Source organism: Eschrichtius robustus, chromosome 9, assembly GCF_028021215.1.
Source record: "Eschrichtius robustus isolate mEscRob2 chromosome 9, mEscRob2.pri, whole genome shotgun sequence".
Lineage (NCBI taxonomy): Eukaryota > Metazoa > Chordata > Mammalia > Artiodactyla > Eschrichtiidae > Eschrichtius > Eschrichtius robustus.
Window position 1 is genome coordinate 4864731 of NC_090832.1, and position 144179 is coordinate 5008909.

General features: G+C 44.1%; 1 pseudogene; it reads left to right on the top strand.

Annotated features, from left to right (window-relative positions):
• The first annotated feature begins 106073 nt into the window (after positions 1-106073).
• LOC137769515 (transcription initiation factor TFIID subunit 9B pseudogene) lies at positions 106074-106718 on the top strand (annotated as a pseudogene).
• The last annotated feature ends 37461 nt before the right edge of the window (positions 106719-144179 follow it).

Below are 144179 nucleotides of genomic sequence, written 5' to 3' on the forward strand. Positions count from 1 at the left end.
AGTGCTTAGCAAACCAAAAGGAAGATGATTGTAGAGTGATGAAATATTCAAGACGACAAAATAGCTACACACAGAAAGCAATAGCGCTTGCCAGATAACTGGGTATTTTCTCCAGGCCTCTCAAGATAGTGAGATCTGGACGAAGCATCTGCCCACGCTGGGTGCAGATAAACCTAGTCCAGACACCCCTCTGGGGGACCTCCCAGCTCTCTCTCACTGCCCCCAGGGAACGCAGGCTTCCCTTCAGATCCCTTGGCCCTGGAGCGCTGCACAATTAGGCTCCCAGTATAACCAAATGGGCTCCCTGCTGCTCTGTCGTGCTCTGTGCAGAGCAGATACAGCCAGCTCATGGAGGAACATGGCCGTAAATCATTAAGCGTCAGAGCCTTTTCAAGTTAAATCCCTCAGCTCTGGAGCCCATGGCTCACAGAAGGTTCACAGAGCATCAGTTATGGAAATGACTTCGAGTTAAGATTAGCGGTACATTTGGTTATTCATTTACTCTCCATTCCTGAATTGCAATAACTCTATTTCAGGAATCATTCTGCAGTCTACTGTCTACTGTTTGGTGCAATTTTCTAACATGAAGGGACTTTCAAAAATAATTGTATGCCATGTATACATAAATATATGTGTGTATGTATATATATTTTGTGTGTGTGTGTCTGAGTATCTGTGTGTGTGGAATTTCACCTAGGAATGAATCAGTTAAAAACATTTTTAATTAATACTGAATACAACACTGAAAAGTCACTTGGTGTCAAATAGAATTGTTTTTGGGTGGGCTAGAGAGGTATCCAAGGATGGAACCACTGCACAGGATTTTGTCAGCATCTTCAGAAGTAGGTTTTAAATCCCTGCCTCCTAATCCTTGCCGCTTTGTGTGTGCCTCATAAACCCATTCTATAATGAGCATTTTATTTAAGCCATTTTTAGAGATTAGAACAGAGTTTATTTCCTTCTACTTTTCATTTACGTTCCTTTTAATCCCTTCATTCTATAAACCTAATTGCTGTTTTGCTAGTCCCCTAGCAGCTAACCTAAGCCTTCTTTAAGCATTTCTTAGTAATTTTCCTTTTCGTTATTTAGCACATTTCTCTTTAGTCAGCTAAATGAAACTTTCAGGATTTTTCTTGGGTGAAGAAAACTTTCAGATGAGGCATTTGCTTTTTGGTTACAACTAAACACATTTTATTTTGCATTCTTTCCCTCTTCTAGGGGGCTTCAAATAGATGACAGAATGATGGATACCAGCCATTAGTAATGTTCTTTTTTTTTTTCTTTATCTCGGGGAAAACACTCAACATTACATTTGGTAGAAAAACAAATGAGCATTTGACACAATTGCCACCATCTCCCCCCATCCTGACAGATTTGGACGCTGCTCAAGATATCCCAGTACCCTCTTCTTTTGGTTTGGCCCCCACACTCAGTCTGCTACCTGCTTTATCTTCCTGGCTGACTGCAGTTTTACTCTCTCACATACCTGTTAGAGCAGCAGCAGGATAATAAAGTAAACAAGTAAATAAATAAGCTTGAAAGAATCCACTGAGGATACGTCCTGTCTGGGTAATATGATTTCGTCCAAGGAAAAGACTTTGGAGAACAGTTCAATTATTTACCTCCTTATTCTCTGTGATTAAAAATCGTAGCAAATATGGAAAGTGGACCAGAATTTGTTTTAAGAACTCTGCAATGGAAGCATATCAATAAGTCATGACAGTCATGAAGTCAGTTGCCATGACGAATGGGTGTATATCTGTATATAATATATTTATCTAATTATACCTATCAAAATATAAGTCCTTGCAATCAGTTCTTCAAGAAAAGGAAAAAAAAATGGATTTGGCCAGTAGTGTAGTGGCTGGCTTGATGATAAATAGCCATAGGTATGCGAGTCAAGTGTAAAATGAGGCAACAAGAGTCAAGTGTAAAGTGAGGCAACAAAAGCAATGCGTTTCTCGTATGAGACCATAGAGCCCTAAATTTGCTTTCATATTTGTGTCTCTGGATAATGCATTTCTCACCTCAGCCCCCAGCCGGGCCATGTCCCTGCCATGGAAAATAGCCATTTACATTTCTTTCAAGTGTCACATTTCACAGGAGGATTCCATGTTTATTTTCTCATTTGATTCTGTCACCCACTACCACAAAGATTATCGATGACCAGGGTGGTCATTATCATCCTATTGCACCAAGAAGAAAACAGTCTTATGGAGGTCCTGTGGCGTGGCGTATCAGTGTCTCACTGCTAACGCTGGGATACAAAGGCTTGATTAAATTTTATTCTGAATTTGATCTTCCTTTAGCAGCGCTGTGGCCACCTCCAACAAGTATTTCTTAGTCTTGACTTAAAAAAAAAAAAAAACGGTAGGAATTTTTGTCCATTCTAACTTGAGACTTGACTTGAGACCCTAAGTCAACCAAGTTGACTTTGCTGCTGTGCTCACCATGCAATGGATCAAGGATCTGGACAACTAACTAGGAATCTCTACCAAAGACTTGATACGGACAGATAAAACACAGTACACACAGTGTTGAAACCAGTCCAGTAGAATCTCATCCTGATTACTCATCACTGGTTAGTCCTTAAGGATATGAAGTTGGAAAAGGACACAGTTTGTACACAGGGGTCTTGCCGTTCAAAATCGCAATATCATATATTAACGCACATATGTGGAATCTAGAGAAATGGTACAGATGAACCTATTTGCAGGGCAGGAATAGAGACGCAGACGTAAAAAATGGAAGTGTGGACACGGGGGAGGGGAAGGGGGGGTGGGACAAATTGGAAGATTAGGATTGACATATACACACTACCATATGTAAAATAGCTAGCTAGTGGAAACCTGTTGTATAGCACAGGGAGCTCAGCTCAGTGCTCTGTGATGACCCAGCTAAGTGGGATGGGGGAGTGGGAGAGAGGTCAAAGAGGGAGGGGATATAGGTATACATATAGCGGATTCACTTTGTTGTACAGCAGAAGTTAACACATTGTAAAGCAACTATACTCCAATAAAAATTCAAAAATTAAAAAAAAAAAAAGAAGTTGCAGCTGTGTCCTATTCCATAGGTGACTCACTTGAATATGGCTAATTCTCCAAGGTAATGAGTATTTGAAACTTCAATGAAATTGATCAATGCCTCTGTTACAAACGAAAATGGGAATTACTAACCCTGATAAAGCTACAAAATAACATGGGGTAAATACCAACTGTTTATTTGCTTACGTTTTTAACTGGAAATGGAAAGCTAGTCACTCAGGCTACAGATCGTCCTCTGGAGAATACTTGTTTCAACCACTTTACCAGGTCTTGTAAGTTTCCCAGTCAAAAGGAGATAATACTGCCTGTGAATGTGCTTGGTGAATAGTAGAGCCACGAAAATGTGAATGGAATTTTTACTCTCATCAGTATTATTATATTACGTTGTAGATAGACTAGCACAGCATAATTATGGTTTAATGTAACATATTTACTGCCAGCAACTACTATAGTATTAGCCAAGCTTCCAGTATAAAAAAAATCTATGAAATCTAAACCATCAATCTATGGATTGATGGAGTGTCGTCACTGCAGAGGTGGAAGTGGACATTACTTAGAACCCTTATTGTCAAGACGCACCCCTTTCCTTGCAGCTCTGCACATCAGAGCCCAGCTGAAAGGAGAGGAAAACCGGGGGCAGTGTATGGAGATAAGGAGCCCCGGACAAAGGGCATGGAGACCCCCATCTGCACATCCATTGCTCTTAAACCCTGTGTCTTAAACCCCATACAGCTGCACTCAGTATTTCCAAATGGGTGGTTATTCATATTCATGTGGCATTTTTTTCCTCCTTGAAATCTAAAACAGAAAACTGTAGTGATTTACCGAAAGGTACAACCAAAACAACAACAGGAACAGCAACAGCAAAAGGAAACATGCAATGCGTTTGGTTCTTCAAGACCACAGTTTAAAACAAGTGCTCCCTGCTTTTGGAGAATGTGAGGGCACGCTCTAGTACTTGGGGTCTTATTCCTTCATGTACATGGGAATATTTAGTTCAACATATACAAGTCTTGACGGTAACCATAATTGTATTGTTGCTATTGTTAGTAATAATAAATAGAAAAAAGACTTAATACCAACTTCAGAGATGGGAAAATTAAGGCCCAAAATAGTATACGAACCACAGTGAATTATGGGGCAGATCCTGGAGTCCAGTCCTCTGAACATCCAGCGAGAAGAAATCCCAGGAAAACAGGCTGTTTCTTCGAGGAAGTAAAGAAGACCAGAGGGCTGTCAGTTTCAATTTAATAATTTTATGCACATCCTACCTTGCAAATTCTTTTAAAATATATGTATATTTAACGTGGACATAAAAAAATCAATGTTGCAGCCTCAGCCCCATTCACACCTTGATGTAGTTTATAATGGAAAAAGCAGCCGTAAAATTAAAAATGTTGATAACTTCCTAACAGCTTTTTGTTGTTTTATGTTTGACATAACTGACCAAATGGGACATGCTCACTTTTAATGTGGTTTTATTTATTTTTCTTACACTATTTCTTTAGCACTTTTTCTTCTCACATGACATATTAATATATAATTCAGAGATTTTATGTCTCCCTGCACTACTGGAATGATTTCTTGTGCTTTCGAGCTGCTCTATTTACCAGCCAATGGCCAAAATGTCTTTGATTATTCATTTTGCAGAGGGGAAGGGCAATTTTTTAAAGCTGCTGGGAATTTTAACCCCCTAAATCCCAAGTTGCTTTTCTGTGTTTTAGAGATCTGTCTAAGCTCTGACCCTGGCCAGTAACAGTCTATCTCCTGCTGGGCCGTCCTGTACTCTGTCTGAATGCCGACCTTGGGAAGCTGATGGGGGTGAGGACCCCCATGACGGGGGGACACACCTCATGGGCATCAGCCCAGATTCTCGGGCTTTCACCCCCAAGACTTCACAGCCATTTTCTTTTTTTTTTTTTTTTAAATGTTAGCTTTTTTTTTTTTTTTTTTTTGGCTGTGTTGGGTCTTCGTTTCTGTACGAGGGCTCTCTCTAGTTGCGGCGAGCGGGGGCCACTCTTCATCGCGGTGCGCGGGCCTCTCACTATCGCTGCCTCTCTTGTTGCGGGGCACCGGCTCCAGACGCGCAGGCTCAGTAGCTGTGGCTCACGGGCTTAGTTGCTCCGCGGCATGTGGGATCTTCCTGGACCAGGGCTCGAACCCGTGTCCCCTGCATTAGCAGGGAGATTCTCAACCACTGCGCCACCAGGGAAGCCCCACAGCCATTTTCTTAGTTTGGTTACACGTGTTTGTTCCCCTGATTTTGTTGTTAACTTCTATCATTTTGGGCAGCAGCTCGCTGGCTGGGCTCTTGGGAAACTCCTGAGAAATCCCAGGAAATCCGCAGCCGAGCCCTCACCCCAGAGCTCAGCATCGCATATCCGCTCTGCATCTCTCTAAGGCAACACTGGTGCCTCCCTCCGAGCTTCTGGGATGAGAAAATCCTGTCAGCGGAAGAGTAAGATTATGCAGCGTAATTATAAGATTTAGAGCCCGGAAGGGGCTTTGGAGATCATCAATCTTTTTGTTTTACATGAGGAAGTGGAGAAATCACGCTTTGTGAAAAGCTCACGGAAACAGCGAGTGATAAGTGCTTGCCTTGAGCTAGAGTCCTAGCCCTCCAGAACGTCGTGGTCCTCCCATCCCCGTGAACTTTCTCAGTTACACGTGGGTCTGTGTGTGTGTGTGTGTGAGCGCGCGCGTGTGTGTGTGCGTCTGTGCCTTAAGCCCATCTGCCCAATTGGTCCCAGGACCTGGTCTCAGCTCACCAAGTGCCTTAATGTTGCCCCGAACCCAGGCGGACGGGCGCGTACACCACTGTCCCACCTCACGCCCAGCCGGACTCCTCTGGGCTTCTTCTGAGTGCTTTCTCCCTCCGCACCAGACTTTCCACAATTAGAAAAAGCCCAAGAGAAGGACAAGAAAGAGGAATGACAAGGATGATGATGGAAACTGCCAAGAAGCTTTCCCTTCTCCATTTATTTCTTTGCTGCCTTGGCTAACTAATTCCCGGCGTTGTGTGTTCTCACACCTGTAGATTGCAGACACCCTGTCTTCCATGTCAAGAGGACCTGGGTGGAGCCAGTCTCAGCACAGCCCCGGGGGCACACAAGAGTGGGTGTCAGAGCAGAGAGGAATTAATGTGGTGACATACACGATAAGAGAGGTAGGTGAAGCCCATGACAGCCAGGTCTATCCTCCAAGACAGCCGTGTACATCCTCTTAACTCCCTTCCTTCCTCTCCCTCCTTCCCTTCTTTTCTCTCTCTTCCCTCCTTCCATCCCTCCTTCCTTCCTTACATCCTTCCGTTTCTGTCTTCTTTTCTGTATTTTTCTTTTCCTTTCTTTCTTCCTTCCTCCTTCCCTCCCTTCTTTCCTTCCTTCCTTCCTTCTTTCCTTTTTCTGTTTTGCCAGGAAAGAAGCAGCCAACAATCCTTAGCCTCTCACAGAATCTTTAACTAAAAGAAAGATGCCATTCACCCATATTTTATTCACTTTTCCATTCATCCAACAATTACCATGTTTCCATAGGCACCAGGCTGGATCCCAAGGCTACAAAGGATGATGGAACCCAGCTTCCACCCCCAGCTGGGCTTGAATGTTTACACTCAGCCGTCTTAGGCCAGCCCTGCCTGGCAAACCTGAAGTGTGCAGATCGGACTGGGACAGCCGTCCATTCAAGCCGCCTTCTAATCATGCTCTGTGGACCATCTTGCTCAGGACCGCAAGGACTGATAACCAGAGAATTGTACACTCAGTTGCCAAGGCATCGAGTGGCTCCATTGCTTCCCACCCCCGGAGGGCCCCAGGGGAACCACGGCTCAAGTTGCAGGCGACAGAGGACCAGTTCCGACCTCTGTCTGCCAAGATAGCACTCAGTGAAAACACACGGCGTGTTCCGCCACTTCCCAAAGTGCAGCCACTCTCTTAATAAGAATAGCATGGTTTTTATGAGGCCATGATTTTTTCCGGTAATAAACACAGCTAACAAATTATGCAGCACTTCCTCTGTGCCAGGCACTGTTCTAAGTCCCGCTTATGAGTCAATCCACTTACACCTCACACCGATCCCGAGTTAAGTGCTTGATTTTCCCTGTTATGGACTGAATTGTGTTCCCCAAATCCATACGTTGAAGCTCCAGCCCCCAGAGTGACTGTATTTGGAGATGGGGTCTTTAGGGAGGTGATTAGGGTTCGATGAGGTCATGAGGGTAGGGCCCTGATCCAATAAGACTGGTGTCCTTACAAGAAGAGGAAGAGACCCCAGGGTTCTCTCTCACACACAGAGGAAAGGCCATGTGAGGACACAGTGAGAAGATGGTCGTCCATGAGCCAGGAAGAGAGGTCTTTCCAGAAACTAGCCCTGCGGCACATTGATCTCGGACTTCTGGTCTCCAGAAGAGAAAATAAATTACTATTGTTTGTTCCACCCAGTCTGGGTATTTTGTTACAGCAACCCTAGCAGACTAATACAACATCATTTTACAAATTAGGAAAGTGAGACTCGTAATCAGGGACCAGTGTTCAAACAGAGCCTGTGTTCTTATACACTATACTGCAGTCTCTCTACTCAGCAGGAGGGTTTATCAAAAAGTCCACATTCTCATCCAGAGGACTCTTCCAAACACCTTCAAGAAAAGCTTAAATATATTTGGATAAAGTTTTGTTTAATGGTTTTCAAACTTTTAGAAACACCACCAAGTTTCCCAATGGTGCTTTTAGATATTCTGCAAATATTTGAATTGAAGTATTTGAAATATTTCTTACAATTGAAATATATACATAAAAACAATGCAAAGACTCCAATATGTTATAAATCAATTTTAACACATCAAGCAACACCAAATTAACTAATATTACCATTAGTTGATTTTATCATGTGTTATAAAATTTGCTTACAAAGCATTTACACATAATTTACGTAATATATAACAATACATAATATACTCTATGTAATGATATATAATATAAAATTATACATAATAAGTGTCACTTTAAACTGCTTTATGTATGGGTATTTGTATTAGTCTGCTCAGGCTGCTGTAACAAAATACCATAGACTGGGTGGTTTAAACAATAGAGGTTTATTTCTCACAGTGCTGGACACTGAAAAGTCCAAGATCAAGGGACCAGCATGGTCAGTTTCTCTTCCTAGCTTGCGGATGACCATCTTTCTCACATCTCATGAGAGAGAGAGACAGACAGAGGGAAAGAGAGAGAGAGAAAGCAAGTTGTCTCTTGTCCCTTTTTATAAGAGCACTGATATCATCATGGGGGCCCCACCCTCATGACCTCCTCTGAACCTAATCACCTCCCAAAGGCCCCATCTCCAAAAACTGTCTCACTGGGTATTAGGGCTTCAACCTATGAAATTTGTGGGGTGTGGGGGACACAATTTAGTCCTTAGCAGGGTTCCATCTAGATCATATTTTAAAACAGAATTTTGTTACTTAAAAATTTTAAAAATCTGCTCTGATTCATATTCCTTTAGTAATTAAAAACTTTATTTTCCTTTAGTGTTAAGGCAGAACTTACAGATTGCTTGTCAATCTCTATTTACATTTTGGTAAACAGTAATATTACAGTGGGGGAAAAATATTAATTTCTACTTATTTTCTGGTAGAGGAAGTTCACTGTAGTAATGCATACAAAAGTTTTTCATTAGTGTGCCTTTAAACATCACTAACTTTTGAAGAGCATAAAATACAAACACAGGAAACTCTGGACATCTCACAGCCCTGGATCTAAATGGTGGAGCTCTTGGTCTGAATGCACAGACACGTCCACTGCTAGTGCACATGTGACCACATACACAGACATCAGGACTGAACAAGTACCGAATCACGGAGAAAAACTTAAGTTCTATCATGGTATGTGGTAAGCACACAAAAATCCTCTACAACCTCCCGATATACACACAGAAACCTTTAGTGAACAAACTTTAAGATTTTATTTACAATTTTTTTTCTGAACTTAAGCAAATTCCTTTTCAGTTCAAAACTAGGCAAATATGACCAAAAGAGGAAGGCTTTGCAGGTGGGTCCAGGGACCATGTCTCCAAACATAAGACTCTTGGGCCTCCAGCACCCACCTCTACAGATGGCGGATCTGGTTAGTAAGGCCTCCTGCCCTTATCACCTCCAAATTCCAATGGAAAAGGATCAGTCTCCAGCAAAAGGATAGAACCTGAGATCTCAGGCAGCAAAACATAAAGCAAAGCAAAAATCCCATCCATAAGTGAATGTTTGCCCAATAATGCTGCTCTGACAGCACCATAGAAGCAGGTTTATTTTTTATGGTAGGTGACCCCAAAAAGGAAGAGCTTGGGTGTCTGCCTAAGAACTTGAAAACTCTGAGCGTTTATAAAATTGCAGCACCGCAGCTTGGCTTTACAACCACTCAGAGACCCCTTTTTCCACCTCTATCGGGGAATAAAGCAATCTTTATTTATTTTAGTTCTGCCAACCAACGACGGCTTCTCTACATTTTGTCTTGTTCAGCACTAGGTGTATAGCTTTGCTGAGAATGAGGTGTAGCCCATGGAGCTCAAATCAGAAGATTAATTCAGTTATGCTTTTCAGGGTTTCAAAAATACAATTTCAATTCATTATATAATTTATATTGCATGTCCTCTGTACCTGGATTTCAGCTGACTATTTCTAATATGGTCCTAGATTATCTGCCGTCACCTGCCCCATAATTTTCTCCTCTTATTTCACTCTCACCTTACAATCTTCTTTAAGAACCCCTTGTACTGTGATAATTAAAATTTAAGCAACATCTCCATTAAAAGTGCACACTTGCAAGGGGTTTATAACCATGTCGTAAAACTTTACCCGTAACTAAAGGAAATGAAAACTGTTTTCTACACAGCATCATGGACTGAGAACATTCTAAGAGAGTGCATTCATTGCTTCAAATGATGTGTATCAACTGGTTAGACCAACCCCACTCTGCAGCTTGGAGGTCAGGGTCCAGGGTAACAGCAATCTTCTTGGGATTTACTCTAAGGGATGATCTACCTAATGGACCTCAGTGGGGGCAGATGTGTGCTTTCCTGTGTCCTACAGAAAAGGGGAGCCACTTATGTGGAAGTTCCAAAGCAAGACAGAACTGCAGAAAACTTTCCTAACAGAGATTATGGAAAAGAATCTCAAAACCTGAAACAAACCGTCAGATAACCTGCATTGCAACTTAAACTCTGATTTTCTTGCACTGTGTGACGTAGACAACTTGCTAGATAATATAGTTTTCAAGCAAAATCCTGAAATGTGTAAATACGTATGAGGGGAGAGAGACAGAAGAAATAGAAGAGTGATTACAACGGAAACACAACTTCCTCATTAAGGCAGCATCATGAAGGAAATGTCCTCACAATCGATTAAAATATACACTTTTCTTCCCAAATTACTCAGTTCCTGGCTTAGAGGAAGTCCTGATTGTCTATTTGATATTCAAAGCAAGGCCAGAGAAGAGAAGGATGGGCTCAAGCCCAAAAGATCCTGTGAAAACTTGGTGCCCACCCACTGGGTGGTTGAAGAAAAGCACACACACAAGCCTTCTTCCTGTTCATTAATTTTATCAGTTGCTGTAGTCCTTTGACACACATAAAAAGTCAGGGATATTCTTCTATCTAAAGAACCTTAGCTTCCCAACCGTCTAATAAAGTTAAATCAGTATCATAATGGTATGGAGGCTCTCAACTCAAAGAGTTGATACTATTTAAGTGTACGGTACTTTCTACTTAAGCATGTGGAGAAAATGATATGAGAAAAAAGGCCATTAAGACTTTCTATGAAGCACAGTAATTAAGACAGTGCGGTATTGGTGAGAGAACACACAAGTCTATCAATGGAACAAGAGAGAAAGTCCAGAAATAGAACCACATAAATATAAAATACAGTCAAATGATCTTCCATTAAGGAGCAAAGGCTATAAAAGGGAGCAAAGATATTCTCTTCAGCAAATGATGCAGGAACAACTGGACATCCACATGAAAAAAATAAATCTAGACACAGAACTTACACTCTTCTCAGAAATTAAATTTGGGAACTTCTGTGGACCATAGCCCTAAATGTAAACCACAAAACTATAAAACTCCTAGAAGATAATATAGGAGAAAACTTAGGTGACCTTAGGTATGATGATGAATTTCAAATTCAACACCAAAGGAATTGTCCATGAAAGAAAGAATTAATAAGCTGGACTTCATTAAAATTAAAAACTTCTGCTCTATGAAAGTCAATGTCAAGAAACTGAGAAGATAAGCCATAGATGGGGAGAAAATATTTGCAAAAGACACATCTCATAAAGAACTAATTCAAAATATACAAAGAACTCCTAAAATTCAACAATAAGAAAACAATCCAATTGAAAAATGGGCCAAAGACCTTACTAGACACCTCACCAAAAAAGATATACAGATTGCAAACATGCCTATGAACAAATGTTCCACATCATATGTCATCAGAGAACTGAAAATTAAAACAAAGAGATACCACTACACACCTATTGGAATGACCCAAATCTGAAACGCTGACAACAGTAAATTCTGGCAAGGATGTGGAGCAAAAGGAACTCCCATTCATTGCTGATGGGAATGCAAAATGGTGCAGTCGCTTTGAAAGATAGTTTAGTTGTCTACTACAAAACGAAATATAGTTTTACCCTATGATCTAGCAATTGCACTCCTTGGTATTTACTGAAAAGAGTTTAAGACTTGTGTACACACAAAAAACTGTACACAGATGTTTACAGAAGCTTTACTCATAATTGCCAAAACTTGGAAGATGTCCTTTAGTAAGTGAGTGGATAAATAAACTGATGTATATCCTGACAATGGAATATTACTCAGCACTAAAAAGAAATGAGCCATCGAACCATGAAAAAAACATGGAGGAAACTTAAATGCATATTACAGTGAAAGAAGCCAGTCTGAAAGTGGTATGTACTCTATGATTCCAACCATGAGACATTCTGAAAAAGTCAAAACTATGGGGTCAGTAAAAAGATCAGTAGTTGCCAGGGGCTGGAGGAGAGGGAGAAGGAGGGGGTGGAGCACAGAGGATTTTTAGGGCAGTGAAAATACCCTGTAGGATTCTGTAATGATCGCTACATGTCATTATACATTTTTCCATAGAATGTACAACACCAAGAGTGAATTATGGACTTCGGGTGATTATGGCGTGTCAATGTAGGTTCATTGATTGTAACAAATGTACCCTCTGGTGAATGATGTTGACTATGGTGGAGGCTGTGCACGTGTGGGGCAGGGAGCATACAGGAAATCTCTGTATTTTCCTCTCAATTTTGCTATGAATCTAAAACTGCTCTAAAAAAAATAAAGTCTTAAAAAATTTTTTTTTACATTTATCGAGTTAGTAAACATCGAAAATCCACATTGCACAGAACACCATTCCAGGTTCTAGGAAAGGGTAGGGTGGGAGAGGGGAAGAAAGCGAAGAGAGGGGAAGAGGGAGAGAAAGGAGGAAGAAGATAATGTACAAATGATAAGGAAGAAAAAAAACAATGACAGAAACCATGATAAAGCCTCAATAAATGGAATTTACAAGACAAACAGAAGAGAAGTGGTGATAGACAGATCACCTTAGCCATTTCAGTAAAAACTTATTTTGTGAAGAATAGAAATACTGCAAACAAGGTTCGAGGTAACCAAGGAAATCGGTCACACTGAGTGTGTATCATTATTCAAGTGGTCCAGGGCTGATGAAAATGGCCAACTCCCAATTACCAGCACTTAATGTTTCTTCTCTTTGGCTTGAAGACCCTTTCCTCAGTGTACACCACCCTTCGCTGAGAACCTTCCATCATTCACAAAGCCTGGTTTCCTCCAGGACCAGGTGGGCAGTAGCAAGAGAAAGAAACCCATTTGCCATCTTGCTGGCCAATATCCTCACCTGGTGTTTGGTTAGAAACAGGTGGAAGGACTAAACTAACACCGACTTGGAGGTGATGTTCGTTGACTGCAGCCAAAGAGCTTTTATTTATTGAGCACCTACTATGTGCTGAGCATGAAGGGAGCAGGGCAGCCCCTTGACCTGCCGTCCACACACAGGCAGGTGTAGGCGAGTACACAGGAAGGAGGGCGAGGGGTGCTCAGAGACCAGGACTGTTCACCCGACCGTCATGAACCAAGGGGCTGAGCGGTCCAGCTGGGGGAAGCGGCCTGAGCAAAGGCACAGAGAGGGGGTGGGGTGGGGAGCATCCAGGCTGGTGGAGGCGGCATGGGGAGGAATGAAAATAAAAACAAACTGATAAGGAAGAGCTGGGGCACCCTCCCCCCCGTGACAGGCATGGTTCTGGGACTTTCTTCACACCCATCCCAGGTGGGGTGTACAGAACCTAACGTAACAGACGAGGAAACTGAGGCCTTAAGAGCTGAAGTGTTTGTTCAGAGCCCTATGGGGGGACTTGAACCCAGACACCTCTAATCTCGCCCCCTTAGAGCTGGGGGAACACGTGATTAGGATGGGGAGGGCTGAATTGTACTGTGAAGTCCTAGTTCACGGGATGGACCCCCTCAGAGGTCTGAATGGGGCGCCGAGAAACAGCACGATCTTGCGCAGTCCTCTGTGGTCAGGGTGGTTGGAGGACTTGGACACAAGGTGTAAATGTCAGGCAAATCATAGGAAATGCTTTTGTTTTCAAGTAAATTAAAGTTGAGTGGGAAGAAGACAGATCTACCATCTCTTCAGTGATCCCCGCATCCGTCCTCTATGGGGGGTGGGTTCTGCGGGCTGAGGGACCGAGGCTGCCCCTCAGGAGATGGACGGGGACAGAGGTCCTGGCCCCCAGGTCCCTGCCTTTGCCTCCGAATAAGCCTTCAGATGGGAAATCTTTCCAAATGAGACTTAATGCTCCAAAGGCAGGGCAACTTCTCTGATGACTCAGGAACAGGGTGATTTCTAGGCCAAAGTGCTGCAGGACAGGTTAAGAGAATGAAAATTTCAGCTGAAAAACTTTAACTAAAACTTGGGAAGCACTGGTCAAGCCACTTGGTTAAACAGAAGTAATTCCAGCCATCCTTCCTACCAGAGGCCTTGAAATGGTGGAACATTTAAAAATTAAGGGAACTCTTCTCAATACTGTGTAATGACCTATATGGGAAAAGAATCTAAAAAAGAGTGGATATATGTATATGTATAGCTGATACAACTTTGCTGTACCACAGAAACTAACCCAACATTGTAAATCAACTATACTCTAATAAAAATTTAAAAATAAATAAATAAAATGAAAAAAATAAAAGCATTGAAATCACTAAAAAAAAAAAAAAAACCCTTGTTATGAAGCTTGAAAATGCAGTTCAGAGTTGACAGGAGCACATTTCAGTTACCTGTTTAATTTTAATAACACAGGTAAGTAAACAGTATAACTCAGACTCAAATGTCCACTCTACCGCATTGGACACCTCACTTTTTCATCTAGGTGGTGGCACAGGATATATCCTGCTTTGGGCTGTCTGGTACTTCTCTCTATAGGAAGCCACCGGCTTCCATTCTATCTGGTTGGGGACACTGTCACAGCTTAAGTGAGGCCACAGGAATGGGTGCGTAGCCTAAGCCAGGCCATCCTGCCTCTACATCCCATTGCCCAACAAAGTGCCATCAAAAGGTAGACATTTGAGAGCAGGAGACTTTGCCTGGGCTTCATACGTAAATATGCAAGTTATATGCTTTCCTCTTGCCATTGAGTTTGCTAAAGTTGGGGAATGTGACTCCGGGGGTCCTGATGGACAAATTGTTTCTGCAGAATGGAGCCGTGAAGAGCTCATCAGAGCTGGACCAAGGTGGACGCTTCTGCATCAGGACCTGGATCTGGGGTTTCTCCTGCGTTCCTGTGAGGGCCTCGGCTTCCTTCCCTGCCCAGAAAATCAATATGTTCCCTTTAGTGTTCGAGCTAACTATCTGCCTAAGTTAGCTCGGAACTGGGGAACTCTGGTCACCGCTGTGCTCTCACCCCCTTTCAGAGGCCACTTAACTGAACTCAGGGTTCAGCACTTAAATGCGTAAGGAAGCAGAGAACATTTTTGGTCACTGGTAGAATATGATCAAGGTGATTATTTATGAAGCTAAACGTCAAAAGACTCTACAGGCTAAACTTGAAAGGAGTGTGTTTGTGAGTGAGACAACCTGGGGACTAGATTCCACGGAGGAATGAACAGACACGCGTTGTACAGGAAGAGTTGTCAGAACTTGATGCCACCGGGTTTGGGGGGTTTACTTCCTTGTTGTTTGACTTTCTTTGCTGGAGGGAAAGATTTTGTATAGTAAGAATCGCGGAGAAGAATTTTCTTGGCACCAACCTCTGACCGAATTTAAAAAATTGCAGACAGATCTACTCCAGCCAGCAGGAAAGAAGCTCATGATCATATCTGCTCGTCCTCTCCCAGAGTGGTCCTCACTTAACACGACACCCTGACAGGCAAAGCTCCTACCAGTGTAAATAAGCTGAAAACTAGGCCCTGGCACAGAAGCGATCAGACTAGGATTGGGCCACCATGGATTAGCCTGTGATTACGGACACATCGAGATCACGGATTGGCGATCCCTTGTAGGAGCCAACAACAGCAGCACATGGACCGATTTTCAGGATTAGTCCTCACGAGCGAGCATACTATTCCCCAATCCCCTGCCCAGCTGGCTTATTTATGACCATCCCCGTTCCCCTGGCAAGCAATGACCATCTGGATGCTTTGAAAGGCGGTCCACGGTGGCTCAAGAACGAGTCAGGGATGAGTTCAGCTAATACACTGTTTGCCACTTAAAGGGGTCACCTTGGAACCATCACTATGGTGTTGATTTAGTTAGTAAAACATGGCGAGCACCACCAGCTCTCCTGGATATTATCTTTGCTGTAAGTGACATCAGTGGACACAGATATTTTAGGATCAACCATCCCGGCTGGTCCAAGACTGAGAGGTTTCCTAGATGGGAGACTTTTAGTGCAAACACTGGGACAGTTCTGTACAAACCAGAACAGCTGGTCACCTTATTTGCAACAGGAAAGCTGGGGAAAAGGGTGTACCCTTAAAGTTTTCAATTTTGCTTGAGTTTTTCAACACACTTGAATTGATTAAACTTAAACATTAACGTCCTCCAGCTTTCTGGAGCCTTTTATTTAGGTCTAGACTTAATTCTCCTGACCACGGGGTGGGGGGGGGGCCTGGTTTGTCAGAAGACCTACTGAAATAGCAGAACGCTTGGGCAAGGCTCAGCTTTGGATACAAAGTAAACAACCCTGAAGGAAACAGACCTCCATACAGACTAATTAAACACAGCTACTCTGAATTAGGGGAGAAATGTGCATTTTTCTATTCTGAGGTATGCAAATGTGTTATTTTCAGGTACATACCTTTCCAGGATGCTAATGTCGACTACTCAGATTTTTGGAGTGAATTGCTTCAATGAATAAAATAACATGTTTTTGGCAATCCAATTGTTTTTTAGGAAATGGATCCTTCTAGAGCTCGAAAACTGTTTGACTGAATATTTAGTCACAGAGGATAGAAGTCATGCAACGGGGGTCTGTAGACTGTATGAAGACTGTGGTCGATGTCCAGGCAATGCCCAGGGAAGGAATCTATTATCCCAGGCAGCCTAGTGCCTTCAGCCCTTTCCCTGTGAGCCGCCGGCCTGAGAGTGGCTCCAAGGGACATGAAGCTGCCCAGGTTATCCTGAGTCTTATGGACACATATGCACAACCAAATGTCAAATAGATAGCTAGTGGGAAGCAGCCGCATAGCACAGGGAGACCAGCTCAGTGCTTTGTGACCGCCTAGAGGAGTGGGATAGGGAGGGTGTGAGGGGGAGAAGTGCAAGAGGGAAGAGATATGGGGACATAGGTACATGTATAACTGATTCACTTTGTTATAAAGCAGAAACTAACACACCATTGTAAAGCAATTACACTCCAATAAAGATGTTAAAAAAAAAAAAAAAAAGCAGCTCACAGTGGACGCTGCGGACACGAAATTGCAATTACCCCAAAGATGTGTGGAATGCTGATGGCTTGGAGGAGAATATGGGGCTGCTCAGATGCGAAGCAATTTTTCTAACAAAAATTCAACCAGTGAGCAGCGTTGCAAGTCTGACTGGCTCCCAGGCTGTCAGACTAGAATCATAACTGGCCCTTTGGAAGGTCCAGCCTCTCCAAGGGAAGTTCCAGTTTTAGACTGAGCCCCTCGAGTGCCTCTAACGTTGAGTCTCCACCCTGCCCAGCCTCAGCCTGTCACATAACTCAGCTACTCGCTCGGGCTGTGGAGAAGCAGCTCAGTGTATCTCACATCAGAAACTGAGTCATGCTCCATCTTAAAGAGTTTTATCAAATCCATCAAAGAAAAGGAATTTCCCTCTGTGAAACCTAAGAGGAGGTAGGGAGAATAAATAAGATCTGACTTCATCAGAGGTTTAGGAAAGCAGAACTGATAGGCTTATGTTGAATAATCTGTGCTCACGTTGATTTATCATTTGGAGCTGTGACCCGCCCCCCTGGCCCACACCAGCCACGTGCCCTTCTACTCGCCTGCTGGTCCGGACCCAGACTGCAGCTGGAGGCTGGATGGAAAAGAGTCTCTGAGAACAGGTCGTATGAAACGAAGCCTATCAGGTGACTGCCAATGTCAAGTGCTTGCTGTCCTTGGACCAGCGCGATGGCATCTCCTGAGAGCTTGGTAGAGATGCAGACCTTCAGGCTCCCACCCAGACCTGCTGAATCCCAGCTTCTCTGCTGGTGATTCGTATGGGCGTCAATGTCTGAGAAGCACCGGACAGGAAAGTAGATTGATCGCCCCAGACCCAAATCCACTCTCATGGATGTCACCCAGCAACATGGCAGCCCATGTCACGGGCTCAGCCGATGGTGGCTACAGCAATGAGCTATTTGCCAAGAGGTAATTTCGATTAATGTGCTGAGAAGACTTGCTTTCCCAAACGCTCCACCAGCACCTGATTGTAAAGACCATGACTCATGATTTACTTAGCGGTACACTTGGTCAATTCAAGTCTTAAGGGCAGGAAGGAATTCTATTTGAACCAGGATATCAGAGGTGACAGAAGGAGGCAGGGCCAATTCTTATTTAGGCCACAGAAACCCAAGCAAAAGTAATCACCTCTTCATTCTGAGAGCAGCAATAAAACACAACATTTGTATAGTGTTTTTCTCTTGGAAAAGCACTCTTAATGTACATTACCTTTATTGACTGGTAACCAGGGAATTATTTGAAAATGACACATAGTTACTGTTTTCATCTTTATCAGGAACTGGATTTCCTGTCCTCCTCCAATCATCCTTGTTCCTCATTCCCCAAACCTGGTGACATAACCTCGGATTTGCTCCTTAGCTGTGACTGTGCTGCTGAAATCAGAAAGCCTCACCAGTCCTCCGTTACCTGGTCGGGTCCTATGTATTCCACGTCCCTGGTCATCCCTAGACAAGGGAGCTCAACAAAGCTGGAGGAGAGGAGAAACGACACATTCTTTGGAACATATTTACATTTGCTCTCATTTAGACTGTGCAAATTCAAACATCTATCTGCCTTCCTGCAGTTTAACCTTGAGAAGCAAATGATTTCAATAAAGTAAAAATATCCATTGTTCATAGTTGTGATGAATTTTTTCTCCCATTAAGAAGAGTTACTTTGCACAGTTCATCATAACTCCATCTTCTGACTGTTAGGGGACTATTAATGCCTTTGCGTTTTCTGTAAATTGAAGAACTCAGTGGACAATCTTCCTGAATGAAAGCAAGCAAAATTTCTCTGGGATTTATAACTTTCTCTCCTATCTATTTATATATCCATGTACATCATTTAGTGTTTTCCTTTAAAAAAGAAAAAATGAAGAAGAAGAAGAAAAGGAAGAGACGGAGAGAGCACAGGAGCCGGCTGTAAATATCTATTTCGGCTGAAGTGAAAGGCTGGGACATTATGTCATTTTCTCCACTATATGGAGACCACATTAGTCTTTCTAAAAAAGGGGGGAGCTCCGCATATTTGAGACAAATTTTGCCGCACTCTGAATGAGATGTGTGCTTTTTATGTTTATGAAACTACCATCCAGCGAAAAATAGCAGCCTAATACTTTGAAATGAAGGTCATTTGAAAGTTTTACTGCCTGCAAGCGTCATCCATTTTTGTTGACAAAAAGCTCTCTCAGGGCCCTTTAAGATGCCCCAGCCCGCTCGACTTTCTCTGAGTCTGGCATTTCGGCCCCCTCCCTCTTTACCTCCACCCACCAGACTAATTATCAGCTCATTAAGGCTGTCCTAATGAATTATGTTCCAGAATTAAGAAAGGGTTAGGGACAAGTGTCAGTGTCAGCGAAGTAGGGAGGGTGGGGAGGGACCGGGGACAGGAGGGGGGGGTCACCAACGCTGTCCACTGCCACCGAAGCTAGTGTGATCCCACCGGGCACACACGGACACCTCATGAATATTTCAGCTGCCGTGAAGTTCAGACTGATGTAAACGTGCTCTTGGGAGCTGCTGGCTCGCTAGGGCTCCTTGGCTTTGCAGAAACAGAAATTCTCCCGAAGGTGATGTTGCACACGCGTGTGTGGACGGACGCCCACACGTGCTCGGAGAGGGTGGCGGGAGGAAAGGGGGCTTGTAGGGCATCCTGCAGGGACTCAGGCAGGACAGAGCAGGGAGCACGTGAATCTTCTGCTGAGATGACCAAACACTACCGGGGGAAAAAGAGCCAGCCCGGTGTCTCTCTTTAAAAAACACATACCTGCAATTTCAGTTTTACTACTTGCTTATTTCAGTCTTTGGGGTGTTCCAGAGAACAAAATAAGATACCCCGTTTTCCTGCAACCTTCAGGACACAGAAGTCATTGCTGCCCTGAGAACAAAGAGGGCCTTTTACGCTTCAGTTCTCTCCAGCATAGCATTAACAGTAACAGAATGACGCAGACAGCCGCTCCAAACTAAATCAGATCCTACAACCAAGTCAAAACCGAATTACAGAAGAGCAAAGTGCAGCAATACATTTTAAAATGCCAAATGTATTTTAAAGGGCTTGGTTTTTCATTTTCTCCTGCATTCAGAATTGTCGGTGATACTGATCATAAGGGTACTGTTTCCTTATTTCAATAATAGCCCACATCTCAATCTCAAGTCTTCTATTTAGTACATCTGTCAAGGAAAGAAACACCAAGCTTATAAATCACATCCCAAGCATCTGACTCTTTTGCCTATAATTATACTGATGTTGTTTCTCTTTATATAGCTTCCCCAAGCACCATCGGCTCAGCTAGCGGAGCGGCCACACACAGGGGCCACTTCAGCCCCTAATGAGAGACAATCACCTGGGAGTTGAAGTATGGAGCTAATTAATTATCATATTTGGCAAAGAATCCTTTGTAGCTAAGCAGATAATAGAGATGATGAATGTCACTCTATCTATGGATTTTAACACTTTTTTTTGGCATTAAGTGATATTTTTCTGAGACAACACAATAGCAGAAATTCACATTAGGGGAAAAAATGGTTAATTTCATCAGTAACACCCATCCTATTGGATTCATTAGCTCTAAGCAAGTGTAAATCTATGTCCAGCTCTGAGATGACATTTCCATGCAGATCCTCAAACCTTTTAAGCAGCAGCGGTAATTTTAATCAGGTCTTAAAAAAAAAAAAAGAATCCATGCACAGCTCGGAAGGACAGCCTTTGCAGATCTGCAGATCAGTGGCGGTCAACAGTAGGACATCTCATCCACCAGCCGGCCTTCCCCATTCAGCTGGTACCCTTTGCACAGGGGTTCCCTAAACACGTTACTTCTTTATTCTTCCTATTTATTTTTCCTTTATAACAGCACGCACAATGCGAGGGCTTATAGATTGATGATAGGAGAAACATACTTTAAACGTAGGGAGGGAAGCATCTAAATGTTGGGCCGAGAGAGGGAACATAAAAATAGACCAACGTGAGAACTCATTAGTTTAGCCATACATTAATTCATCCATATGGGCCTGGGAAGAACTTCTTTTCCTGGAAATAGCCAAGTGATAAGGAGACATCCAACAGCGTGCTTAAAATAGTTTTAGTGCAACCCTTCCTAAGAAAATGGACCAGATGATAAATTAAACACACTGAGAAAGTACTACGCGCCCGGCAACAGGCAGTGATGATTCATTTGATTCTCACAATGGCCTTAAAATGTGGGTATTGTTGTCACTTTACAGATGGGGAAACTGAAGGCTAAGTCGCTGCCTGAGGTTACAGTGGTACGTGGAAGCCTGCCTGGTGCTAGAGACCTCAGTATTTTTCTTTAACTTTAAGTTCTTGTGGTAAGAACACTTAACATGAGATTTCTCCTCAATAAATTTCTAAGTGGACATGACGTCAGTGTTGACTGCAGGCAGTGTGGTGTGGCAGATATTTAGAAACTGATTCAGCTTGCACAACTGAAATGTGATGCCCATTGATAAGCACTCTCCATTTCCCCCGCTCCCCAGGCCCTGGCAACCACCATGCCACCCTTTGAGTCTCTGAATTTACTTATTTTAAACACCTCCTGTAAGTGGAATCAGGCATAATTTATTATTCTGTGACCGGCTTAAATCACTCAGCATAATGTCCTCAAGTTCATCCATGTTGTTGCATATCACAGAACTGACTTCTTTTTCAGAGCTGAATAATATTCCATTGTATGTGTATATCACATCTTCTTTATCCATTTATCCATTGACGGACACTTGAGTTGCTACCATGTCTTGGCTATTGTAAATGATGCTGCAATGAACATAGGACTGCAGGCATCTCTTCAAGATCCTGATTTCAGTTATTTGAGATAAATATCCAGTAATGGGATTGCTGGATTATACGGTATCTCTATTTTTAATCTTTTGAGGAACTTCCATTTTTCCATAGTGGGTGCACCATTTTGCATTCCCACCAGCAACATGCAAGCATTCCCTTTTCTCCATACCCTCAACAATGCTTGCCTTTGTTTTTTTTGTTTTTGGATAGAAGTCATCCTAACCGTCGTGAGATGACCTCTCAGTGTCCCTGGTACTGACCGCCTGAGATCACACCAGGTGCCCAGCCTGTGTTCCTCTCCAATACCAGAGAGTGATTTGGTCAAGAATGATGTGTGCTGGGCATTGGCTCAGGGAGACAAGCTTGCAGGTGTGGGCCTGGACAAAGGTTAGACTTTATGAAGGAAAATCAAAACCTCACAGGGTGGCTTTGTCCTCCTCAGAGCCTCACGTCAGGGTCCAAACAGCAGAGAGAAGAGCTGGGTGCCAGACAGCCCGGGACAGAAGGACAGAGCCGGAGAACAGCATCTGGTCCAAACGGAGAAGTGATGCACGCTTCCCTTCTCGTGTCCGTCCCTCCGCGGACCTGGGTTGCCTGCCGCATAGGCTTGGTTGGTTTGGTACCGGGTGGTGGTCTTGTTTGGGGTCGGGTTTTTCTGTTTGGTTGTTTCTTCAAGTCAACAGGAGGAACAAAGAGAGAAAGGACACGTATCATCTTGCCTTTGAGGGGGAAGCTGGAGAGTGACAACGCCCGCCCGCCAGAGGCACGGCATCTCCGCATGTCTCGGCCATCGGGCGCGCCCCCCGCCCATCAGCGCCTGGCAGCTGGGGAAATACATTTAGATAAAGCAGCCGCGGTCGCCGATAACAAGCCCCTCAAATGTCAGGCGGCACAAAGGCCGGCATTGATTGCCCCGTGCAGCCCGCCCCCCTCTTCAGCGCTCCACGGCTCTTTCCTTTCCTTTCCTTTTTTACACAGCGGAGCCTCTGGCGGGGATGATCTGCCTGTGGAAAAGGCCATTGTGCCTGAGCATGTATTGTGTCATTTGCTAAATGGAATTTATCAACATGTCTCCAATCCCTGCTCCTTGCTCTGCTTCCTCTGAGGCTGGTTTCTCTCCCAGCCAGGCCCAGGGTTCGCTCTGCTCCCTCCTCCCTCTTGGAGCCCATCGGCCAGCTTCCAGGCACAGGCCTGGGGCTGGACGGGAGCATCCCTGCAGCCAACCTCGGAGAGGGGGTAGGTAGAGGCTGGAGAGCCCAGCCCAACGTGAGAAAACGGGACAGACGCCCAGAGACGGCTGCTGCGGGCAAGCGGATATCAGGTGTCAGAGAGATGCTCAAGGCTAACAAACAGGTCCTCCCTTCCCAGTGAGCAGAGTATCTTTTCTGTACAAGGAACTATCTTTCAAGTCCCTTTGAAGCCCTATGAGGGGATACAGAGAAGAGAAAGAGAGGGTGTGGATACCAACAGTAGGACCAACACTGGATATGACCTGGTCCAATCCTCAAATCCTCTTCTACCTGCTGGCCTGGGAACCCACCATCGGAGCCACCCTTGAATTGGCCAAAGATGTTGATAACTATGAAAATGCAAATACCCTGAGAAGGGGCTGTGTGTCAGAGAACAGCAAGTTCAACAACAATGGATTTTTTAATTTTTTTTTTAATTAATTAATTTATTTATTTATGTTGGCTGTGTTGGGTCTTCGTTTCTGTGCGAGGGCTTTCTCTAGTTGCCGCGAGTGGGGGCCACTCTTCATCGCGGTGCGTGGGCCTCTCACTGTCGCGGCCTCTCCTGTTGCGGAGCACAGGCTCCAGACGCGCAGGCTCAGTAGTTGTGGCTCACGGGCCCAGTTGCTCCACGGCATGTGGGATCTTCCCAGACCAGGGCTCGAACCCGTGTCCCCTGCATTAGCAGGCAGATTCTCAACCACTGCGCCACCAGGGAAGCCCCGGATTTTTTAATTTTAATTTTTGTTTTTCTCCTTTTGAGTATCCTACACAGTTAGCACTGAGTTAATGTGGAGTCATTCCAGAACTGTTTAGTGGAAACAAATGCCTTGCACAGCGAATGTTTGCACAGCCATTGCTGGTTTGTGTAGGCTCCCGAACTTGACGTATATTCCAGTGACATGAGAGCCTCCGAGGGAGATAAATTATAATATGCATTATTATTTTGCTTTTAATAGCTACTGGTAAATAATAGAACCCTATCTCTATTCTGTTCCACTGTGCTTAAAATAGTTGCTTTGGAGCAAAAACAGGAATTAGACATCAAAAACTACTTCAGAAGATTCCAACAGTGAGAGGAGTTCACTAGAAAAACAAACATGAGCAATGCACCAAGTAAATCAGCACTTAAAGGGTTCAAACAGTTTAATGACAACAAAGAGAAGAAGGTATGGTAGGCAGAAAAATTGCCCCCAGAGCTGAACACATCCTAATCCCCAAAACCTGTGAATGTGTTAGGCTACTTGGCAAAGAGGGATTAAAGTGGCAGATGAAATTAAGGTAGCTAATCAGTTGACCTTAAAGTGGGAAGTTAATTCTGGATGATCCAGCCTTGTCAAAGTAATCAAAGGGTCCTTACACATGGAAAACAGAGGCGGAAGGGTGGGCTAGAGCCAGGGGATACGATGGGAGAGAACTCTCCCTGCTGTTGCTGACTTTGAAGATGCAGAAAGACTCCACAGACCAAGGAGCATGGGCACCTGAAGAAGCTGCAAAAGGTAAGGGACCAGATTCTCCCAGAGTCTCCAGAAGGAATCATCCCTGCCCACATCTTGATTTTAGCCCTGTGAAACCCATGTTGGATTTCTAACTCAGGGGACTGTAGGATAATACATTTGCTTGCAGTAATTTGTTGCAGCAGCAATAGGAAGCTAACCCAAAAGGAAAAGGAAAAAGAAGAGCTACGCTTATTGAGCACTTACTATGTTCCAAACCCTGGGCTAAGTATTTTACTTGAATAACCTCCCTCAGTCCTCACGGCCCTCCCACGACATGAGCACTATTTTTGTTCCCATCGGATAAGTAAACTGAAGTTTATAAAGTTACAAGGTCTGATTTTAAATCTCCAGCTCCTATCCACTACTGCTTATCCACAAAGATCCCTCCATGTTTCTGCTATATGAAAGAATAAAATACTTATTGCACTTGTAGAATTATGGCACACATTGAACCGGAACCATCAATCATAGTTTAGAGATTCACATTGTACAAATGAAATCAAGAACCTGGTGAGCACATCTCTGAGTCATTGGAAAGCTATGTCAGTTGTCTCAACCATGCAATACTGGAGATTTCCTAGACGAGTTTGTGGAATTACCTTGCATGCAGCATTCACAGTGAATTCCTCCAAAAGTACCTTCTGACTGAACCAAATTTGACGTTTAAAATGGCCCAAGAGAAACATCTCCCTGATGACACCACACCACTGCATGTCACAGAAATCAAAGGTGTCATTTCTAATAGAAATGCCGGCTCCAACAAGAAGGAAGGCGACTCCTTCCCAGAGTCAATGGAGTACAAGTCAAGGAGGCGAGACCCTGCAGAAGCTATGGACAGTCACACCCAAGCAATTTGTCCATTCAAGGAGAAGGCAGATTCTGCAAGAAGAAGCAACTTTTCAAGACTGTATACTCTTCAAAATCCTTTGGAAAAAAATCCCAAGCACATGTCATTAGGATATCTTGATTCTTTAACAATAACAAAGCAAAAGAATGATACTCTACTGTGTCACAGAGTCAGCTGTCCAACAAAGATGTGTGTTCCCCTTCCAAAGCATAGAGCTGCAAGGAAGAGAAGTTTCCAGGTCCTCTTGCATTTAGATGGGGCCATGATACTGGCTCTTATTAATGGAGACTGTAAACAGAAGTCATGTTGTCTTTTAATTAGGAGGCTAATGTGCTTTCACTACTCCTTTGTCCCCTTACCACAGTGAACGTGGAAGCCACGTGTCAAAAACAATGGAGCAAAAGAGGGAAGGGGCTTGGATCCCTGAATCACTGTGTGGAAGACCATCTGCTGAACATGATGTTGGATGATTATATAAGCAGTAAATTCAATTGCGTTAAGTCACTGTAATTTCAGGGTTTATCCTGTTAAACCTGTTACAGCTAGCTGGTAGCATTATTATCATTAAAACGTACATTCAAAAGGTCAAGTGGAGCATGTCTTATGGTTTTGGGCAGCAATACTGATAAGTACCTGGGAGGGCAAGTTGGAGTCATTTCCGTGTATCGTGTGTAGCAATAACGAATCCTTCACAGTGATTTCTCACAAGGCCTTTTGCCAAAGTTATTAAGGTCACCGATCTCTAAAGCTCAAAGTTGTGTGTGTTGTTCTGGAATTGATTCCGACGTATGAAAGACACTGAAGGTTCATCATTGTATATCTCACTCTAAGAATCAGTTGATTTTGCAGGACCTTTTCAGGGAAAGAAGATGTTGTTTATAGAAGATACTTTCTAAAAATGGCCCAAAATGCTCCGAAGTCCAAATCAGAAATATGCCACAAGAAAACATAGGGTTTTTTTGGTAAGAAAACACAGTTTTGCATTTATTATTTGCAACATATAGATTGAGAAAAAATAATAATTCTTCAGTGGAACTTCATAGACATTAGCTGAGCTTTAGAATATCGTTGGGGGTGTGGGGAGGTTGTTCGGCGAGTTACCGTTGCACCAAAATACCTTCAAGCAAGTAATGAGGCTTAAAAGATAAGGGAGTCAATTAAGACGCCTGAAGCAGCTTGTTGAAGGACTTGGAGCAATGGCCTGTAAAAGTCTACCATGAACCAGAATGAGAGAGGGAGCCTCCGCCCTCCCTCACCTGGAAGCTTGTTTACAATCACCCACCTTCATCTCGCACGTGCTCATGCCCACGTGAGGCCCCTGCAATGGAGAAAGGAGCCAGCCAAGCCTACTTCAGTCTTACTCCTGAGGTTCCCAAGTCCTCCCTTGGACCATTCCCAATGGGCAAGGGAGAGGGAGAGCTGGGAGGCCTTCGCATAAAGAACTCCATCGACAATTCCAGCTCCCCGAGCCCAGCTCCACGCTGTCCACGGATGCGGATTTCCCCGCTCCCACCTTGATTCCTTGGACTTGGAAACCACAGGTAACTCTGTATTTGGAGGTTACTATTACTGTGCTTACCTATTACTATTACCATAACCTATTATTATGAGGTTGATTCGTAGGAAATGACCATTTTTGTAGATCACAAATAGGCAAATATGACCAAGTTCATGTGATTCGACTTACTGTAAAGCAGGGTATTTAGAAACTAAGAAGGCAAATAAAATAGCAACAGTGTCACAGTTCTGATTCCCGAAGTCCCTGCCGCATCGTAGCTCTGCGCTGCGTGCCGTCCACGTGGCCTTCACCTCCTTCACTAAGTCTGGCTTCCCTCCTTGAGAGTAAACATCCATATGCCAAGTCGCATCACATTTTGAAAAGGATATTTTATAAAACAAATTCTCTTTAAAACTAATAAATTCTCACTACAAAAATAGAAAATACAAATAAATAAAACGTAGTCTTGATGTGTCCATAAAATGGCACAATTTCAAATCAGGCCACATTTGAGGCATTGACCCCGCCAGACACTCAACCATTCTCCTGTTTCCTCTTATGCAGAACCAGAGGCCAATTTCTTTTTACCACGAAGAACTGCTCTTCCCAGCACCCTACACGATTCCTAACAGGTTTCCAATCCTGATGAACAAAAATGAATTACGATTCTTTTCCTTGGCTCTTAAAATATTAAACCTTATAACTTTGGGACATAATGCTCCACCTAAAACGTAACTGTTACAATATGTATTGTACACTCATCCCCACCTCAGTAAACAAGGTATGTTTTGCTCACCAAGCTCAATGTGTCTTTTTATCCTTTAAATTCTAGTGGTGAACATCACCAGTAGAGAATCTTAGGAAATCGGACAAGAGCACAGGAAGCATCTGTTGTAGGAGGTGTGAGTTGGGCACAAGCCCACTTGTTCATGTCTAGAATCCTAAATCCTACCAGTACCTCCCCATCAATCTCCTATAACAAGCCTCACGCAGGTTTGAATTCTTAAGTGTGCAAAATTAAGGGGGAAAGCCCATGATCTTCCTCACCAGCAATTTCTAGGTTTTAGCAGTGAATGAGCCATCATGCTCTGAAGAGAACTTTGCTCTTTGAGGAAGATCATTTTGATTATTCTTTTTAATAACAATAGCCCATCCATCTGTCTGCATTTAAAGTTGGCAGATCAGGAGGGAGAGGGAGGTGGCACTTGTATTCCCATCAGTGGATTCTTTAAACACACCCAGCCCCCCAAGAACTGCCTCATGAGTCCTGTTGGCTGTCAAGTCCTACTGTAGCCCTCCCCGCACACCTGCAAAGCCCGTGACCTCTGAGCAATCTGCCCACAACCCTCCTTCATCCTTCCGTCTAAACACCCTCCCCAGGGAACTGTGTCAGGTGGCTTAAGGAAAAGAGCATCGTTCTTTTTTCCCATGTGTGGGCAGTGACTACATACTCCCACATTCCAGGATGAGTGACAGACCCTGAGTGAGGACCCAGGATGTTCAAAGCAGGGGCTGTGCTGGGCCCTGGGAAAGGCGTCGGCTTAGCACCAGGTCGACCCACAAGGTCACCGGGCTGGACGCTTCTGCCCTTGCTGTGGGAGAGAGCCAGAGGAAGGAGAAGTAAGCACTAACCAGCTAGTCACAATCAGTATTTATCGCTAAGTGAGACGGACAAAAAGCCAAGGATCTGTTGGTCTCCTTTCTCAAAGAAAACTAGGAACTAGCATTTGGCGAGCGGGTTTCTATAAAGAGGCTGCCGTAGTCTGATAAACCACTCCAGCCCACGGCTACCCGATCCCCACCGTCAATCCCAGTCTCAAGAAGCCTGCATCAGGGACATCGTTTGGACCAAGCTTAGCCTCTGAAGGTAACTGAGGGAGGTCCTGCCAAAGAGGGTATATGCCTCTTTTCAAAGAAAACAGCAGAAGCTAACACAGCATTGTAAACCAACTATACTCCAATAAAAATTAAAAAAAAAAAGAAAACTGCCTGTCTCTTGTCCAATCATTGCTGAGGAATGTCTTCATTTCAGACAGGAAATCCCCTGCTTTGTGGGGATTTCTCTGTCTCGGGAAGACCAGAAGCCCAGCACTGTGGGCGGTGGCACAGAGGGGCCCACAGAGGCTGCAGACTTCAGCTCTGCTCCTACACGTGCTCACTGCAGGGCAGGTGTCTTTGCAGCCGATCACAATTTTGCATCCAAGGATTATCTCAGGTTAAATGGAACATCGTGTAGGCTGCGTGAAACCACTTAGAAGAAGATGAACCTGTCATGTAATGAAGAAACGCTTTGCAGTCCAACCTGCCACGTACTAGCCTGGTGATCTTGAAAAAGGTATTGAAAATTGTTGAACTTTGTTCAACCTAGGAAAAAATAGCACCTCAAAATCCAGCTCTACTACTTAGAAACTAAGCAATTTGGGCAAATTATTTACCTTCACCGAACACATACTTTCTTATCTAGAAGATAAGGCTAATGACAATTACAGTTGTTACCTTGTGGAGTTGTTACGTGAATTGAGAAAATTTAGGTAAAATGCTTAGCATAATACTTAGAAGGTAGTAGGCATCCATTAAGTGTTAGACAAGATTTATGTGTTCAATATTCATCTGCTCATTTATTCAGTTCAAAAGGTATGGGAATTAAATAAGAAAAGATATGCCGAATGCCTATCTAAATGCCCCACACACAGTAGGTACTGAACACAATTGATTTCTCCTCTCCTTTTCACAATTAGAAAACTATGATCCAGAGGCACCAGGTCCATTCTACCTTATTTAATGTTGCTGCTAAGCTGTCTCTGTATCAGGCAAGTCCCCTGCAGGAAGAAATTGAAAGTGAGAAAGGGACAGAGAGAAACCTGAGCATCTTGTATCTGCTTTAATTGATTTACTTCAGGTCAAACTCAAGGAGCAGGGACATAAGTGGAAGTCCATTTAGCTGACTTGAAAGCTCTGTTCTTGACCTCGGTGGGCTGGGAGGTCTTTGAACTCATCTGAGTTTCTAAGTCTTTGGCCAGAAAGAAAAATTTCCCAGCTGCTTTTTCATGCCTTCGAAATGAATTAATTTCCTAAATGGAAAATTGAAGTAATTAGGTTATAGACTGAGTGACATTTACTAAGGTGAAAAGCAGGGAAATTTTTATATCCTTTATTAAACAGTTATTAGATGTATTAAGCCATATGGAGTAATTACTTTTATTCCCCCAAATGTGATTATTCTTTTCATGCTAAGGCAAGCTCAGACTCATAAGGATCCAACAGACCGTGACTCTTCACAAAAGCACCAAGTCGCATTTTCAGCCTTGTTCCCAGGACCAGTGGCTCACTGGGCAGGTGGGCAGAGGGGCTCAAGGAGACAGACAGAACTAGGTTCTCATGATGGCGCTCAGCCTTCTTCACGTACTTGGATGTGCCTTTCTCAGGAACGTTTCATTTTATCCTACCAACCTGCCCAACAAGGAAATTTACTCATTGGTTCAAAACTATTTTTAAGAGCACCTACTATGTGCCAGACGCTGTTCTTAGGTCTACAGCAGTGAGAATAACAGACAAGACTTCTCATCTCTGTGGAATTTGCATTCTAGAAGGGGAAGCTGGACAGGAAATGAAATAAGTAGAATCCATAGTAAGTTAGAAGGTCATTTGGGTGGAGAAAAGGGAAAGTCCTACAGAGAGGTGCTGTTTTAATAGACAGTTGAGGGAGGTGAGGGAGCTAGCCACACAGCTGACCGGGGAAGAACATTCTAGGGGAAGGAATCACCGTGGGCAAATGTCTGACATGGCCAGGGCTCCAGGAACCCCCAGCAGCAGTGGTCCCAGTGACTGGTTAGGGGGTGGGTAAGAAGGGGGTCTGAGAGGTGGGGGAGGACAGTCATTGGGAAGATTTTGACTCATTCTGAGTGAGACGGTAAGCCACTGAGAGATTACGAACAGGGGCGCTCCCATTAAGAAAGCACACGGATATCCTTAAATGAGTTACGTAAGTATTATTTCTCCAACGAGCCTGGCTTCCTACCTCCATTTCCTAAATGACAAATGACCCCTTTGTCTTACCCCCTGCCTGATCTTCATTGTTTTGGGGTCTTGACAAAGCAAGGAGGCAATGGGAATAGCACCTGGCACAGGATTAGATCTATTTTTAGAATATTGATTGATTCAGAGCCCAGAGAGAAATGCCTGTGTCTTCTGATGCAAAGCTGTAACTTGAACATGTCTCTGCATCTTCCTTAGCCTCAGTCTTCATATTTGATGAGTAATTGTGAAGATTACATGAGGCAATGCATTTAAAACGTTTGACATAAACCTAGTACTCGGTAAACACTAGCTATTTTTTCTTAAGGAATGACTTCATATTTCTAAGTACAATTCCACCTCTAATTCCATGTTCTTGAGCTTTCTTCCTACCTGGAGAAGGCTCCTCGGCTCCCACCTTGGAAGCCACGTGCCCGATTCTGCTTCCTTAGCAGGTTCTGTTTAGTGCCACCATCTTCCCCAAAGTGTTCCTTCAACTCCCTTTCCATCGGGACTTCTCACTGGGTAGTGCTACTAGCTTTTAAATGTGTAGAGGCTAGAGATACTGCTAAGCGTCCTACCTTGCACAGGACAGCCCACAACAGAGAATTATCTGGCCTCAAATGGCAATAGTGCTGCCACTGAGAAACCTTGCAGCTGACAATACATCATGTGTGGTATCACACTTTCTTTCATGTGTATATGTATGTTTATAATATATACATCTAATGGGCTTCCTAATGGGCTCTGTCTGGTTCACCATATCCCCAACCACTCTGGCACGGTTCCGGACACGTGGTAGGTACAGTTATTGAGTGAGTGAGAGTTTGCCAAAATAGAACTTTATGGAAACAATTTTACCAATACAACCCCTACTGATATGGTGACCAAAGTGCCAGAGATTTGGACTCCGAGTAAAAATTTCCATATTATGGTCCTTAAATTTCCATACATAGTTCAAGAGGCCCTTGCATCCTAAGTGGATAAAATAAAATAATAAAATAAAACAAATCAAAATAAAATAAAATAAAACAATCTCTTGCAATTATTCTCAAACACAATACTAAGGATTTAATGGAGAAGAAAAATATAATATGCTTAATCTGATTAACATCCTGAGTGAGGGGACACAGAATGCTGTCAGTGATGCTGGCCTTGTTGAAATGGAGGTGGGGTCACCTGGCTGGAGGAACCCCTGGCAGGCAATTCAGGGGCCGGATCTGCAATACTTTCTGCAACCTCTGCTCCCGCTCAACCTCTGAGCGGCCACAACAGTCAAGGCTGCTTGTAGCACCCACCGTCTCTTCTCGAGAATTATGCTGGTCCATGCAGCTTCTTTGTCCATGTGGGAAGATGCAGGTGCCAGAGAGTGGAGGTGATGTCAACCACCACTGCCCCCATGGCTGCAGCCTGGCCTCTTTGCGTGAAAGTCACAACCACTTGTGGTGACCCAGCTCTTTTCTTTCAGCTCACCTCATCTTATCAATATTCCCGTTCTCTAGAGAAATGTATCGTTACTACATGGGGCAGAAATAAAGTGTCCAAAATAACTTGGAAACCAAAGACCTTCCTGAGACTGAAACTCCCAAGAATCACATGTAATGGATAAAGCCAACCATCTGAAGAGAAACCAGTCCTAGGAGATGGTCTGTAAGCAGGTAGAGAGGAGACATTGGAACACCCCAGTCCAACAAATGCAGCTGGGGTTGAATGTCTAGGAAACATGTTTGAATACAAAAGAAGGTATTAACCTAGGCTACTGGAATTTGACCGAAAAAAGACTGTTAGCTGAAAGGGGTGTTTGCATGAAGTCTAGAGAAAGGGGACTCACGGTTGTCCACCTCTCCCCCCGCTTCTAGAAGTTTCCATAACATGGCTTCCTCCTAATTAGCTCCCTCTTGGCCTCCTTTGCTCACCTTTCTTCTTCTCTGAGTCTGTTTCCTCCTCTATCAAGTGGAAGGAATAGCGTCCACGTTGTCATACAGAATTGGGCACATTGTAGGCACTTGGTCAATGTTCATTTGCCTTCTACACGTTTGAAAGTCTCCTTTCATCTCTTCCCAAATAAAACTGCCCTTTCCTTGGTGCAGTTAATCTTAACTAAGTGTTAGGAAGAAAGCCCTTTAAGTAAATGTATATTAATGTGTTCCTGGCTAATAATTCATTAGCCCTTCCAAAGGCATCTGGCATTTTTAGGGTCCAAAGACAACCCAAAAGGTTCATCACTTTGTAGGCATGTTGATTTCAAACAGTGTGATACAATAAAATGGAAAAACTCAGGCTAATGTTGACCAGGAATCAGCCTCCGGGTATCAGCTCCCTCAAAAGCTTAGCATTTCCCAACATCATCTTCCACTCCTGAAACCAGAGATCCTCTGAGGGTTTTGAGTGTAACTTCCATGCCTTGTTGGCCAGTGTTGTCCACGTTAACCTCGTTATATGCAAGCCCCTCCTCCCCATCAGGCACGTAGCACAAACACAGAGCTAAGAACCCTGTCCTTACCCCTCCTGTACTTTGTTACTTGTCTTGCAGTGACCTGGGGGGGAGGACTGCCCATACAACTGTGCATGCCAGGTCAGTAGGATATAGCAGTAACAGTGCCTGAAGTGTAGGAAGTCTCCTCGTGCCGGACGGAGTTACTCTGATTTCTACCAAACAGCCAAAAAAACCATGTTTGTCCCCACTGTGCCAAACACAAAAGGCTAGAATTGTCCCTGGATTCCTCAGCATGAGACACTGTGATTATGAATTTGGAGGGACTCAATCAGATTGACCTGGGTATGACTCTCAGATCCATCATCTGATACTTTGCCATTTTGGACCTGTTATCTAATCCTTCAAAGTTCAAGTATCCTGTTCTCTAAAATGGGCTGGGAATGGTAACTGCCTCCCTGGAAGGGTACACTGAGATCAGACGGGTACCAGCTGAAGCCGACACCTGCACTCACAAGGGGGCTCAACACACGTGAGCTGAGCTGGAGTCACTATGGTCGGTGCTGTCGCCACCACCTCCAGGGGAAGCAAGACTTCCGAGTCCTTTCCAAGCTCCAGGGGTGCCCTTGGGCATCCCATGCTAGAACCGGGTGAACTGCCTTCTGTTCCTGTGTCTACATCACCCCTCCTCACAGTTAGATGCCTTCCACTCAGTCCATCACCAAGGGATGCACTTCTCTAATGCTCTCATGCACCAGCCTGCCCATTCCCTCCAGTCTGATGGTTTTCCTAAGAGGGAAACAGTTGTTTCTAAAAGGTGAAAATTCGAGTGCGTGGATGACAGTGAAGCAAAATTTTCATCTCCTTCCAATACTTTTGTGAGATTTGCCGGTCAGTGACCACCAACATCTTAGAATAACAGCAGCCTCACCGCCCCCCAACGTCCCGCCCATCTCTGTCCCCTGCACTTGCACCTGTCACTCTCCACAGCCAACTCCCACCACAAAGCCAAGATCCACTGTCTCGTCTCTGCTCCTTTAAAAGATGTGCTGTAAGTGAAAAGCTCGAGGCATTAAGAAATGCAAAGATCAATCCTACAGTGTGTTTAAGCAGAGCAAATTCCATACGAAGCCCTAAAATAATGACTGTGTCAAGGCAAATGGTTTATCGCCGGCAACTTGGTAGCAGATAAAATTATAGTATTGGAAACTTGACAGTGGAATAATACAAAGGAAATTAAGAGAGGGAAAAAAAAAAAGGCCCAGTCTCTAATCTGTGCTGCTTTTTTCAAAAATGTACTTAGGATCGGCTGTCCTGCAGAGCATCTGAGACCGGTGAGGCAAAAGATGACTTTTGGCAGCAAGGTTACCAAACGTAAAATAGATAGCTAGTGGGAAGCGGCCGCATAGCACAGGGAGATCAGCTAGGTGGTTTGTGACCACCTAGAGGGGTGGGATAGGGAGGATGGGAGGGAGGGAGACGCAAGAGGGAAGAGATATGGGAACATATGTATATGTATAACTGATTCACTTTGTTATAAAGCAGAAACTAACACACCATTGTAAAGCAATTATACTCCAATAAAGATGTTAAAAAAAAAAAATGTTCTAGCAAAGTCACGTGCCAGTTGACTGTGCTAAAGCCTGTTTCCTGGAGGGCGTTGCCCCCATTGTGTTGTTTCATAGAAAGGTTTCAGGGAGGCACCGGAAAATGTCAGCGCACGTCCTCTCCCTCTACTAACTCCTCAGCTGTCTATCCCATCCGCCCTGAGAGCCCCAAGATGCATCCTTCCCTGTGGGCTTGCCTTCCATGTTCCCGCCTGCAGGCATTCCTTCCTGGTCCCTTCAAGCTAGAGGGGGAAGCTAAGCCGGTGTCAGGCCTTGTCATTTAGACAGAGCGCAGACACCCTACGGTGATGTCACCAGCCACGGCACTTCAGAGATATCAGCTACCAGCAGCCCAATTCATCAGGAAACTAGAAATATGACAGTCCTTGGAGATAACGTGGAGAGACTAGCAGAGCCAACTTGGGTTTGTCATATTAAGAAAAATAGAGGCAGGAGGACTGTTTCCATAGATAGTCTAATGAGTTTTGAGTAGGGAAGAAAGAGTAGCAATGATTTTAGATAGAATTGCCGCCTAAGGCTCTCCGATCTAACTGGTAGCAGACTCTGACGACCTCACGCGCCATCTCCTGCCTCGCTCCAGTTCAGAATCTATAAAGCTCTAACTAGGGCCAAGGTCAGAATAGTTTTCTTAAAACCAGGAACTAGATCACAGCATATTTCATGAAGTATTTTTATCAGCCCTAAAATACTATGCCATCCTATGACAGCAAGAATGGGCTCAGTTAAGCAAATATTCCTAGAGCACTCCCTCTGTGTGTGAAGCCCTGCTGGGGGCTGTGAGAGAAGCAGGTTAAGAAACACATCATTTGTGTCATTAAGACTCACATCATTCGTGCCATTAAGATTCGCAAATTCTATTGGAGCAATTAGACACAGACATAAATGACCATGAAATATGGAGCAAAGGGTAAGTGTCGTTGAGAAGCATAAGATGCTGCAGGGATTCAGAGAAGGGGGAGATCACATCAGGTTAAGGACTGAGAAAGGCCTCAAAGGACAGAAGATTAGAAATTATCTCAAAAACAGAACAAACAGATTAGTGAACTCCAGCCTGAGGGAACCACATAAATAAGGCATGGTCATAAGAAAATGCAGGTATAATGGGTATTTATCCACCTAGTCATTAGTTAAATCAACATTTACCATGGACCTGTTATATGCCAGGCCCTGCTCCAGGCATCAGAAGCAGAGAAATGAATAAAGCAGACGCTCCCGGAGCTTGGAGACAAGTCACACGTCCATTGATTAAAAAATATCACAATGAGTGACAATCAGAATAGGGCAACAAGAGAGAGCATGACATTCAGACGAGATCTGCATATTATGGACCCAGCCACGGGAAGGAAGGATTCCTGGTGGAAGAAAGAGGTGGCAACAGGCCTCAAGGCGGAAATGACCTTGACTGTTTGCAGAAGGCCAGCGTGGCTGGAGCAGAGACGGGGACGGGAGAGGGGGTCCAGGGAGGACAGAGACAAGGCCACATAGTGCATTATGTTAGCCAGGGTTCAAAGTTGGGACTTTGTTTTAGGTGAGTTGGGAGTTCTGTGAAGTGTTCTAAGCAGGAGATGACGTGATCTGATTCACGTTTTGGAACAAAAACACTTCGTGCTGTGTGGTCATGACTAGGAAGGCAGCGGGGACTCCTGAAAAGAAGGGAGAGTTGTTACAAGCATGTTGAGGTGAATCTGGGTTGAGATCAAAGGGAAGAGCAGTAAATTGTTAAGGAAATTTGCTGAGTTCACATTGACAGCATTTGCTGATGGCATTGGTCTGAGCCCTGAAGGAAAGAGAAGAATGAAAGAAAACTCCAAGACTTTTACCGTAAGGGACTGGCTAGCTAGTCTAGTTTATGAGATGGGGATGCCTGTGTGAGGGTAAATTTAGGGGGAATATTCTATTTTGTCCTGATTAAATTTGAGATTACCGTAAGTATTCATGGTGAGATGCCAAGAAGAAATACACACATACACAATTCGTTTTGAAAGAGAAATAGAAAAATAAGGTAGTAACTGGAAGAAGACGTAAACTTTTTTGTCTTAAGACAAGAAGTATTGGAATATTTTCATATAATTTTCTCCACCCAAATACAGTAGATAAACCAAAAATATATGCCACAATTCATAGCCATTTCTGATACAAAAAGGACATAGAACAATTAACTGTAACAAACCCAAAAATGCAAGTTAGAAGAAGAACGAGGTAATACTTTTCCCTATAACAGAGTGGAAAAATACAAAAAAATATAAATAACACCCAATGTTGATGTGGGGTGTAAATTAGTACACAATTTTTTTGGAGTCAGTTTGGAAATAGCTATCAAAAGCAGTTAGGTCAAACAATTCCATTTGAAATTTATCCTGTAGAATCAAAAATGAAAATGATTGGATAGGGAATTCCTTGGTGGCCCAGTGGTTAGGACTTGGCCCTTTCACCGCCAGGGTCCACGTTCAATCCCTGATCAGAGAACTAAGATCCCACAAGCTTCCCGGCGTGGCAAAAAAAAAAAAAAAAAAAAAAAAAAAGAATGTGTAAGGATGCTCATTACCGCATTTTTGATAAGGGAGTAATGAAGAAGATCATTTTACATCTACAATACATTAAGAAATACTGTCTCATCACACTGACATGGAAAGATGTCTGTAGTTTAAGTGAAAAAAAGGCAATTTGCATTATAGTGTATAGCATGTGATTCTAATTTATCATAAATATTTGCCTATGCATATGCAAAATGTTATAAATGTGAGCAAGAATCAGAAAGGCGCCAATCAGACGACTCACTAAAGCTGGCGTTGGGAATTGACAAGGGGAAGGGACGTCTTCCTTCTCACTTTGTATATTTCAGTATGATTGAATTTATATAATAAGGAATATCACTTTTCAAGTTTAACATTAGAAATTAAAGATAAATATTAGAAATTTAGACAAGATGGAGCACAAAGAGTAGAGCTCAGAGCACTAAACAAGCACCTTCTTAGTGCTAGTGAGGGTGTGGAGAAACGGTCATGCTCACACCCTGATGGTGGAGGGTTAACCTGGCATATTTCTGGAGGGCACCCTTGGCAATATGTATGGATGTCTTTGAAGTATTTATATACTTAGATACACTAAATACACTTCTAGGAATCTATCCAAAGGGACAATTCAGATACACAAAGATTTATAGAAAAGGATGCTCATTGCCATGTTAGTTATAATAGTGAAAAATTTAAAGAAACTTATTATTTGATATTAGATTAATCATTTTGTAAATTACATTCAACGGACCAGAAGACAGCATCCAAAATCACATTTCTGAAGATTATTGAATCGTATGGGGAAATGTTTACAATATGTGCTAAGGATAAAAACTCAAGACACACATTGCTTCACACAGCATAATCCTCATTTTACACACACTTAAATGTATATACGTCTATTAACATGAGGAAAAACTCATCCAAAAAGTCAACAGTGTTGATTTCTTGGTAAGAAAATTAGAATTTGTTTAATTTATTCTTTTTATAATTCTAGTTTTTAATTTAGTTTTAAATTAAAAACTAGTTTTTAATTTAAATTAAAAATTTAATTAAAAATTTAATTTAAATTAAAAAAATTTAATTTTAAATTAAAAATTAGTTTTAGTTTATTCTTTTTATAATTCTATAATTCTAGTTTTTCCTAAATGTTCTTCAATGAGCATTCATTCCTTTATAATCAGAATGACTTTTTGATTTTTTTTTGTTTCTTTCTGGGTTTTCTTTATTTTTATTGGAGTATAGTTGATTTACAATGTTGTAAATTACACACACCTGTTAGTTTCAGGTGTACAGCAGAGTGAATCAGTTATACATATACATATATTCACTCTTTTTTAGATTCTTTTCCCATATAGGTCATTACAGAGTATTGAGCAGAGTTCCCTCTGCTATACAGTAGGTCTTTATTTGTTATCTATTTTATGTATCGTAGTGTGTAAATGTCAATCCCAATCTCCCAATTTATACTTCCCCCCCTTTCTTCCCTGATAACCATAAGATTGTTTCCTACATCTGTAACTCTATTTCTATTTTGTAAGTAAGTTCATTTGTACCAATTTTTTTAGATTCCACATATAAGCGATATCATATGATATTTGTCCTTCTCTGTCTGACTTACTTCACTCAGTATGGAAATCTCTAGGTCTATCCATGTTGCTGTAAATGGCATTAATAAGAGAAGAAGTAATAAATTAGTACACCTGTTTGTCCCAAAGCTCATTGGATTTTTTCTTTTTTTTTTTGTCTTTTTGCTCAACTTGAAAAGTCTCTGAAAATAACTCAACTAAAGGGAAAATTACCTCAATAAAGCAGCTGCATTTCACACATTCCTCACTGACCACTTTCTACACATTCCCACTCATCTTCTTGATGTTGAGATGCATTAATGTTCAGGGTCCCCTGTCCCTGAGAGATATATGAGCCCGAGCCCGGCAGCAGCTGTTAGTACAACAGAAGGGCATTCCTCAGCAGGGATTGAAATGGATGTTATTGACTCAAACGTTGATTGCATTACAGGCATGTAAATCACGTGCACACGTGTGCAACCAAAGGGTCCAAGCGGCAGCGAGCCGAAGGCTGTGTAAATGACACCTTGTCAATCTTCATCCTCCGTCCCTAAAGCAAGGCTACTTCCAGCAAAAGTTGGGTCATTCTGCACATAACCCAAACCGATTTCCACCCAATGCATCCTACACCACAGGGACTCCATGTGGCTCGGGTGTAATGTAGATGCTGCGGGTGCTTCCAACAGCCTAAGCCTCAGCTGGAACCCAGAGCAACAAATTTAATACGCTCAGGTCTCCTAACAAACCCTCCTTGAAAAGCCCCTGGCTGGGCTGACAGTGACAGAATTGCACAAGCTCCTTCTTCTCTGAATTCATATTCTTAAGCTCAGCAAGAGTCGTGTTACTAGTTCATGTTAAAAAGTTACCAAAGTAGCTTAGCACTTGACACATTTTGTAATTTCATCATTAGAACAGCTCTATGAGTCAGAGAGCCTCTAGTATCCCCATTTTATAGATGAGGAACTGGGACTCAGAGAGTTTAGGAAAAGTGCCCAAAGTCACACAGCTCATAGATGGTGGAGGTGGGATTGGAATTCAGGCGATCTGGCTCTGAATCCCCATGCATATCTGCCGTGTGTGATATCCACCACATGGGTTTTAACAGTACCAGTGTCATGGGACTATTGTGATACAATATACAGAGTGCTTATCTTTTACTCGGTACAATGTAAGCTTTCAACGAATATTAGCCACTGTGATTAAACCTCCAATAAAAAGTTTCAGGAAGAGAGAAGGAAGAACCAAGCTTTCCAGGGACTTCTGTTACCATCCAACCCTCTGTCCTACAGTCATGTCCCCCTTAGTACAAGGTGACGTTGAAACCACTTTGCCAAGTGGAAGCTGCACATCTTCATGTGTCTTCAAGCTCTGATTGCCCCAGAGAAGGAAGAATCCAGAGAGAGTCTGGGCAAGTGTTCAATCTGACCCTGTGTGATGTGACCTGGGTGGGCAGCCTCTCCGTGCTGGTGGAGTGAGATAATGAGTCCTGCCCTCATTGTCTTCACATGCTAATCAGAATTAATTGGCAAAAATCATTTTCAACTCTGGGTCCTCTACATCTTGGTGCTTAATTACGATATATCATTTGCTCGGAACAAGTACTTGGACCCTGGAAATGAATCCTCTCTCCTTATCCCTTTAATGAGGATTCAGTCCTGGACTTGTGCTCAATCACGTCTTCTTGAAATTCAAGGAAAATAACAAATGGTGATTTTTCTCTCTCATTTCTTAACCAAATGGTTTAAATAGGATAAAGAGCCATTTTTAAACCACGGACATTTTTTTTTTCCTTTACAAGCCCTGTAAGGTTGTTCATTTAGTGGGACAAATATTGCTATATGGTCCGGTCACATACCTTGAAGTTACGGTACATTCTAGTCTCTACCATCAGGGTCATTTGATGCTTTAGTTGTAACCTTGCTACTTGTCAACAGAAGCCACTCGCTGCTAAGCCATCTTCAACCATGTTGCACAGGACAAACGCCCATTTGCACGACGCCGCCCCTTCCAATTACACGTGGTGTTCCCCAAACACCTGATGTCGCCTCTCGTCCCTGCCTCTTTATCCTCTCAGCATCTTCGTTCTCAGTACTGAACAGAACCACAGTTACAACGACTGCAAAATGATATGCCTACAAAACAACTAGGACTTTACATAAAGAAATCCACTCATGCGCCACTCAGCTGATCTTGAATGCCTGAGTACACTTACTTGGATTTTATGACAGTCGATCTAGAAAGGGCCTGGGTGGCCCTCCCACCGGTCACCCCTCCCCCACCCCGCCCAAGTTTCTTTTTTTTTTTTTTTTGGCAGAAAATATGACTTTATTATATGGATGCAGGCAGGTCTTATACATCTAAGCTTTTTATTTATTTGCTATTTGTTCCTTCACCTTGTCTTTTTTTAATCAATATTTTTATCGAAATATAGTTGATTTACAATGCTGTGTTAATTTCTGCTGTACAGCAAAGTGATTCAATTATACATATGTAACACTCCTTTTTATCTTCTTTTCCCTTATGGTTTATCATAGGATGTTGAATATAGTTCCCTGTGTTATAGAGTAGGACCTTGTTGTTTATTCATCCTGTATATGAAAGCTTACATCTGCTGACCCCAAGCTCCCACTCCAAGTTTCTTTTAAGTCAAAGGAAACTATTACCCTATAAAGGCTTTAAAATGCACCTGTCTTCAGCATCTCTAAGCCATTATAAAAACCACACAACTAATCCCTTGGCATATGCCCAGACCCTAAACGCGGGAGGCGATTCAGGCCTTCCCATCCTGCAAAACCCTTTGGGGTGTAACGTGATGAACATCTCCTGGCCTCCGCAGTTACCCCAGGCTCCGCTGTCAAGATCCCAACCCCCCGCATCCCTTCGTGCCTGAGCCTGGCCGGCCCACCCACACTTCCACCAGCACTTCCAGGAAGTTGCTGAAGGACGGATTCCAGCAGACAACCCCAGATTCAAGGATGCCTGAAGGTTAGAGCCTTAACATGCATTCGCATTTTACAGATGGAAGAGTAATGCAGAAATAATAAGAATCGTTCCCCAGATAACGGGATGAGTCAGGAGTTTCCAGGAATAGCCTGCAGATTTCCATATCCTATTACCGTTCAACATCACCACCAGAAGACTTCTGTGAGGGCATGGTGACCTCACACATGTTCTCAGCCCAAAAATGTTTGTCTTGAATCCTTTTCCAAATCTTCTCAAGCTGTAATAAACTCAGCTTGAAATCTTTTTTTTCTTCCATTTGACAACCAAAAATCAGTGCTAAAATCTTACTTTAAATGTGTATTTATTTATTTATTTGAAACTTTCTTTGGAATTACCAGTCATAAATCCAGGGTACAAAAGGCCTTTCTTTCTGGCCAGATTTATGAGAACACTGAAGGCGGTCTGGAAAGTTGTGCATTACGTTGTCAGATAGGCAAGTGCTACTGAAGGGCCATCAGCTATTATATTTGACACGGAAGATGAGAAAATTCTCCAAGGCCTGGAAATGGACAAACGTGGACTCATGTGAATAAGGAGGGAGTGGGGAGGGAGGAAGACCTACCTCAGTGGTAATTACAGACCGGTCAATGAAAGTTTGATGCTTGATTAAATATTAGAATTTATTCCAAATAAAGGAATATGTGTGTATTTTGCAAATACACACTAAGAATCATGATTGTAAAAGTGGGAGAAAATCCTATCTAACTCATTCCAGCTCCTCCTCTGACAATGACGGGCCTCAGAGCTACGGGTGAACTGAAGGGCACAGTCTATCAGGGCTCAGTAAGAATTTTAATTTTGAAAACAACAGAAAAAGGCAATAGTCTAGGAGATTCAGACAGGCTCTCACGAGCCTGTGGGGATGCTGCAAGATAACAATGCCCAATGGAGTGAAGGGAGGAAGGCAACCCATGGTTCTCACCGTGCTTTCCTTTTTTCTTTAATTAATTTTTATTGGAGTACAGTTAATTTACAATGTTGTGTTAGTTTCTGCTGTACAGCAAAGTGAATCAGCTATACATATACATATATCCACTCTTTTTTAGATTCTTTTCCCATATAGGTCATTACAGAGTATTGAGTAGAGTTCCCTGTGCTATAAACTAAGTCCTTACTAGTTATCTATTTTATATATAGTAGTGTGTATATGTCAATCCCAATCTCCCAATTTATCCTTCCCCTTCCTTTCTCTCTTGGTAACCATGTTTGTTTTCCACATCTGTGACTCTATTTCTGTTTTGTAAATAAGTTCATTTGGACCATTTTTTAGATTCCACATATAAGCGATATCATATGATATTTGTCTTTCTCTGTATGACTTATTTCACTCAGTATGACAATCTCTAGGCCCATCCACGTTGCTACAAATGGCATTATTTCATTCTTTTTTTGGCTGAGTAATATTCCATTGTATATATGTACCACATCTTCTTTATCCATCCCTCTGTCAAAGGACATTTAGGTTGCTTCCATGTCCTGGCTACTGTAAATAGTGCTGCAATGAACATTGGGGTGCATGTCTCTTTTCAAATTATGTTCTTCTCCAGATATATGCCCAGGAGTGGGATTGCAGGATCATGATTTCCTATTTGAGTGGATGGTCAGGATGAGGAATTGCAGGCATGTTTATAAACAATGTCAAGTTCACCTGTTAGAACACAAGAAAGTTTTCAAAGTAACCTTGATGAATATGATGTATCAGGCCTAAAACCATGATGAAATTTAATAATGACACAACTCAGTGTAAAAAGAAAAGTTTAAGCATGTTGCATCACTAGTTCTACCAAGAGAAGACTACAAATGCAGTGTCTTTATTTTAAAACACATAAAGTAAATTAAAATAATAAACTGTTGCCAGGAAGGAGTCCAAGGTAGTCTTCCTAGGTCATTGGCCCACCAACACTTCTAAGTAAATGAATGGGAGCTTCCAAAGTGCCAAAGTGGGTATTTTGAACCCTCCATTTGCTAAAAATTAAGCATTCCTTCCAAAGTTTGTTTTGCCATGTTGATTTCCTAACAAAATACATTGTTATAGATAGTGCAAAGACAAATGTCTCACTAGCCCCAGTGAATTATTTCAAATTCCTAATTGATGTAATATGAACCAATGAGTTCCCTTAGTACCAAGAGAGGGTGTATCAGCCTTTTCCGAAAGCATGTTCTAGTGGAACTCTAGTCCTAGGAAATTCTATGAAAAAGGTCTCCAAAGACAAATGTAATAACAATAATAAGTAATAACCTTAGCAACAATTAACACACACACACACACACACACACATATACACATGCATGCACACACTACTTTATACCAGGCACTGTTCTAAGAACCAATACACCTGGGAAGCCCAGCACACCCCATCTCCTCTTATCCACACACAATGTATACTGACTGTTTACACTATGACAGGTCCTATAGCAAAGGAACCTATTTAACTTTCTTGTGCAAAAGCCATCAAAACAAACATGGCGCTCCACACCCTTATAAATGCCAACCCTGCTGCAAAGCCTGTGAGATCAATTGTTCTGGATGTTGAACTTGGGAGGGGACCACACTGCTGAGGGTAAAGTTAGCATGACAGCAAGCAAATCAACAAACCCCTAGGGTTTCGTGTGTGTGTGTGTTACACACATACACATACGTGCACACATGCATATACACACAATCTTCATATAAATTCCTCTTCTGTCTTTAAACACTGGGACTTGCTAGTGGTTTGGTCCCAAAGCCTCCTTACCCTCCACCAAAACTCTACTATACACACACTCATACACACTCCCAGAGCCCACTGGGTGTCTGTTGCCATCCAATTTTAGCTATGTGCCATTTGCATCAAAATATCAAGGGAGCACGCATGCAATATGCCTAGATCCTACAGTGTCTGCACACAAATAACTCCTTTTAACACCAGTGTAGGGGAATAGAGCTTCATACACCATAGATATTATTTGCTGTTTTTCTATACCCACTTAGGGCTCAGAAGAACATGATTTGACTGAATAAATGTCAACTCGTGTAGTTGGTAACTATTTTATATGATGTATACATCCAAAAAGATGTTTGACTAGTTGGTAGCTCTAATGAAAACTGCACTTTAGAACATTTCTAGCCATGATATACCATCCCCAGAATAATTCAGAAAATTTCAGACTTAGCTGCCAACACGACCAAAGTTGGCCTTGGAAAGTCAGTCCTCTATTTAAAAGAAGTGCTTTTAAGTCACCTGCAGAGTCTGGGGGACAAGTTTTCATTCTGCTGCTGCATTTTTCTGGTGTCTGCTCTCTTCAGAGGCTGAATGAAGGAAAACTGTATTCCCCGCAGGCCCTCCCCCTTCCTCTGGGAGCACACGTTCCTGATCAGACTGTGTTTTGTTTGGTACTTTGAGATGGAGAAAGAGAGAAAATAGTCTGTAAAAAACAAATTTCCAGGGGCTGCCCTGGTGGCGCAGTGGTTGAGAATCTGCCTGCCAATGCAGGGGACACGGGTTCGAGCCCTGGTCTGGGAGGATCCCACATGCCGCGGAGCAACTGGGCCCGTGAGCCACAGTTACTGAGCCTGCGCGTCTGGAGCCTGCGCTCCGCAACAAGAGAGGCCGCGATAGTGAGAGGCCCGCGCACCGCGATGAAGAGTGGCCCCAGCTCGCCGCAACTAGAGGAAGCCCTCGCACAGAAACGAAGACCCAACACAGCCAAAAATCAATAAATTAAAAAAAAAAAAATTTCCAGAATGTTCGTCTTTAGGGAATATTTCCTCCCCACTCCATTGCCGATCTCCCCCTGTATCTGACCCTCCCCAGCTCTCACCTTTAAATCCGGATGGTCAGAAGATTCTAATTCATTGTCCTTTCTCGCCGACTGAATGCACATTTTACAATCCACCAACCTGTAAAAGCCACTAAATGGCTGATAGTGAGATTTGCAGAATTCTTTCTTCTTACCACTGTAAATCTGAGTAGGTCTTTAAAAAATCTCTAATTTTTAGTACCATTTTTCTAATTATTGATGACACTTCCATCATCTCCTCATCTTTTATCTTCACAAGGTGTCTGCTCCTTTTACAAAATCTGAGCCTCCCAGCGTAAGGAAAAAAATCCCACATAAAGTGCCTTTTAACATGAAAATATAACATAATTTTTATATCAGGTAAACTTGATGTACGAAATCTGATTCACTCACTCTTTGCAGAAGCTCTGATGCCCGGAAATCAGTTCGGAGAAATTGGAAAATCTTAACAAATATCCAAGGAAACCCAATAACTTCTAACCAGGATATGAATTGAGGTCAAAGATGTTTGGGGTGGGGAGACACAAAGCTGGAAACTGAATTATCGTAAGAAGGGGTTCATGAGTTACCAAAGATACTTGAACGTCATGTTTTGTAAGCTATGTAAGCGCTAATTATTAATATTAGTATTTTTATTAGTGCCCTACCCTTCCTTGTTTTTGAGCAGAATTTTGTGTTTCACCAGGCACGGTCTTGTCAAGTGAACGAGAAACAAGAATCTGGACTCTCCTTATGTCATATAGAGTGAATTTCATTTCTAAATGTTCCTAGGTTGTTTTAGAGAGCTCACAATGCTTTTCCTCTTAGTGGCTTGGATCTCCTGGATAATTTATTTAAAAGATTTAACTGGCCCCTTATGGCTGGAATCCATTTTAATCTCTAAATTGACCACTCTTCTCAATTGAATTTAAAAATGAAGAGACTGGATGTTTTGGACTGGAATAGTGACTTCATCCGCTAACCTTGGCCTGAGGGTCTTAGCAAAGCAGCTCTAGGCGGCGTCCTTGACCCTGCTCCTCAGACTCAGTCCCACAGAGAGTGTCTAACAGGTATCTGAGCCCAGGAGTCTAGTCATGACACTGGTGAGACCTCAGACAAGTACTCCAGTTATCCAGAATGGCATCGTAGAAACTTCAACACAATGAGACGTCTACTACACGAGAAACAATGTGCTAGCAATTCCAGAGATCATAGGAAAAAATCAAAATGTCCTCGCCTACAAATTGTTTACAGTGTGATAAGGGAATAAGACATCGCCAAGTTAATGTTAATAAATCAAACTATGATAAATTCTAAAGTGTAAGAATAAACAAACTTGATGCACAGCTGGGGAAAAAAAATAATTCCAACAGAAAGGATTGAAGAGATATGTTTGGGGTGAGACCTTATAACCCAGAACACTGGGTCCTCTCTCCCTTTCACCACGGGGCCCAGACTGCAGACAGTGGGAGACACGCGGCTTGGAGACACCACAGGTTCTCCATCCTGGCCCAGAATGAGTTTGGACTGCATGGGTTTGGGTGATTTCTCACATTCACCCAAGGAGGGGTGCAAAAGCTTGCCAAAAATTGTAAAAGATAAAATCAGCTCTTTATGACAAGGAGACTGTTGTCCACCCCCAGAGGCTGATACTGCTTCACATCTTTATCACCAGAGGTTTGCAAATAATTGTTCATCTAGTTGCCATACCTCAGGGATGGGTAAGACAAGCTGAGCAAAGTATAGAAATCTCTTCGTATTAAATTATGAAAGACCTATTACACGGATAATGTCTTCTTGTAGTGTAATTTTATTTTCTTTGTCTTTAAGTGATTTTTATTAATCTATTATTTTGGTTATAAATGTAGTACATGTTAATGTACAATGTTAACAAAATACATTAAAAGTATAACAAATTAAATCACCTGCAATCCCTCCACTCAGAAATGATCACCTTTTTACATGACGGTGTGTTTTCTTCTAGCTTTTACTTATGAAATATTAATTAATGTTGACGTCCCATAAATGAGTCTCATAAGTACTCTTAGAGGTTTCCCTTAAGCAATTCTACATCTCATGGTTTTAAACTAGAAAATGTAACAGTATGTACGTGTCCATCAAGAAAAAGATTATATGGTAGATAAAATGAAACACAAAACATTTAATTTGTGACATGATCATCTTATGGGCAAATATGTGATAACAATAAAATTCCTAAGATATTAAAAATAAAGTAACTCTTAAGTGACAACTAGGATCTATAACTAGAAAGTGGATGAGATGTGGCAGTGAATTTCTTCGTTTTAAAGATAACTGAGGGGCTTCCCTGGTGGCACAGTGTTAAGAATCCGCCTGCCAGTGCAGGTGACACAGGTTCAAGCCCATGTCCAGGAAGATCCCACATGCCACGAAGCAGCTAAGCCCGTGTGCCACAACTACTGAGCCTGTGCTCTAGAGCCTGCAAGCCACAACTCCTGAAGCCTGGGCACCTGGAGCCCGTGTTCCGCAATAAGAGAAGCCACCGCAGTGAGAAGCCCGCTCACCGCAAAGAAGAGTAGCTCCCGCTCGCCGCAACTAGAGAAAGCCCGCACATAGCAACGAAGACCCAACGCAGCCAAAAATAAATAAATAAAATAAAATAAAAATAAGTAAAGATAACTGAATCATGTCCTGCTAAGCAAACCGAGGGGTTCCACACTAAAGGAAGGATCTACCCCACAAAGTGCTGGAGGAGAACCGGAGACCCTCCCAAGGACAGAGTCTCAGACGGGCCCTCCTCTGCCAGAGCTGACCTCCCCTCTTCTCATTAAAGAAACTGAGTTCAGGGTGAGAGATCAAGGGAATTCTCAGAGGGGACCTGGTGCACAGACCAAGCACAGTCACCTCCTATTTCTCAGTTTGATGAGCAAACCACCTCCAAGAACACTCCTTCCTCGTGAGCTGGGGCTCGCTCTGGACATTCCTGGGTTCTTTCCATGACCACCATTCAGGCTACCTCCCACAAGCCCAGAGAGGCGAGTACAGGTGGTGTGCTGAGTCAAGCTTCCACCACATGTCTGCTAACACATTGTCAGCAGAGCGATGGAGAGAAGTGGCCAGAACAAGATGGTCCCTTCTGTTCCCAAGAACCATCTCCCATATCTGACTTTCCAACTCACCCATCAAGGCAGAGCTGCTTCCACGCCAGCCAATGAAAGCACGGGTTTCTCCCACTCAGTCCTCACTGGGTGGATGGTTAACTTTATGTGTCCACTTGACTCGGCCATGGTACCCAGATGTTGAATCAGACATGGTCTGGATGGTGCTGTGAAGATATTTTGAGATGAGAGTGACATTTAAATCAGCAGACTTTGAGTAAAGCAGATCACTCGGCTGGTAGGGGCAAGATGGCGGAAGAGAAAGACGCGGAGATCACCTTGCTTCCCATAGATACAGTAGAAATACATCTACACGTGGAACTGCTCCTACAGAACACCCACTGAACGCTGGCAGAAGACCTCAGACCTCCCAAAAGGCAAGAAACTCCCCACGTACTTGGGTAGGGCAAAAGAAAAAAGAAATCACAGAGACAAAAGAATAGGGACGGGACCTGCACCAGTGGGAGGGAGCCGTGAAGGAGGAAAGGTGTCCACACACTAGGAGCCCCTTCGCGGGTGGAGACTGCGGGTGGTGGAGGGGGGAAGCTTCGGAGCCACGGAGGAGACCGCAGCCACAGGGGTGCGGAGGGCAAAGCGGAGAGATTCCCGCACGGAGGCTCGGCGCCGAGCAGCACTCACCAGCCCGAGAGGCTTGTCTGCTCCCCCGCCGGGGCGGGCGGGGCTGGGAGCTGAGGCTCGGGCTGCGGTCGGATCGCAGGGAGAGGACTGGGGTTGGCGGCATGAACACAGCCTGAAGGGGTTAGCGCGCCACAGCTAGCCGGGAGGGAGTCCAGGAAAAAGTCTGCAGCCGCCGAAGAGGCAAGAGACTTTTTCTTGCCTCTTTGTTTCCTGGTGCGTGAGGAGAGGGGATTCAGAGCGCCGCCTAAACGAGCTCCAGAGACTGGCGCGAGCCGCGGCTACCAGCGCGGACCCAAGAGACGGGCAGGAGACGCTAAGGCTGCTGCTGCCGCCACCAAGAAGCCTGTGTGCGAGCACAGGTCACTCTCCACACCGCCTCTCCCGGGAGCCTGTGCAGCCCGCCACGGCCAGGCTCCCATGATCCGGGGACAACTTCCCCGGGAGAACGCACGGCGCGCCTCGGGCCGCTGCAACGTCACGACGCCTCTGCCGCCGCAGGCTCGCCCCGCCTCCTCCGTACCCCTCCCTCCCCGCGGCCTGGGTGAGCCAGAGCCCCCGAAGCAGCTGCTCCTTTAACCCCGTCCTGTGTGAGCGAAGAACAGACACCCTCAGGCGACCTACACGCAGAGGCGGGTCCAAATCCAAAGCTGAACCCCGGGAGCTGTGCGAACAAGGAAGAGAAAGGGAAATCTCTCCCAGCAGCCTCAGGAGCAGCGGATTAAAACTCCACAAAAAACTTGATGTGCCTGTATCTGTTGAATAACTGAATAGACAACGAATCATCCCAAATTCAAGAGGTGGACTTTGGGAGCAGGATATATTAATTTTTCCCTTTTTCCTTTTTTTGTGAGTGTATATGTGTATGCTTCTGGGTGAGATTTTGTCTGTAGAGCTTTGCTTTCACCATTAGTCCTAGGGTTAGGTCCGTCCATTTTTTTTTTTTTTTTTTTTAATTAAAAAAATTTTTTTTCCTAATATATGTTTTCTTAATAATTTTTTCCTTATTTTCTATTTTTAGAAATTACAAAAAAATTTTTAATAAGTTTTTTCATACTTTTTATTTTAAAAAATTAAAAAATTTTTTCTTAATAAAGTTTTTCTTAATAATTTTTTTTCTTATTTTTTACTATAAAAATTAATAAATCTATTTTTAAAAATTAAAAAAAATTTTCTGAATACATTTACTCTTAATAATTTTTTTCTTATTTTTTTTTATAATAGCTTTATTTTATTTTATTTTATCCTCTTTCTTTCTTTCTATTTTTTTCTCCCTTATATTCTGAGCTGTGTGGATGAAAGGCTCTTGGTGCTCCAACCAGACATCAGGGCTGTGCCTCTGAGGTGGGAGAGCCAACTTCAGGACACTGGTCCACAAGAGACCTCCCAGCTCCACGTAATACCAAACGGCGAAAATCTCTCAGAGATCTCCATCTCAACATCAAGACCCAGTGCTGGACACCCTATGCCAAACAACTAGCAAGACAGGAACACAGCCCCATCCATTAGCAGAGAGGCTGCCTAAAATCATAATAAGGCCACAGACACCCCAAAACACACCATCAGACGTGGACGTGCCCACCAGAAAGACAAGATCCAACCTCATCCACCAGAACACAGGCAATAGTCCCCTCCATCAGGAAGCATACACAACCCACTGAACCAACCTTAGCCACTGGGGACAGATACCAAAAACAACGGGAACTACGAACCTGCAGCCTGTGAAAAGGAGACCCCAAACACAGTAAGATAAGCAAAATGAGAAGACAAAAAAACACACAGCAGGTGAAGGAGCAGGGTCAAAACACACCAGACCTAACAAATGACGAGGAAATAGGCAGTCTACCTGAAAAAGAATTCAGAATAATGATAGTAAGGATGATCCAAAATCTTGGAAATAGAATAGACAAAATGCAAGAAACATTTAACAAGGATGTAGAAGAACTAAAGAGGAACCAAGCAACGATGAAAAACACAATAAATGAAATTAAAAATACTCTAGACGGGATCAATAGCAGAATAACTGAGGCAGAAGAACGGGTAAGTGACCTGGAAGATAAAATAGTGGAAATAACTACTTCAGCGCAGAATAAAGAAAAAAGAATGAAAAGAACTGAGGACAGTCTCAGAGACCTCTGGGACAACATTAAACGCACCAACATTCGAATTATAGGGGTCCCAGAAGAAGAAGAGAAAAAGAAAGGGACTGAGAAAATATTTGAAGAGATTACAGTTGAAAACTTCCCTAATATGGGAAAGGAAATAGTTAATCAAGTCCTGGAAGCACAGAGAGTCCCATACAGGATAAATCCAAGGAGAAACACGCCAAGACACATATTAATCAAACTATCAAAAATTAAATATAAAGAAAACATATTAAAAGCAGCAAGGGAAAAAAAACAACAAATAACACACAAGGGAATCCCCATAAGGTTAACAGCTGATCTTTCAGCAGAAACTCTGCAAGCCAGAAGGGAGTGGCAGGATATACTTAAAGTGATGAAGGAGAAAAACCTACAACCAAGGTTACTCTACCCAGCAAGGATCTCATTCAGATGTGATGGAGAAATTAAAACCTTTACAGACAAGCAAAGGCTGAGAGAGTTCAGCACCACCAAACCAGCTTTACAACAAATGCTAAAGGAACTTCTCTAGGCAAGAAACACAAGAGAAGGAAAACACCTACAATAACAAACCCAAAACATTTAAGAAAATGGGAATAGGAACATACATATCAATAATTACCTTAAATGTAAATGGATTAAATGCTCCCACCAAAAGACACAGACTGGCTGAATGGATACAAAAACAAGACCCATATATATGCTGTCTACAAGAGACCCACTTCAGACCTAGAGACACATACAGACTGAAAGTGAGGGGATGGAAAAAGATATTCCATGCAAATGGAAATCAAAAGAAAGCTGGAGTAGCAATTCTCATATCAGACACAATAGACTTTAAAATAAAGACTATTACAAGAGACAAAGAAGGACACTACATAATGATCAAGGGATCGATCCAAGAGGAAGGTATAACAATTGTAAATATTTATGCACCCAACATAGGAGCACCTCAATACATAAGGCAAATACTAACAGCCATAAAAGGGGAAATCGACAGCAACACAATCATAGTAGGGGACTTTAACACCCCACTTTCACCAATGGACAGATCATCCAAAATGAAAATAAATAAGGAAACACAAGCTTTAAATGATACATTAAACAAGATGGACTTAATTGATATTTATAGGACATTCCACCCAAAAACAACAGAATACACATTTTTCTCAAGTGCTCATGGAACATTCTCCAGGATAGATCATATCTTGGGTCACAAATCAAGCCTTGGTAAATTTAAGAAAATTGAAATCGTATCACGTATCTTTTCCGACCACAACGCTATGAGACTAGATATCAATTACAGGAAAAGATCTGTAAAAAATACAAACACACGGAGGCTACACAATACACTACTTAATAATGAAGTGATCACTGAAGAAATCAAAGGGGAAATCAAAAAATACCTAGAAACAAATGACAATGGAGACACGACGACCCAAAACCTATGGGATGCAGCAAAAGCAGTGCTAAGAGGGAAGTTTATAGCAATACAAGCCTACCTCAAGAAACAGGAAACATCTCGAATAAACAACCTAACCTTGCACCTAAAGCAATTAGAGAAAGAAGAGCAAAAAAACCCCAAAGCTAGCAGAAGGAAAGAAATCATAAAGATCAGATCAGAAATAAATGAAAAAGAAATGAAGGAAGCAATAGCAAAAATCAATGAAACTAAAAGCTGGTTCTTTGAGAAGATAAACAAAATTGATAAACCATTAGCCAGACTCATCAAGAGAAAAAGGGAGAAGACTCAAATCAATAGAATTAGAAATGAAAAAGGAGAAGTAACCACTGACACTGCAGAAATACAAACGATCATGAGAGATTACTACAAACAACTCTATGCCAATAAAATGGACAACCTGGAAGACATGGACAGATTCTTAGAAATGCACAACCTGCCGAGACTGAACCAGGAAGAAATAGAAAATATGAACAGACCAATCACAAGCACTGAAATTGAAACTGTGATTAAAAATCTTCCAACAAACAAAAGCCCAGGACCAGATGGCTTCACTGGCGAATTCTATCAAACATTTAGAGAAGAGATAACACCTATCCTTCTCAAACTCTTCCAAAATATTGCAGAGGGAGGAACACTCCCAAACTCATTCTACGAGGCCACCATCACCCTGATACCAAAATCAGACAAAGATGTCACAAAGAAAGAAAACTACAGGCCAATATCACTGATGAACATAGATGCAAAAATCCTCAACAAAATACTAGCAAACAGAATCCAACAGCATATTAAAAGGATTATACACCATGATCAAGGGGGGTTTATCCCAGGAATGCAAGGATTCTTCAATATACGCAAATCAATCAACGTGATACACCATATTAACAAATTGAAGGAGAAAAACCATATGATCATCTCAATAGATGCAGAGAAAGCTTTCGACAAAATTCAACACCCATTTATGATCAAAGCCCTGCAGAAAGTAGGCATAGAGGGAACTTTCCTCAACATAATAAAGGCCATATATGACAAACCCACAGCCAACGTTGTCCTCAATGGTGAAAAACTGAAACCATTTCCACTAAGATTAGGAACAAGACAAGGTTGCCCACTCTCACCACTATTATTCAACATAGTTTTGGAAGTGTTAGCCACAGCAATCAGAGAAGAAAAAGAAATAAAAGGAACCCAAATCGGAAAAGAAGAAGTAAAGCTGTCACTCTTTGCAGATGACATGATACTATACATAGAGAATCCTAAAGCTGCCACCAGAAAACTACTGGAGCTAATCAATGAATTTGGTAAAGTAGCAGGATACAAAATTAATGTACAGAAATCTCTTGCATTCCTATATACTAATGATGAAAAATCTAAAAGTGAAATTAAGAAAACGCTCCCGTTTACCATTGCAACAAAAAGAATAAAATATCTAGGAATAAACGTACCTAAGGAAACAAAAGACCTGTATGCAGAAAATTATAGGACACTGATGAAAGAAATTAAAGATGATACAAATAGATGGAGAGATATACCATGTTCTTGGATTGGAAGAATCAACATTGTGAAAATGACTCTACTACCCAAAGCAATCTACAGATTCAATGCAATCCCTATCAAACTACCACTGGCATTTTTCACAGAACTAGAACAAAAAATTTCACAATTTGTATGGAGACACAAAAGACCCCGAATAGCCAAAGCAATCTTGAGAACGAAAAATGGAGCTGGAGGAATCAGGCTCCCTGACTTCAGACTATATTACAAAGCTACAGTAATCAAGACAGTTTGGTACTGGCACAAAAACAGAAATATAGATCAATGGAACAGGATAGAAAGCCCAGAGATAAACCCACGCACAAATGGTCACCTTATCTTTGATAAAGGAGGCAAGCATATACAGTGGAGAAAAGACAGTCTCTTCAATAAGTGGTGCTGGGAAAATTGGACAGGTACATGTAAAAGTATGAAATTAGAACACTCCCTGACACCATACACAAAAATAAACTCAAAATGGATTAAAGACCTAAGTGTAAAGCCAGACACTATCAAACTCTTAGAGGAAAACATAGGCAGAACACTCTATGACATAAATCGCAGCAAGATCCTTTTTGACCCAGCTCCTAGAGAAATGGAAATAAAAACACAAATAAACAAATGGGACCTAATGAAACTTAAAAGCTTTTGCACAGCAAAGGAAACCATAAACAAGACCAAAAGACAACCCTCAGAATGGGAGAAAATATTTGCAAATGAAGCAACTGACAAAGGATTAATCTCCAAGATTTACAAGCAGCTCATGCAGCTCAATAACAAAAAAACAAACAACCCAATCCAAAAATGGGCAGAACACCTAAATAGACATTTCTCCAAAGAAGATATACAGATGGCCTACAGACACATGAAAGAATGCTCAACATCATTAATCATTAGAGAAATGCAAATCAAAACTACAATGAGACATCATCTCACACCGGTCAGAATGGCCATCATCAAAAAATCTAGAAACAATAAATGCTGGAGAGGGTGTGGAGGAAAGGGAACCCTCTTGCACTGTTGGTGGGAATGTAAATTGATACAGCCACTATGGAGAACAGTATGGAGGTTCCTTAAAAAACTACAAATAGAACTACCATACGACCCAGCAATCCCACTACTGGGCATATACCCTGAGAAAACCATAGGTCAAAAAGAGTCATGTACCAAAATGTTCATTGCAGCTCTATTTACAATAGCCAGGACATGGAAGCAACCTAAATGTCCATCGACAGATGAATGGATAAAGAAGATGTGGCACATATATACCATGGAATATTACTCAGCCATAAAAAGAAATGAAAGGGAGGTATTTGTAATGAGGTGGATGGAGTTAGAGTCTGTCATACAGAGTGAAGTAAGTCAGAAGGAGAAAAACAAATACAGTATGCTAACACATATATACGGAATCGAAGGAAAAAAAAAAAAAAAAAGGCCATGAAGAACCTAGTGGCAAGATGGGAATAAAGACACAGACCTACTTAAGAATGGACTTGAGGATATGGGGAGGGGGAGGGGTGAGATGTGACAGGGTGAGAGAGTGTCATGGACATATATACACTACCAAATGTAAAATAGATAGCTAGTGGGAAGCAGCCGCATAGCACAGGGAGATCAGCTCGGTGCTTTGTGACCACCTAGAGGGGTGGGATAGGGAGGGTGGGAGGGAGGGAGATGCAAGAGGGAAGAGATATGGGAACATATGTATATGTATAACTGATTCACTTTGTTTTAAAGCAGAAACTAACACACCATTGTAAAGCAATTATACTTCAATAAAGATGCAAAAAAAAAAAAGCAGATCACTCTCCCTAGTGTCGGGGGGCCTCATTCAAGCAGTTGAAGGCCTTCAAAGAAAGACTACCTGCCAGAAGAGGGACTTCTGCCTCTAGATGGCCTTTGAACTCTAGCTGCAAATCAGCACTTCCATGGTTTTCAGTCTGCTGGCCTGCCCTGTAGATTTCAGTTTGACAGTCCACAACGTCACAAGCCAGTTCCCTACTCTTTCTCCTTCTTCTTCTTCCTCTTCTCCTCCTCCTCCGCTTTCTTCTTTTTCTTTCTCTCTCTCAATATGTGTGTGTGTGCACGTGTGTGTGCGTTTGCTTCAAGTTTAAAACCATGAGATGTAAAATTGCTAAACGTAAACTTCCAACGGGACTTGTATAGAACTACTCATTTGACACCAAAATTAATTTTTCGTAAGCAAAGCCCAGAAGAAAATACACCATAATATAAAAGGATGGTAATTTCTGAGTGGAGAGATCACAGGTGATTTTGTTCAGTTTGTTATACTTTTACTGTAGTTAACCAATACTGTTAACTACATTAGCACAAATTACATTTGTAATCAGAAGACTATATTAATAAAAATAATTTTTAAAGACAAAGAATACATCCCGTTGGTTCTGTTTCTCTGGGGAACCTGGATTCCTAAACTTCACCAGAACCAGCATTTCCTGCCACTCATTTGTCCTCCAACCACCCTGGCACAATTCCCACTGTTTCCAGCAGAACCTGCAGAGTGGGTCAGACTTGATTGGGATAAAAGGCACACATTCTATCATTTCCATGTCATTGGTGATAAAAACCAGGTTCATGAAGTTTGAATGACTCCTTCCAGGTCCCAGAACCATGGCTGGGGAGAGTGACCTCCCCCAGGCCAGAGCTCCCCACATCACAGGAAATTGACCGTGGCAGTCTCTACATCCACCGTAGCCAGGAACGGAAAGCACATGGCCTCTGCTCCCCCGTCCAGCGTGCTGCATTCCTGAGCCCACTCTGCTCTCCTCCACAGCAGTGTGAGAGCCTAGGGACCCCAAAGGGAAGAAATGCTGTTCTCGAAAATGCCTTCAATAGTATTACTTGAAATCGTTTCCAAAGGCCGGGCACCTAGAAGGGTTTGGTTCCTGTGCTACAGGAAACTATAGTCAGAGTTCTTAATTACTACACCCCAACCCCTGCCTCTGTCCTGGGGGCATACCACCTCAGTCTAATTCCAGAGTAGAAATAAAAGTTGTAAAGAAATTCTGAGCAAAGTCACTTGCGAAGACAAAAACCATGATCATCCTTGTTCCCATAGATTCAATCACTAGTGCAAGACCCACAAGGAGCTTCAGAAATTTAAATCAGACTGTGTACAATTAATGACCAGAAACTACAATTTCATGTTAGTTTTAATTAAAAATTTTTTTTCTTTGCTTATCTACAAGGGCCTACTGTCAGGGTCCCAGCAATCTAATCTTTGAATTCCCTGCACCATAGGCTTTACCTTTGCAGCTGAACGATAAAACAATTCTCTGAACGATACCTGAGTGGCCCATTGAGGGCAAGGAGGAAGCTGGTAATAGGGCAGGAAGAGAGACAAAAAGGCAGACACTGTAGGTTACACACAAAGGTGATACCCAAGAGGCAGGAAGTTCATTTTGGACTATCAAGGCATTAGTCAGATTTCTCATCCTAACACAGGATAAAACATTTCCCCCAACTTCCCAAGGTGACCGCCATAATGTGGTTGGAGCACCAGAAATCAAGAAATTGGAGGGTTATAAATGGAACTGCTCCCCCCATCTATCAAGTTCTATAACGTCCCGCCCTTCAAGGAAATAAAGAAGGGAAGCATCTGTTTCTTGGCGTCTGGGTAGCAGAGAGCTGCTTGGTAATGTGAAAGGATGAGGGGAATCTCTTCGTTTGAGGGTAAGAGGCAATTCTGCCAACAGCATGAAAAGGAATCAGTCAGGAAACACACCGTCCCTTCCCACTGCATTCATGAGCATTGACAAGAGACCACAAATAGATAAAAGATGCTAATTCACTTCTCCAAACAACATAATATACTCTCAGCCACAATTCTATTTTATAAACATCATTATTTGTGAAATTTTCTCTCATATCCATCTTGAGGAAGGGCAGTGAGAAGCATCCATTTTTAAGCCTCTCCCGTAATTGAGAATGTCAACAGCCAATGTTCTCGAAAACGACACAATTGTGCCTGTCTTCAGGAACACAAATACTCATCTTTGCTTCTAGTCAAAGCTCTCATTCACGGTTTACATGCATCCGTTTTATTGGATTGTATTGTTGAGTGTTCTGTCAACTCAGCCTTACCAGTGGAATGGTTTTCCCCTGAGCGCCCGAGAAATGAGTCTTATAAGGTAACAGCTGTGGGCCGATAGAGCCTATAAATTTCTGCGGGAGCTACAGTTGTTTGGAAGGTCAGTCATCAAATGCGGCTCATTTTTCACTGGAGACAAAGGCAGTGCCAAGGTCTTTTCAATCTGTATGGAATTAGGCTAGTTTTGTAGAAGTGATAACAGGGTCACTGGAGCAGTTTTCTTTTTTAAAAAATATGGTAGAAGATTTATATCTTTAAAAAATTCATGAAACATTGATCTAGTGGCAAAGTTTTAATGAGATTTGTAAAACAAATGATAATACAAAAGTTATGGCTATAGAAAAAAAAGATCCTTATTAAGGAAATCTTGTTATTTCAAAATTTAGTATTTACACTAGAATTATTATAAGTAATGAGACATTAGGCCTATCAGGTTAGAGAGAGAGGTAACAGAGAAGGTAATAAAATAACACTTTTTACTGTGCTTTTTTGTCTGTTAATTCAGGAAAATTCGAGGAAACTTGATGTTATCACTATTAACAGTTTGAAGCCATCGATTAAGCATAGAAATGAGTTTATAATATAAATGCTGCTTTGATTATAGACACTTTTCTTTTTCTTTAGACAGGTGATTCTGTTGTCTGTTTGCTTATTTTTTGCTTATTCCTCCCTCTTCTATCTTTCTTCAGATAACCAATGTTTACTGACTGACATAATTCTATTCATAACTTGCTCTGTGGGTCATATAATCATGGCATACATATATATATACACACACACACACACACACACACATATATATGTCCATCTAAAATGTTTTATTTAGTTAGTGCTTTATGAAAATTTTAAACTTTTCTCTGCATCTGGCTTCTGTCACTTAACTGCATCCTGGATTTCCTCTGTTCACTGAGATAGAATGAACTCCCTCCCTTTAAGAGCTGCATAATGTCCCATGGCATGGAAGTGCCATCAAATACTGGCTCCCCAAAACATCACCAAACCGATCTGTTGATCAGCCAAAGCTGATTTTATTGCTTAGTGGTGTCAAGGAGAGCACCAGCTCAGCAGGACCACGGCAGGATCTCAGAGAGGGAAGGGCATGTCGGGATATTAGTTGAGATTTTGAAGTCTGGCTTAAGGTGCCTCTTTCAATTTGGAGGCGTGGTGAGGTTGGGCAAGTAAGGAACATGAAATAATAATATTCTATTTCTAGTTCTTGTAAAAAAACTTATCTTTTGCAGCTTTATTGGAGTATAATTGATGTACAATCAACTGCACATCTTTAAATTGGACAATTTTTAAGTTTTGATATGTGTGTATACCCATGAAACCGACACTGCAATCAAGTAATAAATGTAACAATCACCCTCAGAAGTCTCTTTATGCTCCTTTATAATCCTCCCCCGCCCCCCTCCATGACTCCACCCCAGGCAACCACTAATCTGCTTGCTGACACCATAGATTCGAGAGTTTTACGTAAATGGAATTATTCAGTCCATACTCTTTTTGTATGTTTTTTTCACTTTGCGTAATTATTTTAAGATTCATTGATGTTGCATGTATCAATACTTCATTCCCTTTATTGTTTAAAAGTATTCCTTTGTACGGATATATCACAATTTGTCTATCCATCCATCTGTTGAAGGACGGACATTTGGGTTGTTTCCAGTTTTGGGCCTTTACAAGTAAAGCTGCTATTAAATATTTGTGTATAAGTTTCTGTAGAAACGTATGTCTTCATTTCTGTTGGATAAATACTTAACTGTGTAACGGCTGGACAATTTAGTTGATGTTTACTTTTTTAAGAAACTGCCCAAGTATTTTCCAAAATTGTATCATTTTTTTATTCCCACCAGCAGTGTATGAAATTTCCAGTTTCTCTGCATCATCACCAACACTTTGTAGTGTCAGTCTTTTTAACTTTAGCCCTTCTAATAGGTGATGACATCTCATTGTGGTACTGATTTTCCTTCCTTAATGACTAATGGCATTGAACATGATGCTGTCATAGAATGCTATGTCATAATGTCATTAGCATTCCATCAATGCTAATCAGGTCATCCTGGCTGATAGTGCTGTTCATGTCTAGTATTTGTTTGCTGATTTTCTATCCACTTGCTCTATTAGCTTTGAGAAACGGCTCTTGGAATGCTCAACTATAATTGTGTATTTGCTATTTCTTCTTGCTGTTCTTTCAATTTCCAGTTCATATATTCTGAAGCTTTGTTACTAGGGGCATAAACATTTACAATTTTTAGGGTCTTTTGACTGATAATCTCCTTTATCATAAGGGGAAGAAGAAATGACTTTCTTTATCCTTGGTAATATTCTTTGATATTCTTGATATTAATATAGAAACTGCAGCGTTCTTTTGACTGATCTTAGCATGGAATATTTTTTCCATACTTGTATGTTTAATCTATTTGTGCCTTTAAATTTAAAGTCTGTTTCTTGTGAACAACATGTCATTGGGCTTTCTTTTTCATTCAATTTGACAATCTCTGCCTTTTCACTGAGGTGTTTAAATCATTTACATTTAATGTGATTGTTGATATGATTAGGGTTTAATCTATCATTTTGCTCACATCTGTTCTTTATTGTCTTTCCCCTCTTTTTGTGCCGTCTTTTGAATTAACTAAATTTTTTTTTATGATTCCTTTTTATCTCCTTTGTTGGCTCACTAGCTATTATTCTTTGTCATGTCATTTTACTGGTTGTTTTAGGGTTTGCAGTATACATCTTTAATTTATTACAGTCTATCTCCAAGTGATATTATACCATTTCATGTATAGTATAAGAAACTTAACAAACTTCCATTTCTCTCCTCCCTGACTTTATGCTATAGTTTTAATATATTTTACTTTTTCATATTATAAACCCCATAATATATTATTATTTTTAAACTGTTAAGTATATTTTAAAGAGATGTTAACAATAAAAATTCTGGTGTATATTTATCCATGTAGCCACCATTTCCTGTGTTCCTCATTCATTTGTATAAATCCAGATTCCTAACTGGTATCATTTTCCTTCTGTCTTGAAGGGCTTCCTTTAAATTTCTTATAGTGTTAGTCTGCTGGTGGTGAATCCCTTCTGGTTCTATATGTCTGAAAACATTTTTATTTCACCTTTGTTTTTGAAATATATTTTTGCTGAGTATAGATTTCTAAGTTAACAGTGTTTTTCTTTCAGGAGTTTAAAGACATTGCTCCAGTGTTTTATGATGTACATTGTTTCCAGTGAGAAGTGCACTGTTTTCCTATTTTTGTTCTTCTGTACAGATCAGGTTACTTTTTTTCGCTACTTCTAAGGTTTTCTTTTTAGCATTGGCTTTAGGTAATTTCAGTATGATGTGCCTTGGTGTTTTCTTCATGTTGTGATTCTTGTGTGTTTATAGTTTTTTATCATAAGACACCATTATTGCTTCAAATATTTTTTCTCTTGCTTAAACTCCATTGGAGATTGCAACTAAGTGTCTATTATATCATTTGAAGTTTACTCACAGTTCACTGATGCTCTTTTCATTTAAATATTATCCTCTGTGTTTTGTTTTGCATAGTTTCTATTACTATGTCTTTAAGTACACTAATCTTCCCTTCTGCCATGTCTAATCTTTTGTTAATTTGAACCACTGTGTTTTTTTTTTTTAATTTTTATTTATTTATTTATTTATTTAAATATGGCTGTGTTGGGTCCTCGCTTCTGTGCGAGGGCCCTCTCCAGCTGCGGCAAGTGGGGGCCACTCCTCACCGCGGTGCGCGGGCCTCTCACCATCGCGGCCTCTCCTGTTGCTGAGCACAGGCTCCAGACGCGCAGGCTCAGCAATTGTGGCTCAAGGGCCCAGCCGCTCCGCGGCACGTGGGATCCTCCCAGACCAGGGCTCGAACCCGTGTCCCCTGCATTAGCAGGCAGACTCTCAACCACTGCGCCACCAGGGAAGCCCTGAACCACTGTGTTTTATTGCAGACATCGTAGTTTCTCTCTATATAAGTTCAGTTTAGGTCATTTCTATATCTCCATGTCTCTACTTAAATTTTTGAAACTATAAGATACAATTATAATAACTTTTTAAGGTATTTTTCCTGCTAATTCTAACATCTTAGTCAATTCTGGGTCAGTTTTAATTTCATATATTTTTTTTCCATTATGGATCATGCTTTCCTGCTTCTTTGTATGCCTGACATTGCAAATTTTATCTTGAGTGTAGGATATTTTTTTATTCCTGTAAATATTCTTGAGTTTTGTTCTGTGGTGCAGTTAAATTCCTTTCAGTTTGGTCCTTTCAGATCTTGCATATCAATGATTTGTTATGCGTGTCTAGAAAAGTGCACTGTCTAGGGGTAAGCACTCCCTGCCACAGGGGTACAACATTTCTGAATAGTCAACCCAGTGCCCAGTGAGTTGAGCTTTCCAGTGTGGCTGGTGTTCAAGTAGTTTCCCCAATTATCTGTGTTGATCTGTACTTTGCTGAATAATTAAGGGGGGGACTCCCTGTAACCTTCAGGGTTTTCTCACTTCATAGCTTTCTACCCTCTTGTGCTCTGTCCTCTAGCTGCTTTTAATACCCCAGACTCTATTCCATCTCCTTGACTCAGAGACTCTGCTGGGCTTCTCTTCTTTGTGCCACAATCTGGAAATTATCTCAAGGCCATAGGCTGAGAAGTTTTAGTATCTTGTTTTACCCCCATTGCTCCAGGATTATTGCACTCATTGCCTGATATCCAGAGTCTGAAAAAACCATTGGGTCATATGTTTTGTTTTGCTTTGTTTCGTTGGTTATTTCAGGCAGGAGGATCAATCTGGTTCCTGTCATTCTTGAAGAGGAGTGCTCTGTATAATAATTTACAACTGATGGTCACAGGAAAGCAATGATATTGAAGCAAGAGGTTCAATGAGTAACTGTGGTTTGATTCTTTCTATTAAATATTTTTTTATGTCTTTCAGAAAATTATTTACAGCTCTCTGGACAAAAGGTTCCTGAAATAATAAAATTATGTTAATAAAGACAGTGTAATAGTAAAGTCATGTTAAGTTAGACAGTAAGCTACGTGGGTAGAGAGATGCTTTTGTTTTTCAGTGTCCCCCTTGTTGTAATTATTCAGCCTGAGCTAAAGGAGGGACCATTAAGGATCATACCCGGGGGTATGATTGATCCATATGTTTACCACTATCTGAGGTGTCTGACTGCATAACAAGCTTCTGGCAAGATTGGGTCAACTTCCATAAAATGTCAGGTTTTCCTGTTCTTTTTGCTGGATGGCCATTTGCCGGGTCTTTTGAGGTACAGCAGCTGCACAGCAGCATTTAAGATGCTGGAGATCACACATTTGCACACTACAACACGGACAAATACCAAGGGAAAGATTGTTACCAGATTTGCAGTCTCTTTCCCAGCAAGGAGCTGAGAGTGACCAGATTAAACCGAGAGGTCACATTCTCCATCTGAAGAGCATGCAGGACCAAATATACAGATATTAGCAAAAGTATGTAATGTTATGATTGATTTGTTTGTACTCCAGGTCATTTTATTAATATTGAAGATTCCAGAGAAGTCTTTAGATACGAATATAGCATTCATGTCCTATGCCCTCTTTCATGAATCTCTCAAGGAATGATTTATATGACTTTGGTGGGATTATCTATTCTGTCTTCTGGTCCTTAAATCATGACATGCAAGATTCTCCTTAATTTCTTGGCCTTTTGTAAAACATAAAACTTGAAATGAAGCCACATAGAGGGAGAAAACAATCCATAATTTTCTGAGTGATTAGTTTGGGTTCTTAAATCAAAGTCCAGTTTTTCTCCGTCTTGAGTTAAATGATCAAATGACCTATTTTCTTAGAAGAGAAACTGCTGGATCGAAATGAATGCTGGGTACTATCATGAAGGCTGGTATCAGTTTACCAAAGTAGCAAGTTTCAGTCCAGTTTTCAGGTAATAGCCAGTGTGCTTTTGTGTCACAAATCCCATATCAGTCACTGGGGAACACTCAGTGATCTGGTTTTGGCCAAAATAGGATTGTCAAATGATGTCATAATGTTTTGACACCACTCACCCAAGAATAGTTCAGTGCCAGGCAACAAAATTTTTAGTATCAAAATGATTATTAGGTAGATCTAAAGTAGACTAAAAGTATTGTGCCTTACTTGTAAGATCTGTGATGGAGATACAGCCTCCAAATACAAACCCTATTCCTCTTCCAGTTCCATTTCTTTGAAAATTCAGTTACTAAAGCTAGCTCCCACAAAAGGCCCCCAAGTATTGTTTTGATGGAGAAATGAACTTCCTTTTCTATATGCAAGATAAGGATTTTAGATTTCTTGCTATTGTGGTAGTTGCCAAATAAAAAGTCACCTAAAGGTGAGTTCAGGTACCCAGGAAACCAACTGATTAATTACAAGAAGTTGGAACTAAAGGAAGTTAAGTGGTCCCAAAGGTAAATGTGTACAAATCCAGCAATCAGTTTCATTGTATGTTTTAGCAAGTAAAGTATAGCCAGATACTAGGTCCCTACCAAAGAGTGACTAAAAATGCAAAGGGCAACATTAAGAATTAAGCCTTATAAGTAACATAGGTCAAAGCAGCTTTAACCCAGCTAAAGAAGAAAGAAGATAGCTGGGAAAATACATAACAAAAGAATTCAGATTAGAGAATGACACTCTGTAGTCTTCTCCTGTGGAATTTAGGTGGAAGACGTCTACATCACGTGCAATCATCAACTTGGTTCAAAGTTCTGGGTAGAAGCTATCTTTTTCTGAAGATCCTCTTCTTCTTGGAGGTTTCTAAGAACCCTCAGCTTGAGGTCTCCAATAGAGAAAGTCTTCCAGTGAGTTAAGAATAGTTTTTGCCTCTTTAATTAAGACACATGAATCCAAGAATCAATGCCTTGGAATTTTACTGTTGTTCTAGTTGTTAATAGTACTTGATAACATCCTTTCCACTGGGGTTTGGGGGCTGTCTTCACCTAATGTCTCTTTCAGAAGACTGGGTATCTAGGTATTAGTAATATAAAGTTTGTTTAGGAGGATGTTGAGGAAAGGCTGCTGGTACCTGTTGATACAGCTGCGTGTATTGCATGAGTTCTTGCACTATTTGACTGTGTCTGCTTTCTACAGTGTAGAGCCTAGAATTGGAAGTGTTATTCACAGATAACTGGGCCAGCCTGTTACTAATTCATGGGCACAGAGTCCATGAGTCCTGGAGGCAGCTGACCTTCTTGCTATGAAAGCCAATGGCAATCCCTTAGGTCATGGAAGTTCTAGAATCCCTGAGAGCTCTACTAATTTGAATTCTACAGTTCTTTTTTTTCTCTCTTCATTTCTTGGAGATTCTTTTGCTTCTTTCCTCCTTCCTTTCTTCATTTCCTGAAGGTTGGAGATGATGTACACAGTAGTAAAGTGGCAGGGCTTTGTAAAGCTCTTGAATAGTAGTCCCAATAAAATGGAATATCCTGTCCATTGACACATAAGTTCCCAGTTGGGAACACAAAATCAATTTAAAAGAATTACTACTATAAGAATTATAGAATTTCGGAAAGGAAAAGCTTCAGTCCATCCTAAAAATAATCAAAAAGACATATTCAAAACTCATTGCAGAGGGCAGTTGTGTGAAATCCATTTGGAGATGAGCAAAGGGGCCCTGAGGTTTGGATTCTTGCCCGTGTCCCACCATTACCCACATTTACAGTTTTACCAAACTTCTGCTGGTGACAAAGGAGACATGCCTGAGAGACCCCCACCAACCTTAACAATTTTAGTAATGTTTCCCCATCAATGTTGACTGAGTACATTAGCCATTTTCCCATCCTGGGGTGGGTAATTTTAAGCAAAAAATTTTTGAAAGCTTCCATTTGAGGTCTTCTTACTTTGGAGCTGATTGATGTCTTGCTTTCTGTTATAGCCTCTTTGCCTCTCCAAAGACTTGGTTTCTTGGTATATTATGAGGGTTGGAATCTCAGTGGGGGGTTGCCTGTCTGACATAATAACCAGCCAAGGCACCGACTTCAGCCTCATGGTATCCCTTTTGAAAAGAACATCTACTTTCTAACAGCCTGAGAGCACTCAACACTCTTTGATTTGCTGACCACTCTTAAATGGGGTTCGCACTAAGCTCAAGAACTCTTTTTGTTTACAAAGCAGTCAAAAATCACAGATTATCCCACAAGCATAGCTACTCTCAGTGTATATATCAGCCTTATTATCTCCATTCTGCCCTTCTGGGTGAAGTGAGATTTGTTTCAGCTTAACTCATCTGATATTTTACTGTTTCAGTCTTAAGAAACAACCCATCAACAACCAAGAGTAAGTCTGCAGTTTCTGGGGGACTCTTCATAAATATATTCGGGGTAGAGTCAGTTCACAAATGGAGATTAGGGAGTCATGGGTTTCTCCTTCTTCAAGGTATGACAGAAAAGTAGTAGGATTCAAAGGATTAATGAACGGAAATATGTGAGGCATTGGAAAAAATAATACAGTTTTATAAGATGTAAGTTTACTTGCTGAGAAACATCATGTTGTGTATCCTTAGTGAGCAACAAAGGATGTACACCATGAAAGACCAACAAAATCAGAGGAGAACCCAAAGCCAAGTCCACAAAGCTTCCACTAAACCAGCTCCCACAGCTCAGATACTGTGTGGGGTAGGGCTTGGCCAACGAGTCAAGGGAAACGCTGTAGAAAGGCCTTTGTCACTGATGATTCCCATGAAGCTGAGTCAGAACAGGAAGGGCTTTGTCTCTTATGTAATAATATGTAAAAAAATGATTCTGCAGGCACCGAGTCGGAAGTTGACAAAGGCTAATTTTGACTCACAGAAAGCCTGTTAATGTTTAGGATTCAGGGAGAGGTAACCAGTTAACCAGGCCTTGGTTAAGTCATATCACAGCATGACAATTTCAGAAAAGTTGGGAAGCCTCTGTCTGCAGTAACAAGTGAGACCCAGAAAACTTCTGAATTGTGTCTTAGTGACTGGCGTGGGCAAGTTTTGAAGGTTCTGTAGTCTGTGATAAGCAAGGGATCAACCTCCTTAGGATAAAGAATGTCCTGGGTAATGAAGTTTACTGTAACAAAATTGTAACTTCTCTTTGGAAAACTTCTGCCCTTTCTGAGATAAAACAGTAAGTAGATAGATGGAATCTGTCTTAAAGCTTACCTGCTTACCTCATCTTTCCAACACAACAAAAGGTCATCTACATATTAGATAAGAATAGAATCAAAGGGAAATTTAAGGTCCTTGAGCTCAGAGTTGAGAAAAGCCAGTAATGCTTCAGTAAATCCTTGGGGCATGACAGTGTAGATATATTGTTAGGATTTTCCCAAGAGAAGCAAACAAATATTTACTATGTTGATGTAAGGGACCGTGAAAGAAAGCAAACACAATGTACAACTATAAAATATGCATTCTCAATAGGCAGCAGAGACAAACTAGTATTTGTACTTGGTACTACAAGGAAGGAGAGAATGACTATTCTACTTATGGTCCAGAGGTCCTAAAGAAATTTATTTCACTAAACAGTATTGGTTGTTTCTTCATCTGCATTTGATTTGGTTGCTGTGGTCGTTGGCTGTATCGTTTCACCAGGAGGATAGGGTGTTACAAGAACTGGTACAAGGTATGATGAGTCCTTTCTCTACTGAACTTTTGACTATTGGATTTGGTCCTTCTTTAGCTTCTGGTTTAAGAGGATATTGTATGAGTTTGAGTAGAGAATCGCTTCATTTTATTTCTTTATTTTCTTAGCTCTTATAGGTCAGTTCTTTTACGAACCTCCTTTCTGTTTATGGTATCTATTGATACAAGTGTCCTTAACAAGTCTTATTTCATCTGGCTTTTTAAAAACTTGAGATATAATTCACGTATCATAAAACTCATCATTTTAAAGTGTACAGTTCAATGGTTTTAGTATATTCACTATGCTCTAAGACCATCACTACTATCTAATTTCACAACTTTTCCAAAAAGATACCCCACATCTAATAACAGTCAATCCAAATCCCCTCTCCACCCACCCCATGGAAAACACTAATCAACTTTTCTGTCTCTTTGGATTTTTCTGTTCTAAACATTTCATATAAATGGAATCATACAATATGTGGCCATTTGTGTCTGGCTTTGTTCACGCAGCTTAATGTTTTCGAGGTTCATCCATGTCATCACATGTATAACTACTCCATTCCCTTTTATGGCTGAAAAATATTCTATTGTATGGGTATACCACTTTTGTTTACCCATTCATCACTTGATGGACATTTGCACCAGTCTGTTTCCTATCATGAGTAATGCCGATAATGAACATCTATGAAATATTCATAATGAATATTTATGTACAGTTTATGTGAGAACATGTTTTCAAATCTCTTGGGTATATACCTAGGACTGGAATTGCTGTGTCATACAGTAATTCTGTGTTTCACTTTTTGAGGAACTGCTAAACTTCCCACTGTGCCTGCATCACTTTACATTCCTACAGGAATATATGAGGGTTCCAATTTCTCCACATCCTCACCAGCACTTGTCTGATGATGATGAAGATGAAAATAATGATTGCCATCCTAGTGAGTGTGAAGTGGTATCTCATTGTGGTTCTGATTTTCATTTTCCTAATGACTCATGATGTTGAACATATAGTTTCAGGAGTTTATTTGCCATTTCCACGCCGACTTTGGAGAAACATCTATTCAAATCTTTTGACCACTTTTTAATTGGGTTATTTGCCTTTTTATTGTTGTAAGGATTTTTTATATGTTCTGAATACTAGATCCTTATCAGATATACAGATTTACAAATATTTTCTCATTCTGTGAATTATTTTCACTTCCTTTCCCAATAAATTCACCAAAAAAGACATCCATAAGTCTATAAGTCTTCACCATGATGCAAGTTTGCTTGTCTTCAGAAATTCTAGAAGCCTAATCCTTTTATAAACTATTATTATAATATTCATTAATCAAAACAATAGTAATTTTTCCATGCGGAATGTCAACTCTTATCTAAGCTTTAGTATTAAAAGAAAGGTGAAAAGAGGTGAATGATTACAATAAATAATGATTTTGCATGGTGAACAAATAGAAGGCATATTATTAGACAATCTAACTATACAAATACCATAGCCCCTTATAGTTCAGTTCATTAAACAGCCACATGAGAGACTAAAGGATTCTATTAACTTCCCCTTATGCTAAATGAAAATTTCAAGAAGCAATTATTCCTGCATCTAATGAGTAACACTGAAAAACCAGCCAAGCCCTACATCAAGTACTAAACTCTGTCCCATGGTTGGTCTCAGCTAAGAACAACCCAGGTCTTCTAATTAGATTGAAAGTCTCAACTCTGAAATGAGAATGGAAGACCCTTGGGCACCTGGAGAAAGATGTGGAGACTTGCCTCTGACCAGTGAAAATGTACCTCATTTTACACAGAAATTTTTTTCCTCAAGGCGTATGTAAATTGTGCTGTTCTCAATCAAATCTGTTTTACATGTATCAGAAATTTTGCTATTTAAAGATATATTACAGTAAATCCTTTTAAAAACAAAGAACGCTTTGTGAATAATAATTGCTCTTCAGTTAATCTGTACTGCAAGTTTGGATTTTCAAATACTGCATTTTCTTAAAATAGGGCACACCCTGCAATGAGATGACAGCTGAACAATACAGATTATTCTGCAAAGATGGAAAACAAGGGATCAGCATGTAATTGGGTGTAGCTTTGGTTTCTGTATTTCGAGGAATGTTTTGGGTCTGGAAAGAATCCAGAGATGAGGCAGCTACAATGATTAACTTAATGGAAACTAAGACCCTTGAGAAAACCTTAGCAGATTCAAGCTTACTGTACTTGGAACAGAGGAAGCTAAGGTTCTACTTGTTCCCTGTCTTCAACAATATACAATAAAGGAAAAAGGTTTACAGTAAAATATGAAGTAAACAAGAAGAATGCAAAATATTATTATGACTATGTAAGAATCAGTATAAATAAGAGCAAAGAATACACAGAAAATGCAATGATGAAATCAGTGGATACATTGGGAAGGTTATGGATAAAATGTGTTTCTGTTTAAAACGTCCTTTAATGTTATTACATTACATTGCTTTGTGTAAAATAATTTATATAACAGTGTAATACAGTAATAGTATAATAATGTTATATGTAATATACTTAAGTTAGAGGGGAAAAAAAGTGAGGCAGTTTAGATAAATGTGTTTAAGCAGCCATGGACAAGAAAATTTAAGAGGAAAGAGAAAAAATGATTCTTTTCAAATCATCTCCCTTCCTGACTCTTCTCTGCTGCTGCTTCTACCCCTTTAGCCTCAAGGGTCCTAACATTATTACTCCCCTGCGTCATCTGGAGACATTATGCACTTTGATTTAATGATGGATTCAACAAAGATTAGTTGATCACCTATACACACCAGGCTCCTGCTGGTAACCAGGGATGCAACTGGAGGAAACCCCATCTTCCCTGCCCTCCCTGACTTACTATGTTTAGAGAGATGATTATCATACAGTATGATAAGTGCAGAGAAGACAGCCAAAGAAGATGCAGAGACATTTTTACAGAAGGGGTGCTGAACCCATATTTGTGGGGTTGAAGAAGGCTTTCAGATGGAAATGACACTGGGTGGGTGAGGGGGTATGTTGGGAGGGAGACTCAAAGTAAGAATGACTGTAATGTTCAAGGAACTGACGTTGAAGAAGGAGAGGAGACCTCCAGACACACCTGGAGAGGTGGGAAGCTACCAGGCCATGCAGCACATCATCAGCCATCCTACTGAGTTTGACCCTAAACAAGCTCTTGGAGGGTTCTGAGCAGGAGAATGACGCCATAAGAGCTGCCTTTCGGAAAGATGAGTCCAGTTGCTAAGCAGAGAACAGATTAGAGGAGAGAAATACAGGTGCCGGGTAAAGAGGACATTCCAACAAATGCAGCAAAGATGCTTTCAGCAGAGGGGATGGAAAGAAGGGGCCAGAATGAAGAGGAACCTGAGAGGTAGAAAACTGGATTTGGGGAATGGTTGACTGTGGAGAGGAAGATGGTGGGAATCCAGGAGGGTCACATATTCTTCTGAAACAGCCAGAGAGAACTGAATTCCTTAAATTCAAGAAGAGCCCATGACAACAATTTCTGGCTGGTAGATGAAGGCGGCAATGAAGGGGACTTTGAGATGCTGGGTCAGGAAGCATGGGCTCAGCGAGGCAACAGGTGCGAACAAGCAGGTGCGAGTGGGCAGCGTGAAACCAATTCAAGCTTCGCCTCAGTCACCAACTGCAGACCCATCCTCGGGATGCTACATGGAGCTCCTGTGTCCCAGACCCCGCCAGCCTAGAGAAGGAAACACAGGGGACGAGGAGCAAGAGCCATCAGCATCCTGGTTCTTAGCTGCCAGAGTGGGCTGACAGGCAGAGCACACCTATGCACCGCCCTTCCCCCACCAAAGCTCACAACTCCCTTTGGCCATGATTAAAATGCTCTCTCTGCATCCTTCAGGGACACTCTTCGCTTTAGCATGTATGTATTTGATGCCTACTCCTTTCAAGAGCCTGGAGATGCCAAGATAACTGTGACCTGTCCCTAAGGAGTCCCTGGTCTAGGAGGAGGCTTGGACCAATGGGGTAACAATAACACATGAGTAGTCAACACAGCACGAGATGGGAGGCCAGTGAAGGTCTCAGGATGGAAATGCCCGAGCCAAGTCTTCTAGGGCAGTCTTGACAGGAGTGACATAGAAAAGGGGGGGAAGTTCCCAAGTAAAAGCTGCAGACTGTGCAAAGCCATAGGAGCCAGAGGACTGGAAGTGAGCATGGAGATGAGGAGATGAGGTCCCCTCATCCGGAAGTTGGGGCAGGAGGAGCAGGGAGCCCTGGGAGGTGAGATTGAGAGCTAAGTATAGGGCAGGGCATGGATGTCCTTGACTTTCCCCATAGGCTGCTGGAACTTCATTCTACCTTAGAGAGGAACGGAAGGAGCTTTACAGCAATGCAAGAAAATGTTCAGATGTGCATCTTTCAAAGGTTGCTGTCACTTTTTCTATTTCTACAGATGGTCAAATATAAAGATATTGGTGAAAATTACAGAATGTTTTTAAAATATGACAAAGGCCTTCTTAATTCTGGGAATGAACATTAAGAAATATTATGAAATAACTTTTCCTAGACCTTTATTTTGTGATTATAGTCAATGGGTAATATATGTACATGCTTCATTCTAAAGGTACAAGATCGGAGTTGATAAAACCTAGTCTTCCTTCCACACCCAGCCCACCATTGCTTCCAGTTTCCTATGAGTAATTTCAAAGAAATAGTCAGCTTTCTCTCTCTCTCTCTCTCTCTCTCTCTCTCTCACACACACACTTTCTTACACAGATAGTAACACATGAAAAATCCTGCTCTGTCACCTCTTTCATGTAACATTTCCTGGAGATCATACTTATAGAGCTGCTTCTTTCTTTTTAACAAATGCTTAGTTTTCTCGTATGTGGATGTTTCATTAGCCAGTTTCCTATTTTCCTATTGATGGACCTCTAGTCTGACAACATTCTTTTGCTACCATAAAAAAACTGTTGTAGTAAATATCCTTGTACGTGTGTTATTTTGCGTAAGTATGAGAATGTGTGTAGGTTAAATTCCTGGAAGTTGGGACTGCTACTCTTAGTTCCTAGAATGCATGCATATTTTTAATGTTGATAGACATGACCTATTTGTCCTTTATAAGGGTTATAAAAATAAATACTCCCCAAAGCAATTAGTGCCCATCTCTCTACATCACTGCAAAATCCTTGTGATACCAAACTTCATGGTCATTGCCAATTTGAAAAATGTTACTTCTTTTTAGGTTTAATTTGAATATTTCTGATGAGTGAGGTTGAACATCTTTTCCTATGTTTAAGGGCTGCTTGATTTTTTTCACTGTGACAGATTGTATTCTTGGCCCATTTTTCCAGTGGGCTGTTGATAACCTTCTTATAGATTTGTAGGGATTCTTCGTGTATTAAAGAAATTAAGTTCTTTGTGAAATGTTGCAATAAATTTTTTATTTTTTGTTTTGATTTTGATTTCATGTGTGATGTTTTTGCCGTAGATAATTTTCTTTAGTTTTATGTAACCAGATTTATCAGTCCTTTTTGTTTTGTATATAGCTTGTGGATTTGGGGTCAAATTTATAAAATTTTCCTGTGGCGAGATTATTTGTTAAAAGATTTTCCCATGAAACCTTTTAACAATTTTTATAATTTTATTATTGTCATATAACTTTTTTTCATTAGGAACTTATTTGGATGGAAAATAGGAAATTCAACTTTAATTTTTTCCAGATGTTGTACTATAACTGTTCCAATGTTATTTTATTGAATGTGAACATTTTCCCCATTGGTTTGAAATCTCATTTTATGATATACAAAATATCTAGAGTGCTTGGGCCTATTTTGGTTACATTGATTGATCTATGTATACAGTAAACCATATTATTTTAAATATAAGGAGTATGCCCCCTCTTTATTCTCTGATTTCAAAATTTGTGTGGTTATTTTTCCATAGAAGCTTTAAAATCAGTTTTAAAAACATAAAATCTATGTTTGTCTTGTTTGATGCTTTTTGCCCCAAAGTCTGATACAAAACCATGACCTCTGGATTTATTGTTGTTTGCATCTGCTAGGTTTTTACTTATTCTTTTATTTTAACATTTCTGATAATCTTCATTTTCGCTATGTCCCCTGAACATGTTCTTCTCTTTGTCACACTAAACGTTGCTTTTGCAGAGTCTAAGTCCAGTATGAAGGTTTTATTCTCAGAGATATTTTTGCTTAGGTCCCCAAAGAACCTTTCTTTCTTTTATTTATTTATTTGTTTATTTATTTATTTAATTTTATTATTTCCTTTTTTTTTAGTTCCAATAAACTTCCTCAGATGTATCTAGTGAATCAATTTGTATCAATTTCTCCTGGAATTCCACTTGCCCTTTCTACTCTGTAGACTTTAATTTTATTTTATTTATGAAATCTGTTCTTGCTTTTAATATTTAAATATATTTTTTCTATTCTATTATTTTGTTATACTCCTGTAGGTACCCCAATTATTTATATGTTGAATATCATGTGTCTTCCAATCCTGTCTTTTGTATCTCTCATTGCTTTTTTTTTTTAACATTTTATATTATCCTTTGTGACTTTCAACAAAATCTTCATTATGGTGATAGTTTTATTTTTCTTTTCATTTCTTACTTAAAGCTCTCACAGTTCATATTTCTCTCCTTTCACACCCCCCTTTCTTCCCTCAGTTCTCATATCTCTGCTTTCTGCTCTAGTTTTATAGAGGTTATTGCTTAGATTTTTTTATTCTTGTTTTTGCTTTTATTTTTAAATCCATGGGTATTTTTGGTCATAATTTTAATCTGCTTTATGACAACATTTTATTTCTTATCTGCCATTTGTTTTTCCATTTGCCTTTATCTCTGTCTCTTATAACATCTTTGCATAGGCATATGTTGTATTCTAATTCATGAGTCCACCCCAAACTGGTTCATCACAGAAGGACCATGAGGCCGGGCTCTGCCATCGGCTGGTTGGAATTCTCTTTATGACACATTATGAGCTCTTTTAGCTTTTGGTTCTCCTTTCACAGCTGAGACCTACAACAAACCATTTCCTGAACATGTGGCCTGTCTTCATGATTTCTCATTCATTCCCATCTTCCTTGATTTCCCTTTATGCAAGTAATTTGGGGAAGCTCCTTTTCCCTGAGACAGGGTGTTTGGATTTGCCTCTCCCAGAGCTCTTTATGCCTTGGAGAACCACACTGTACCTGCAATCTGCCCTCAGGGTGTCTTCGCCTCACATACTCCTGAACCCGTCTCTGACCTTCAGTGTACTCCTTTATAGATTGTGTTTTAGGTTACTCAAATCTCACAGTTTCTCCAAAGTTGGGGCATGCATGTATGTTTCTTATTCTTCTTACTGCCCTCATGGGATTTTTTTTCTTAAAGAGAGGAGGCAAGACCTCTTTACTCTGTCATCTAATAAGGGACGTCCCCTTCCCACCCTACACAAGTCTCCTCAAAAAGTTGTCTAACTTAGATACTTAGCCTTCCACTCAACAAACACATAGTTAGACAATCAGGCGTTGCACGGGTTCTATGGCTATTACCTGCCCAGATATGAAAGCTATGCTGCTGGTACCTCAGATGAGACTGAGGGGATTATTGGATGGGCTCTGGTTTTAGCTGGTAAAGCCTGAAATGACAGGAGACTTTTGGATTCGTGTCCAAAGTCATACCCCATAGAAGTCAACAGCTGAATTTCAACAAATCCATATATGATCAAAATCTTGTCCTGGAGCCAGCAATTTACTTTGGTTTAAAATCTAAGCCCCAGGCAACAGCTGTTTCTGACCCTCACCCTAGCATGGAGACTTTCTCACAAATGACCCTCACAGCTGGGAGTTTCAGTCTATTCTTTCAAACCAGTTGTTCCCTAAAACATTTGTCCTGTCTGCCCAGCATTTTCCAGAGTTGGACCAGTATTGCAGCAGTCTGTTGTCACATCCTGTAACACAGGCCAGCTGCCAGCCCAGGGCCAGCAGTGAATCTGAGGCCGGGCCCAAATGGTATCGACTTACTTGCAGCTGTCCTTACCAGAGCCCAATAGGCCCTCGGCATAATTCCCCTACGTGTTTATGAAAACCTTTCTTTCTATGATATTGTGGGAACACACACTAGGCTATCTGCCTTCTTGTGTACAACTCTGAGAGCAGGGAAATAATCTCAGAGTCCAAACAGACTACGCAAAATTGATTTATCATTAAGGTTAAAAAGTTTAAAATTAGACAGGAAGCAACATGCTTTTACAGAATACCCTGTATCTAAGGATCTGGAAGGGCTTTGCAAGCATCAAACATTCTCCTGCTTTAGTATGCCCACGGTGGCTGAATCGCTAAAAGTTGCGAATATTCTCATTTGAAAAACAAAGAAACAGGGTAATTGATTACCTCAAGTGGAAAAGAGAAAAGCAAAGGATATTATGCAAGTGTTTTTGGACAATCAGCTATTTCAACACAAAGGGAGAGAGAGGTTCTTGATCAGGTGAGCCCTGATAAGTAAGGGTGACCTTCACCGAGGGAAATCTATTCAGTTTATCCAGTAGTTAATAATGAAAAGTCATCTCACCTAAGAAGGTGCATGGTAAGCAAAATGAGGCTTTTCATGGAAGCTCCAGAAATGGGGAACACTATTTTGACTCAAGTTTAATTTGATGAGGACCACATATAATATGCATTTTTTTCTTTCCATGCATATGTTTTTCTTCCAAACTTCTTAAAGATACTATTTTTTTTAAGTATTACTCAAACTCGAAACCTCTTAAAGTTTAAAACAATGTGAAGAAGACTCCCAATGTCAAATGCCTTTTCCATTTAAAACGAAAAAAACTCCCAAGGCTTCTAAAAGAGTCACTAAACTGTGTGAATGTGCTTGAAGCTAAAACAAAACCCATGTAAATGGGTGCACCAGAGAAGACAAGAGATTCTGAGGGTAGCTAAAAATTATTTCTGAAACTAATAGGAGGAAACGATCTGATGAAAAGGATTCTTACTGACCTCAACTCAGCTCAGGGCATTAGGAACCAAATTAGGAGCCAACTCCGTAAATAAACTACTAATTATTTTTGAAAGAGGAAGTGTGACAGATGCAAATGGCACAGATTCACATGAGGCAACATCTTTTGTTCAGAGTTTCTGAGAGAAAAGTAAAAATCATCCTCTTGATAATAGTATCTTTGGCGACTATCATTTAACAAAGATATCATCTTTCTTTATGTAAAATCTTAGGAATCACTTTTTCCCTTTTCATGTGAAAGCATGTAGGATAATGATCTGCACTTGATCTGACTCTCAAATGGTACCTTCCCCTTCCTAAGGCAGCGATGTGGGGGCAAACTCTCTGATTTACTCTGGTTTTGCACATAGTAGGACGTTCATGCATGGTTGCAGGGAATGGCTTGAATGATGATGATGAAACAGCAGAGCTGTTTCAAGGTCAGCGTTGAAGCACAAGAGGGAAGCCCTCATACGGGAAACAGATGGCCCCAACTGGCCCCCACTTCCTGGTACCCAGGGGCTTGGGTCATCCCCTCTTCCTTGGGTGTGGCTGGACCTCTACCTGGCTTGTAACAAACAGGACATGACAGAAGCAATGAGACGTCCCTTCGGAGGTCAAAGACAGTGGATTCCATTTCTGTTGCTCTCTCTTGTCTTCTCTTACGTGACTCACTCAGGGAAGCCACCGCCATATTGGGAGGCAGCCCCATGGGGAGGCCCAGCCACGCGAGGTTGGAAACAGGTCCTCCTATGGAGCCCTGAGATGACTGTGGCCCTGGCCATCAGCCTGATGGACACATTCAGAGAGACCCTGAGCCAGAATGACCCAGCCGAGCTGCTCCCGGATTCCTGCGCCACAGAGACTGTGAGAATAAATAGGTGTTGTTTCCAGCCTTTAAACTGTGGAGTAATTTGTTAGGAGGAATGGAGAACAAATATGTGTGCCTTTAAGGAGAATGCTACTCCAGGGGGCCAACAAAGGACAGCACACTCCAGCTGCTTCAAGGCGATTAGAAACATTGCTTTAGATGTTTTACCCTTCACAACGACTGTATCAAATTCTAAATTATGAACAATTATGTTCTCAGGACCTTCAGGAACCAACTGGAAAATGGGAAAGGCTAGACTTTTGGGTGAGATTTGAAGCATCACTAAGACTTTCAACGTTAATTAACAAAAACAGCTCAGGCTCTTCCTCGCAAAGTACCAGGAATTGTCAACCTGCCCGTCACCCTCCTGGGTGCATTCGGTCACAACCTTGGGTCCCTCTGCTTCCCCTCCCCCCCCCCCCCCCCACCCCATGCCATCAGTCGCAAACCTTCAAATCTGCGTCAGGTTCGGCTCTGCCCTTCAGGTCTGTAATTGCCAGATTCTCACAGCCTCCATCAGGGCTTGCCACGAAGACCCCCCAGCATCTCCTACCAAGCTTCGTACTGCAAGGTTACCCTCAGACCAGCTTCTCAGTAACCGTCATTTCGCCCTAGTAAACATGAGAATGACTCCATTCCGGTGAATCCTCTGACTGTCCCAAACCCCATCTGGCCCATTCAAGTCCCCATGCATTCCTCCTGCTCTTCCCCTTGTGTGACATGCCCTGTGGCCTCCTTCTTACTAACACACAGCCATGTTCACCCTCAAGACTCAAATCCAAACAGAATGCCTTGGAGAAACTTCCTTCCCTCCCAGACCCACGCATGCTTTGCATCTCCTTGGACCTGGAGGTGTAGACAAGCACCATGGGTCATATATGTGACATTTCTTCTTTTCTTTTCTTTTTTTTAATTTTAATTTTTTTTTTTTTTTTTTTTTTTTGGCCGTGTCAGGTCTTTAGTTGCGGCACGCAGGACCTTCACTGAGGCACGCGGGATCTCTTGTCTCAGGGCGCGGGCTCTTCATTGTGGTGCACGGGTTTCTCTCTGGGTGTGGCATGTGGGTTCTCTCTCTCTAGTTGTGGCGCGCAGGCTCCAGGGCACGTGGGCTCAGTAGTTGTGGCACGCAGGCTCTCTAGTTGAGGTGCGTGAGCTCAGTAGTTGTGGCGCGCAGGCTTAATGGCCCCACGGCCTGTGGGATCTTAGTTCCCTGACCAGGGATCGAACCCACATTCCCTGCATTGGAAGGCGGATTCTTTACCACTGGACCACCAGGGAAGTCCCTCTTCTTCTCTTTTCAACTCACCTGAAAACTTGCTGATTCCAGCGCCCCAGCCTTCTTTTGTTCCCACCCTATTTCCTAACAAAAACTGCAGACTCTGGGCGTCAGATGAAGAGAACAGATGAACAATATTATCGCCTGGGCATTCCTTATGTGCCTGGTAATTATAAGTGTAACTTCTTTAATCCTCACTGCAATCTCAGATGTATTTTTGCATCTGCATTTAACAAATGGGAAAATAACACGGGTAAGTTGTCCAAGTTCATCCTTCTGGTAAGTAGTTGAGCAGGAATATGAATGTAGGTCTGGAGACTGTCAAGTCTGTGCTCTTCACACTTGCCGCACCAACCCCAGTGCAAAGTCGAGGAGTTAACTGCACTTAAATCAGCGTGCTCTGCCATGATGAAAGAGTGCGGAGGGTAGGCACAGAGGTTAAGAGCAGGCAGTGTGGGCACGACCTGCTGGCATCCAGATCTCACCTTCACCTCTTCTGCAGGCAAGTCCGTCAGCTCTCCTGAGACATAATTCCCCTCTTACAAGGAGGACGGTTATAGTAGTAAGTCCCGGGTGATTGTGAGAATTCAAGGCGCTAATGCGCATACAGTGATCAGCACGGAAGAAATGGCAGCAGAGCTTTTTTGGTCTTGGCTCTTCCCCCCAACCTCTCCCAGCAGCAGCTTTACCAACACACATAAATTCTGTGATTTTCCAGGGATAAATTTTTTAGCACGCCCAACATTTTATCAGTTTTTATTTGTGAGTTGCTAGAATTTTTTTCCTGCTTATCGTATGTACTGTATACAATGAAGTAAAAACCAGAACTCAGTAGGTGTTCTGTAGGAGTTGTTCCACATGTAGATGTATTTCTGATGTATTTGTGGAGAGGAAGGTGATCTCCGCGTCTTACTCTTCCGCCATCTTGAAGTTATTTGTAGTGAGGTGGATGGACCTAGAGACTGTCATACAGAGTGAAGTAAGTCAGAAAGAGAAAAACAAATACCGTATGCTAACACACATATATGGAATCTAAAAAAAAAAGAAAAAAGAAAAAAAAATGATCAGAAGAACCTAGTGGCAAGACAGGAATAAAGATGTAGACCTACTAGAGAATGGACTTGAGGATACGAGGAGGGGGAAGGGTAAGCTGGGACGAAGTGAGAGAGTGGCATGGACATATATACACTACCAAATGTAAAGTAGATAGCTAGTGGGAAGCAGCCGCATAGCACAGGGAGATCAGCTCGGTGCTTTGTGACCACCTAGAGGGGTGGGATAGGGAGGGTGGGAGGGAGAGAGACACAAGAGGGAAGAGATATGGGGGATATATGTATATGTATAACTGATTCACTTTGTTATAAAGCAGAAAGTAACACACTATTGTAAAGCAATTATACTCCAATAAAGATATTAAAAAAAAAAAAAAAAAAAAAAACAACCACAACTCATACAGTCAGAATCTTCCCAACCACTAAGCTGTGTGGACCAATTCAAGCTCTTAAGAGCAACAGGCATTTTCAAATCACAGAAAAATTGCATTTTATTCCTGCTAAGACAAAACACACAATGGCAGTATTTTTCAAGATAGATAACAGAGAATAGATAGATGAGAGAGAGAGAGAGAAAGAGAGAGAGAGAGAATAGTCTTTAGCCACCAACAAGGAAATGCAGACAGACATAAAGCAATAGCAGTTTTGGAGCTAGACGCATCCCTTGATTTCATCAAGTCTCTGCCCCATCCCACCTGACCCAATTTTACACCTGAGAAAACTGAGCCTGTGGGAAATTGACTGTCCTGTTCACATACATAGTGACAGATGGGCCCTAAAGTCTCTTCCCGTCACCTGCAATGGGGTTTCTCCCACTGCACCCATCCTGCTCCCTCTGTCTCTTAGGTATAAACTGAGGTCATTTGTTAGCTATTTATATGACCTCATCATTGCAATACTCTACTCCCTACTTTCTTCTGATTCCTCTTTCTGTACAAGAGTATCTCACTCTTCATCATCTACTCTTCCACCCACAAAACTAACTCTCAAACATGTATTTCATGGGCACCTCCCAGTAGCCGATTATTCTTTGCTAGCCACGCATCACTGTTCCTCAGACGGGATGCACAGCCCGTGGGTGGGGGGTTCCCGGCTCCGGCTGGCTGCTATTCCATTCCCAAAGCTCCAAGAACAGAAGGGACCAGATAACAGTGTTCGCTAGGCTGTCTCTCCACACACAGAGCCCTCCCACCAGCTCCCGGTCCAGCTGTGCGCTGTGTTGCCTACTTCTGCTCTCATCCATCCTTGCTCCTCTCATCGCCATCACCACCTCAGTCCCCACCCTCCTTTGCTTCCTCATATCTTATAAGGTCTAGGGGACCCCAGGAAATCATATATGAAAGAGCTTGAGATTTATAACCATGTTTCAACAGGTTTCTCTCTACCTCTGAACATATTCTCTTTTGATCCTTTTCTTTTCACTTAACGTCCTTTTATATGCGGTCTCTCTAATCCCTCTCTCTGCACACTATCATAGCTGACTCTGTGTCTAGTTTCATTTCTGTGCTGTCACTTGCACACAGTTGCAGCATTTGGTTGCAGGGACAGCTGGACATGGTAGCCAGTGACGTGATTCTTATTTTTATTAACTCGTCCTAATGGCTTAGTGGATTTAGCAACGCTACTTGAGCACTGGGTGCCACAAAAGCTTCTGAAAAAATATCAACATAAATCTTCGATAAAATGCCATTCTGAGCATAGGAAATAAAACAGACAATAAGTCTACTGCCCCACTTGAAAATTTCGGAGGTTTGGGAACGAACTTATTTCCCAAAAAAGACCCTTCCCACTGTACGTGCTGCATCTTAGAAACACAACATCCCTAATGCTGAGATAGAGTCCACTCCTTTCCACGCTAAACCAGGAGTCCGTAAACTTTATCTGCAAAGCCCCAGATGGTAAATATTTTGGGCTTTGTGGGCTGTAAGGTCTCTGTTGCAACTACTCCAGTCTATTGTTGCAGGAGGGGGCAGCGTCCACAGCATGTAAACCAATGGGCCTGCCTGCGTCCTGATAAACTTTGTTTACAGAGACAGGCGGTGGTCAGATTTCGCCTGCAGGCTGTAGATTGTAGGCCCCAGCTCGAAACCAATCCCCTGTTATAATCAGTGGGAGCCACAGCCTCGAGAGAGCTGCACTTGCCTGAACACCGTGTTCCATAGGTATGGGAAACGCACTCACTTACGTGTTCAGATGAAGTTTCAGTCTCAAGGATAAGACCCTGTCGAAGTTATTGGAGATTAAATTTGAAAAGAATATAAAAAAGGAGCAATGGGGGAAAGACTCAGCACAGAGTCTGAGCTGTACAAATGCCACACCCACCACTGTGTCAATAGCCTGCTGAACTTGGATTACAGAAGAGTTCGTTAGATAACTTCAAAAAAAGGGCAACTTATAAAGAGATGTAGATATGTTCTTTATCCATTCATCCGATGATGGACACTTAGGTTGCTTCCATGTCCTGGCTATTGTAAATAGAGCTGCAATGAGCATTTTGGTACATGACTCTTTTTGAATTATGGATAAAGAAGATGTGGCACATATATACAATGGAATATTACTCAGCCATAAAAAGAAATGAAACTGAGTTATTTGTAGCGAGGTGGATGGAGTTAGAGTCTGTCATACAGAGTGAAGTAAGTCAGAAAGAGAAAAACAAATACCATATGCTAACACATATATATGGAATCTAAGGGAAAAAGAAAGAAAAAAATAAGGTCATGAAGAACCTAGTGGCAAGACGGGAATAAAGACACAGACCTACTAGAGAATGGACTTGAGGATATGGGGAGGGGGAAGGGTAAGCTGGGATGACGTGAGAGTGGCATGGACATATATACACTACCAAATGTAAAATAGACAGCTAGTGGGAAGCAGCCGCATAGCACAGGGAGATCAGCTCGGTGCTCTGTGACCACCTAGAGGGGTGGGATAGGGAGGGTGGGAGGGAGGGAGATGCAAGAGGGAAGAGATATGGGAACATATGTATATGTATAACTGATTCACTTTGTTATAAAGCAGAAACTAACACACCATTGTAATGCAATTATACTCCAATAAAGATGTTAAAAAAAAAAAAAGAGAGATGTAGATATGGAAGCCAGCCCTCAATGATAAAAAGCCAAATAGATGAAAACAAGTAGGAGATACCTGGATGCCTGACGACTTTTAATTGCCTTCTCTGGGGCTGCTTCACATACCTTTGGAAAGTCATCCTCTCGTCAGCCTCCTCCATCATTATCACCTTCATCCTCATCCTTTTCCTCATTCTCACCTTCATTCTCATCGTCCTCCTCATCATCCTTGTCATCGGTATTTCTAAAAGTTGCCCTTCATTAAAACACTGCTTTCTGCACTTTACGTGTAACATTTGACTGATCTTCACAACATCCTTGTGAGACAGAGATACATGTCATTCTCATTCTGCAAACTAGGAAGCTGAGACCCAGTGGTTAGTAACCTGACAGTAGTCACATAACTAGAAAGTTGCAGAGCCCAGTTTCAAATCCAGGCCTCCGCCATCCAAAACCCATTCTCTTAACTAAAAAACTAAAACATTGCCCATTTCCTTTGCAATACGGCGTGTGAATGCTGCTCAGAGATGCTCATGACTAAAATCCCTATCACCATCTGGGCCCATCGTGAGCGTTTTATTGGTACCACAAATAACTGTAGATTCGAAAGGGCACCAGCAACTTCACCCTTGCCGATCCCCTTCTGCAGACGTGAAGGGTTAACAAGCTCACCCATGGTGCCCGGAGCGGAAGCATTTAGTGAGTAGCTGGGGAGACCTAGTGCCCTTAAGCTTTTAATGCATATGTATGGCATCACCCTCGCTAGCCTCCTGCATTTGTTTTTGTGTGGGTTTTTTTCTCTACAAGGAGACTGTGGAAGAAGCCAGCTGGAAGTCACACAGGCTTCAGCCTGGACTGTGTGTCTTCTCAGAAATAGCCCTGGTACAAAACAGAATCTGCTCCTAAGAGATTACAAAGATGGGGTTCTTCATAGACCAGAAGGAATAAAATTAAATTAAATCAAAAATTGCAAAAAGACTATCCATCACCTGGAATTTACAGTGGGCTAGGTTTCCCCAGTCAACAAAAGCCTTGCTAAGTACCACTGATCTTCCTTGCAGCCAGTAGTGGTTACGAATGGATCACGATAGGAAGCAAAGCAGAAACACACCTCGTTTGTCATAAGGGGGCTTTTATTCTACTGCGATGCCTTTTAAAATCAGAGGGGCCTGGCTGCATTTCAAAGAGGAATGAATCTCTTATCTGGCTAGACCTACCACACTGGGTGTAACAGACTTTGTTCTCTGAAGTTCCCCAAAGTCCAGAATGATGCTTTAAGGTCATGAGTGAGCTTGGCATTGAATTAAGAGGGCAAACCTGAATAAAAAGGTAGAGTGTTCGCTTCTTACACAGACGATCACTTCTCTACATGACAGCTCTACTTGTGAATGCACCACACTAAAGAGGAAATGCCACAGAAAAATATTTTTCTGGGCAAGACAAATGGAAGATGTAAAACCAATTCAGAGTGAGACTGCATTCATGAAGCGATGCAGTTAGTCATTTTCATTTGCTCTCAGAAAAATGAGCATAACCAGGTCCACCCGTCTCTCTCTCAGGTTTTCAATATAAACTACCTCACTGCATGTGAATTGCTCAACATGATCCAAATATGCAATTTGCAGAGACCTGACTACAAAAATTATTTTCAGAAAAATTTTAGACTCATGACTTGAAATATAAAGATTTATAAGTACAGGATAATTGAAGGTTTGTGGCTGCTTCATTTTAGAAGACTTTGTCTTGAATTTCTGTTGTTAATAAGGGGGCAAAGTACCATTTGAGTATCATGAAAAAGTATTCTGATAGACCTAAACAATAGAGTTTTTGCGTACATTATGAATTTGAGTTTGAAATTATAAATTGTAGAGTCAGGGCAGAGCTGGTTTTCTGCTCACCCCTTTATCACCAGTACCTAGCACAGTGACTGCCCCTAGTAGAAGTTTAATAAATATTTTTTAAAATAAGTACATGAAAGGAAGTAAAGAAAAAGAGAGAGAGAGGAAGAAGGAAAGAAAGAAGAAGGGAAGAAACTAGTCAGTTTGAAATTATCATATGTTCAAACAATTAACAATTACTATGTCAAACCACATAGTATGTGACACACTAACAATATAATTCTTCTGTCATAGATATGCTTCATAAGAAAAGACAAGCAGGTATGGGTAGAAAGAATTCTTATATTGAAACTTGGTAATTGAGGGCAGAACTGTGATGTTCTTTACAAAGTATAAATACCAGTATGTTCAGGGATCTGCTGCCCTCCCACCCACAGTCCAGCCCCCAAGCAGAAGAATCATAACATTATGATCTGGTTCAGCCTAATGAGAACAAGAAAAGAACGCTGGAGAACAGTGTATTCACCAAAAGAAAAGCCACTAATAGATTTCCTAGATGGAGGAAGTTGGAATTCTTCAATAAAAATGTTTTTCTCCTCATCTATAAGTATCCAGGGTACAATTTTTCTAGGAAAGTCAGAATAAATGCTTGATTCTTTTCATTTATTTACTATTTTTTGAAACAGAGTTTGGTTTACTAGCATCTTTCAGTGGTGACCAATTAATTGTTTTGATTTTTGCATCATTACAAACTCATTGATATAAATACATTTAGTGTGCATCAGTCCGTTGCAGATATTATTAGTATTGATGTTCAAAATATCTAATCTTTTGCTGGTGGGAGCTTCTTCAAGTTATCTCCTTAGTGTTTTCAACATGATAGTGTGGACTTTGATGTTGAAGCCCATCTTGTATGTTTTCCCCTTCCCCTACCCCTGACCTGGAATCAGGCTTTTCTCCAAAAATTCATGGCTCCTTTTAGAGGGAAAAGGTATTTACAGACCACAATCTGGACTGTAGAGGTGTTCATTATTACTAGATTGCACATTGTTTCCAGGCCTTTTCAGTGAACAGAGCCAAGAGAAAAATAGATTTTTAATATATAAAATCCATCATGAGTCCATAATGATATTTCAAATCAAATTCAAGACCCCACGGATTTTGATTTACTCCTTCTTTCTTGTTCCTTCTTTTTTTTACTACAAACATTTTTTGTTCTCAATGCACTGGGAATTGGAAATTTTATCATTGTGTAATAATTCACAGTTTTTGATGTCTGATATTAATATTGCTGTAACAATTTTCATTTGGTTATCATTTGCCTGGTTTATCTTTTACATCTTTTATTTTGAAAATCTCCAAGTTTTTATATTTTGGAATTATCTTTTGTAAATAGTATTTATATTAGGAACTAACTTTTTCTTTTCTTAATTATATTTGTCATATAACTGGTGAGGTTAATCCATTTATATTAATTATGATTATTGATAAAGCACAACTGATTTCTACCACCTAATTGCAGGTTTTCTATTTGCCTTATTTTTCCCTCCTCTTACTTTATGTGTAATGAAATTTTTAAATCTCTTTGGCTATTTTTAAATCTTCTATTTGTCTTTGGTATTATGTAGTACTGTCTGTGTCTGGATTTCTTTTCTTTTATCTTTCTTTTATTAGTGTACAGTTTTCTTCCAGTATCCGTGGATTTGTATCTTTGATGAGTTCTGAAAAATTATTAGTTATTATCTTTTCAATATTGTCTTTCCTCAGTTGTCTCTATTCCTCCTTCAAACTAATTAGACATGTTATCTCTTCTCATTCTATTCTCCATGTTTCTTAATCTCTCTTTCAAATTTCCCTATTCTTTTTATATAGGCTACATCCTAGGTAATTTCTTCAGGTATATTTTCTAGTTCATGAATTGTTTCTTCATGTATATCTAAATTTCTCTTTAAGTCACTCACTGAGTCTTTAAGATTTATATTTTTTATTCCTGAAAGTTCTATATGGTTCCTTTCGTTTTTCATATATGATTGGTCAGTTTTGTAACTTTTATTTTCTGTTCACTGTTATTATATATTTGTTTAATTGATTTTAACCATTTCACTGGTAGCTATTTTATACTCTGCGTATGATAATACCAATATTTTAAAACCTGAGGTTTTACATATGGCGTTTGTTGGTTTGGCTTATTTTTTATGGTGGTTTATATATTTTCTTTGGGATATTATTTATTCGTGAACACTTATTTTATTTAACTTAACCTGTAGTGATTCCAGGACCTGAACTGGTAATGTTTCCAGCCTAGCTTAACCTGTGGTCATTCTAGTTGCTATTAAGAGAACTCCATGTGGGAGTTAGGGGTTTTATTTCCCCAACTTTCACAGTCTCAGGTCTTTTCTCTGCATAGTGGTGGTGATCTAAGCATCTGATCTCAAGTTCACCTCCCAAACATTTGTTTATTATTCACTGCTCTCTCCTATAGTCTTAGATCCCTTTTCTTTCAATTTTTTCAATCTTATTTAATCTTATTTATATCCGAATAAAGATTGAGTGCTAGTGAGTTCAGGGTTACATCAAAAGTTAAGGTTATTGTCATATATCCAGGATCTAGTTTTTTACATCAAATGTTTCTTCAAATTATCTATTCTGATATATTGCCAGAAGCAGGAGACCCAATCTGCAAAATGAGATTTTTTAACATGAAATTAAATTATTGGAAAGATATCAACAGCTCAGGTTACCCCACTTTGGTTTACACAGAATTATACAAATAATTGAAACAATGAACAGAAAAAAAAAAAATCATTACGGTAAAAATAAGAGTGGAGTTTCTTTACCAGTCTTTTTTTTTTTTTTTTTTGTAATTCTCAGAGCTGTCAAGACAGCATGGGATAGAACTGTTTCCTAACCAAGAACATGTGTTATACATAGTTACATAAGCAAAAATCTAGAAATAAGCATTAACCTTAAAACACCCTTAAGTTTAGAAACCATTTTAAATAAAATCTACATTGATATTACTGATATTAAATAATAATTATTGATATTAGGGTTTATAAAGTGCTTTTGTATCAGTATCTCACTTGATCATCATGACTTTCTGAAGGAGTGAACACTGTTTTTCTCCTCAGCTTATTGATGGAAAATTGAGAGCCCGTGAGATCAAGTGACCCACTGAAGGTCACATAGTGACAGAGTTGGGACACGAAGCCAAGAGTACTGACTCCATTTCCTGGGTTCCTTCCACTACATTGTCTTGAAGAAGATTTTTTAAATGTTAATTGAATTAACCTAGATGGCAAAGATTCTCCTGTCCTCTGGAAACTTAGAATTTTAAAAGTGGCCATCAAAAAAAAAAAAAAAAAGGTAACGAAATGATAAAATATATACATAATTACCTACACAGCAATGAATCTTGCAAACCAAACTTGACAAGAACAGAAATCATAGGTGGATGTGGCCATCACTTTATATTCATATTCTAACCAAAAGCAAAGCAATGAAACTGGTCAGGATAAGGTTCATGCAAGTACAATATTAAAACGTTTATAAATCATCAGAAGCTGACATCATCCTTAGCTTTCGAGCTCCATTTCATAGGCTATATTACTAATTATGGTGAGAAGCTAATAGAAAACACACCTACAAGAAGGCCACAGTCAGTATGACTAAGATTGGAAGGTCCCAAACCCTAAATCATGTATGTCCTCAGAAGACTCTATTTGATTCTGTGATCATTGTTTCTTCTACCATCCCAAATCCTAGAGGAATCTAAGGGCCCTGCTATGCACCCTCTGGTTGCCTCTGAGAAAATAACACTTAGCTGGGCCCAGAACCTACTCTCTCATTGTCCCACTCATCACCAAGGACTAGAGAAGATTCCCCTGTGAGGCTCTCCCTGGTACTATCTGGAATCTCTAAATAGCTCTGAGACTCAGGAAACCAATCTATGTCACAGTGTGCCAAATGCTGGAAATCCAACCACCTTCACCATGGACTCTGGCCCATGATCAATAGACAAGTACCATCCTAATGCCATGTAAAAATTTAAAAACTGATGGTTAGTTCCACTGGGGGAGGCTAAAGTGACCAGTGTTGAAACACAATACAGCATAAGGATCTACTGTCCAGTCCTAGTCGGGGGCAATCAGTATTTACCTTAGTAAAGGCACCTAGCTTACATATTAGGTTCAGAGCTTGCTGGGCCCCTGGGAGAATTGTCTGACACCACTTACCTGACAACTTCCACTTGAAGAATATCATCCCCAGATACAAGTGGTAGAAAAACAAAGACTTCCCAGGTTACAGTGTGAGTCAGAGGAACCACTGGACCAGATCTTAACTGATAAACAATGACACCTACTTCAGAGGAGCTTAGAGACTAAGAAAAGAATGTTTACAATCTGCTCGTCCCATGTTGCAGCCATTCTAAGTTATTTTCTACGCTACCGTTTAGATCCCTAGGACCCCTGAATTGTTAAAGGCACTTTCACTACAAACTCATGGAAATATATTGAATAAGTTTTGCTAAACATTACTGTATATATAGCAGTGGGCATACTACATGAAAACCACTCAAGAAATATACTGAAACATTGAAAAAATAGCAAAGTACGCACTTACGGGTTCATACACTTGTGGTTTACAAATTTAGTATCAATAAAGAAAGGTTTAAAATTGAAACGTCAGCTGTCCAGAAACTCATGCGTGTCTATAACAACCGCGCAAGCCCAGTGGGCTTCCGCTCAGGATCGTCTGAGCAATGGCAGAGCTAAACGTGGTGGAAATGCAGTGCTTCACAGATACACCCAGCTACCATGTGCAAATCTGCAATGGTTCCAAGACTCGTCCCCGAAGTCACGTATATTTATTCCACGCATAAGTTAGGGACTGGATTCCCGTAATTTGGCCCAGTGCCCCTGCAAATTGCTGCCTCTTTGTCATTCGTAATGTCACAGCTGTTCTTGTCAGAAGGAGGACGAAGAACAGAAAGACAATCCATTTAGGCTTCATCCCTTGCTCTTCCTTTTAAAAAGGAAAGGAGGAAAAGGAGCCGTTGCTTTTCGTACGCTTGTTCACGTGCTCTTGTCCGTACATGATACGCTCTCACATCAGCCCGGCTCTTGACACCACGCAGCCACAGAGAATGATCTAAACCAAGGGTCTGCTCACACCCTCTGATGGAGAAAGACCTGGCCGTTTACCCCTCGAAGTGCTGCACTTACGGCAAGCTGGTAAAGTGGCTAGTGCAATATTCTAGCCTGAGCTAAACAGGGAGAAGCAGAGTGGATCACAGGCTCTTAATGGCTGAACACAAACAAGCCTGTTAGGAACGAAGTGCAGTTGCTTTTACCAAACCTTTCCAGATCTGCACTTTGGTGCAAGATTTCAGCTTTTCTTCCATCTCCCTTATGCTCTATGCCTTGCTCCCTCCAGAGTGCCTGTTCTGGCCCTACTTCCTTAAGGAACGCCTGGCTGATGAGAGAGACTTCAGAACTCCTTGAACAACTAAACAATTGTATCCCACCCTTCCTGAAGCCAACGAGGATGTTTGCAAAAACCCAAACAGCCTGGGGAGGTGTCAGGAAGCGAACCAAGGAAGGCATGCTGTTTATAGGCCAGAAACATTGCAGAGATTTTATTCTGGTTTGCTTGTTTGGATTGCGAAGGGAATTCAGCCCCTCCCAGGGAAACGCTGACAGTCTACAGGCTATCATTCAGAGAGACTCCCTCCTTCATGTCTGGCCGCAAGCCTCAGGGGGCCCAAGAAAGAAGACAAATGATGAAAGGATGGCAGAAATCATTTCTCACCTAGTGTAGGGTAAAAGAGAAACAAGGAAAAATTTAGAATAGACTTCACAAACTCTCTAACATATTGGGACTTGCCAAATGCTTTGCCTACTCAGATACTGGAGACTTAACTTATTTTGGAAATGTCATAAAGCTTTCATTGCCAGAAAACAAGGAAATATGCTATAGAAAACAATGCGGGCAGCATTTGGTAGCATATGAGATACAGAGAAGCCCAAGAAATAGTCAAAGAACGTTGAAGCTTTCTTGATGAAAGAGTTATATTCCCATTGCAGGATAAAATAGAGAAGTGCATTATGGAGATGAGGCGCTGGATTTTAGAAAGTTTAGAGCTAAGTGATGCCTTAAACGTCATCTAGGAGAACTTTCAGGCTTTCAATATTAATCATGCACTGGAGACAGATGATCCCATTTAAGCAAACCAATACTCCAAGGGTTAGACTGAATGACACTGAGGAACTCAGAAGTCAGGAGAAAGGGTCCCTGTTTCCTATGCCCAGATAGTAACTGAAGCTGTCAACAGAGGGAGACCCACCAGGTATCAGGTGGAAAGAAGGGGGAGGCTGGAGCCATAGAGTCACAGAGTAGGGGTTGCCAACTAGGATAAATCTTATGAAGAATCATTGAAGGTGAGTATTATTTCTGGAGTCCTTTACTTTCCCCCAAGCTAGTTATTATAAGATCATTACAAAAATAACAGTAAACCCCCCACAACTGGACTTTCAACATTATTAAATGACTGTAAGAATTTAGTCTGAAGAAATCATCATCTTAAATGTCCAAGAGTTCAAACTGTTCCTTCCGGGGTCCAAGAATAACCAAAGATGTGCAGTCAGCTATGCCCTCAGCTGGGTTCACCCATGCCTTCTGCTTGGTGGGAGAGCTGAACTTCTCCTTACTTTCCTACTTCCTAGTCACATGCTCCAGCCACCTTTCATCCCAGCCACTTTCACCACATTACAAGAGCATGCTGAACTCTAAAACTGAAGATCTTCCTGTGCACGTGAGATTATCAGATCAGGAGAAAGATAACTACATTATTATCCACACCTCGGCCTTCATTCTAGTCCCAACCTGCTGAAAGAGGAATAAAGGAAGCCATGTTCCCACTCAACCTTGGCTATCACATCTGGGACCCTCTGCCTTTCATAACCTCTTGAGCTCCCAGGGTTCTAGTTTTTGCTTTCAAAGAGGAAAGTAGGAGAAGGAAATATCCAACACAAAATAGCCGATATCACTGTGAAATAGTGCTCTACAGGAATAAAATAGCTTAGGGATTCTTTAAAAATATCCATTAGGTTCTTACAAAGATGATGTCAAACAATCCTTGGACATATTATCATGTAGATATGCTGTAGACTAAAACATTTCCCCCTTAAACACTGTACTGGTTCCCCGTCCTCAAACTGGGTTCAGAGAATGGTGTTTTTTCTCCTGTAAGCATTATTAGTTTCTCTCTCAAGTCATGCTTACAATAGTCAAGTCAGAAAAAAAAAAAAAAAATCATCACAGGTTCAACTTCCTGAGTTGACTTCATGAACTTGTAATATGTCATTGGCTCATCACTAAGTCATAACCAAAATGAACAATGAGCTTCACTTTCCACAGTTTCCTAAGACAGCACACAGCACATCGACAGTGATTTTCAATTCCATAGGATGTGACTTAAGTTCAGACCAGTGGTATTCAACTTCCACAGAGCCTTTTGTATTAAAAACAATGAATTTCCTTACACATCTAAATGTTCAGACATGAATAAGCTGACAAAGTATATTTGTACCTTACAGTTGTTATGGGCTAAATGGTATTCTCCCAAAATTCATACGTTGAAGCCCTAACCCCCAGTTATTCAGAATGGAGATGGAGTCTTTAAAGAGGTGACTAAGTTAATATGAGGCCTTTAAGGTGGGCACTCATCTAATATGACTGCTGTTCTTATAAAAAGAGGCAATTAAGATACAGACAGAGAGAGACAGCAGACACCGTGCACAGAGGGATGAGCATGTGGAGAGGCAGCAAGAGGACGGCCAAGGAGAGAGGCCTCAGGGGAAACCAACCCCGCTGGCACCTTGATCTTGGACTTCCAGCCTCCAGAAGTGTGAGAAAATAAATGTCTGTTGTTTTAGCCACCCAGTCTGTGGTCTTTCGTTATGACAGCTGGAACAAACTAATACACTAGTCATCTCCCGTACGTAAGAAGAATGTTTGGAAATTTTCAGATTCCATCAATCAAATTCAATGGGATGGCTGGACCGCACTGATTTTATCTTGCCAGATTGTTTCATGTTGATCCTTAAGGGAACACAGACCTTCCAACTAAGTGCCTTCCAACTAAGTGGCCTGGAAATATCGAAAAGATTTGTTAACTGGACTTCTCAAGGAAAGTGGAGGCCGGAAGCTGGTTTACCCCCTCAACTCAAATTAAAATTGAAATGAGAGAAATTGATCCCCGAGCACTTCATTCCTCTTTCCCCTTTGTCTCTCTTCCTTTCTTCCTCCATGATCTTATCTGTAAAAGGAATGTTATAAACCCTATAATAAGCTATCATAAGAATGGGTGAATTAGTATACTTGCATGCTTCTCAAATGACAGAGGATAATAAAATACAGTGGGCTGGGCTTCAAGAGGAGAGGGAGGAGGTAAAGGAGGAAGAAGAGAGTTAATATTTACAGAGATCTTAACTACATGCCAAATACTGTCCTGGGTCCTCGACATGAATCGTCTGTCTCATTAAAATCTCATAATAATCCTGTGGAGTGGGTGGTATTATTAATTTTTCTTTACAAATGTATTTACTAGTATTCAGAAAGTAAACATGAATATTTACTACTTTTCATAATTTGCTGCCCAGTTCACACTGCTAGCAAACAAAAAATCTGGGGGTAAGGAGACTCACAGACCCAAGTTCTAAACTACCATGGTCTGTCCAAAGTTTGATTTTTCTTATTCTAGCTAATAAAGTCATGCTAATTTTGCATAGTAATTTGATACTTGTGTAAATATGCAACAGAAAGAGAAGTTATTAATGTATGTGAGTATGTGTAGCCTTTTTCTTTTTCAATTGGATAGGCAAATAACAGCTGGCAGAAGAAAAGGACTTTTTAAAAAAACCAGGAAGGCAGAGGAGAAGAGTATCCGTCCACTGCGGTGAAGCACTGCGTCAGCAAGTATCAGATGGTACAGAATTTTGAGGGACTGAAGATGAAAAGCAAAGAGAGACAAGAGTTTCAGGGAGCAGTTGCTCCGCGTGGAGGATATTAACAGTGGCAGAAATGGCAGAAATAAATTTGAGTTTTTTTCCTGTACATTGAGAATCTACCCTCTACCTACCCCTCTCCCCGATATTACCCCTCTCCCGGATATCTTCTTGATAAGTAAAGTGAAATACTTGAATTACTTTAAGTTCTTTTTTTATTTCAGCTGATAATGAGAAAACATTGGCCACAAGGTTCCCAGTTACGCTTGGGTAATATTTTCCACATTATTTTCTAGGCTTGACATTCGAAAGCCAAGTTGGAGTCCGTTGCTATACTTTGTTTTCCATTTGTTACCCTATACCTGACCAAGAGTATGTTTTGACTCACAAGCTTTACCAGCACAAGATTATTGGACGAATGATGGAAAGGAGCAGAAGTGGATGAATCCAAAGCATGCTGCTCCTCAGAAAACATCCGAGCATTGGAAGGACAGTCTATCAATCAGCAGAGCTTCGGTTACGCTTTGCAGCAAATGGCACCAAATTTTCAGTGCCCAACAAAACCTTAATCTTTACTCACACAAAGTCTGATGGATTCTGATGGTGGTTGACTCTCCTACAGGAAGTGGCACAGAATCCAGATTTCTTCAATCCGTGGCCCACGCGTTACAGCACAAGCCTTCAGGGTCCGTCAAGCCAGGGGGAGAAAACATGGCGAGTCACACACTGGTTCTGCCACCCAACTTCCAAGGGGCTGAAGGTAGTCTTCCTGCTTCTGAAAAGGGGAAGAAAACTGGAATTATTGTTGGAAACTAGTCACGTCTACCACAAACGTGGCAGAGACCACAGAGAGATTCGTTTTTCAATTAGAAGGAAACTATGCTGAATAGGACTCAATGTGTCATGTGCTGTAACAGATGTGTGTGGTAGAACGTAAGTTCACTTAACAAGGAGTCTAAACCCTTCCTCGCAATGCTGCAAGCAAATGTTATTCTCCACACGCACCCAAAGTGGCAGTGACGTCAAACACACTTGGACTCGCTCGAGGCCCTGACAGATCCACCTACCAGGTCCCTCGGGAGTGGGGTAGCTGCTTCGGGACTTGACATCGAGCCAGTTCTGAAGCTGATTCAATAGCCTGATTTCTACTTTAAGCTTGAGAAAATCACAGAACATGCCAGGACATGGCCCAGAGACAAAGGGAGTTTTGAGTCACAGTTGGAGCTTGCTACTGGAAAGGTAGAGGCATGTAAGGTCCTAGAAGCTGAGAAATGCTGCTGCCTGAGGGAGCTGATAAACTCTTATTCAGGCTCATCCGTGGACTCGAAGCACAAAACCTGACTCACTCTGTGAGAGCAGATAAATTAAGTTTCAGGAAGTGGGAGCAGGTAAAACACAGGGGCACAGCTGCCCACATGGAGAATACTGGGAGTGACCAGAGGTGGGGAGAGAGGATCTTTTTTTATCTTTATGGTGAAATAGGATTGTGTTTCTCCATTTGCTGTTTCCTTGAGATACTGGGGAAGCATCCTGATTACTTTTCTTTGCTCTTTTAGACTTGATTTGACTTTTTTTAAAATTTATCTTATTGAAGTATAGTTGATTTACAGTGTTGTGTTAATTTCTGCTGTACAGCAAAGTGATTCAGTTACACATATGCATATATTCTTTTTCATATTTTTTTCCATCAAGGTTTATTATACGATATTGAATATAGTTCCCTGTGTTATACAGTAGGACCTTGTTGTTTATCTGATTTTGATTGACCAAGCAGACACTGAGCCATGGGGGGCCATGGGGGGCCCTGGGGCCCTGGTATAGCTGGCGGTGCACACACTTTCTTGTCTTTAAGCAATTATCAGCACATACAATTACCACCTTCACAAGACATATTGTATTAGTCAGCTCAGGCTACCATAAGAATTCCATAGACTGGGCAGTTTAAGTAACAAACACTTATTTCTCACAGTTCTGAGGTTGAAAGTCGAAGATCTGGGTGCCAGCAAGTTTGGGTCCTGGTGAGGGTCCCTTCCTGGCTTGAAGGGCCAACTCCTCGTTGTGTCCTCACATGGTGGAGAGCGAGAAGACAAGCTCTGTGGCCTCTTCTTACTTACAAGGACACGAATCCCATCGCCCCCGTGGCCTCATCTAAACCTAATCACCTCCCAAAGCCCGAGTCTTCAAAGACATCACATGAGGAGGTGGGGCTTCAACATCTGAACTTGGGAGGCACACAGTTCAGTCCACGGCACATGTCGTGTCCATCCCATGGCTTCGGGGATGCCCAGCCCGCTGGTGGCACCATGGTGAAGCATGGTCTGGCCTCTCTCCACACCAGGAGACTTTTAATCCTATACGCTTAGGTCTCATTTTCATAAAATGTCTCTATTCACCTAAAACTTGCTCCATTTAAAAGTGAAAGCCTGTTTTGATTTTGCTCTTGCTCTTGTTTTCTACAAGTTAATCTAATTCTTCAGTTCTTTAAATTCTTGTAATGGAATCAAATGCCCACCTAAAAATGTTTTTATCCCTTGAACAAATACGTATCATACAAGGCTTTGTGCCATGTGTTCTTCTGGATTCTGAGGACTCAAGACTTCCTGAGAATAACGGCCCTGTCCTTGTGGGGCTCTCATTCCAGCAGACAGAATGGCTGAAAAGCTGGCAAAGACAGGAGTGATCTACATACAGACTGTGATAGGTGACCAGGGAAAGTTAAAGATCAATGCTCCACGTAGCAAAGAACAGTGGCAAGGCTGCTCCCTCACATATGTAAGGCAAAGAAGGCCCCTCAGCAGAGGGGGCATTTCACATACGACCAGAAGGGCTGAGAGCTGGGAGAGGAGCATCCTAGGCGGAGCTAGCAAGTTCAAGGCCCTGAGGTCAGGAGAGACTAGCGTGGGCCAGCAGCAGAGAGCGGGGGGCCGATGTCATAGTGTTGCTAAGGAATTCGGGGTCTTCCTCCAAACGCCTTGATAGAGGGAGCATTTCAAGAAAACTAAACAGAATACACAACCTCAAAGAGGTAACTTTCTTGCAGTTAAAGTATTTTAGTGTGTATTTATAGAACATGTTGGAAAAGAGGGAAATTTACATGATAACCCCTTTCAAATACGTAAAGAGTGGAGAAACTGGTGCCTGGCTCAACGCGCAGGTGTTGGATTGTGGGGTAATGAACACCGAGTAATCAACAGCAAGTTACCAAAGGTGCCGTCCATCTCAGCTCCTATGTTCGGTGGTCTTGATTTCTAGCCTAAACGTGCCTTGTTCTGTTTGTTTGCATGAGTCACTGAACCTCTGGAATATACTTTTAGAAATATGCAAAATGAAAGTAAATTTTTACCCGGGAGCATGTTGGTTTTTTTCCTTCAATCAATCATTTATGTAACAAATATTTATGCAGCACGTACCATGTGCCAAGCCCTAGACTTGGCACATGGTATTAGCCTCGGGATGTAATAGTGAGCAGAACACATAAGAGTCTTACAGTCAAGTTCACAGTCTGTAAGGAGAGACTCCGCTCAAAGAAACAGAAGTAAATGATGGCACACAGACGTAGAAAACAAACTTATGGTTACCGCGGGGGGTGGGGGGAAGGGGGGGATAAATTGGGAGATTGGGATTGATGTATACATACTACTATATATAACAGGTAACTGACAAGGACCTACTGCATAGCACAGGGAACTCTACTCAGTACACTGTAACAACCTATATGGGAAAAGAATCTAAAAAAAGTGGATATATGTATATGTATACGTATAACTGATTCACTTTGCTGTACACCTGAAACTAACACAAAATTGAAAATCAACTTTACTCCAATAAAAATTTTAAAACAATTTAAAAAAAAAGAAGTAAATGACTGCAGGAAACTGACAAAAACAAGGAGTGTCACTGCGGGGAGAGACCCTCAGCTTGAAAGAGCAGAGAGGTGTTGTCTAAAGAGCCGACGTCTTTACTGACCTAATGGAGGGGGGACAAGGGGGAAACTAGGAAAAGAGAAGAGAGTAACTTAGGCAGGAAAAAGCCAAGTCAGCCCCGGAATTCATGTAGAAGGAGCTTAGAGGTGGCAAATGCCCCGGGATCTCACTCCCCATCTGTTAGGGGCTGAATTTTCCCCCTCCCCACCCCCCAGACTCATATGCTGGAGTCCTAGACCCCAGAATGTGGCCATATTTGGAGACAGGGCCTCTAAAGGGTGATTAAGTTAGATGAGGCCATTAGGATGGGCCCCAGTCCCATGTGGCCATGTCCCGCTAGGAGGGAACTGGGCACAGAGGGAAGCCTCTCTGAGGACACAGGGAGAGGGCGGCTGTCCACAAGCTGAGGGGAGAAGCCACAGAAGGAACCCACCCTGCCAACACCTGCTGACACGTTGATCTCAGACCTCTGGCCTCCAGAGCTGTGAGGAATCAGGTGGCTGTTGTCTAAGCCCCCCAGTTTGCGGTACTTCGTTACAACAGTCCTAGCAAGCGAACACTCCCTCTAATTCTGCTTTTCAGAAAAGCTCAAAGGAACGGTCTCCACTTCCTTGTCTCATGTTCTTTCCTCAGCTCACTCCAAGCATCGTCCAGCCCTCCCTTCTCTGCACACTTCAGCATCATCTGACAAGGCCGTCATCTTTTTCTTCACGTGCGTTTCCCCCAGCTCCCATTTTCTCCCCTTTCCTGGTCTTCCCCCTGCCTTCCTGGCCTTGATTTCTTCTGGGCCTTCCCATTCTTCAGATCTTCCTTGGGGGGGGTGTCCCCAAAGCTCAGCCCCCCACGCTCCTCTGCTCCCCTTTCACTCCCACCCTGCGGTAGGTGGGAGTCACTGAATGTTACTGTTAGAACACAGGGAGCCCATAAAGGATTTTAAGGACTGGACAGAGACAATACAGTGCATATTGTAAAGAGACCACTACTCATGTAGCACATAAAATAAAAGTCAATGTTGGGGTGGACTTCGAGGACCACAGTAAGAGTTAGACACACGTGGTGGCAACGAGGATGGATGGAAGGAGATGAAAGTGACATCCACATGAGGGTTGTTTAATGTATTTAGAAGCTGAAATCCTCAAGACTCAAGAGGAAGGGAGGAAGGGAAAGATGTCTTAATTGTGAGGTTTCTGGGGGCCGGATAGATAATGGTTCCTTTTACCAAAGCAGAAAATCCAGGAGGAAGAAGGAGTCTGGGGACAGAGCACAGGTTCAGTTTGGAACGTGATGAAGTACCCTTAAGATATGCGAGTGGAAATGTCACGTGGGCCATTAGACGACATGCATCTGGAATTCATAGAAACTGCTGATTCAGAAATTTAAATTTAAGGGTCACCATCATACAAACGGTGCTTCGAGTTGGCACCAGTCATGAGCAGGGATAAGATCTCCCTGCAAGAATGGAGCAGGAGGGAAAGGAGACCTCAGAGAAAAACCTGTGAGGCAGCATGAGACGCAGAAGTTGGGTAGAGGAGGATGAGCTAGGAAAACAGACTGAAGAGAGCCAGAGGTGTGGGGGAAGTATTACAGAAGCATCTGGTGTCAAGGGAGCCAATGGGAAGAACGGAAGGACAAGACCGGTCCCGTGAAATGCTGCTAAGAGAATGCTATAACTGGGCAAAGGACTCGAATAGATGCCTCTCCAAAGAAGATGTACACGTAGCCATCAAGCACATGAAAAGATGCTCAATATCATAACTATTAAGGAAATGCAAATAAAAGCCACAATGAGATACCACCTCCCACCCATTAGGATGGCTACTATATATATATATATATATATATATGTAGTATATATATAACAGAAAATAAAAAGTGTTGGCAAAGATGTAGAGACATTGGAACCCTTCCACACTGTCAGCAGGAATGTAAAAAGGTGACGCCTCTATAGAGATTCCTCAACAAATGAAAAATAAAACGACCATATGATCCAACAATTCTACTTCTGAGCAGAAACCCCAAAGAATTAAAAGTAGGGTCCTGAAAAGGTGTTTGTGCATCATATTCATAGAAGCAGTATTTGCAATAGCAAAAGGGTGGAAGCAGTCCAAGCATACATCAGAGGATGAATGGATAAATGAAATATGGCATATACACACTATGGAATATTATTCGGCCTTAAAGAGGAAGGAAATTCTAACACATGCTGCAAGGTGGTGAACTTTGAGGACACAATGCTAAACAAAATAAGCTGGGCCACAAAAAGACAAAGACTGTAAGATTCCATTTATATGAGGGACCTTGGGTAGTCAAATTCTGAGAGACACAAAGCAGGATGGCGGTTGCCAGGGGCTGGAGGGAGGCAGAAATGGGTACAGTACAGAGTTTCACTAAACTGGGAGAAGCAGATTGAGCTGGAGAGAGGGACGTGTATACTATTGATGTTGCAATGACACCGTGTCATCGAGTGGTCATGATGAAGTGGGGGAGGGGTCACTGGAACTATGACGGTCAAAATGCCAGGGTCCAGGCCATCGAGTGTACCCTGGGAGCACCCAGGTATATGACAGAACCAGGGTGGAGAAGAAGACAGCAAACCAAGTGACAGAGTCTTCATTTGTCAAGAAAAAGAAGGGATGCTTTTTAAAGCTTTATCCATCACATTTGCTGTTCCATCACACACACAGGGAGAATGAACACCCTGTGAAAATGAGGGCAGAGATCGGGGTGAGGCTTCCACAAACCCAGGTACACCAGGGATGCCACCAACCACCGAACCTGAGAGGCCTGAAGAGGGTCTTCCTCACAGAAGGAACCAACCCTGCAGAACTTGGTCTCTGACTTCTAGCCTCCAAAACTGAGACAATACATATTTCTGGTTTTTTTAGCCATCCAGTTTGTAGGACTTTGTTGCAGCAGCCCTACAAACTAATTCTTTGCTTTCATGTATTTCCATCCTAATTTATAAAAGCCATTTTTGGAAGGATGCCCTGGACCCAGGTTTCCTGTCTGGTCAGGTGGGCTTGCTGAGTCCAAGGAAGAGAAAGGCCTTGAGAAGCTTCTGTCTTCCAGGTAGGTCATTGCAGGTAAGGGACTCCAAAATAAGTAATGGCTATCATTTATTTGTTTCTTATCACCACTGTCAGGTTTACATACATCATCTTATACAGCCCTCACAACCCCATGCAAAGTTAGCATTATTTTCCAAATAAGGAAACCAGGGCCCAGAGTCATGAAGGATTTTTCCCAAGATCAGACAAGCATCAGAGCTGGAATTTAAATCCAGGTCTGTCTGACTCCACCGTCCAATCTTAAGTGCAGCCTGAGTCCCCCAGAGGCTGGCTGCCCGCACCTTCTCCAGAGGGGACGCCCATTCCGCCACGGGGACACTGAAATGAGGTCTTCTTTCCTCTCTGTTGCTGCTTCTCCACCGTTGCTTCTTCCCCCTCTTGTTAAAACTCCTGGACTTTGGGTTAGTTGTCTCCTTCTTCCCTTGACCTGTCATCTTCCTCTGACAACCGTTCCAAACTCCCTGGAGAAGTGTGCAAGGCCACAGTGACGTGGCCCCTGCCGGACCCTGCAGTCTCTTTTCTCTTTATTGCAACCAGCCCCTTTCCTTCTCTGTTCCCCGTACGTGCCCTGCTTTCTCCAGCCTCCTGGCCTTTGCACACACTGAGCCCTCCTCCCTGCCCCATTTTCTCTCGACGTGGCTGGAAGAAATCCCCTCTGCTCTTCCCACAGCGGCTGGATGCCCTCCTGACAGAGCCCCTGCCACGTCTCCCTTGTCTTCTCATCCACTCATGTTCAAACGTCTGCGTCAATCACCTGGCTCAGGCTCTGAGGTGGGGCAGTCGAGGAGACGCAGTTCCTGACCCGTGGAGCTCGCCTTCTGGTGAGAGAATTGGGCAGAAGCTCACAGGGCCCACCCCAGAGCGGGGGGTCAATACATGCGCGCTGAGGTCAATGAATTCCGCTTTTGGTGTGCTACTTGACTTTATGAAGAAAACCTAGATTCCTTTCTAAAGCTGGTTGTCTCATGTTTGGAAGCTATTGTCAGGGAATTATTCATTATGAGAAGTATTCAAAGGCCACATCTAACTTTCAGGTGTGCGATGAAATGGGCTTGAATCACGTGTGTGCTGTGTGCAAGCTTTTCCTCTAGATTCTGTACAAAGGCAGCAGGTAGGTGGTGGGCCCAGCGTTACCAAATTCGGGGCAGGAGCCCAAAGCTTTGAAAGCCCAGAGGGACAGGTCAAGTCCACAACTGAGTGAAGGGCGTCAGCTGGGGGCAGGGGACAGCGTGTGGGGAAGTCAGGCCCATTGAAGGCCAGCCCGCTCATTTCCACGAGGAAAAGTCGAGCCAGCAGGGCAGAGGGACCCATACTTCACAGAAGCCAGAAATCTGCATTTTAAAATGATATCTTCAGACACTTTGTTTAGTGCTGACAGCAAGTCCCTGCCTGTTAGAATAGAATTCGGCCCGAATTTGGCCCACAGCTATCAGCTCACCTTCACTGTCAGATCATCACCGCCTCTTCCCCTTTGTTTTGTTTGAAGACCTGCCCTTGCCTCCGCCTTCCGCCTTCCGGGGAATGCTCCATGGCAGACTGTCGTTCAGTTCCTTCCCAACATCTGAGTCCTTGCAAACACCCCAAGGAGAGAGAGACCGGGGCTGGACTTCACTGGAGTCCAGCAGTGATGCCAGGTGAGAGGTTTCCTCAGGCCACACACCTGCACCAGGGCTTCCGCACAGGGAGTGGCCTCGGGGAGGGGGGGGGAGGAGAGGGGGGTCGGGGGAGGGGCAGAGGGGCGGGGAGGAGGGGGAGGGGGAGGGGAGGGGGAGAGGGAGGGGGGAGAAGGGGCCGCCGAGGAGGGCCGCCGCTGTGCGGGGTCTGCGTTTCCACGGAGGTGACCACCGCCGAGCAGCAACAAGGTAAATGAGGTTGACAACGTGTGAAGTGGAAAGTGTCTCCAGCAGAAGAGAGCCACAGTGCACTTTAGTTTTGATTTAAATTAATGGGGACTCAAGGAGAGAAAACCCTTCCCGTGTTCCAAGAACAGTGACACGGTTGCGGGTGTGCGCCAGCCGCGCCGGCGTCTGCCCAGGTGTGATAGATCCACTTCTGTACACTGCCTGTTTATTCGCGGACGCCGCTGAAATATTTAGACACATAAATACTTCAGTTATAAGGATGTCATCCGGCTACCGAGCTTTGGGTTCCACTCTAAGAAACTCATTTTTCCCTTTTCCATTCTTGGCGGTCACGGCCTGGAGCAGCGCAGGAGGCTGAGACGATCCCGGCAGCGAAGGCGCAGCGATGGGACGGCTGAGCGGGCTGGCGGGTGAGGGTGGGCCCGCGGAACTCAGCAAACGGTTCTCTGAAATGTCTGACTGTGAACAGCACACACACAGAGAGGGGGAAAGCCCCAGACAACAATCAAGGGAAGGACTGCTTCCAAGGGAAACCAACCACAGCTTCTTGGGAACAAGTGCAGCCAGGCCCTGGGGGGTCGGTACCCTGACCTGGGTGGGATGAGGGGAAGGCATCCCGAGGAAGGGGCGGGTGGTTGATGGTCCGGCTCTTCCGTGTGCCTCTCGTCGCTCACACAGGTACTCTGTGTTCGGTGACCTACCTACAACCCTAGAAGAACAGATGCAGAAGTGGAAGACACCTGCTCAGGAGAAATCAAGCTGCCTGTTCCCTTTGCATATTTATTACCCCAAAAAATCAGACTCACATAATACCCAACGCTAACAACCTGAAGTGGAGTCTTGGGCAGGGAGATAGGCAGGGGAATCTGGACATCAAATCATGATCCAACAAGAAGTCCTGATGGAAAAGAAAGCAAACAGATTCGAGGAAGAGAGGGGCGCCTCTCGAGCTGTTTGGGGTGCTGAGACAGCTGTCAGGAGAGAGCTGATGGACGTCGCCTTCAGAATCCCGAGGACTGAAGAGGCAGATAAGGAGCTGCTAGGAGCATTAACATCCTTAAATAAAAGACAAAGTGTGATGGGAACAGAGATGATCCTAGGTGGCTCATCCGGGCCTCTCTGCCGCAATGTGAGGGAGCCGGCGAGGAAAAGGGAAGACGATACATGAAACTGGTGTGGTCTCAGAAACAGACGCTGCACCGGCATCGTATGAGCGAATCTGCAGGTTTGCTTTGAAGCAGGCAAATGACAACTTTTTTAAAAGGTAGTAAATTAAAACTCACTGCAGATCTATTCAAACGCCGGGAACAGTGCCTCTGTGCATAGGAGATGGAGACTGCGCCTCTTCCTCTCCCCGGGGCAGCTGCAGCAGTGAGCTGGGTAGGGTACCTCCTCCCTGGGTACCCTCCTCCCCCGTAGGGACAGCTTGCATCCGGTTAGCTGAGTAGCTCCAGCACTGCCTCCTCCGTAGGGCCAACTTTCTCTGAATTGCAAAACGAGTGTCTATTGCCTTTTCATGTCTAGTGTTTAGTTTCCCAGCCAGATTGCAAGTTCTTTAAGATAGAGGAGAATCCCACACCTCCTAACGCCCTCCACCTTCTTGCTTGTCAGTCACTCTGTGCGCAGAGGGCTTTGTAATGGCCTCGGTCGTGCAACCACCCCAATCCCTTTCCAGTCCTGGTAGTTAACAAGTAGCCATTTCAATGTCTGTGAGTTATCAGGAAAACTAGTATTTTCAGTCAGTAACAAGAATGCGCATGTACATGTGTTGGAAAGGGAGAAGTATTCTGAGAACTGGATATTAATAACAAGTAACTGTCCTCTGGCCGGGCTTCCCAAGGCCACCCCAAGCAGGGTCTACAAGGAGATAAAGTGACATCCCTTGGCCCCTGGCCCATCTGTACCACTCGGCAGCCAGGACGATGTCCCACCCTGCTCCCCCTCTAGAGGATGCACCTGTTCATGCCAAGGACACTGGTTCTCGCTGCTTCTGGAGCAGACCCCTTCCGTGCCCTGTGAGGGAGCCACACGGGCTGAACTGCTGATGAGGACGAGGCTGAGGATGAGGATGAGAGTGGGCTGCCAGCCCTGCAGGTGCCCCTCCGTAACCGGGAGCCACCTGGGAGAAGGCCTCCCTCCTATTTGGTGGGTCAGCCCTCGGGATGGGTCTATGTAGAGCTGTGGGTCTCCCACAGCCCGCGGAGATTTCAGGGGGCAGTTCTTTGCTGTCCTAGTTTTGTGCTGGGCGCCCCTCTGTGTGAGGCACAGGAGTGGGCAGAGGAGAAGACGGGGAACACCCATGGGTCCTCCAGATGAGTCTGAACCTTTGAGTAAACAACATTTGGGTTCAAAAAGAGACCCTGGGGCTTCCCTGGTGGCGCAGTGGTTGAGAATCTGCCTGCCAATGCAGGGGACACGGGTTCGAGCCCTGGTCCGGGAAGATCCCGCATGCCGTGGAGCAACTGGGCCCGTGCGCCACAACTACTGAGCCTGCGCATCTGGAGCCTGTGCTCCGCAACAAGAGAGGCCGCGATAGTGAGAGGCCCGCGCACCGCGATGAAGAGTGGCCCCCACTTGCCGCAACTAGAGAAAGCCCTCGCACAGAAACGAAGACCCAACACAGCCAAAAATAATTAATTAATTAATTAATTAATTAATTAATTAATTTAAAAAAAAGAGACCCTGCATGACGAGCAGCAAGATAACATGCAGTCGGGCAAGATGGCGCCTCCCAAGAACGCTCCGAGAGATGCCTCGGTGATGGCACAGATCCTGAAGGATATGGGAATTATGGAGTACGAGCAAAGGGTTAAAAATCAAATGTTGGAATTTGCTTTCCGATATATGACTTCAATTCTGCATGACGCAAAAATTTATTCAAGCCATGCTAAGAAACCTAATGTTGATGCAGATGATGTGAGACTGGCAATCCAGTGTCGGGCTGACCAATCTTTTACCTCTCCTCCCCCTAGAGATGTTTTACTGGATATTACAAGGCAGAAAAATCAAACCCCTTTACCACTGATTAAGCCATATGCAGGACCCAGACTGCCACCTGACAGATACTGCTTAACAGCTCCGAACTACAGGCTAAAGTCCTTAATTAAAAAGGGACCTAACCAAGGAAGACTGGTTCCACGGTTAAGTGTTGGTGCTGTTAGTAGCAGACCTACCACTCCTACCGTAGTTCCTGCAACAACTGCAGTTCAAAATGTTCTGCTTATTCCTTCAATGATTGGGCCCCAAAATATTCTTATTACCACCAACATGGTTTTATCACAGAACACGGCCAATGAACCAAACCCACTGAAGAGAAAACACGAAGATGATGATGAAAATGATGCTATGTAAGGAATATACTGTAGTCTCTACGCATTTCAAACGTGTAGTTCGTTTTGAGCCCAGGATACCAAACGAGAACATTCTTGATCGAAAACTTAAATGTAGCTGCAATTTCACCTTAAACTGTTACATTTCTTAAGGGTACCAATGTATTTTCACTAGGCTTCAACTATAAAAAGTTAAGTGCTTGTTTTTTAATGGTTTCCTTAATGTTGAGTCCTGCTACGGTAATTCTATATTTGGAAGCAGTTTTCTGCAGTGTATCTGACAGCAGCACTTAAGTTTCAGTTTCTACAGCTTGATCAGTGGACTAATCTTTAACAGCATGATTTCTAACCTATACTTAAATACTTCTTTTGTAAGAAAAAAGAGTCACTTTTATTGTCACCAACTTTTTTGACCAGATCTCTCAATTTAGCAAATATTTTTGGAGAGGATGTATTCAGAGGGATTCTAAATCCATTTGGAATATATCTACGCTGTTTCTTGCTGTTCCCTAACCTCCCACCTCCTCAGCCCCATTTCTAGGTCCCATTCATTTTCTGCCCCACGCCCTCCCCACAGGCTTAGGTTTCTTCCTATTGCTCTTAAATTTAAAAGGCCAAAACTAGAACTTTAGGAATATAATTCCTGATAATACAGCTCAGTGTCATTTTCATATTTTTAAAACCTGCTTTACATGCCTGATGGTCTATGGTTCACTTTAACCGGAAGGTTTGCATTTGCTGTTTTTCTCTCCACGCCAGAGCCGTTGTGTTTTATCCCTTGCCTTTTATGCCCAAGGAGCATTACTCTGCTTTTGACAGGTAGTTTGGGGTCAGTTACATTCAGTTTCAGTCTTACATTCCAAGTTGATAACGCCACCATATTTCACATTTGGAAATTTAACACAAGAGATGCTATAGCTTAAAATCTGCCTTGATAAGTACACTTACACTGGACCTAGGCAAAACCACTGAAGTGCAGGTGTTTTCTTCCTTTTCACCATACGTACATAGGCTTTGATCACTACTGCTTAAACCCTGCTATTGGTATAGTTCAGATTTTTCCAGCTTGTTGCTGATGATGTCACACATAAGATGGGATCAAACCTGAAAGTTTTCTAATGGTTTTCCTTCCTCTGGAAGGCCAACACAAACAAATCAGTGTGATGTGACTTGCGTTTAGGTGCACTCTGCATAGGCTTCCCAGTAAAGTTGCTAAACACCTTTCCCTATTTTCCATTTAGACACATCTAAACATCTTATTGGGAAAGACTGCAAAGCTTTCAAAAATGTAAACAGGCTGGTGTTGGTTTTGTTTAAGTTTGACATATTCAACATAGGAATACTTTTGCAGAATTTCTAAAATAAATTTTTATATCGTAATTTAGAACTTAGAGCCAAGGATCCTCAAAACTTAAAACACAAGTAAGTTTCATCTTAGGATGGTGCTTGATACATCAAAGAGAAATTGTCCAGTAACAGGGAAGAAATGTCTCATCAAAACTGTGACTCAGTGTTTTTGGATATTAGGAAAAGGTGATACCAAACTTATAAAAATAGATCTGATCATCGTAGGAGAGAAATGTTCATTATATAGCATAGGACGTCATTACTTGAATGTTCTCAGGGAGGCATGTCCAGAGGCCTAGGTTCCAGTTCTGGCTCCATCGCTAACCAACTGTGTGACCTTATTTCACCCGTGAGACTTGTTCTCCTCACTAGTAATAGGAAAATAACACCAACCCTGCCTACCTCACAGGGATGTTGTGAGGGTTTAATTGGTGTATGTGAAAGTTCTTTCAAAATTGTAAAAATGCCATATAACTCTAAGGAATTGTTAACATATTTGTTCCAAGATTATTAATAAAAAATTGAACTTATTAAAAAAAAAAAGAGAGAGAGAGACCCACCTGGGAGTTCCCAGGCGGTCTAGTCATTAGGACTTGGCCCTTTCACTGCCGTGGCCTGGGTTCAATCCCTGGTAGGGGAACTAAGATCCCACAAGCTGAGCAACTCGGCCAAAAAAAAAAAAAAATGAGACCCACCCACCCCGTGGCTTTCCTGTGACTCGTAAGAGTTTATGAGGCCTGTCACACACGCATTACCTCACTCAGTTCTCACGGTGCCCAGGGAAACCTGTGGCCCCAGTCTATCTACTTTGACAAATGAGCAAACGGAGAACCAGAGAAGTTAAGCGACCTGCCCAAGCTTGCACAGATTTAAGTGCTGAGATGAAGATGTAAGTCGAGGTCTGATTCCAGATCAGGTGCTTTTTATACCTCAAATTTTTACTTCATTTTGATCTCTGATAGGGAGAGGTGAAATTGGTGCAAACTTGTTTCCACAATGAGCAACAGAGAAGTCATCCAGTGTGGTTATCATGTCTCTTTTCTGTCTTTCCACAGCGGTATAACCACAATGGTGATCAGTTCGCCAGAACCAGATGGATTCCTGAAAAGCAGAGGCTTATAACTCAAGAATCCACATGGTGCTGAGGCCCCGTCATAGGATGGGCCCGAGATCGGTGCGCCATCCTCATGCCGCCCAGGCATGATGTGCTGGGCTGGTTCACAGCCCAACAGGGTGCAGCCTCTGCTCGTGAGGCTGAGAGGAGGACACCCTTCCCCTGCTCCCCCTTCCCCACTTTCCTCTCACGGGCCAACTTACCCAAAGCATGTGAGGGTTTCATGTCAAAATAGCATCCAGCCAGCCAAGGTCTGGCCTCTGGAGTGACCCTAAGGGACTCTTGTGCAGGACATTGCTGAACCCAGATTTTAATTTCAAAGCTCCCCCAAATGTACAGAATGGAACAGGCAGCTCTTCAAACCTTGAAAACACCACCATTAGGAAGCAAAGTTGAGATCCCAGCCAGGATCTTTCCATTACGTCTCCTACTCTTTCTTGAGGCCAAAAGCCCAGAGCCCCCGAGTGAAGGTCAAGGTCGCTTGTACCTGGCTTCTTCCCTGTCATCACCTGCAGGCCCATATGAAATTTAATCAGAAAAGACAACATCCTTGCCTGGTGAGAGCTGGCCAGAATGAAAGCAGGAGGCCGACAGAGCAGACCTGGCAGGGACCCTGCAGGTGAGCACCGTGGGGTCATCCAAACTCATCTCCCAGAGCCCGCGCCAGCGACGGGTGGTGCCCACACCATTGACAGCCCAACACCCGGAGGCCTGGGCCCCCTACCAGCGCACTCCAGCAAAAAGATGTTAGTTTTGCAACCAAAAAAAAAAGAAAAGAAAACACCTTCTAAAGTGTAAGCTCAAGGTCTGGAGTCTCACTGGCAAAGCTCCCGTTTTAAAAATAGGTACATTTGAAGTGCTTGCATGATGTAGCCCATTAAATGATGGCCTTTAGTCGCACCACTTTTAAATGAATCTCCCTGTGTCCAGTGCTGTTGACGTCAAACACACTGATTGAAATCCTGCCTATAGCCACGATTGCTAAGACCTTAGTAATGCCTATTCCATTAATTTGGAAGTTGTTGGTAAATGTATACACCTGATTTGGGGGGAGGGGGTGGCGGGCAGAATGACATTTGCCTTTGAACTATCTTTGAAAAATGAATTTGCTACGCATGCAGTATGATAAGAATTGCACAGAAAATGCTCACTGTGAATGCTCACATTCAATCATGCTCATTTATGAATTAAAGAGTTGCCTACAGACATCTGCCTCTCCCTCTTTTCTTGCTCTGGTATTAGAATACTCTATATTCTTTAAAGCAACACAACATTTAATTTCTTTACAAACTTTCGAATATAGATTTTTCACTGGCTGTTTTTGTTTTTGAAATCTATGAGAGTGTTTCAAAAGGAAGTTGAAGCAATAAGACAAGGCCATGCTGGCAGAACAAGACGGCAGAGGAAATGGGTGATGGAGACCAGGATGCAGACAGGGGAGGACGGTGGATAGAGGCCCAGGGGCTCGTCCTCTACCCTTGGAGCCTGACCACAGCACCTCGGGCAGCAGGGCCGGTAGTTCCCAGTACGTATGGGGTATAGTCTCTGTTTGTTCTAGACGGTTGGAAAAGGCCCACTGACTTCCCACGAGCTGCTCAGAGCTCCTTTCTTGGCTGTGGGTTGGATGACATTTTTCTTAACCTCTTTAACAAACATGGGGTAAGGACCACACTGTTTGGCTGAAAGACTAAATTTCAGGAAAAAACGGCTAGAAGGGGAATTATTTTGGAGCCTTCAGCAAACATCACTAATCACCATGATCCCAAAACATAGCAAACACAAATTAAAGCTGGGGCATCTGGGGAGACTCAATATTTTGGGGCTAACCTCTCCCCACCTCCAGGCATGCCGAGCTAGACGATGAAGCAGCCAATTAAGCACATTTCCGTGAACAAAATGTGATTACTTTTCAAATCCATCTCTGCCACATCCTTCCCTATGGCTGTGCATGTTAGGGACTTTCTGGTGCATGAAGAGGGACCCATTCAGGTGCCTTCAAGGAAATGGAAAAGTTCTAGAACTGGTCCCTGAAAACTCTTGGGAAAGGAGGCATGTGCTTCCCCCAGGTCTCCCTCAGGGTCCCGTGGTTTCTCATGCGTGGCGTCTCTGTTCTCTCTCTGAGCTGGCTCCATTCTCCTTTCACCCAGCTGATGTCCTTGGACCTTGCAGCACCCGTGAGGGCACCCCAAGTCAGACTCCCTGTTATGGGTTGAATGTGTCTCTCCAAAACTAGTATGTTGAAGTTCTAACCTCCCTGCCCTCAGAATGTGACCTTATTTAGAGAGAGGTTCTTTAAAGAGGCAATTAGGTTAAAATGAGCTCATCAGGGTAGGTGCGAATCCAATACAATCGGTATCTTTGTCAGAAGAAGAGATTAGGACACATACAAGCAAGGAGGGATGACCATGTGAAGACGGAGGGAGAAGACGGCCATCTACAAGCCAAGGAGAGAGGCCTCAGGAAAAACCAAGCCTGCTGACACCTTGATCTCGGACTTCTAGCCTCCAGAATTGTGAGAAAAGATATTTCAATTGTTTACGCCACATGGTCTGTGGTACTTCATACCCACCCAGGCTGTTATGGAAGCCCAAGCAAACTCACACAGTCCCCTTGTGGAATTTTTACCACAGATTCTCAGCAACTGATGCGGGCAGTTTCCACTTTCCAGAGAGAAGAGCCTAATGGCTCCAGTTCATTCTGCGGATCCCAGTCATCGTGACGGATATAGGTCACGACCTGTCTTTGGGTAGGAACTCACCTGTGCTCAGTCAGCTCTGGACTGAGCGGGGAGTCTCAGGAAGCCCAGAACCCGGCTGCCCAGGCTCACCTGGGTGCAGTGTCTATGGGGACCAAGTCTCTAGAGGACGGGCAGGGGGTGAGCAAGCCCCGCCCCCAACACTCGGCAAATCACTACCAACCATTGCCGGCTTCCTAGGTATGAGGTGGCCCAGAGTTGGACGGACACACTGTTACTGTGGCCAGACTATTTCGGACAGGATTAGGTTTCAGGTGTTTACTGTCTGAAAGTGGAAGGGTGGGTGCCAGGGGCTGGAGGGAGGGGGAATGGGGAATCATTGTTCAGCGGAGACAGAGCTTCAGTCTGGGCTGATGAAAACGTTCTGGAGATGGGTGGTGGTGACGGTTGCACAACAGTGTGAATGTACTTAATGCCACTGAACTATACACTTAAAAATGGTCAAAATGGTAAATTGTATGCTACGTATATTTTACCACCGTAAAAATAAATAAGGTAAACTTGGAAGGAGTATGCAATCAAATGGAGATGAGGCTTCTTCTTGATGGGGTCACATTTAGCTGGTCGTGTTGGAGCAGCCCTTCATACTACTTGTAAGAGAGTATTAAGCCCACAGAGGGCTACTCCTCCAGTCCTAGTTCCATCTGCTGAATGATGAGCTCCAAGCTAATCACAAGAAGCTCCAGGCAATCAAGAGGTACTGCAGAACACACGCTCAAGGGACTCCCGAGATGGACTCAAGAAAAACCAAACAGTGGCTGCAGGCGCCCCACCCCCGCCCATTCTGGCCCAGACTCTTCTGGTCTGAATCAGTCAGAATGGATGCCCGGATACAGGCAAGCATGGGCCAAATGGTTTCACTTATTTCCTTGAGTTCAGGATACCAAGGTAACAATGTTCACTTCTATAGAATTTATATGTTTATCACTAATATCCTCCTCAACTGTTTTTCTGCTTTGGGATCCTAGGAGTTTTCCCATTGGGACATTGAAATGAGACGGTAAAATAGAAAAGTTGCCATTTGCATGATTCATTTGGAATCTCAAAGACAGAATAGCCTAATTCTCTGCTTCATACTCTTAGGACGTACAGGTTTGGAAAAGGTGTCAGATGTATTCTGTGCACAGATACCCAGCAATAAAAAGAGAAAAATCAATTTGTCTTCCTTCTCGCCCTCCAATCCCAGCCATGGAGACAGAAGAGGAAGCATTGAAGGGTGGAGGGAGTATGGTGAGCCTGGCCCGGGTGCTCAGGGGTGACCTGAAGAGCCAGAATCATCCAGAAGGGGAAGGGGAGGTGTACTCGGGCTCAGTCACAGCTCAAGGGAAGGCACTCCTGCAAGGGGCGGCGTTTTTAAATGAACCCATTGAATGCCGGTGGAAGCAGACAAGAATTTTCCATCCAAGGCCTCTCGGTGTCCCATTCGCTCGCATGAATACGTTTGTGCGTGGGCGTTGTGTGTAAATGTATCCTGTGTGTATTTTCCACATTATACGTAGAAATATACTTGCAGGATTTGATGGGGGCTGGATTCCTTTCTGGAAGTTGGTGCGGCTCTATCTTATTTTGCAAGGCATTTCTCATTTACAACCGCAAAGGAGAAGCTCTCCCCTTGGCAGATGGTTTCGGGGGGCACGGCCCTTCCTCTGCTGTTGCCAGCTGAGTGACAGAGCGGGCAGGGTTCTGCTGACCCAGAGAGGGGATAGCAAACAAGTCCAACTGTACGTGAGCCCCCGAGCCACAGGCCTCGGGAAGGGTGTTCCAGAAGGATCGCTGACGTGAGCGTGTGGAGGAATGGCCAGACTCATGGCTACCTCTCTGTTCCTCCAACTCCATCTTCAATATCATGCGCCAGACCACCCAGAAGGGAAACCTGTCACATAAGAAGATCTGGTGAGCTAACAAGCCTTCTGAGATCCGAGTGGGCCGGGGCCTGGAAATGTCCCCAGAGCCTCCGGTCTGGGACTCAGACGCAGAACCAGCTGGCGAGCGGCCCTCAGGAAGGAGGACCCAGCCGACTGGAAGCTGCATCACAGCTGAGGGCTGGAGGGGCTCCAGGAGGGCACGGCGTCCCCAGGGCCATGGAAGGGAGCTCGCCAGGCTCAGGCCGGAGCCATTGGCTGGCCACGTCGTGAGGAGAATCACTCTGGTCCTTCCAGCTCAGCATGCTTAATGACAGAGCTTAAACTGCATCAAAGAGCGGGGCAGGGGTGCTTAGACATAATAATACACAGAGTTGTCACAGCACAGAGATCAAGCATCCTTAAATGAAGGGCAAGAGTGGCACAATTTTTTTAACGAAAAGTCAGCAATATGTATTGGCTGGAAGATAGCTTTAGAGTGTTCTACCGTTTGACACAGTCATTCTGCTTTTGGGAATTTGTCCTAAAGAAAAGCCAGAAACTCATACTAAGCATATATTCAAGGATGTAATTAGGTCATAATTATAATGCTGCAAATTTGGAAACAACCTAGGAAGTAAAATATTATGCTTCCGTTAAAACTCAGGTCTTTAAAGGTGTGGAAAAGTGTTCATGATATGAAATATTAAACTGAGAAATATAAAACTATGTATACAGTATGGGCCCTAATTCTATATAAATGTCGACTACTCCCCTTAAGACACAGACACAGCCAGAAAACAGACAGGAAGAAAATATAGAAAAATGTATTTCTGGACAGGTGGATTACAGAGTAATATTTCTTTTTTTTTTTTTTTTTTCAGTATTCTCTACAATTCCCAGTGTGTTTCATCCCACTTTAATAACGGGAGTGGGGAAGGAAAGCTTATTAAAAGAGGTAAAATGAGTCCTATCGATTAAAGCAGCCCTGTTGACTGAAGCTTCCCAGCTCAGAGAGCACCTCCTCAGACAACACCTGAGCGGCTGCCAAACACAGGTAAGCGCCCTCTCCCCTAGCCCTTCTCCCCTCCTCCCTCTGCTTCAGGCCCTCAGAGGTCAGTTCCCAGCATCCCCCCCTGAGCAGGTCAGAAGGTAGAATCCACATGTCACTCTCCGTCCGTCCTCCAGCCCACATGTCCTCGGACTTGAAAAGAAAGCACCTAAACCCGGAGCCAGCCTCAGGTGGAGAGATGGCTCCCCGCTAATTCTCTCCTCCCCAAGCGAAGAAGACAGGAGAGGTGATGGCCGGGGAACTGCCAGCACGGACCCACCCCCCTCCCCAGCTCGGGTAGGAGTGCAGGGTCCAGGGCCTGGGCAGGTTTCCAATTCCGCTCTTCACAGCGAGCCCACCCCCCAGATAGACACCTCAGGCATCCTCCAGTCGAGGGCAAGGCAGTGGGAAGCTCCGTGGCGGCCCAGGTCTAAGCTGTGGTCTCTTACCCAGTCTTCCCCTGAATAAAGGTCATAGTCTGAGCCGTGACTAGCTCACATCTCCACATGTGTACTCATGTATCAGTCAGTACCGCTAAAAGGGGGAATGAGTTGTAGGATTCGAGCAATAAAGTCCATCCTGAATAGCCAACATTTATATATTTATATATATATGTATAAATATATATTTATATATATTTTATATATATATATTTTTACATATATATATATATATATATTCAAGAATGTTTTAAAATAAGATTTTAACTAAATAATGTTTAAATATACCCAGATGGTCTTTGTGTACCAGGCTAGTAAAGTTTCTGAAAAAAAGAAATCTGGAAAGCCTCTTTGCAGTGGGCCCAGCAGGTTTCCAGAACGTCTGATTGCTGCTAACAAATAGCCTTTTAGCAAATTAAGTATAAATGAATCAGAAGCTTATGGACCATGTTTTAGCTGAAACACACAAAGGATCCAAAATTTATAAGACGAGGTGCTTGGCAAACTCATTATAGTTTGCTGAACCCCAGCATCTGAAAAATAGTTTGATTAATTTTGCCAACTCAAAAACCCTGCCAATTTTCTACTGCCCCTTAAGTATTTACTAGCATTTTTCCAGATTGAATTTCCTATCCATATTTCTAAATGTTCTTGGCCGCTCTGCTGATAATTATTTGGAGTATTTCATACGCACAGGGATGGTATGCCTCATTCTTTCAGAATCAATCCAATGTCATACTAACTTTGAATGATTTTACAGTTCACAGAATTCTTTCAAGGACATCATTTAACCCTCCCAGCCTTACCCTGGGATCACTCCATTTTACCCCCCCCCCCGCCATCCCCACGGATAAAAACACACTAAGGCTCAGAGAGGGTAAATAACTTCATCATAGCTACCTAGTCAAAAAATGCAGAGCAAGAATGGATATCCAGGACTCCTGATCCCAAATCTACGCCACAGGAATAAAGAGTGTGCTAAGCTCTCAGCCTGCTCTCACCAAGCTCTTCCTGAGAAGGAAATCTGTGAGACTCTCTCTGGAGGACCGGGTACGGTTCTAGAAAACAGACGAAGCCTCCCCAGAATCAGGAGAGAAGACAGCCTCCAGACAGTCGAGGGAACTGGCCTCCACCACTGTGTGCTGTTCTCCACCCCTGCTTCTGTTTACACCACCTCAGTCTCTCCAAAATATTTTCTCTCTACCTGGACCCTTAATATACAGATAGGATGGCCCATCATTCGGAAACTAACATAAATAAAAAGGCTTCCAGTATCAGGATACACCTGTGAAGGAAGTCAAACAAAATGCCAGCTACGAATTGAGCAAACGGTGTTGTCGACAAAGATCTTCCACTTGTACTCGGTTGACCAGCTGAACTACCCAAGTTCTGTTCCTGGAGCGAGTGATACAGAGGTGGGTCTGTCTTTCGTAACGCCTCCCAACTTAGTATTCAGGTATTTAATGTTCTGTTCACATACCACTTCCAGATCACTAATAGAGATGTTTAATGGAACGGAATTTAACACCAATCTGCACGCATAACACCCTGCCAAGCGCCCCCCATCCCCAGACGTGGCCCTGCCCTCCTGCCGCCAGGCGCACAATGCAAGGATCTAAGACCCTAAGGGTTTTCATATTTAAACCCCCCAGAAGTGCCTATTCTGTGTCCTGACACCAGAAATGTGATGGGCCATCTGGGGCACTGGACAGCCTGCCCGCTGCTCGGAGGAGTTTGGCAAGAGGGACCAAGCTGCCACCCAGAAGCGACCCCACGGCAGACCATTCCTTGCGGGGCAGGGACAGTTTGGAGTATGACCCAGGAGATCGGCCCCATTGGCCGCACTTTCGGGAACTCCTGCAGAAATCTTAGGTCAAAAGAAGGTATGAGGGAAAATGGGAAAACTCTAAAGGCAGGGGGACCCCAGGCAGCGTGACCTTGATCCTGCACCAGACAGACTCTAAGGAGGAAGATTCCCGTACCCTCCGCGTGCCATGGTGCTGGCGACGCTGTCACACTGGAGACTCCTTGCGTTCACGGCGCTCGTGGCCGGGTGTCTGCCACGGCCCAGCCCCTGCGGGAGGAGAGGCAGCGCTGGAGGATCTGGGGCTGCACCCTCGGCAGGAGCCCAGCTCTCTCTCATTCTCGCACCCGCCTTTGAGGCAAGGACACTGAAATTCAAGGAAAGTGAAGCAACTCATCCAACTCCGGGGTTCATTTGCCTCCAATACCATAAGCTGCAGGTGTTTAAGATACATGGATAGTGTGACTCCCTTATTTCTGCCCAGGAGGTAAGCTGGGTAAGTAGAGATTAATGAGGGCTCGCACATCAGGCATTTTCCTGTGTCAGGAAGGTGATTACTTGCCGCACAGACTCACTGCATGAACAATTACTGAGCGTCAGCTATGTGTGAGGTACGAGGCTAAGAACTGGAGATCGAAAAGAAGGCAATTCTTGCCACCGAAGAGGTTGCAGTGTGATTGGGAAAGAGAAGTAATACAAAATACCACCCCCCCCCCGCCCCCGCTGCTCATGTGATCCCCCCGCACCTGGCCTCAACACGCACCGAGGTCCTCCTGTTGTCAGGGGGCTACAAAACCCTGTAACTGGCATCAGATGAGTCCTGACTGTGGGAAATGTGGCCTGAGAGGCTACTATGATCCCTGGAAGAGACTTGAACAGAATCCTTCACACGTCTGGAATTTTACAGCTTACAAGCAAGCTTATCTAGCTCCCTTGATTCTAGCTTAAAATTACCATCTTTTGCCTGTTACCACTGATATCAGACATAGTTACATATTAATTTGTCTTAAAGGCAAATATGCAGGGCAGTGGAGGGCTGGAGCGTGCCAGGGAGGAGGAGAGACCAGGCCCTTGATTCACGCTTCTGAATCACAGCAAACAAACTTAACTGGATACAGGATTGAAGACACGTCAAAGGTCAGCACTGGTGAGCTGCAGGGGGCTAGAAGGAGTATCTCCCTCAAAGACAAGGCCTCAGGGTTCGGGCTGTTCCCGGGAAGGGCCTTCCTGACAAAAGAGCAGGGGGACAGGTGAGCATGGTGGGATCCTAGGCGGCCAGGGCCATGGGACGTGCCCTGGGATTGTTCTAGATCACCTCCCAGTTCCGTCTTACTTGGTCCGCATCAACCCCCCCTTTCCCGCCACCCGCCACGCTGCGCGTGCCAATTCCTGAGAAACTGAGGCTGTCTGTAAGGCCTTGTCCTGGTGAGATAAATACTTGCTGTGAACAGCATCTTCGCAGGCAGTTATCCTTACCTGGGCTTTCACTTGTCCACATCTCCCAGAAATAGTCCTTGGGGACCTAGCCCAGGGTCTGCCCTCCACGGTCCCCAGCAGACACGCCCTGGGGAGAGGAAAGCACCTCCTCCCAGCGCCCCTGACTGCCTCCACCCTGAGAAAATTCTGGGGCCCAAAGGCCTCCTAACATCTTCCTTTCTCCCTTCATCTGGCCCTGGGCCTGGTCCTTGGCCATCTGGAATGGCACCCCCTCACCTCTGGGCATCACCGTCCTTTCTGAGCCATCGACTCTGACATCAGTGCTATGAACGTGTGCATGAGGCCATTGGCCCATTGCTGGGCAGCCGTGGACACCCAGTCAGTGGTGACTGCTAGCGGGCGAGTCTGCCCACCACTCAGGGTCCGATGCCGCTTTCTTCAGACACGCCTCTAGCCAGACTCACAGGAGGTTCCAGAGAGACTGCCTGGGGAAGCCCGTGGGAATGTAGCCAAATCTACCAAAACGATGGCCCACGGCCCCCCTCCACTCCTGCCGGGAACAGCTGATGTCTCTGTGTCATTGCCCAGATCAGAGGACGTTACCTTTAATGTACTGAAAGCAGCAAGAGGACCTGCCCACCTGTCTGGAGACCAGAAGCCCCTCATGAAAAGACAACTGTCCTAATGCCCCCTCGTGCGTCACGCCCTCAACCAGCACCCAGTGACAGCACCCAGCTGAATTCCACTGACACTGGTGGTGAGATGGAATTCTCCCTCAAAGTCCTCTCTTGGAATAGCCTCTAGTCTTCCTTTCTGTGAAAAGAAGCACCGGAGATAAAAGAAAGGACATTTCCAATCTGTGCTATTCTAAAGCCTTGGTGTTATAATAAATATGTGGTTCCTCCCAATTTCCTTAGAAGTAACAATCAATTGAGCCAGCTTCTACAGAGCTAGGGCACCCTGGGGACTCAAGTTTCCTTTCAGGAGAACTGTGCTCGCATCAGGGTTTGCACTGACAGAGACCCGGTTACCACAAGGATCTATTTTAAAGGAAAATATGCAGAGAAGGAAGAAACGAGAGCCTGCAAGGGAGGAAAAGAGGCAAGGTTCCTGAGGCCCCAAGATCTCTGAATCTCAGGATACAAACTCAAATTCATACACGGCCTCTTAGCAAAGGCTTCCAAACTGAAAGTTCAAAAACACAAGAAACTTTCTCTTGAATGTTTCTGAACTCAGAAAAATGGGAAGGTCCCCAGGTCCCCAGGGAGAAGTTCAACTCCTAAAAGACCTTATGCCTCCTCTCCACGGGCCTGTAGTGCGCAACTGGGTTTGCATTTCCCACCTGGTGGAAGATCTGTCTTGCTGATGAGGGGCCCGCAGGCACAGCGTCCAGGGGAACTGCTCTGTGAAACCTCGTTCAGCCTGCGGAATTAGTGAGCTGTAAGTCTTCCTTAGGAGCGGGAAAAAAACAAGCCAAAGCACACTCCTGATTGGCGACTGAAGCTAATGGGAATTTATAAATTGCTTCCTGTCTCACTGGGCAAGGCTTCTACCAAATTTGAGATTTCAATTGTATGAGAAATTACTTCTGCAATTCAGTCAGCAAGAGCACATATAACTGTGTTTTTTCAGTCTCATCAGAGTGTGACAAAAATCAGAAAATTCATAGCTTTGTGGCAGCAACACGTGAATGCACAAGCTATAAGAAGCCTTGCTTAGAGAGTTTTAATGTGTGAGCGCCACCTGCATATGTGAACGCAGGATCCTCAGGTCGCTGCGAGGTGACTTATGAAACGCCGTTGACTTTCCTGCCTCTCCAGATGGCACAGGCCCATTGCCCAGAGCGTTCAGGAGAGCCCTTTGCTTGGGTTCCAGTCTTCCAGAGTCGTTCCGCGGCTTCATGTTTAGGAGAGGGGACCTCCCAGGTCAAAGCCCAGGATGAGCTTTGCACTGATGGCTTTGCAGAAAATGCGCACGCCTGCCCTCCCCCAGGAGTTCCTGATGCTCCGTCAGGACTCAGCGAGACAGAATCCAGTATCCGATCATCACGCCTTTCCCCCAAGTGCTGCCACCAGACACACACCTGCAACCACACAGGCTGAGTGCCCAAGGGTGTCTTGTGTTTCCCGGGAGTGGCAGCCAAGTTAGGAGGTAAAGAACAAGGCAAAATGATGATAGGCAACAATTATCGAGTACTTATATATGTCGTGCACCACTCCAGGCTCTTACTGGTATTAATTCAATTAACTATCCTGCAACCCTTTGAGATAGGGAACGTCGCCATTCCCATTTTACAGATCAGGACACTGAGGCAGGGGAGGGCTGGGAGGTGCCGGAAGTCACCCAGCTGGTATGAAGCAGAGCTGGGATAGAAGCCGTGCCCCCAACCTGCACACCTGCTCCGGACAGCGGGCTCAGCCAAATGTGCCGCTCGTCCAGTGTGTTTGGCTTTTCTCTTTCCCTTTGGTCACTTTATGGTTCGTATTTGGGGGTCAGGGACAGCGTCTGATAGATGGGTCACACCGGCCCCCAAGGAGGACACCAACCCCGAAGGCTGGTCAAAGAGAACTGTACGCAAGAGAGGAGCACCTTCCCGGCGCTGGGCGCGGAGATGCTGGTCCTCTTCTCACTGCAGCGAGACCTCACCTGGGCTGTCAGACACAGGACCTGCTCTGCTGAAGGCTGGGCTGGGGAGACATCCCTCAAGCCAGCTCAGCAAGTGGACATCTCGGAAGGTGCCCGCTGCCCAGGCTGGCCTGCAGTCCACACAGGTGCCAACATTTCCCAAAGCTTCTGCGTCTCTCGATCTGAGACTCTGCTTTCAAATCTTCATGCAAATGAGATCTTTCAAGTCGTCTCTGAGTTGGTAAGAAATCAAGTAGAAGATTATTTTTCTTCCATGGCTCAAAGCTTGAAAATGAAACAAACTCTGGGCTGATAAACTCAAATAACAAGACAAAAAGGTTTAAGGAGGGAAATTCAGATCTAAAAGGTTGAAGGATGCCGCAGTTTCTAGATTTACAAAGGTTTTAAATTTGGAAGGGACCATAAAGATCATTAATCTGGCTGCCTCATTTTATAGCAAGACACCAAGGAACAAGGTTTAAAGTAAATCCTCCCAAGCTGGTAAGTAGCAAAACCAATCTCTGAACTCAAGTCTTCTGCTGCAAATCCGAGGTTATTTCCACTCTACCACCTGCTCTCAAAGGAGATACAACATTAGACCAGGGCTCATATTTTCTGAGTCATTGCTGTTTTCTCTAAGACACAAGATATTTATTAACAGCTCTATGTATGTTGAATATTTATTAAGCAGTTATGATGTGCCCAGCAGCCCTAGGCATCATGAGGAAGGCATAGTTGTGAGAGGCCTAAAAATACTACATATGTAATTTTACCACATGTTCATTTGTGTGACAGTCAAGATACAGAACGATTCAACACAAGGATCCCTTGTGCTACCCTTTTATGGCACTAAACACACACGTGCACACACACACAAGTGTGTACTTGTAAAACTGAAGAAGTCTTAATAAGGTCAACAGATTGCACCAATGTCAGTTTCATAGGTGGACTATAGTTGTACAAGATGTAATAACTATATAACACTGGGAAAAATGGGTAAGGGGTATACATATGTCTCTGTATTATATCTTACAATTGCATGAAAATCTACAATTATCTCAAATGGCCAAAATCAGGACACTGACAATACCAAGTGCTGACAAGGATGTGGAGCAACAGGAACTCTCATTCACTGCTTGTGGGCATGCAAAATGGTGCAGCCACTTTGGACTGCCATTTGGTGGTTTCTTACAAGACTAAACATACCCCTACTGTACAATCCGGCAATCACACTCCTTGGTATCTACCCAAAGGAGATGAAAATTTATGTCACACAAAGCCCTGTACATGAACATTTATAACAGTTTTATTCATAATTGCCAGAACTTGGAAGCAACCGAGATGTCCTTCAGCAGGTGAATGAATTTTTAAAACTATGTACAGCCAGACAATGGAATATTATGCATCACTAAAAAGAAATGAGTTACCAAGCCATGAAAAGACATGGAGGAACCTAAAGTGCATATCATTAAGTGAAAGAAGCCAATCTGAAAAGGCTACATATTGTATGATTACAACTATATGACATTCTGGAAAAGGCAACACTATGGAGACAGTGAAAATATCAGTGGTTGCCAGGGGTTTGGGGGAGGGGTGGATAGGCGGATCACGGAGGATTTTTAGGGCAGTGAAACTATTCTCTACGATACTACAGTGATGGATACATGTCATTGCGCATTTGTCCAAACCCATAGAATGCACAACACCCAGAGCGAGCCCTAATGTAAACTATGGGCGGTGAGGGATTATGACGTGTCAGTGTAGGTCCATCAGCTGTAACAAATGTACCCTCTGGTAGGGGATGTGGATAACGTGGGAGGCTGTGCATGGGGGCGGGCAGGGGGGATACGGGAAACCTCTGTAGCTTCTTCTCAATTTTGCTGTGCATCTAAAGCTGCTCTAAAAATAGTCTTTTAAAAAGGCTTAAGTGTCAGGATTGTAATGATCTGAAGTGATTGCATATTGACCATCTCAATTTGCAAGAGAAAGTGCTCACAACACAGGTGGGGGATGGTGATTACCGTGAACCTAGGTCCGGGACGCACTCCGTGAGTGCCAGACGGATGCAGGGCACGGACGGCTCAGCGGGGCTCTGGGGACAGGGAAGGAGGGGCAGGGACAAGTCAGCAGGGGCAGGGACAGCCAGACTCCAAGGACGGGGTCAGAGATGCGTGAAAGGGCAGAAAGGAGCTGGGGGCTGGGTGAAAATAAGCAGGTGTTCCCAGCCGCTGTTCAGAAGCAGCTGGCAAAAAGCCTGGAGGAGAGAGTGAGGAAAGAGGGATGAACACAAGGTTGTGAGTTTTAACTCAATTCCAACAGAAGTAAAAACGAGGAACCACCAAAGCGTGGTGTGATTGTTTTCAAACTGCTAAAAGCAGAACCCTGATTTCAAAGAAAATCTTCCAAGGAGACCAACTCTATAGCACAGATGACAGAGAACTTCTCCCCAACCCTCGGGCCGAGGCTCCCTGCATGGCCTCAGGCATCCTCCGAGCTCAGCATCCTGAGGGCACCAAGAACCCATAGTCAGGCTGGGGGTGCCTTTGCTCAGTCCCCAACAATGTGACGAGGTGACGGTACAGAAGGTATTTAGACCTGCAGAACCCCAACTCCGTCCTTTCTAAAAGGAGGAATGATAACCCCATGCTCACTGGACAGAAAGGCCCTCCAGTGCTGGGAAGTGCTGGGAGACCACCTGGCTAAACACAGCTCTGGCTGAACTGGACACAAGGACCACAGGAAGGAGGTCTCCACCCGGAGTTGAAGGTCATAAATCATCCAAACGTATAAGAACAAGAAACCTTGGTCTGCAGATTCCAAACAGATAGAAATAGAAGACAGCATAGAGATTGTTCGGTCCCACTGCTCCATTTCACAGATGAGAAAACTAAGGTCACAACAAGGTCAGTATAGCTGAAAGAAGAAGAAGAGAAAAGGGTCCAGGTGGTTCCAGTCTTGTCAGTAAACAGGAGCTCACATCACTGTCTCCATTTAATATTCTCTCACTTAAATTTAAACACGTGCCAGACAAGGGAAACGTTTTCACTGGGAACAAGATGGGAGAAACGACAGTACAAGAATCTGCAAATACATCCACTGTTGGGGGCTTCCCTGGCAGTCCAGCGGTTAAGACTCCACGCTTCCACTGCAGGGGACCTGGGTTCAATCCCTGGTCAGGGAACTAAGATCCCACAAGCGGCACAGCACAGCCAAAAAAAAAAAATGTCCACTGTTTTATTCTTCCTAATATTACATAATCTGCCAAACGTGTGGGACAGAGAACTGATTCGTTAAATGCATATTTAACTTTATTCATATATGTATTCTTTCTACTTCTTGAAATGGATTTGAGGCAGGAAAAAAACTCAGACACTTAGGAGAAAGTAATGAGAACAAGGCAAAATCAGAAACAAAGAATAAAAGGAGTGAGCGGATGGGGGGCAGGGACAACATATTGACTCTGCTGAAGACAACGTCAGCTACTGAACACAGAATTTATTTCCAAGCTTCCTAGTAGGCCAGGCAAGTAGGGAAACACAGCATAATTCTCATCGTTCAGTTCTGGTGATAGGAGGTCACCTGTTTTTGTGCTAACATAAATGAAGTCTCCTAAATCAACTCAGCAAGAGCTTAGAGGCAAAGAATTGGAAAACAACTACCAAACTAAGCACCTACTATGTGTCCGGCCCTGTGTGGCGAAATTAACATCTCATGGATATTTAACTGAATGCTTGACAGCAACATCACCATGAGATCAGAACACTTGGGACATGCAGCTTGACCTCGGGCTTGAAACCGGGCTGTCTGCGGGAGGTTTCACCGAAAGCCCAACACTCACTGTCTACTTTATGGGGAAGGAAGGAAATTAATTCACTCGGGCACCCTCATGCATAAATAAATAAATTCATAAATAAATAATACGGAAACCCTTGCTCTGGAGCACACAGCTTAGTTTTGCTTGGAAGGCGACGAGCATCCTGGCTAAGGGCACAGAGCCGTGGAGGGATCTCAGGGCTCACTCTCCCCGCCGCCCACGTCTAATTGATAAGCAAGCCTACCAATGCTTCTCGTTTAATTACTCACCTCTTCCTCTCCTCCCGCTGCCCCTGTCTTGCCTCAGCCCTTCTCGTCTCCCGTGTGGTTTAGGAAGCCAAGTCCTGCGGCGTCCTCAGGATGGAGCTGAACCGGTGGCCACACGCTGGCCTCTGGGGTCAGACTCTCTGGTCCAACCCGGGACGCGTATATATACGGTACTAGCATGTGACCTCGGGCAAATGGCCTGACGCTCTGGGCCTCTTTCCTCGTCTGGGGATGGGGTGACGATGACACGGCGGTGATTCCGCCTCTCAGGGCGGCTGCAGGCCTCAGCCCACACAAAGCGTTAAGATGCCTGCACGTGAAACACTCTCTCTGAGTCAGCTGGGCTGGCCCTTGGCCTCGCACCTTCACCCGCCAGGGTCAGATCTGAGCGATGCGGCCCTTGCGAGAGCCCCTGCAAGAGGCCCCACTGCTTCCGAGACTGAGTCCCGTCCCTGGAAGGTCTTCCAGCCTCCCTGACCTGGCCTCCCCGGCCCCTCCCTCCCGGCCCTCCCCTCCACCCCGCCCAAGCCCCTCCCTGGCCAGCTGGCTCTGCCAGTTTCCCAGCCTTCTTACCGTGACCTGCTAGCCTGGAGCACTTCCACCCCCCAGGACCCCAAACTCATCCGGGAGACTCAGCCAGTGCCCCCCGGCCGCTCTCCCAGCCCCTGACCCCATCTGCACAGGCCTGCATCCCCGGAGCCCCCGGGACAGAAGCTGCTGCCCCCATGGCCCCCAGGACACTTCCCCGTGCACGTCTGTCCACTCGTCCCCTCGGACAACAGCTCCTTGCTGGCAGCTCAGCAGGGCTGGACGTTTAGCTGGTGGGAAGTGTAGGGAGACAAAGCAGCGTGGTGGCTTCCTGGGGCTGCTCGAACAAGTCACCACCAATGCAGTGGCTTGAAATAACACAAATGTATTTATTATCTTGCAGTTCTGGAGGTCAGAAGCTCCACCGGGTCTCACTGGGCTGAAACCAAGGTGCGGGCAGGGCTGGCTCCTTCTGGAGGCTCCAGGGCAGAACCGCTCCCACCCTGTCCGGCTCCCAGCTGCCCGCAGCCCTCCGCTCGTGGGCCCTTCCCCGGCACCCCCTCCTGCTCCCACCCACCACATCTCCTTCCTGACTCGGACCCTCCCGTCCCCCTCCTGGCGGGGTGCTTGTGAGGACACGGGGGGCCCGGAAAACGCAGGACAAGCGCCCCGTCTTCAATCCCTGCTCCGTCACACCCGCCAAGTCCCTTTACCACGTGAGGTGACACAGTCACAGGTTCTGGGGATCAGGACGAGCGCAGCTCCGGGGGCCATTCTTCTGTCCACCACAGGCGGGATGGCGGGGTGGGAAGGGAGGTCACCGCGGCACAAGCCTCACTGAGAAGGTGTGCCTCGGGTGAAGCTCGGTGGTGCAGACAGGGCGCCTGGCAGACGCGGGGCCCCGCCAGGCTCAGGGAGCTGGGACGGAGCCTGGGCGGCGGCGGGGCTGGAGCTGGGCCCTCCAGGGGTGGGTTCAGCGGGGCAGGCAGAGCACCGGGCCTTGGGTCCCGGAGGTCGTGAAGGGATGGGGAGCCCCGGAGGAACGGAGCCCCCACCTGCACATGCCAGGATGGCCTTGAGGACAGACCCAAGTGACGAGGTGTGGGAGCGGGGACAGCGGTGTCGGGCCACACGCGGCCTCCCGGTCCCCAGGAACGAGCCCTCCAGCGCCCCGGGTACGCGGTTGGCAGGGGTCTCCGCCAGCATCCCCGAACCCCGGCCCTGTCACTCGGGCTGCGACACACCACGAATCGGTGCGTCTGACACTGTTTTGTAAAGGTCAGGCCCCCAGGCCTGCGGGCACTCGCGTGGGCTCTGCCAGACTCCCAGCCCCTGCAAACCCTGCCAGGCTCCATCTTCACAGGGGCCTGGGGCCCGAGGCCCACGTGCTGCGGAAGCAGCAGTGAGCTTCACACAGGGCACCGGGGTCACTTCACATCTGCTCATCCCATCGCCGGCTGCCAAGGCCCCGAGGATAGTTAGGGAACCTGGGGAACAGATTTATCTTACACAGGGGATACTCCATCAGATGCCTCTTCCGATAGAACTTATTTAAGACAGGGCAAGAACACTCCCAAAGGACAATTAATACACCCTCCATCTTCGAGGAGTTTCCAGCAGGTGCTGCAGCCAAAGGCACAGACCCTCCCTCCCTCCCTGCAGCCAGGAGGGGGCCGGCGGGTCACCGTCGGTGACATACTTTGAATGGAAAGCCTGCATCCTGCAGTTTCCACTGGTTCAAATAGTACATTCCTGAAAAACACGTTTTATCTTCCCAGTCCTGTTGAATTCTTCCCACCCAAAGCCCACGTAAGATGGCCTGGCACCTTCTAGGATCCACGTCAATCATGCAAAAGAAGAGCTTATTCCAATCATTATAAGGAGGGTGAGACACGCACCCAGGGATTCGGTCTGGCTTTCAGGAAAGTCATCAGTGCCAACCAGACCACCACAGGCAGGTTACAAACGGAGGGTCTGACAGGGCGCCTAAGTCCTCTTAAGGAAACCTCTGATAAGCAAAATGAAAGGGGGAGGAAGAGAGAGAGTTGGGGGATTGGAAGAATCTTTTATTTTTTTTGCTTCAGGAGCATTGAGAGCCCAAACTGTGGCATCTGACCTGTAGCCTTGGTCCTTCCCCATCTGGGAAGCCAAGGAAGGAGGGGGCCTCCAGGGGCCCCTAAGGCCGTGTCTTTGGCTCTGTCCACCCTCCACCCTCCCCGGCCTGAGCTCTCCACTCAGACCTGTCTCCACAGTCCTGTCAGAACGGTAACCAGGGATTAGATCTCCCTCCTCTGGGAAGTGAAGTGCTTTGAGAAGAGTGGCGAGCACAGCGTCCCCTGTCCCCCGTCACTGCATGCGTCCTGACCTGCTCTCATCCTCTTCCGCTCACATCAGTGCCCCCCGGCATCCCCGCTGCCGCTGACACCCTATCAGCGATGACGGGATCTGGGCACCACTACTCCTTCCCTAGGTTTTTCTGATTCTTGGAAAGGAAGTGGGCAGCTTGGGAAAGCGTCTCCGGATCTGACTGGTGATCTTCATCCCCCGCCGTAGGGGACCCTGGCCGTCCAGGATTCTGCACTCACTGTACAGGTGTCCAGGCACCAGCCCCGAGAGCTGAGCCACTGCCGGCCCTGCCCTGGCAGTGGCCCCCTGTCCATGCCAGGACTGAGGGCCTCTGGCCTGTGGAAGTCAGCCCTTCCCACCCAGGCTACCACCAAGCCTGACTCCAGCCTAAGCCTGGTCTCAGTCTGAACCCGACAGGCAGGGGGGCCTGGTTTGGGTCCAGCGTATCCTCCAGACCTGCAAGCAGACCCTCAGCCTCTTGGGAAGGAGGCTTAGAGCAGGGTTTCTCCACGGCAGCTCTGCCGACATCTCGGGCCAGGTCATCCTCCGCTGGGCGCCATTCTGTGCACGTGGAGGGGTTCAGAGCCCCCTCGGTGACCCCTCTCTAGATGCCGGTGGCACCGTCTCCCCCAGTGCAGTGGCTCCAGGCATTGCAAATGTCCCCGAGGGGCAAAACGCCCCAGTTTAGAACCACTGGTTTAGGGGAAAGAGACTGGAACGTGATGCCTGGTGTGACTGTAGACCCAGACAATGTGTCTAGAGCTCAAGGATGCTGGTTTGGGGCTACTCTTGGCTGTCAGTTCTGGGTCCGGCTCTTCTACAGACACTGCGTGACGTGAGGGAGGCGGGAAGAGGGCGCCCCAGGAGAAGGACCCACGTGGAAGGGCTGGGGGGGTCCAGGAAGGCGCCATCAGATCCCGACAATCCGGGCCACCATCCTGTCGCCAGACCTACCATACTCCCCCCGGAGAGGAGGCCTCATCAGGACAGGAAAGCCACGTAAATAGACACCCAAAGACACAGGCTGCTGCAGCCTTGTATATGACAGCAGACTGGAAACTAGGCAGCTGCCTGTCAACAGGGCACTGGCTGAAAAAAACCACACACGTACAGCGACGGTCTGTGAGGCCATTTAAAAATGCAGTAGATCTATAGGTGCTGATAGGGAACGGGCCCCAAGACCAGCTTGAGAAGAGCAAGACACGGTCGCGCCCAAGGCACGCCTCCACCTCTAAAACATGACAATGTGAGTCAGAGCACGTGAATGAGCAGAGACGCTCCCCTTTAACTGTGGTTGCTTCTGGAGGGCTTTGCGCGCCTTCAGCAGGAAAGAGGCGATTGCCAGCGCGTGTGCCTGTTCATATTCTGAATATTTTATGGCATACGTGCATACTTTTTCAATAAAATAAAATATGTTTAATTTAAAAATATAGATTTTTTTTTTTTACATACAGATACCCAAACCACACCAGACCCTATAAATCTAAAAATAGGAAGAGTAATCTTGATCATAGAATAAAATGCTAAGGACCCCCCCTTACAATTTTTTCTTAGTTCTTATACCAACTTGAATGTTTCTGAACAAAGGAGTACGCCCACAAAACAGGAAACTGATTCAGATCTTTAAAAAGAAAATGCTTCAAGGTGACCCAGGAAAAGGCAATTTAGCTAAAAGTAGTTGGCAACCTCACTCAGCTGGCACAGCCCTGAGGTCTCTTGCCTTTAAATTTAATGCACTTTTTAAGTCCTCGGCGCATGCTAATTCTTGAAACGGTTGAAACAGTTGGTAAGTTTTTATGTGACTATTATATTACCACGAATGCTTATTCAGGATTAATACACAATGACACAATAAACTGAGAAATCTGCTAACATCCTCAGACTGGAGGAGGAATTTCTGCCAACACCACGACAGCTCTTTGCTGGAGGCAGGTCTGACAAAGAAGAGGCAGGATAAGATTAGCACGTCTCGCAATTGATAAACCCAAAGATTACAACTGTCAATGTATTTGTTTTTAGTTCAGGGAGTAATGTAATTGTGTAACTAGCTGCCATCCTGCCTGATTCAATCTCAATTTCTTCTGCAGTACTGAAACGGAAATCTCTTAGCATCTCAACAGTCATATCTTCTGAGCCTAAGCACTATCCTTCAGGGTGATGCCAAATCAATAGGTCAGAAGCTAAGAAGATAAAGAATTATTCACAACAAATAAGAATGAAAGGAACACATTCAAGTATATTTCTGTGGTCATAATGCTGTCTGCTTTCTCAAAGGTGTGGATAACTTTTAAGTGTAACTGAAAATAAGAAAAAGTCACCAAATTTTCACAAAATGATCAACTCTTTGAACACTAAGCTGTACCTTTTAAAGTGTGCTTGGAGGTCTCCATCACAGAGCTTTATTGTTTATTTTGAAAAAGGGGGGTGTCTCTGCTCTGGAGTTTTCTACTTATTTGGGGTTCATGCCCCACAAACACCTAATAACATGAGACGAGGGTGTCTGCCTTTGATACTCAGTTTCTCCGAGGAAGACCAGAATCTTGGCAGTGAAATACATCAGCTGATGAACAGAAAGTTTGCTGGTTTCTCCTCCTGTGCATGAACATTCAATCTCATGAAATATTTGCCTGTTCTAAAAGGATTATTCTACATCAGCATATCCGCTCGGAAACACGAAGCACAAAGCTTGTCTCATCAAGCTCTCACTGTGGTCAGCATAACCACAGTCTTTTCATCCCCCGTCAAAATAGGGAGTATTGTTCCTGCTTTTCAGATGAGGAAACCGAGGTTCCAAATGGCTCACCCAAGATCACACAGGGTGAAGCGGCTGAGGCCGAGCCTCGCTCTGGGACTATGGGGTCCAAGTGCACCCATAACCAAGTCCCACTGACAGCGCAGGGCTGTGCATCAAGCCGGTCACTCAGCCTCAGCCTGGACAGATGGGGGTATCCTGTCCTGTCCCGGCAACCCTGGGGCTGAGGACCCTGGAAGCACCACGCTTGAGAATCAGTTTGCCAGCGTTTCTCCCTCTCCCGCCTCGCTCGCCATCCCTGGCAGCAAGAAGAGGAAGAAGCCAAAGGTAGGTCGAAGCAGAACACCGCCAAGGTCACTGACCTGGCTTCTTGCTCTATGGTCCCTTTAGAGCAGCCATGGCCTGGGGAGGTGGGTAGGAGGGCAGTGACCTCTCATGTCCCAGGGGTGAGAAGTCGGGGCATCCTGAGTGACACACGCTCTTATTCCAATATTGCAGCCTGTGTCATGAGCCGGGTGGCCCGGAGCTGAACCCGAGACCCTCGCCACCTCCAGGAAGGCTGGTAAGGCTCAGTCACTGTCCTGCAAGGACACTGTTGCCTCCCTTCCCGTGTCAGGAAAAGTGAGGCCATTTAAAAAGTCAGTTGAATGAACTGATGAGCCCAGTGGGCTGGAACCGCAAAACAGATCGCAAGCTGGTGGAAGTCTTCCCCAGAGGGAAAGGTAGAAGGAATATGTTGAACACGGATTGCCTTGGCCCGGTCTGTGAAGAAAACTCTCGTATAAGGACAGGGAACAAGGAAAGCTAAAGCCGGCCTCATCCTTTACATTTCCCATTAGCCAGCACCCTCATGGCAGGACCCATCAATTTAACTTGGGACGTCTGGCATCCAGCAAAGAGAGCCCAGCCACACAGGCTCACAAAGTGCCGACCAGCAATTCCGAGCTGCTGCCGGCAGGCACGGGGGCTGGATCACAGCAGACTTCTCTGCAGACCCAATTTCTCCAATTTATCACTTGATTTTGAGAAATCTCCTGCCTGCACTTGCTGCCTGATGCTGGTCTTGCAGGAGTCACCAGGGCTCACTGCCCAGCCTGAATAATTGTTTTTCTTGGTTCGCTCAGCTCTCACCTGGCCAGATCTCCACCCATCCCATCAATCACGTCCAGGCTCCCAGAGCAAGAAGCCAAACGTCTCAGCCACGATCCTTCTTGGGCCCAAGTCCCCTCAGCCCTTGAACCGAGCCAAGGTGATGCGGTAATGCTGAGAAGGCAGCTCGCAAGGCCATCGTCACCAGAGGTATGGCCTGTGTCCCTCCCCGCCCTCCCCTTCAGGCACACATGCACACACGAATATGCACACGTGTGTGCACACATACACCTGTGCACATATGCACGAGTTTGCACACAATGCACACCACACATATACACATGCACATACACACACATGCACACGAATACACATGCACACACACAGCACACACAGGCAAACAATACACAAACCACACACACCACTTGCACACATGCACCAGTGGGCAGACACAGACACGCATACATACATACATACATGTGCATACACATGCACACAGTACACACCACACACACAGGCACACACACGTTTGCTGCTCCCCACTCTACATCAGGCCTGGCAAGCCTACACATTGTTCCAACCTGAAGCTGAACCTGCCTTAAGGCCCCCCAGCTGGCTGACGTTGTCCAGCTGGGCCTTCTCGCCCCTGGCAGAAAAGTCTAGCATTTACTGTCCAGTGAGCGTCAGACTGGGCCATCTTCCAAGCACTGAGGTTACTTGACTTTTTTCCCATGGGGTTTAGAAGGTGTTGAATAAATGAATTGATCTAGGTGTACAAACTCCGGGAAGTACAAGGTGTACAAACTCCGGGAAGTCATTTAACCTCTCCGTACCTCAGTTTCTCCACCTGTAAGCAGGAGAGTGACAGCCGCCTCCCGGGGCTGCCAGTGGACGACAGGAATGGAGCTGGCCGCGCTCACCAACATCTGCAGCCACCGACTGACGCCTCGCGATGGAGAAGGTCTTATCCACAGCTCTGTGCCAGGAGCTACGGACACAAAAGAAATGGAGGCTGGGGTCAAGGCACTGTCATCTAAGAAACGTTAGTCACTGTAATGGTATAAAAATGTGTGCAGCAAGCAGACAACAGGGGCCCACTTACCCCTCGGCCATGAACCCTAAGGGTCAAGGTGCCAGCTCCTCCCCCAGCACAGGTTTCTCCAGCCCCCAGGCCACTGCCTCTCCTTTACTTACTGCCCAGACGTGTCCTTAGGGGCCCCATCTCTCCTCTGAGGCTGTAATCACAAGAATGTGTGAAATGAAGAAAGCAAAAAAAAAAAAAAACAAAAACTGGCGAGCAAAAGGAACTAATTCAAGAGACACCACCACCTGCCAAACCACCAGCAAAAAAAAAAAAATTCTAAGCAAGGACAAGGCCAGCTTTGGTGGGGTCTGCATCTTATACCATTTGGGGCCTGTTCTTTAAGAAAAAGGGCACAAAATGATAGATATAAAGTTAGGGATGAATATGAAGATTTATTTATAATTAGAAGAGAAACAACAACAAATCACTGGAGCTTGGAGTCCCTTTCTTCTGGGACATCCTGAGCCAAGTGGTCCCTAAGGCTCACACAAAGGCCCCCTGACTGAGACCGGGCTTCGCTCCGCACCTACGACCCCCAACCCGGCACGGCCAGCACTTACACGGCCACACAGTAGCGTCTTCATGATAAATCCAACTCTGTGTGTCCTTCAGGGCCTAGGATGCTGCCCTGCCTACATTTGTAAAGAATGATGACAACTTGGGCCACAGCTGGGATTATCTGGTGGTTTTGAGAGCCCACCTGCTGGCTTGAGGGGAGGAAATGAAGCTGAAACTCACCTGATCTGTTTTTTATTAAGTGAACCAGATCCTGGAAAGACTCCCACAAGAGACTTTCTAACTTCTGAAAAGCAGGCGAAATAATTGCTGGATTAGTACTTCATATTTATTCCGATTAGCATAGTGGTTTTCGATAGCCTGGGCCTGCAGGGCAGTGGAGCGGCTCCCTGGGGTGGACCACACTCACCTCCGCTCCTGCCTGATAGAACAGGCTTCCTCTCCCAGCACTCTCCTCCCTCAGTCGACAGCCCCCCAGTCCTGCGAGGACCACTCTCCTTTCCTGTGTCCCTCCGCCCACCCATATTCATGATCTGCACAGCTCCATTTGGACGTGGTTTGTCCACAAGTGTCACTGCGGAAGGTTCCAGAAATCTATGCTATAGCTCTCATCCTCTTCTCCAAGACGACAGTGTGGTAGGTGAAATGCCCCACCCCATCCCCAAAGCCTCACTGCCCACGTCCCCTTGGACACACACCCACCTCTACCTCACCTCTTATTCCGGCACCTGTGCAGATTCTCCCCCGTCACCTCAGCTGGACCGGGTCCCTCCTCTGCTGAGACTTGAGACACTGACTTCCACCACCTCATGGCGACTTTCATCACAGCTACACCGATGCAGAATTCACCAGATGGCCAGTTTTCCAAAGTCAAGTTTCCCCGCATACCTGGAAAGCTGGTGGGCGGGGAGCGGCAAGTGATAAAGAAACTAAACGTGCTTTTTATACAAAAGACCTCAGTGTACTTTCTATTGAAAACTATAATATTTTGAAAATTACCAATGAAAAAATGTGTTCTTTTGAAGAGCGACATTGGGTGTCTGGAGCTCTTTGGTGCCGAGGTTCCCACAGCAGGAAAACAAGGGTGATCTTAACACGGCCTCCAAGGCTCAAACCAAGAGCTCACATGGGTTAGGTGAGCTTAAATGGGTACATGGAGGCACTCATAAAAACTAAGCTAAGTACTCTGGCCTGGATCACAGAAAAGAAACACTCTCTATCTGCCCTGTCTTACCTATAGCCACAGAGCTAAATTTACTTTGGGGAATAAGTCCTGCTTGGAAGCCAGGCTTCTGGAAGGGGCGGTTCTCACGCAGTCCAGACACATCAGCCCTCCTCCGAGTGGCTTCTGCCTGGGGAGCCGTGCTGTGGCTTCCTGGCTGCGAAAGGCCCATCTTCACACGAGTCCCCTACCGCTTCCAACTGTATCTGTTCCAGATTTGTCTAAATGAGGACCACACATGCTGGTTGCTCCCTGTCTGCATTTCAACAGCACTCAAGCCTGAATCTCGGGGAAGTTCTACTCCACCACGATTCTCCCACTGCCCCCCCAAGAACGTCAAGTCCTGTCCATTGACTTGAAATTTCCAACATTCAAATCTCCTCTAAATTAATAAATGCACTTGACCACGTCATGGTGGGGCTTTACCTAGTCTGCACGTATGTTCTAATCAGAACTGTCCATAGGGCATTAGGCTTTGTTTCTGCAACCTGTGATGTACCTGCACAGATGACTTGATGGAACATATTTTTAAGGGTAAAATAAGAGATTCTTGGCTAGAAGGCCCAGGGCAATAACTCGTTCACCTCAAATTGCACAGAAGGGTCCTATCATGGCTTCACCCTACCTGATACAGACGTACAGCACGTAGAAAGCACCCTGCACGATAATCTTCACTGTCATGTGTCACATTCCCTTCGCCCTTGGCCTAACCTACTGCAGGTACCATCTAACTGGCCTCCCAGCCTGAAGCTCACCCCTACACCCCCCCAAATCCATTCTTTCTATAAGCAGTTATTTTTAAAACTCCTAACTAATAAGTTTTGGGGAACAAATAAAGTAGATCTGAACTTCAGTGTCAAACGCCTTACTGCTGAGAATACCTACCCAATGTCATTTTGTTAGGTCATTAGTTTAAGGTCTCAGGTTTTCTAAAGTGGTCTAGAACCCCAATCTGACAATTTTATAGGAAGAGTGTTGAGAAATGAATGATGAATTTGGAGCAAGCGAAGGATATCTTTGGTGTTCAGCATGTTGAGAGGCACATGCCTGTCATTGAACTTTGCATATATCATAACATAGTAATTATAATTCCAACGAGCACATGAAAATGGAAAACCACACTGACATCTTACAGCTCAGAAGCGTTTTCAGATTCTCTGCACCTTTGTTGGTTTAAAACCTTCTAAGTGAATGTGTTTCAAAATGAAGAGGGTATATCAGTCTTGGGGGTGAGACTGTTAATCTGAGAATATTTTCCTATTTTGTGTCTTCGTGTTGAAAATCTTCAAAAATAACATATTGTCTGGATCAGATGATGTAGAAGAATGTCCCTTAATGTTTCTGCTGTGCTGTTTCGGAGTTTTAAGTTCTTGTCTGGGCTTACAAGCTCAGGGATCACCTAAAGCTGTTCCACCTTTGATATGCTGGCATGCTATTTTAGTATACTACCTTTAGGTTGCCATGCCCTCATGCCAAAACCCCATAATCTTCCAGGTGAACTCATGTTGGGGGTTATTTTAACCAGTTTTAAAAATAAAATTTCTGTTCAGAAATAATAATTTACAACCAAGAAGCATTTTTTCAAATACCGAAAGTCTGATTACTCAAATTATTTAATAGATTTCATTTGACGTCATGAAATCCACCAGTAAGGTGGAGTAACGTATAACATCTCAGCAAAAGAGTAAGAAACAGTGGTTAAGAGTTATGCTGGCTGGGTTCAAATACTAGCACTGCCACATTTTAACTCTGGGGTCTTGGGTAAGGTACTTAACCTGTGCCTCAGTTTTCTTGACTGTAAAATGGGTATAATCTATACGTCCCAAACATTACTTTCGGCAATATTTTTAGTTCTCCTCTACTTCCAGGTACATGTCCCCTTGTAGTTAGATGCAGCCGTATGAAATGCTTTGGCCAATGAAATATCTGTGAAAGTGATGTGAGTGACTTTGGGGGAGAAATATTTAAGAGCTGGTGGTCCAAGATTTTCTCCAAGTTTTCTTCCCCTAGAGAAACAATCATGCTTGCTCAAGCTGATTTGGAGGTGACGTAAGATGGAAACAGAGCCTTCATAAGTGACTTGATGTGCACAAGAAATAAAAGCCACTGAGATCTTGGTGTTGCTTGTTACCATAGCATAAGCTAGCCCATTCTGACTTATACATTTCCCCATAGGGTGTTGTGAGATAAATGAATTAGTGTACAGAAACACTTAAAAAACGCCTAGCACATAAAAGCTATATAAACATTTGCCAAAATTACTCTTTTGCATTTATTCTAACAAGTATATTTTTTCACATCTTCACATCCTATAACTGATGGCATCTCCTATTTTAATCAGCAGCAGCATTTCTTTCTAAATGGTCCACAAGATAGTGGTGCATCTTAGATCCAATGAGATAAACGTTATGATGATGATGATTTTAGGGGCTAGCGAGTAAAGAACAGAGGCCAAGTTTTAGTATGTCAGTATTGCATTCCCACCTCATGGTCCAAATAAAGGTTTTGCAATAGTTTGAGTAGAGGACAGTAGGGGAGAATGAAGTCATCTTATGAAACACAGTAGTGACATGTGCTGAATTTAGCATAGTGCCTGTATTTATATGTGGAGCAGATACATTATTTGGAGTCAGTCTTTGTACATACCAACTGGTAACAGTACGTTAGTACTGAATATACCAGTAAATATGCAAGAAAGGACTTTTGGTAAATGCTTTATAAAAAATTATTCAGTATTCTATTTAGGGTGCAGTGATAAATTAATTCTCCTGTCAGAATAATAGATTGGCAGTAAAAAGCAATGCATTGGGGTTTTTTTTTCCAGCAAAGCATCAGTCATCACAATAAATTAATGCTAATCTGCATTTTGTTGTTTTTATTATTTTCTCTGTATTGAACTTGCAAATTTGTCTTAGTTTTATAGTTGCATAAGAGCTAGAAGTATAAATTTTTTCTCAGTTTTATATTTGTAGGTATTCATATAATAGAATAATAAACAATTAGGTCAAAACAGGAGGTCTTTCAAAAGGGGTTTATACATTTTTTAATTTTAAGAAACATTGGCCCAAACCATACAGCCGTACTGTGGTCTTAGGTTTTCTGACAACACTCCTAAAATATTTTCTGTAGAAGAAGTCCTCCTAGACGCACAAACAGAAAGAAACCTGGATCTGACAGCCAGGCTGCAAGTTGAAAGATGTCTGCATCTTCCCTCCTCCATCTTCAACACCACCAGACGTGCCCGGGTTCTCTCCGCATCTCAGTGCTGCAGAAGGTCAGGCACAGGGGGCCGAGGTCTGCAGCCGAGGGGGGCGGGAAGGGATGAGCAGAGGCCAGCGACCACGCCTGACAGGACTTCCAGGAATCAGGTCCTCTGCTTCAAGGGAAGAGACAGAGATGGTGTGAAATTGGCAGTTCCACACAGGCTCCCTGAGCGGTGGGGCTACTTGTGTGGAGACAGCCTCCATCTGCCGTCGCTGCCCTGGACGTGCGGATACCCCAGCCTGTTTGCGCACCGCCCGCCGCGGGCTCCCGCGGGGCCTGCCGGGGCTGCCAGGGGCTGGCGCTGCAGTTGTCACAACCAGCGGAGCATCTGGCCTCACACCCACGGCATCTGCGCTGCCCTTCCTACCACTGGCCCCGGCAGTTCCCTCAACCCAGCCACGCTGCACTCTCTGCTTGGCTGGTTTCATAACCAAGAGCAAGGAAACGCATGTTCTTTTTGCCTCTTCATGGGCATTAGGACCTCAGCTGATCTCTTTAATGAATTAATTAATGATTTGGAAAACCTGATTAGAAAGGGAGTCATCTTGGCTTCTTGGGAAAATAGATTTTTCAAGGTAAAGAACTGAGAAAACATACAAATTTGATTATCTGACTCTCTGAACCAACATATGCGTTAAAAACAATAACTCTTGGGCAAAGAGAATTTAGGAAAGGGATCATCTTCTCCCAGATGTGCAGATTTGGTGGCTACAGAGCTGGAATTGACCTGCGAGTGTTCGGGTTCTACCCCCTACTGTTACCGAAGAGACGAGACCTGGAATGGGGAGTCACCTTTCCAAGGCCGCAGAGCTAAGGGGAGGGGGCAGGGCTCGGAATCCAGCGCAGGGCTCTTCCCTGATTTGCAGAAAATTTACTATAGCCCGTGGTTCCCAACTATGGCAGCCGCACACGACGGACAGACCATCACATGTGGCCCCAGATCTGGGTCCTTGGATGCACCAAGCAAACCCACTATATGGCAGCGTCAGTCAGATGAACTCAGGGCACAGAGTCAAGCCCTGAACTAAGAAAAATAGTGACTCATTGAAACACACCCCACGAACGTGCAAGAATGGGGCTAGGATGCCGCTGAGGGTTGAATCGTTTTCCCAAAAGATCTGAAGTGAAGTCTGAACTCCCAGGAACTGTGAATGTGACCTTATTCCGAAGTGGAGTCTTTGCAGATGTAATCAAGTTAAGATGAGGTCATTAAGGTGGGTCCTAATCCCGTATGACTGGTGTCTGCACAAGAAGAGGAGAAGAGACATCGAGACAGACACACAGAGGGAAGATGATGTGGACACACAGAGGGAGAAGCCACGTGAGAGCAGAGGAGAGACTGGGGTGACGTGTCTCCAAGCCCAGGAACACCAAGGATGGCTGACAGCCGCCAGAAGCTGCAAGAGGCAGGAAGTCTCCTCCCTGCAGATTTCAGAGCGAGCACGGCCCTGCTGACACCTCGATCCTGGCTTTGGCCTCCAGAACTCTGAGAGAATAAATTTCAGCCATGCAATTGTAGTACTTTCTTACGGCAGCCTGGTAAGCCAATAGAGGCGGTAAACAGTTTTCTTCAACGACACAGGGCTCACTTGTGCAGTGGTGATTTTAAAGGGCCGATGAGCCTTTTTTTTTTTTTTTTTTTTTTTTAATTTATTTTTATTTATTTATGGCTGTGTCGGGTCTTCGTTTCTGTGCGAGGGCTTTTTCTAGTTGCGGCAAGTGGGGGCCACTCTTCATCGCGGTGCGCGGGCCTCTCATTATCGCAGCCTCTCTTGTTGCGGAGCACGGGCTCCAGACGCGCAGGCTCAGTAGTTGTGGCTCACGGGCCTAGTTGCTCCGCGGCATGTGGGATCTTCCCAGACCAGGGCTCGAACCCGTGTCCCCTGCATTGGCAGGCAGATTCTCAACCACTGCACCACCAGGGAAGCCCCTGCAGTGGTGATTTTAGACTTTTGAACTCTTCAAGGGCAGCGCCGAACACTTCTGGTGTTTGAAAGTATCCTGCAAACATGAAATAATAGAGAAGAGCTGCCCAGACATTCTCATTTTCCTCAGACACCTACGTTCCTTGTAATCACTAGCTGCACCCTCTCCAGACCCCATCCCTGCTCCTCCCCCGCAAAGCAAGATCTCTGCCGGCTCTCTGCCCCCTGAGGAACGGAGAGAGGCAGGTGACAGTGACTGCTGACCGTGGCCTGATTCTACTGCCTGGTTATGCTCAACCACACACGGGGCACTCACTCACCCATTCAGCAGACAATTCCTGAGCACCTGCCATGTGGCCGGTGTGGCTAGAACGTGGGGACACTGCAGTGAACAACAGAGCAGGCCTCTCCTGGGGAGCCTGACTCAGAGACTAGACAGAGAAAGAGGTAACAGACAGAGAGATGAGATGGACAGATGATAGATAGATAGATAGATAGATAGATAGATAGATAGATAGGGAGTGATAGAGCTATGCAAGTGAGAAAAATGACAAGTAGTGATAAGTGTCAGGCAAAAATAAAACAAGTCAACAACAAAGGCCTACTGTATAGCACAGGGATATATTGAATAACTTGTAATAAGCTATAACGGAAAAGAATCTGAAATTATGCATGTGTATAACTGAATCACTTTGCTGTACACCAGGAACTAACACACTGTAAATCAACTATACAGCAACTTGAAAAATTAAAAATAAAATAATACAAAGTGATGTGATATGGCCTGCCAGGTGGTTATTTTATTTTATGTGGTCAGGAAAGTCGCTCAGGGGGTGACTCGAGCTGAGGTCTGGATGAAACAATCAGCTGTAGCCACAGGAAGGGTGGGGCAGCCCCCCAGGCGGAGGGCAAAACTAGTTCAAAGACCCGCCATCGAGAGCACGTGGTGGGTGCCGGGCCCTGCACCGTCCCCAGCCCTTGCAGGTCCAGGAACGCCCCCCTTTGATGTTAAACACGGCCAGGTCACTTCTTTGGGCACCGGTGAGTGATTCGTCACTTCCCCTTCCCACTTCTGCCCGGGTCGCGGGACCCGTGGGAGCCAGACGCCAGGTCCCCGGTGTCTGGTGTAAGCAGAGCCCTCTGGTTCTGCCAGGAGTTGGGACACCTGGGTTCTCGTCCCAGAGAAAAGCACAGGTTTGCTGTTTGAAAGCGCTGAGGTTTGGGATGGTTCATTAGCACAGCCCAGTCTGACCCACCCTTGCCCAGGCAGCAGGCTCGCAGGCCGGAAGGCGGCCCGGAGTGTCCGGAGCTCAGCACCAAGGAGGGGAGGAGGAGGGGGCGGGAGCCAGGTCAGAGGGGCCCGCATGGACCAGCCGGCATGTGGGGCAGGCTTTCCTTCCGTGCCCTGTGAAGCCGCAGGCAAGCTTTCAGCAAGAGAGTGAACTGGGAGAGGGAGAACAGCAGACAGGAGGAGAGAAGCCAAACACGATGGCCTGAGAGGAGGACCCCGGGTCATGACCTCCAGGGTGCACTAGTCACCAGCTCTGTGACCTGCAAGGGCAATTCTATGCCAGGCTTGGTTCACCTTTATAACAAGGATAATAAAATGCCCATATCACACGGGGCTTGCGAGGATTAAACGAGTTAATTCATGGAAGGTGCTTGGCCAAGTTTCAAGCACACGGTAAGTGCTCAGAAGCGGTGAGTGGTCGCCGTCACTCTTATCCTTGGAGATCAGCCGTGCAGCCCCCAGCCAGGCCCAGAGCTGACTTCAAGGTGCTCATCGCCAACGTCTGTTCCCTACGTCTGAGCTCGGCTCGGATGGGCCTCCAAGTGCAGGAGCACAAGTGGGGAATAAGCCTTTTGAAAAATCAGCAATAAATTTAGGAGAGACTTGGAAGCCGCCAGAGCTGCTGGGCAGGGGCCCCGTTCTGAGCCCGGAGAGGTGACGATGGGACAGGCAGGGAGGACGGAAAACCGCATCAGTAAATTAGTTAAACAGGCCCTGGGCGGCAGGAGCCCATACTCTTCTTCATTCATCAGTTTTGACGAATGCAAACCTACAGTGGACAAAATATAATTAGGGAGTTCATTAAACCGCCACTAAAGAGATCAAAAGTGAAGAAATGCTGCCCAACAGGGCTTTGGACATCAAGCTCTCCTGAAGCTCAATTACCGCTGGGTCAAGCCATCCCAGAGGGACTTTAATTCCCAGAAAGGCTCAGACCTGCTGAGAAGGGGCCCAATGATGCGACCATGCAGAGGGTGTGGGAGACGGTCAGCAAAAACAGTGATTACCAAGTAAAAAAGTTAATAAAACACAGCTAAATGCCCCCCATGTGAATATCATAGCTTTAATTTTTTGGCTCTTAATTGCGAATCCTCTTAGTAAGTAAACATATTATAAATTAATGACTATTGTGCATTGCCTTTTAAGTGTGTTTTAATTTTTCAGCATCATTAGAAATCACCCTGCCTCGGTCCCAGGCACCCCGGGCTTACCTGGATGCTAAGCTGCTACCTAAGGAAGGACACGCCCTGCCTTTGCAAACGGCCATCTGCAAAGTGCAACAGACACCTGCTGACCTTCAGCGAGCGCTGACTCTCCTGGCTTTAGGGGGCTCTCCTACAGGAGACGTTCCCGCAGACAGTATTCTGGGCCCTAAAAGTAAATGCCGTCAGTTGGCAGGTGACAGGATTGGCGAGGAGGGTGCAGGATCTGCTGGGCGCCCACCATGGCTCCTGAGTCTCCTGGGCCCCAGAACCCCGAGGACCCCTTACAGCAGCCAGAGAGGGTCCTGGGGACAGGGGTAGGGGCACCCTGATCCAGGTCCCCACACCTGGGATTGCTTGAATCAGTCTCTTCCCAGGTGCTGCCTGCCTTCTCCTCCTGGGGGGGGGTCTCTCTTGCCACTTTGCTCTCATCCCAGGAGCCAGAGCTCTGCTTCCCACTCAGCCTGATCTCAGCCTCTCTTGTCCTGTGTCACCTCCTCTCCTGAGAGGTATGGAGCCCTCGAGGGAAGGTTCCTCCATCGGTGCCCCTCCCCCCTTCCCTGCACCCTCCTCCCACCCTGCGTCCCCCGCCTCCCTGGTCTCTGCGGGGGGTCCTGCCATTGATCCCCTCAGTGGACCACGGACTCAGTCCCCCCTTACCTCCCCCTACACTGTTCTCAGCCCCTTGTCATCAGGCTCCCACCTCCTGCCCCCAGAGCCGGTCTCGACGGTCACCGCTGACCTTCTAAGCTCCAGCTCCAGGGTCTCACGTCAACCCCTGTCGCCCTGCTGCACCTCCAGAGGCGGCTTCTCCTGGAGACCTCACGAGCCTGGGACCCTGCCCGCCCCCTGCCCCCCTTGCTCTTCTGGCCCCAGGCCCTCCTCTGAAGGATGGTCTCTAGGAACACGGCAGAGGGTGGGGCTGAGAGATGGCGAGCAGAAAGGAGGGGACGGGGGAGTCAGGTGAGAGGCTCACCAACATGATGAGGGAGGGGAGAAGGGGGAAGCGGGCGGGAGGAATGGGAAGAGGAGTCAGGAGGACAAGGGGGGAGAGTGCGGGAGGAGTGGGCGTTGAGGGGCTTGGTTGTAGGGGAACTGAAAACAGATGTGTCCACGGCAGAGCCACCAGCAGGGGCCTGAGGATGGAGGATGGGGTCCCCCCCGTCCCCTGACTCAGCTATAAAACAAGGCGGCGGGAGGGCACCTGGCCCTGAGGGAGTCCAGAAAGACAGGTGTCTTCTTCTGAGGAGGAGGAGGATCCCTGGGGGGTCCGAGGGGCCCAGAGGAGGAGAGACGGACTAATCCCGCGGAGGAGGCTTCCGTGGGACCCGCGCTGCCCTCCCCCCCCAGCCCCGCGGCTGGGCTCCGGAGTTAGGACTCAGTCCCCACGGAGGCCTGCGGACACCCTAACACCCAGGCCTGCAGAGGACGAGCCGGGAAACATGAAAGCCCACTGAACCTTGTCCCGTGAGCTGTCTCCGTCCTCAGGGACATCTGATGACTCCACTCCCTCCTCAAACCCAGAGCAGCCGCGTGTGGCCCAGAGAGAGCAGCTCGCAGCCAGAGGCTCAGCAAATACTGAATTTTTATCAGTCCAAAAATCGGATTTTTAAGACCAAACAGCTCTATGCCACGAAAGAAAGATCATGCAGGAGGGGGTCAGCGGTGGAAAACCACCCATTCAAGCCTTCTGCCTCCGTCCTCCTTTTTTTTTTTATTTTTTTAAAGATCCTTACTTCACTATCTTTTTTTTTTTTTTTAATTGGAGTT